General features: G+C 42.1%; 3 protein-coding genes and 1 long non-coding RNA gene across 5 annotated transcripts; 1 reads left to right on the top strand and 3 right to left on the bottom strand.

The window, feature by feature from the left end:
- Positions 1-1,835: 1,835 nt before the first annotated feature.
- On the bottom strand, positions 1,836-63,008 carry LOC309379939. The gene is made up of 3 exons (XR_014172691.1): positions 62,956-63,008; positions 4,833-4,945; positions 1,836-1,957 (listed from the first exon to the last, which is right to left on the bottom strand). It is a non-coding gene; the product is annotated as an uncharacterized lncRNA (long non-coding RNA).
- A 36,760-nt stretch (positions 63,009-99,768) lies between these two features.
- Positions 99,769-118,228, bottom strand: LOC309380419 (V-type proton ATPase subunit S1-like protein). Of its 2 annotated transcripts, none has more exons than XM_081930278.1 (7): positions 118,053-118,228; positions 111,714-111,754; positions 110,546-110,607; positions 108,627-108,859; positions 106,467-106,517; positions 105,758-106,001; positions 99,769-101,226 (listed from the first exon to the last, which is right to left on the bottom strand). In XM_081930278.1, exons 1-7 carry the CDS (start codon positions 118,145-118,147, stop codon positions 100,924-100,926), a joined length of 1,029 nt encoding a protein of 342 aa, XP_081786404.1. In that variant the 5' UTR covers positions 118,148-118,228; the 3' UTR covers positions 99,769-100,923. The 2 variants fall into 2 exon arrangements, with proteins under 2 accessions (XP_081786404.1, XP_081786405.1); XM_081930279.1 differs by having other exon boundaries at positions 110,520-110,607; positions 118,053-118,081.
- An 8,791-nt stretch (positions 118,229-127,019) lies between these two features.
- On the bottom strand, positions 127,020-130,182 carry RPS23 (ribosomal protein S23). The gene is made up of 4 exons (XM_081930898.1): positions 130,036-130,182; positions 129,004-129,163; positions 128,033-128,153; positions 127,020-127,212 (listed from the first exon to the last, which is right to left on the bottom strand). Exons 1-4 carry the CDS (start codon positions 130,037-130,039, stop codon positions 127,066-127,068), a joined length of 432 nt encoding a protein of 143 aa, XP_081787024.1. The 5' UTR covers positions 130,040-130,182; the 3' UTR covers positions 127,020-127,065.
- Positions 130,183-130,678: 496 nt separating this feature from the next.
- LOC309380805 (small ribosomal subunit protein uS12) lies at positions 130,679-133,877 on the top strand. Its single transcript, XM_081930897.1, has 4 exons — positions 130,679-130,787; positions 132,006-132,165; positions 133,175-133,295; positions 133,685-133,877. The coding sequence occupies exons 1-4, from the start codon at positions 130,784-130,786 to the stop codon at positions 133,829-133,831; spliced, it is 432 nt and encodes a 143-aa protein (XP_081787023.1). The 5' UTR covers positions 130,679-130,783; the 3' UTR covers positions 133,832-133,877.
- The last annotated feature ends 956 nt before the right edge of the window (positions 133,878-134,833 follow it).

Below are 134,833 nucleotides of genomic sequence, written 5' to 3' on the forward strand. Positions count from 1 at the left end.
GAGCAGAGCCTCCTGCCTGCATTTGCTCTATAAGACGCACACACATTTCCCCTTACGTTTTAGGAGGGGGAAAGTGCATCTTATAGAGTGAAAAATACGGTGAATAAGCACTTAACCTTGATCTGTCCTGAATCTTCCAGCATTCAGCTTCATTGTATGTCCATGAGTTCTAGTGTTATAAGAGACGAAGAAAAACTTTTCTCTTTCCGCTTTCTCCATACCATACACTGGTACCTCTGGTTGCGAACGGGATCCGTTCCGGAGTCATGTTTGCAACCTGAAAGGAACACAACCTGCATCTGCTCATGCGCGTGACATCATTTTGCACATCTGTGCATGCACGAGTGGTGAATCCCAGAAGTAACCCTTTCCAGTACTTCTGGGTCGCCGCAGGACGCAACCTGAAAACGTGCAACCTGAAGCGAATGCAACATGAGTAATGATTGTAGTTGTATAAGCTTCTATTGTGTCATCTCTTGCTTACCTTTTCTCTAAACAAAAAAGCCCCAAATCAGTGGTGTAGCATAGGCGGAGGGTGTCACGGGGTGGTTGCGCCAGGCGCAAAATTGTTAGGAGGTGTTGTGTTGCCTCAGTACAGCTGCATGCTTCCCTTGCTGGGCTCCGTTGAAAACGGCTTCTCCATGCAAACCAGGAAGTGACCTCTCCAGACAACAGAACAATTCTTCTTTCCTTATCTCTGCAGCTGCAGTCTTCTGAGTGATACAGACACCATTAGGCAGTTTAATGCACATGCATACTCCATCCATTTCCTCCCTCCCCTCCACACAGCCCGGGGCTGTGCAACCCACACTACGCTCCAACTTTTCCTTGAAAGGGAACTGCTGCATCCCCTTTCATTCTGGTTGCCATTTCCCAAATCTTTTCCACCTCTGCAACCTCCTCTTTGAGGCCAGGCAACTAGAACTGTAGACAGTGTTACAATTGTGGTTGCACCATAGAGTCATCTAATGGCATTATAAAACCAGCAGTTTTCTTTTTCGTTCCTTTCCTAATGACCCCTAGCATGGAATTTGCCTTTTCCACAGCTGCTACACAATGGGTCCACATCTTCAGACACACTCAGATATACAGCAGCAGCAGCAAGAACGCTTGGGTAAGGCTGCTTGTCTGTGAGGGTGTCTGTTGCTGGATCAGGATGTTTAGCTTTCATAACACCAGTGCAGAAAATCACATCTCATATTTCTCTCAGGGGCAGATTTAAAATTATACCTATCAATCCACTCTGGTTCTTGATTTGTCTCAAAAGTAGCAACCTTATTCCAATGTAAGCAGAGCTAAATTTCATTTTGAAATACAGGAGCTACACATTAGTTTCCCAAATCAGATGGTGACTTGTAATAAATATTTTAAATCTGAATTTCATTCCTACCAACAGCAGACATTTCAAGATTATTTATGTTTAACCTAACAAAGCCATGTCAGCAGAGATAAAAATTATGCCAGAAAAGATCAGTCAGTATAATCCTATAGAATGATAGAAGATGACTTTATTCTTGCCATATTTTTACCTGGCTGAGCTAACTGCAATCTTTTTATTGTGGTTTAGAAGGCATATATAAAACATACATTTCTGAATGCGGCTCTGCTTTCAATTTATTTGATTTGTGGAATTAATCAGATTATGCTAATATTTAACAGAGGTTTTTTTAAAAAATAATAATCAGATTTTATTCCTCTTGGCTGCGCTCAAATGAATCACATCCCTTGCATTATGTGACATTTTTCTTTTTCTTTCTGAAAGGCCCATGGGCATTATCTGAACATTCTTTAACTTGTATAACATCAAATGTGCATTTCTCTATCATCTTCCAAAGTGGTTTATTGAGGTGAAACTGAAGACTGCATGAAAAATAGAACAAAACAAAAACATTATTTGATATGATTAATGTCTGTTCAGGGAGAGGATCATGTCACCAGAATTCTTCATGCCATCAATCTGAAAAAAACACGAAATGTTTCTAAATGGCACAACCCTGTGATTCTAGTGCTCGTATTACCACAAAAGGCAGTATTTGCCTTGTTTGTATGGAAACACGAACACAGCACCCACCTCTTTACAATTGAACCACAATGCCTATAGAAAGGAGGTTGGTTCCCCTCACATAATGATACTGAAGCATAGGAGTCTCATGAGATTAGAGATTTGGCCTGGAGGCTGCCTCATAAGACTTCAGACAAGGTGCACTACAGACAACTCCCAAATGTCCTGTTTAACGAAGACATTCTGAGAAAAGCAGCTTAGTTGTGAAGACAGTAAGAAAATCAAGCAACCCCAAAGTCAGGAATACCCCCAGGCTGAGCTGTCCATGGCCTGCAAACAGTAACTCCACAGAGGAGTGATTCAGGTTTTATCCTGTTCCCTCCCACTGGAGTCAACGGGGGTGGGGATTACACCCCATCTTATTGTGGTCAAGTTTCCTACTAGGGTAGTGGGCAAGGGATAATTAGGAATCAGTATAGGTTTGTCCCTCTCCTATGCCACTCACAGCACATCCACAACGTTTTCCACTCTGGTTATATTCATTTCATTCATTCATTTGCTATATTTCTAGGTCGCCTTCATCAGTTTCCATCAGAATCACAGGGTGGCATACCGTATTCATATTTAAACAAAGAAAACAATTATAAAATGAAAATCAAAACAATTGATGCAACCGAACAGTTACAACATCAGTTACCACAACTATTTCACTGCAGCAAATGTGACACTTCTAATTCATGTCGGTCTCTTCAAACAATTCACCTCAATGTCCCAATAGCCTGGGTGAAAAGATAGGTCTTAGGACAACAACAGAACCCTACTAGTGAAGATGTCATATGCAAGGGGAGGGAATTTCAGAAGTTTCCTTAGATGAATCTGCAAATCTAATGCTTTTATGGATTTTGATGTTAACAAAAAGAGTGTGTGTTTAATATTGTTGTGTATGTGTTTTATTTTACAGTTCCGTTTTTACAGCTCTCCTTTTCCACACTTGCTAATTTCCACACCTCATCTAAGAGCTCCCTTTTTAGGATAGATTTATGGAGAGACTTGTTAACATGGCAATAACCACATTTTTCACTCTCCTACTGCCTGTCAGCACCTACCTTATAGGGGCACTAGATGATTCAGACTCAGCTGATCAGGCACACAGAATGACTTCTCTACAGACAAAGGTGAGCTTCTGCCATTGCAATGAGAGCAGAAAGAGTTTTGTTTGCAAGTGGGGAATAGGACTATGTGTTCTCAGAGACTAGAAGCATCTGAACACCAGTTAGAACATATAAGTTTACCTCCTTCGCTTCCTATCTCCAATCAGCATGTAGGGTAAGGGTGGAAGCATTTCCATAAGAAACCCAGAACTTGCTGATTTCCATACAGTTCTGGGTTCATTCTAGAAAGAGCAGAGCAGGTGTGTGTCACATCCTGCCTCAAGTGGCCGCAAGTGCTCCAAAAGGGCAGCAATGTCACCACTGTTTTGGTGTGCTGGAGACTTTGAAGAACACCAGGTAATGCACAGCACAATCTGAGAGATGTCTCTGGGCCTTGCCAAGCTTTGCTTTGTACTCAAAAACTCTGCTTACAACTGTGGCTGAAAACGTATTGCTTGAACTGTATCATATTTTGAAGGTATATTTTAGCTCAATAGCCTACCATGTTTTCAGACCTGGCACTAAGGATGCTCAAATCTTTCAATTTAAGTTTTTCTTAGCTTCTCATTTTTCCACTCTTAAGACGAGCTCTGCACATTAGTTTGCATATTTTAAAAAATTAACAAATCTCCATGAAAATTCAGCTGCATTTTAGTGTGAATTTCTCCACCTATACATATCTTTGTATGCAATTTTGTCTAATACATACATTTTTGCAAAGCAATTTTGCCTTATATAATGCACTTGTGCATGTTATTTTCACTAATATGTGTATTTTTATAGGCACTTTACCCCAGTGTGCATTACTTTGCTAGAGAACTGTGTTACAAAATTCAGAGAATTGCAAATTTCAAAGGATAACTGTGTTTCAGTACACATATTGTTCTGGGAAGTGTGAATTAGTTAGGTTCACCTTATGAACTGGACTGAATTTCTTCCCCATCAGTATCTGGGTCCCACTTTTAAACCAAACATGCGTTTTGAGAATCCATTTCTTAATTTTGTACCCTATTTTTGTATGGTGGCAGCACTGTTGCTATAACCCATCTTAGATCAGGCCACAACTCAGTAGTGAGACCCAACTCACCAGTCAAAGACCAAAGGCATAGCTGTCCTTTCCTACCATCCCTTGTTCAGGAGAAGAAAACCTCCATCCCTTGCTCAAAGCATATTGTTTGTGCAAACTGAAGCAATGAATTGCCAACCTGCTTGCTCACTGGCCTGTTCTCCTGGTGATTCAGTTTGAATTGTCTGTCCTTTCTGTAAATCTTAATGCCTCATTAGATTGCATTAAAGATGACAGTGCCTATTGATGGTAGGTCTGAAAACCAGAGATTATGGTGTCATACAACACCAGGCAATATATGAGTCATTCAGCCCCTTTGAAAGTGTCTCACATCTGGCTGGCAGTGAATGGAGCCACTGTCAAACCATTTGCTGTTGTAGTACCTGGTTCCTTATGTTCCAATTACAAGTTTTGAATGAAGGAGTTAGGAGAGTCTGGGGAATTGTGGCCGTAGTTCACACAAGCTAGCTAAACAAAGGAAGCCCTGTTCCTCATTATGCTCCTGCACTTAATTAGGAAGTGAGTTTGTTGATCGCTAGCTGCATCAAGAACCACTCATTTATAGCAGAACAGTTTAGCGATTCTATGAAAGTTTATTTCAATGACATCTTACACTTTGGCCAGGAGGGAGAGGCCTTTGTTTCATCTGAAGTGAAATATGTTTCTTGTAGTCATTTGCCTTGACAGGAGGAGGAGGAGGAGGAGGAACAGCCGTGTTTTCTTTCACTGGGAGGACACATAATGGAACAGGAGGGGAGAAATGGGAAACATGTCATTGCAGTAGGCAGTTAATTGTTTTAGGAATGGCACTTTGTAACATGGGTGCTTGAAGATGCCGCGTTGGTGCCGTTCCCATAACTTTTGGCTAAGAGATCAAGGTCAAATCACTTACAGGTCTGACAATTTATCACTCTCTGTTTGGAAAGTGCTGATTTTACTGGTTTATAAAACAATGTAATGCTTTCTCTCTGGACACGCTGAAGGCTATCTCATCTGGGAGGCTGATAATTCAATCAGCAAGCAAGAGAGGCAGAATGCAGTTGGCTTATGCTGAAGATGCCTCACCACAGAGGAAGTAATTGTTGTGGCCATCCTCTCCACAGAAAATGCACGCACAGTCCTTTTCCATTACCTAAGGATGCCAGCCAATAACCCATTTAAGCAATGCTTCGTTCCCAGGTCTAGCAGAAATAAATGGCTAAGGAAATGCCTTGCTAAAAAGCTGATTACATTCCACTACGCTGAGAATGAAAATCACCTGAAAAAAAATGTTCATTCATGGCCCAAGAGTAACATTAATGTTCACCTATGTTTCTGCAGTTTGAATGTATGAATAGAGAAGCTATTAAAGCAATACCAATATTCTCTTCTCTTTCTTGGCTGTTTCCCCCCTACTGTTTTAAGCCAACTCCATTATCTAGCTGTGTGCTGTTTCAACCTTAGGTCAAAGAGACCCAGAATGTCAAGGGTCCAATATAAGGCAGTGAGTGCACAAGAAAGAACAAACCTTTTCATTAAAGAAAATGTTTCAGTTTTAGGGCAATACACACACACACACACACACACACACACACACACAAAGCAGAGAGAGAGAGAGAGAGAGAGAGAGAGAGAGAGAGAGAGAGAGAGAGAGAGAGACTGAGGCAAAATGCCAAAAAGAATTAGAGCTCTTCCACAATTCTTTGCGCTGGCCATGATTTTCTGTGTTTTACTTCTTTTGTTCCCTAACCAGTTTTCTAATATGACAGCCTTCCCCACCCACCGCAAGTGCCGGTTTTGACCTATAAAACTTTATGCAGCTCAGGACCTCAAGGATTGACTCTTCCCACATAAACCAGCCTGGCCCCTGCATCAGGGGCATAGCATGGGGATGTCAGGGGGGCGTAGTCCTGTGTGCATGAGTTTAAGGGGGCTGAGTCACGGTCCCCCACACAGGGATCCCCGTACTGCCCTGCCTGCCACCTGGTGTCTCTGGGCCTTGCCATTGCGCCCCCAGCCCCCTTGATGAATGGCTGCCCGGCCAGTGATGGGGGATATGCCTGCCAAGGGCCACGTCGCCTGGCTCAGTTCCCCGCTGCACCAGCAGGCATCACTAACCATTAAGCCTCACTAATCATTAAGCTTGCTAGTAACAGCAAAGCGGAAGAGAATTCAGTGGAAGACACAAGATTAGTGCAGCATAATAGGAAGACTGGGGTGGGGGAGAAGACTTGAGTGTTCATTGGTAGTTGAAACATTGGTAGTTCAATCAATTGTGTCTAAAGTCTAAAGCTGAGATTTAGCACATTGTTATTAATTATGGAGCAATCAGGTTTGGCAAGCACAAATGTATTCAATCACAGCATTTCTATATCAATTCCCCATAGCAAAGTGAGTGCATGTTTGTCAAAAGAATGTTAAATGTTCTCCTTTATGTGATATCTTTTAGTGTATACGAGGTCAATATAACTTGATATTCAGTTGAACAGGGCAAGTTATATAGCTCTGGGTGACCTAGCTCAATGACAAAGCACACGCAGAAGGTCCCACGCTCAAACCTGGTATCTCAAGGAAGGATGGGAAAGGACCTCTGGAAAGCTGGTGCCGGTCTGTGCGGAACCTGTCTCCATCCAGATGTTGTTGGACTCCAACTTCCATCATCCTTGACCATTAGTCATGCTAGCTAGGGCTGATGGGATTCAGAGTACCACAGCTACTGGAGGGCCAAGGTATCCTCATTACTGGTTTAGACAATACCTAGCAAGTTAAGTAGACTAATGGTCTGATACAGTGTAAGGCAGCTTCCTGGATGAACTAAATGACTGAAGACCGTCATGGGGAACCTGTGGTCCACCTTATGCTGTTGGACAACAACTTCTATCAGCCTGAGCTAACATGGCCAATGATTAGGGATGATGGGAGTTGGAGTCCGACAACATTTGGAGGGTACTATGTGGGCTAACCTTGCAGTATGAAAGTATTATAGTTCATAAAAGCCACATGTTTCCAATGCCTCACCAAAGTGTGCTTGCAGCATCTAACATTCAATGCAGTCTTTTAAAGCTCCTGGACAAAGCAAATTGCAGCATTAAGACTACCACTTTCAAACTTCTCCCGTGTGCTTTCTTCACACCAAGAGACAGAGAAAACAAAATTCTCAGCAACACTCAAGAACAGACAGTGTGTAATCCTAAAGTGCTACTTCTATAATACTTAGCTTTTGGTGGGCTGGAGTTTTGCTTTTCCTTCAGGAAACCATTAATCAGATCCCCAAGTACAGTAATTGGACCATGTCCAACAGGCGCTGAACTAGGCTTCCCCTCCTGTTGTCTCAGACATAATATGACCAAAAAGGGAGTAGACAGTGGGAAATCAAGATTTAAAGCACCGTGTTTCCAAGGCATTGCCAGCAGAGAGTATTTCGTTCTACTACATTATTGCAGAATCATAATTTGGGCTAATAACACACTTGATCTCAACAATCAATGGTAGCCTCGCCTCCGCCTGCATTCTCCTTGCATTCTCAGTGCATTAAGTGCAGGCGCAGGCTGCTCTGTCTGCTGCAGCCACTGCCAGCCCAAGCTGGGAAAAGAGGCACACGGGCGCAGCAGTGGCCCTACATGCCCGCACACGCGTGCCTTTTTCCCTGGCTCGGGCTGGCAGTGGCTCGGGCTGTCCTCTTTTTTGCTCTTCAAGATATGGCAACCCTCAATGAAAGCATCCGTGACAGATGACCCTCCAGCCTCTGCTTGAAGACCTCCAAGGAAGAAGAGTCCACAACCATTCCACTGTGTAGATCATGGCAGCTGGCCTGACTATGATAGGAGTTGGAGTTCAACAACTTTTGAAGAGTTCCCATCCCTACTATGTCCAACATGGCAATATATAAATATTAAGCAATTTTAGAGCCCACTGACGTCAATTAAATTGTTATGGTTAATATATATTTTAAAAAACTGTGAGTAAAGGAATGCATGGTGCTAAATCATACATAGTTTGCTTCAAAACTGAAAGCAGAGTTACAGCACAATCTATACATGTTTACTCAGAAGTTGCTGGAATAGGCAGCAGCCTTGAATTAACACTTACTGCATTGAGAAGAAAATGTCAGTAAGGGGTTAATGTATCTGGGAGAGGGGGCTGGGTGGCTTTGCTGGGTTGTGAGCTTAGTTTCAGTTTCCCCTTCCCTCCCTTGCTTGCTTCTGTTTGCAGCATGTAATGGATGATCATCTTAGTAAAGGAACCCATTTAAATCTTATAGCTATGCCTGTCTTGCTTGGAATAAGACAAAGAGCCTACACTGCAACAGAAGTAAGCCCCACTGTGTGCTCAATGGGGCTTGCTCCCTAGGGTTAGGCTTGTAGCCTTAACCTTCTGTTCCGGAGTAAAACTGGCTGCTAACCATACCAACCACTGTGACTAAATTGACTCCAAAAGCTGTGAATTCCATCAGAAAGATAAATTGAGGAAAGATCACCAGAGATGTTGTTTCGGGACTGGACATGCAAGCAGAACTGTTCCAAGTCTTTCCCCATAGCAGGAAGTTTCCATTCCAAAGCTGGGAATATAAGGAAATCATTCCTTATGCAAAATTCCCTCTCTTTTGTGTCAGGCAGATAACAAAGATAACTCCTTTGGTGGAACCAAGGGCACTCAGTTGGGGAGAACTTTCATTCTGCCACAAAAAAATAAATTCATAAAAATTCATTTTATAAATGTATGGATCCAAACAACTATAAGTGGAAGGGGAAAATATATTAATGTTCAGGGAAGTTTTTAATGTCTGACATCTTAGTGTATTTTTGGTCTCTGTGGAGGCTGCCCAGAGTGGCTGGGGAAACCCAGCCAGATGGGTGGGGTATAAATAAATTATTATTATTATTATTATTATTATTATTATTATTATTATAGTACTGTACTAAACACTCAGACCCTTCAAGTGTCCCTATTTTCTAGGGACATCCCAGATTTAGAGAAGCCATCCCAGTTTCTGATTTGATCCCAGAATGTCCTGCTTTTCCTTAGAATGTCCCTATTTTCCTTGGAGAAATCTTGAAGGGTTTGGAGTTATGTGACCCCCAAGCCAAGGAGATAAGTTTAGGGTTGCCATGTTTCAAAAAGTGAAAATCCGGATGCAAGAGTTGTTCAGCTTTTTTGCAGAATCTCCCCCCAAAATATTTGACAGTTATGTCCGGGAAATTGCAGACATATGGCAGCAAACCTTTAAAAGACATTTGAAGGCAGCCCTGTATAGGGATGTTTTTTCATGTTTAATGTTTCATTATATTTTTATATAGGGTGGACGCCACCCAGTCAGATGGGTGGGGTACAATATTGTTGTTGTTGTTGTTTGTTGTTATTGAATTGGACGTCCCTATTTTCATAGGAGAAATGTTGGAGGCTATGCTTAGTGCCATAATGCAGCAGTGATGTGTGGAATAAAATATCCTGAAAGATGGCTGAGCTGGCTGGCTCATATCCTGAACAGGAGTACTCCACGTTGCTGGTCCTACTTGTAAATAGATGCTTACAGAGCCTTCAGTGTTTATTCCTCCAGGAGGAAGCTGTCAAGCGGATGCTGTCAAAAGCAGCCCATTCAGAGAAGGGAGAATGCATCTGATTTATACACACTTGTAACTGTTGTTTGACAGAGAAGAAGGTCTGCAAACATAACTGCAGAGAAGTTTCCACCAGGTATAAAATGTTCTAAACAAATCTTTTTGTTGCACCAGCCAATTTTTTTTTTAAAAAAGAGCATTGTTTGGTTTAAATGGGTTTCTGGCTTAGGGCTCTTTTAAAAGGGAAAAAAGTCGGCCTTCACAATATTTCATAGGAAACTTCCATAAGTAAAAACATCCTAGGCCAGGAAATTTTATACTCATCCTCAGTTCTACCTCTTTAAAATATTTTAAGGGAAACACTGTTTGTTCTCTGTGACTGGTTAATTGCATTTTAATTTGGTAATTGCAAACAGATCCCAGTGTCTTAGCTTCCCCATAAGCATAATAAATATTAATGTGGTGGAACAAGGGATGCACTTGCGAACTCCAGAGGCAGGGATGGGAATTCGATTCGCTGATCATTTCTCCTGTATCACATGGTTTTGATTAAAGGCTCTCTTGAAACAGATGTAGTATGCAGGACATATATAATACATGCAGCTTCTATAAACATGAAATGCTTACCAATATATATTTCATTTTATCCATTTTAGTTCAAACCACGAAGCCCATTTGGCTCATATTTCTCCTAGCATTCATTCTAATTCTCAGTCGACCCATTGTAATAGATTCAAACAATGGGTTTGCTTAAAAAAAAAAAGTTTATCATGAAATTAGGAGAGATTCAACTCTACCATTCTATGACTTTCAGGCGTTGCAGTATATGAAACAGCACACTCTATTCAGCCTTCCAATGCATCCCTAGAAGCGTTTCTGCTGTGCTTATTTTATTTTTAAATTGCCCTAGTCAAAATTCCTGAGTTTATCCAGATTTGATTTTATTTGTAACATTTCTTACCCGCACTTCACAAAATGGTTTTACTTTTCTAAGAAATGTATTCTCATTTTATAGAAACTATTCTTTTGCTTGATTGTGCAAAGAGTAAGTGGTAATACGAGTAGTCTCTTCTAAGCTCACCTGAGGATTTATGTCATTAAATCACCACTTCCCATGTGTTTGAGATATATCTGTATATCTGTGCATGTGTGCACACATGCATGTATATACACGCACACATGTATAGACACACACACAAATGCCGTTTTGTGAAACTATCTGTTGCTTTCCTATATTAAGAAGCCTATCCTAGATCACTAAATAGGACCCTCCTACTAGCATAAGAGCGGCACTGATGAATCTGCATTTATTTATTTATTCTGTTAATTTAGTGAGGCAAGGGTGATTGAAGTCATGGATGTAAAAACAGCTTTATGGAAATCAGAATACCCATGGCTATAAACAGATGTTTTCTAGATTAGCAGCTAGTGAGCTTTGACATTTGTATAGTGAACTGTTTGTTTATCTATCCCTTGCTTTTTGTGCGTTTATAATCTGCCCCCTTCCCTCCACATTTCTTCTGCTTTCTGAAGCTGTAAGAGTTTACCAAAAAACCACTGCATTTGAAATAGTGGCTTTAAAGTCATCCATTCTCAGCATTCTTGATGCCAAGGGCATCAGCATTTCTGTTGAATGGTATTACCTATGATTCTTCACACAGTTCAAACAAAAGTGGCATGAGTTTTCACAGAACCATTCAGCAGTAATTTCCATAAAATCAATGGAGACTTAGACAACTTTTATATGTTTCATTCAGTAGCACGATTGCCATTGCCTCGGTGTTTGGTCCTAAACCATTCCAACTCACATGGATTGCTGGCATAGCTCAGTTGGTAGAGCATGAGTCTGCTAATCTCAGAGTTGTGGTTTCAAAAGATTCCTGCATTGCAGGGGATTGGACTAAATGACCCTCATGGTCCCTTCCAACTCTACATGTCTATGATTCTATGTATACATCTTCATGTCTATTCCTACTGCCAAAGTTACATCACTCCTACTATGGCTGATATCACCAGTGTGGGCAACTAAAATGGTGGCTGAAATATATGCAACATCTTTAACGCTAAAGGATGAATAAGACACTACAACTGTACAAGTTGAGATACACTATCCCCAACTATGAGAACTTTGACATTTTTTAAAAAATCAATAAATATTTTTGTTGATCCAGAAAGGTAGAAATGTGTCACTTTTGTTTTCAAAATCAGGCTTCTCAATCTACATTATTTGGCATTCCATTCATCCCTTTCTAGCCCATCTATTCTCTACCCAATCTAATGAGGACCATTTGAGAAACATATGGAGGAAAATGATGTCACCTCTTGTATGGTCTTCTTTACCAAAGTTTAAACAGAAATGACTGATGTCCGTATGTGCTAATTACTTAGAAAATGAATGGTTCTTTTTCAAGCGGTAGGCAGACAATGAGACACCCAGAAATATATATGGGGGGGGGATTCTGACCCTATTAATTCATTCTGTACTTCCTTTGAAGAAAGCCAGAAATAAACCAGATATCTCTCTGGTTTCCTCTATCAGCCTTGTAGATAATCCCACTTTGGTAACAGTCCATATGGGCAATGATCAATCGGTGGGAGTGGATTAACAGCAATCTGAAAACACACTGCAACAAAGGCTTTCCCTCGCAACCTGGCTCACAGTCAGAGAATTAGCTTTGTAAACTAATTGCTGACAGATGAAAGATAAATATGCTGTTATCCTAACAATGTTCTCTCACTCTTTAGAAAAGGGGGATGGCTTAAAGTTTAAAACACCTGGTTATAAAAGAGTAGTTCATTCTTTAAATACAGCAATCTAGCTTTTGCATAAAGTTTAGGACTACACTGTGCTTTTAAAATGGGAGTGGGATTGTCACACAGTAAAGCGTAAAAAATCTGGGGTTTCAATACCACTGGCTTTTGCTAAGTTTTTTCATAACTTCTTTTCATACTGTAGCTGTGGCAAGACATTACATCTCTTTGTCAAAGCTCACTGCAATTCTGGATACATCCCCTCCTTGGGGAGGATATACCATTTATTCTGAAGGAGAGGAAAGTAGAAGAGTAAATGTTTTTTCTAAATGTTCCATAGTGAGGTTATTAGAACTGTAGCCTATTTATGAAAGAGCTGCTGATATTCTATCGATGAATACATATAGATGACATCATCCTATGAAACCTGTGCAGTCAGGGGCATAGGAAGGGGGGCGGGGGGTGGGTCGCCCCGGGTGCCATCATGGAGGGGGGTGACAAATTATCAAGGAACAATTACTGCCCTACTAGGGCGGTTCATAAAAAAACTTTTTGGGAAAATGCCTGCTCAACAAAAGTACCATATTCTATCATCTCAAAAGTCTAACAAATTTTCCTATGGCATAAGCTTTCACAAGTTTCAATTCCCATCATTAGATACATGAATTATAACTCTCATTTGCAGGTATATACAGATTATTGTAAACGGTTGTAAATTTTGGAGTCAGAGCAATGAAATGCAAGAGGTGCAGATAGTGACAATTCAATCAGAGTTGAAATGTATTCAAAATATGCACAGAGGACACTAGTCTATGAAAGCCTATGCTGTCATAACATTTGTTAGCCTTTAAAATACCATAATACTCTTCGATGGTTCATCAATCAACAATTTTCACTGCACTAATGCAATGGAGTATGATCTACTGGGACACTCCTATGAATGGAATCTGTCCAAAATCACATAACACTCTGACACAGCTCAAATACATTTCAGGAAAATTTGTGCAGGAGGACTTCCTCGTGGACTTCTAAAAAGAGAACAAAGTACTGAAACTGTGGGGTGTGACATTATTTTTCCCTTTTCATAAGAAAGGAAATAAAACAGAATGTAATGATTACTGAGGAATATCGCTGCTGAACTGAATCAAAACAATGAACTTAGACGATGGACTGGAGAACTTTTGTCTTTTGAACAGTATCAGAAAAAAACTAAGCTGGAGAGAAGAAGAAATTGAAGAGGCATAATTAAAATGGTAATGCAAACAGGACAGGCTATTTACATTGCAAAAGCAAAGGGAAAGTGTCAGAAGGGAAACAAATATCAACTCTGTCCCTTTACCTTCCCTTCCTGCTACAGCTAAATAACTCTCTGTCTCGCCTGGTAGATATGCAACTTGATCTGTTTTGTTAGTAAGTAGAGCTGTGAGAACTTGGGAAAACCTGACTATAAAAAACCCCTTAATTATTATTTTTTTAAGTGCTCACAAGCAAACAGAGGGAGGCTAATTAAAGTCAACTCAAATCTTCAAGAATGAAAGAGAGAAAGGGAAAGTGTAATTAATTGTACTGAAGGTTCTCTCCAGAATATTCATTGAAAGAGGACACAATATGGCCATTTAACTGACACATTTTAGCATATGCACAAATCTTTCCTACTGATAGCAACACACTTCACATGCTTCAGAGATGCCCAGTGTGCCTATCCAATTTTCTTCCTTTGTCCTGTTTTTGGCTGATTACATGAACATCTAGCAAACAGTATGCAGGAATGTTTGCAACTCCCAGTGTGCTCTGAGGGCAGAATTACACGTCATAGGCATTGAGCTGAGCAGAGCATCCCTGCACCTGGCTTGCTTATTTACTTCTTTATGCCATTTAGTACTTATGCTTCTGTAGAGAAGCTGTTTAAGGAAAAGCTATTCCTATCACCCCCAACCAGCATGGCCAATGGCCAAGGATGATGGGAGTTGTAGTCCAGAAACATTTGGAGGACCACAAGTTCTCCTATCCCTGCATTAGATATTATAAGAAATAGATGCATAGATGCTTTTTTTGACAGCAGTTGCATCTCTCCCCTCATTCTTACTCCTGTTCTTTCTACATCTTTTCTAATTGTTTTTAAGGTACAACAGCGAACCAACTGAATAATAAATACATACAGATATTTATTTCCCTCTGGTAGTCCTCAGACTTTTGGTTTCCATGGAAGCCCTGTGGTGTGTATGGTTATGAGGTTTAAGCAAGAAATCTCTACTGTTTAATTCTTCAGAAGGAGATCACTTAGCTTACCAAAACAAAAGTGGGGTGGGGTGGGGTATGCTTAAGCAGGTGTGTCCAAAGTCCAGCCTGGGGGCCACTTGCAGCCCCTGGGCTGGTTTCAAATGGCTCCCCCTGCAATTTTGAAAAAGCAATCTCCTGCAGTGCCTGCCCACCAAAGCCATTTCCTTTTTGCAGGCTCGTCATGAGCTCTCCCCTCTGTGCGGGGGACGTGACTAGCCACCGCACCATTAGGGAGTCCCCAGCTGCATCACTCCTTGGGCCGACCAATCTGGTCAGCCAGGGGGCGTGGCTAAACAAATAAATAAATAAATACTACAGTACACGTTCGGGACATTGATGCTGCAGCGATGACAGTGGCAGAGGGGCGTCCGCCGCCTTGACCCAGTGCCAGATTTATGTATAGGCTAAGTAGGCTGAAGCCTAGGGCCTCTAAATCTAGGGGGCCTCACCAGGTGAGGGTCAGATGCCTTGTCAATCCCAGCAGGCCTCCCCTCACATGGAAGACTTGTGTATAGTACGCAGATCTGAAAGGTCCACAAAGGGTAAACCACCCAAAAGGTATGCTGAAGAGTTTGCTACAACAGTCATAGCAGGGATCTCTCAGTTAGGCAGCACGGAGCCTCCCCATCAGAGCAACCCCGATCCCAATCCTACTTGCGTGCAAGCAGGAGGGGACGGGGATGTCTCAGGTAGCATGATGCCTCCCTTCCCACTGGAGCAGCCCCAATCCCAACTCCTACTTGCGTGCAAGCAGGACAGGACAGGGATCTCATCAGAGCAGCCCCAATCCCACTCTTCCTTGCGTACAAGCAGGAGGGGGTGGGGATCCCTCAGCTGCAGTCCAGAAGATCTGTTTCACCCTTCACATAAGTGCTAGCACGTTCACTTCATCAAATCATGCCTCAGTTCTCATGCTATCTGTTGTTGTTGCTGCTGCTGCTGCTGCATGTTGTAGTCTCCATCATCTAGGGCAACAGGTTGACAAAGGCTGCTGTAGAGTCTCAGGAGTTGAAGCAGCCCAGGAAAGGAGATGCCAATAATAATGTAGAGCTTGTTTCTTTGAAGCTTGACCACAGTCATTGTTCCCTTCTGTCTCAACACCTAAGTGCAAATGTAAGTTAAACCCAACAAGTAAGCTCAATAACTTTGGCCGGTCCTCACTTCATCAAATCTGGCCCTCTTTGAAAAATGTTTGGACACCACTGCTTAAGAGGATGGTTAAAGCCTTATATTGGGTGATCTAGCACAAGAGTGATGAATTTGTGGCCCTCTAGCATGTTAAAGTGCAAGTAGATAAATAGGTACCACTCCAGTGGGAAGGTAAACGGTGTTTCCGTATGCTGCTCTGGTTCACCAGAAGCGGCTTAGTCATGCTGGCCACATGACCCAGAAGCTGTCTGCAGACAAACACCAGCTCCCTTGGCCAGTAAAGCAAGATGAATGTCGCAACCCCAGAGTCATTCAAGACTGGACTTAACTGTCAGGGGTCCCTTTACCTTTACCTAGATTATGTAGGCTGTAACTTCCACCATCATCTCTGACCACTGGCCATGCTGGCTGGGGCTAATGGGAGCTGAGTCCAACGACATCTGGAAAGCCCTGAGATAGCCAACCCAGTTCTGCAAGATTACATTTCAACAATAATTGAAATGATGACAGAAGAAACCCAGCAGGTGGATACAGATGGGCACATTAAAAATAGAGAGAGAATTGTAGTCAGTGGACTTCAAACACTAATTGTTAATATGTTGTCAGGCTTTATGCAGGAATTTGGCAAAAAAATGTAGTTTTGGACTGGTTCACATTTCATATGATTCTTCAAATGCACACAATTCCTGGCATGAAACCTAGTTATTAACCATGTCCCAAACCAAAATTTAGTTCAAGGAAGATAAGCATGCAATAATAAGTAAAGGGCAAAGTACCAGCCCAAAGCACTGGAGAAACAGCTGTTCACTTCAGCCTGACATCTCACACAACCAAGATGTGGGAAAACATCTTCAACAAGATACAACATTATTTCCACATAATTGGGAAGGAAATTGTTTGTCTCTTGTTCTCCAGCACCAAACTGAAACACTGTCATATGGATTGCCCAATTTGGGCAAGCCCAGCTGCACAAGTATGCTAAACCAGTGGCTTTGGTCAGCCATAGTTTTAGAGATGCCCATGAAGCAATGTTCTCAATAGACTGCAGTTATTTGAGCCATCAGCAGTGAAAGGAAAGGGAGCGTCCTCTGCTGGGGGTGGTCTTGCCCCTTGTCAAGATAGGGATGAGGCAAAGCTGCTGGAGCTCCGGCAGCAACCTAGCAGATAATCACACAGTTGTGGGCCACTGCCACCAGTCTGGAGCCCATGCAACTTCATTGTCACCTTGCCCAACCGCCATTTTCATCATGGTGAGTGCTACCATACCACCAAGAGAACATTACTGCCATTCCACACACCCCACCTTTGCATACTTTGGCTGGGAGTCATATAGCCCAAGATCTGTTAGTGTGATGGCCTGGGATTCAGATTCGGATACTGAACCTGAGGAATCCCAGCCTGCACAGGATTCCCCGCCTCCAGAACCAGCTGGGGCATGAGTCTGAAGGGTCCTCACCTGTGCTGGATCCTCAGGTGCAGGCACCAGCTGAGTCTGCTCTGGCTCCTGAGGGGGTGGAGGGCCCATTGCCTGCAGGTGCTCCACTCTCAGCCCCTTCAGGGGAAGCTGAGGCTGCATCTGGGTCCAGTAACCGTCCAGCTTCTCTTGAGCTGCAGAGGCTCAGGGCAGAGAGGTGGAGGGAACTAAGTTCCCGCAGGAGAAGTGCTCGCCTCTAGGCCAGGAGAGGCGAGTCACCTGAGGATCAGGGCCACCCCGTGCCTCAGGGCAGATAAAAGCCAGCCAGACTCAGTCCCAAGTTGTGGGAGCAACTTTGTTGGTTGTCAGTTCCTGCTTGAACCCTGTCCTGCTATCCTGCCAGAGCTCCTGACCTCACCCGACTATCTGCCCTGCATCCAGCTTCAACTTTTACGCTCTACCTCCATCCTGCACCTTCGACCTCAGACTGGACTCGGACCTCGCCTCTCGGTTAGCCCACAGGACCAGCACAGTTACACTGTAGACTTGAGAACCATGAGTTAGCACACAATCCTCAAGTCATGTGTGGCCACCCAGCATCCAAGTGTTGTGTGTTAGCATCCTGCGTAATTGCATCCCTCTCTCATAATACTAGAAGCCTGAACCAGCCAGTGAAGCTGAAGGTTGATCCAAAACAGGCAAAAAGGGGGTACACCCTGGCCTAGCTAAACTGTGGAATTCACTTGTACAAGATGTACGAGTGGCTACTAGCCACAATGGCTATGTTCCCCGTACACTGTTGGAGGCAGCATTCATATGAATAATAGTTGCTGGAAAGCACAGGCTTCCCATAGGCATCTCGTTGGCTACCATGAGAGCAGGATTATGAACTTGATGGGTCTGATATGGCTCTTATTATACTCTTATGCACAAATCACTCTATCCCTATATTTAAAAAAGCCCCAGTGCGCAGATCACCGTAGCCATACATGAGTTGGAAAGGAAAACTGGCACACCCCCATTGCTGGCTGACGCTATGCAGGCACCAGGGATTGGAAATGTTATGCTTTTATGGTTTTATTCACACCCATGTTGACAACAAATGATGAAAAAGAATGTCTGTGTGTGCAGATTATTATTGTAGAGCACAATCCCAATAAGCAGAAAACTAAGGCATTTTCCCTTTTTCGCTTCATTTATTTCTTCATGTTTCTGCTGAGAAGCCAACATACAGTAGGATCTTGTTTAACTTGGCCATTTAACTGTGAGAACTTTTAAAAACCCAACTCTGTTTATATAGCACAGAATTCTGGCCATGTTTAAATCAGTTTTTACCAACAGACCAATTAAGATTATATTTCTCTGCACTCTCAGATGTACATGGCCTATAATATACACACGGCAAACACACCAAATGACAAGCAACCCAGCAATGAATGCTGCATTATTTATGTTGCCAGTGATAGCATTGCTCACAGTGCTTGAATGTATCAGATTTTTCACACTCGAGGCTTGCCTAGATCTTGCTGAATGTGTGAATTCCCTGCTGCCCCAGTGCAAGATAGCTAAGCTGAGAAGCATTATAACAGCATCATTTGTAGTTTTATAAAACTGTACCAGGCACAGAAAAAGCACAGCAAGCCAGCCAACACCTTTTCTTTTCCCATTCTTGCTCCCAACTAAACATTTATCAGCTCATCTATAAGGTTTACACCTCTTACAGTTGTACCCCATTTTGGGAAAGCAGGTGCTTCCACCCACTTATTTATATAGACTGCAATCCTATATGCTCCCTTACCTAGACGCAAGTCCCATTGAATTGAATGACACTTAATTCTGAGTAGGCATGAACAGTATAGGATTCCATTGTTAATGACTCACCTGAAGGAAGAAACCAAGATATTGCACAGCAGCAGAATGTTATAGTCTCCCTTCCTTTTAAGGGAAAAGTTGTCAGGTTTCACATTTGCATACATTTTCATCTTTGGCCTTTTCACCACCATGGGTGCAAAAGCAGCTTGGGGAAGACTGATTTTTAGCATAAAATCAGCCAGGGGGGCATGCAAGCTCTGCCCCTGCTCATCAACTCCAGTTCACAGTCTCTCACACCTTCTTTTCATTAGGACCACACACACACAAAAATTGTGAGAGTGTTACACGTGTCCACAATGTAAGAGTGCTATTTGGCCCTGAGCCACTATGCTTTATTTATCAAAGGCTAGGTTTTAGGAAGGTCGCTCCGTCAACTTTCTCCCTAGGCTTGAAATGTCTTCTAGGTTTGGTCATCTTCCACAGTTTTCAATAGGACATCAGCATCAGGTCACAACTCCTTCGGTGGCTTTCACACCTGGATTACCCAAGATCTAAAGCAATTTATGAGCAAGTTCCTACACAGCTTTTTCAGTGATAATGAAATGGCACAAAGGGTTTGGGAAAGACAGCTTCCATCTGGAAGTTGTTTCAGGAAAGCGTTCTGCTCAGAAATGTAATGTATAGAGACCCATTAACAACCATGAACTTCATTTCATCTTTGTTGCCTTTCCATCCTGTCAATGCCCTTTTTATGATAAAGTGTCAGTTGTATTAAACAAAGTCATTGCACAAGCAGAACAACCTCCACTTGTGCAACAGAACTTACAATCTGCCTTTATCCAAAACAGGGTAACAACACTGTTCCTGTCATATTTTTTAAATGAAATGTTTGTTTTTTTACTTCTTTACAGCCACAGTTTCCAATCTTTCAAGACTGGGAATTTACTTTTTACCATACCCTCAATATGCATTTTCCTGCACACGTTTATTCAGAGGCACATAAACCAGTGTACAGTAGGGATTACTCCTAGGTGACTGTAGACTGAGTTGCAGCCTTAGAGTGCAACTGTTGGTATGTCTGCTCAGAAATCCCACTTTATTCAATAGGAATTCTATCCACAAAATGTGTGCTTAGAATTGCAACAGTCACATCATCATCATCATCATCATCATCATCATCATCATCATAAAAATTATACACTGCCTATCTGGCTGGGTTTCCCCAGCCCCTCTGGGCAGCTCCCAATATAATATATTTTTTTAATATGCACACACACACACACACACACACACAATTTTCTTTCTCTCTTTTTCTATCTCTTTTCCATCTATGTTGAAGAGGCACTAGTAGTTGAAAGAAATGGAAAGAGGTGTCACAAAGGAAATTGGGCAAGAGTCATTCCTGTTATTAGCTTCCCCCTCAAGCCAGAAGAAGCCAGCACCAAGAGCAGTCTTCAGCCTCTACCACTGTAGCTCCACTTTCTCAACCTCTGCCTTCTGTCTGGCTCTGGAGTGGCCCTGCTATTAAGCAGAATGAGGTAACCACTTCAGGAAGGTGATATTGAGTGTCATGAAATGACGGAAAGTAACCATAATTAACACAAGTAGCTATTTTTTTTATTCTTATTAGCTTTGACTGCAAGGGAAAGGTATTTCTGGGATTTTCTAACCCAGGTGCCAAAATAACTTGGCTAGCCTTAGGTGGTATGCACTTACTTTGACTTTGGGGTGGGAGGGATTTTCAGCTCTGCCTCAGGCAGCAAAATGTCTTGGCTGGCCAGCACACACTCAGCTCATGGGAGACCACAGCCACTGCAGCATCCTCTATACTCTGACACTTGCATAACACTGTGCTAAGAATTGATGGAAGAAAGGTATTTGGCTGCACCAGTTAATTCCTCTGTGCCAGCTTACATAAATGAAAGCAAGTACAGAGAGTGCTTGAGTTGGGAAGTACAGGTGTTTTAATTTATAACTGAGCAAAACAGCACACACTCTCTCTTTCTCTGATTTGCCATATTCTCTGAGGCAGTGGCGAGCCCTGCTTGCACCTCACATCTGGCAGCTTTATTCTGATGGAAGCTACAATTAACTCCACGACAATCCTATTTCCAAGAAGGTAGGAGATTCAGTCGGCTTCCTCTGCAATGGATTTGCTCTGGAGGGGAAAGCAGGAGTGGGGAGGCAGCGAGTGGTAAGGAAGCAAGGAATAAATAATCTAAACAGGCCTCCCTTTTCATTTTGCAGATCTTGAACCTTGTATACCAAGAGCCTTCAGAATGGAAAGAGGGAAAATGCAAGAAGGTGAAGCATGAGGCATCCACCACAGGCTTTTAGTCACTTAGCGGATTTATACAGAAAAACATTCAGAGGGTCATAAACAGAGGATTCCATTCAGCCTATAAGCTCAGAGATGGCACTTAAAATAAAGGAACTTTCGAAACAGTAGGTAAAAGTGGGAGGCAGCGCTGCTTCAAATGCATTCTAAGCTCCCTTTAGGAGCTGTTCTTTAGCATTAGGTGAAGTCAGTGATATACATACAGCTGTGCATTGCTATATAGTTTGCTAGAATTAAGAGGATTTGTATCTGCATGAAATGACAAATAACAGGAGCATATAATAAATCTCAGGTCTTCATCTGTTTTTTTAAAAAAGCTATGAGTATGAAAATAAAGAGCTATAATAGAGTTTCTTCATCCTTTGATTACTTTAGAAGAGGAACTAAAAATTTCACCCAGCTGTTACATGTATGTCGCTTGTGAGGTCTACCACTCAACAGTTTTCTCAAGAGGCAACCCAAGCTTTTATGTCAGGGATGAGGAACCTAGATGTTCTTGGGTACGAGCTCCCATCAGCCCCAGCCAGCTGGGTCAAAGGTCAAGGATAATGAGGGCTACAATCAAATCATACCATAGCTGAGGAAATTTTAAGCCATGCCTTCATATGGTATTTTCTGTACTCTAATATCCTTTCAAGTTCTGCCGGATTTCAGTTCTCGAAAAAGGGGAGAGGGGGAAGATAGGCTATTTAGTAAATGAAATACAACTCCTCATGTTACTGAAATCATCAAATGACATACAGACATAAGCTCTTTTCCCTGCAGGAGAGCCTGCAGCAAGATAGTATAGCAATATCATTTTACTTTGGCTAAGTTTTATGTAAAATGTCAATTCATGTATATTTCCTACTTGAAAATTGAATGTTTTTTTCAGGATATGAATAAGTAAATGCATTCTGACAGTTCACTGCTTTAACCTTCGGGGTAAGGGAGAAATTTGATTCAGTTCACCTTTAAAGGTGAACCTATGTAATTCACACTTTCCAAAACAATACATGAACCAAAATGCAGCCATCCTCCAACGTTCACACTTCTCTGAATCCTACAGTCAAGTAATGTGTACAAAAAGGCAGATGTGAGAGTAACGTAAGCATGAAGGCACACATATGCGTGAATATAACATCTAAAAATTGTATTATGAAAAACTGTTTTGCAAAAATGTGTATATTAGAATAAATTTACATTGTTGTATTTTCATGAGAACTTTTTTATTTTTATTTTTTTAAAATGCAAACTGATTGGGAAACGGGGAGGACTAGCTGGAGAAATGAGAAACCCAGAGAAACCAGAATCTGACAGATTGACCCATCCCTAACCTTCATGCAAGATTCCCACATGGCCATAGCTTCACATTGTATTTATCCACATGTTAGTCCAGATAAGACCCAAGAGAGTGAGGAAAGGGAATAAAACAAACAAACACCCTTTTGTTTCTCAGTTGTAAAGGAATTGCAAATGGGTAGATTCTCAGCCTGGTCCTTGGCTTTAGAACAGGCTTCCTCAACCTCGCCCCTCCAGATGTTTTGAGACTACAATTCCCATTATCCCTGACCACTGGTCCTACTAGCTAGGGATCATGGGAGTTGTAGGCCAAAAACATCTGGAGGGCTGAAGTTGAGGAAGCCCTCTTTAGAATGTGAATGGAGTCCTAGGTGACTCTCCTGTACACTAGGGGTGAGGAACCTTTTCCAGACTGAGGGCCACAATCTGGGCAACCTTCTGAGGGTCACTTGCCGGTGGTGGGCAGAGCCCGAGGCAAAAATGGGCAGAACAGCAAGTGTGAGTGTTTCCTTTGTACAGTAGATGGGTTTCTTCACACAGATCACCCTCTATCCTCCATCCAGATCAATGTTTCGCACGCTTGAGTCTCTAGCTGTTTTGGGACTACAATTTCCATCATTCCTGGCCCCTGTCTTGCTAGCTAGCAATGAAGGGAGTTGTAGTCTAAAAACTTTGGGAAACACCGGTCCAGGGGCACTATCAGAGTTCCAGGACACATTCCAGTCAGGGGAAAACAGGTTGTGAAGCAAGGTCCGTGAGGTGTGTGGCCTGGAGAGGATTCCAAGGACCAAGTTCAGCCCCAGAGCTAAGTTTTCCCACCTCTCCTATACACATGTGCCTGAAAATAAATCCTACTGAACTCAGTTGAGCTTTTGTCTGATTTGAAATGTATAGAGTTGTGCTGTAAGACACCAGCACTCCAGCAATTTTTACTGGAACAATTTTACTGCCTTTCGTGAAAGACAGCTAAGGAAACTTCCATTAAGTAAGCCCTATGAAATGTCATTTGCACCGGTTTTTCATTTCATTTTTAAAGGGAAGTCCAAAACAAAATGCTTGCACGGGATCTAGAGATCAGGATACATTCCAAGATTCAAAACCCAGAATCCAAAACAAGGCTATCTGGCTTTGCCCTGAAGAGAGTTCATTGATTACATCTCATTTTAGTAAAAATAAATTATCCAGTCGAGATATTATTCGACAAATATATTTTTAATTTAAGAGGCTTAGGAGCTGTCTGCTGTGCTGTTGACATGAAGGGTCCAATCCATGTCTCACTAGAAGGGAATGAATGAACATTGAGGATTATAGCTAGTAAGAGATTAATTCTTGGCTTCTGTGAGTCAGCAGAGGCCCAGGTGTGTGGGTGTGTTTTGTCATTTAAGCCTATATCTCATGCATTTTCTCTGACATGGTAACATTTCAGATTTTTCATAGAAACATAGAATTGTACAGTTGGAAGGTTCCACAAGGGTCAGTGTAGTCCAGCCCCCTACAATGAAGGAATCTTTCTGTCTGTCTGTCTGTCTATCTATCTATCATCATCTATCTATCTATCTATCATCTATCTATTTGACTACAATGTGGCCATTTTGATAGTCCTTTTGGTTGTTGTAAATTCTAATGCTCTATAACTTCTTTAGCATCCTTTTGTTAAAATACTGGACTTCAAACCCATTTTCTGCAGTACTTCAGCTTTGGTCATAATTTGTTTAGTAATGTGTGTAAATATACCATGCCATGAAAATTCAACATGTGCTTAAAATCTTAATGATGAGTGGGACTGGATATCAATGCCATATTTTAGTGTTCTAACGATTTTATGCTTTAACTGGCACTGGCTTTTCTTAAATGTAGTTGAATACACAGAGCTCGTATGAAAAGGGTTATGAGCAATATGACCCTGGTACAGTGTAAATTTCCTCCCATGTCTGCAGACTAACACCAAGTCTAATGTTTAATTCAGTGCTTGCTGATGTTTGCCTTGAGACATCATAAACATTGTAGTCTTTCCACCAACGCACCTGATAAAGCCTTAGTGTTAGCCAGGCCAATGAGACCAAATTATCTCTCGGAATGTTATCACAAACATGACTAGCAACTTTCCATTGCCACCTTCAAACATTATGCATAATAGGGTATCTTTGCATGATTGCCAAGAATTAAGAGTGTATAAATATAACTTTATATGGCATAAAAAGGGGATCAAAGATCATGTGAGCACATTATTGTCAGTTACTAAAATAATGTTTATTTGTTTATTATATTAATTAATTGCTCTACTGTGGTACCTCGGGTTACATATGCTTCAGGTTACATACGCTTCAGGTTACAGACTCCGCTAACCCAGAAATAGTATCTTGGGTTAAGAACTTTGCTTCAGGATGAGAACAGAAATCATGCTCCGGCGGCATGGCAGCAGCAGGAGGCCCCATTAGCTAAAATGGTGCTTCAGGTTAAGAACAGTTTCAGGTTAAGAACGGACCACTGGAATGAATTAAGTACTTAATCCGAGGTACCACTGTACTTATATCTCACTTATGGAGAACATAGAGTTCAAGATATCAAAAATGTTTTTCCACCTCCTTGGTTCCCCCTCACAACAACCCTATAAAGTAGGTTGGGCTGAGAGATGGTGGCTGGTCCAAGGTGCCCATCATGACTATGTGGGGATTTTCAACCCTGGTCTTCCAGGTCCTGATCCAGCATTCAATGTACTATATTAGATTTGTAGCATTACATTAGCATCGCAGCACACTTTCAAGATGGTAGATGAAAAACCAGTTATCAATTTGCTCAAGGGCTTAGCAATAGGCTTTAGTTCTTCAGTCAACATCTTCAGAGCAGCAGCAGCAGTCTATCTGATCAGTGAGCATTTCAAGAACTTGAAACTCTACAACCAACTTTACCGTGGTTCCCGTTCCAGGGGAAGAGACATAACCTTGGGAGCCCAACTGGATTCCAGGCAGAGAAATGAGAAGATATGGCTCTGGTCTATTTACCAGGGAATATAGATCCAGTGTGGTGTAGGGCAAGTGTGGGGAATTATTGGTCCTCCAAATGTTGCTGAACTACAATGCCCCTCACCCCGGCTTGCTGGGGCTAATGGGAGTTATAGTTCTGCATCATCTGAAGGGTCAAAGGTTCCCCACACCTGGTGTAGGGATTAGACCTGTAGCTCCCAAACCTCTTTTTCCCATGGACCACCAGTATTTCCCATTCCTCTGACAAACAGAGCAGCCTCCTTTCCTGGCTGAGAGGTGATGGAAGGAATTCTCACCATGTTCCAAGCACAGGAAAATCTCCCACACTGAATGAGAACAGCTAGACAGAACAGCTTAAGAAATCTCTCTCCTCACCCCTCCACTTTTATGGCTGTGGTTTCCTTCTCATGCACATAAAATGAATTCATTTGCAAGCACAGTATTCTGAAGATTACTCGAGACAGGGGGAAGAGTGTTACATGTTTGATTTGTTGACACCCGAGGGGGGGAACTCAAGCAGGCAGGAGAGGAATGGGAACTAGAAAATGGCTCTTATAAGCTGAAATCACGACTGATACATAAGCTCCAATTACACAGCTAGTTTATTCAGGCCACTTTTTAAGCCCCATTAAATGGCTCTGTGCCATGAATCCTTCCTATTTCAGCCTGGAAAATGCAGAACCTCTTCATTCATATATATATATATATATATATATATATATATATATATATATATATATGCTTTCGTAGATTTTCACGGGTACAGGAATGCAGGTTTTGGTGTCCTCGGGTGTCTTCCCGTGTAAAAGTTGGGGTGTCTAGGCGACGTTTCGACGAGGTCTCACTCGTCATCTTCAGGCTGGTGCTTTCGGCTTCTTGTTCCAGTAACAAGAAGCCGAAAGCACCAGCCTGAAGATGACGAGTGAGACCTCGTCGAAACGTCGCCTAGACACCCCAACTTTTACACGGGAAGACACCCGAGGACACCAAAACCTGCATATATATATATATATATATATATATACACACACACACACACACACAAAAGGAACTAGACGTTAACAGGGGGAAATAGGACCAAGTCATTCAATTAAGATAAAATGACCTGCTAGTCCAGTTTGCTTTCTGTATAATCAATTTTTGAGGCTGCTTCATACACTTAACTGATGGAAGATGTATATTTGCCACTCTGTGCATGAACATAATTTATTTGTTTACCTCCCCTCTCTTTCCTGCCCAATGCAATTATGTTTTGAGCCTGTGGGCTTAAACATCTGGTTTTCTACAGCACCTAGAGGTTTTTAAGAAATATGAACATAGGAAGCTACCTTACTGGAAGCAGACTGTTGATCCATATAGCTTAGTACTGTCTACACAGGCAGGCAGCAGTTCTCTGGGGTTTTAGACAGGAGTCCTTCGTAGCCCTTCTGGGTGTTGCCTGGGACTGAACCTAGGATGTTCCACAGGCAAAGTGCGTGTTCTACCCACTAAGCAGCAACCCCCCTCCCAATGCACAAATGGTAATCAATAACCATATGTCTAGATCACCTGAAATAAGAATGCAAGAACTGCCTTGCTGAGTCAAACCTGGATCCATTAATTTAGCATTCTGTCTACAATGGTGGCAGCTGATCACCACTAGAAACTCAAAACCAGGGGGTGCTCATCCCATTGTTTTTCTTGTGCATCTGGTATTCGGGGGTTCTTGCTTCTCACAGGTACTGTTAAGTTGTGGGTGAACATATCAGACAACACAGTGAATCTTCAAACATCTCTTGTTTATTCACAGGCCAAAACAGAACTGAACTGAAGGGTTCAGCCAGCCTGCTTATATAGAGCTCCACTACAACGCAACTGTAACCACTTTCTGTAACTATCCAATCACTGAACAACACTTTCAGTCCCTTATTTGCATTTGTGGACCTGAGTGAAAACTATCTACAGTATCCCCCTGCTGGCCCAGGGTGAGAACTTCAGTACATAACAGGTACCTGCTTAGCCACTGAGAACAGGATGCCTACTTCAGCAGGCTCTTGCACTCTTATGTGGAGGGAAATGTACCGTGCAGTGTAGCCAGGTGCTCTGCTCAGGATTCCAGCACTGCAGCTGCATTCCTCCCCTCTCCTCCACCTCTCAACACTTTTCCATTTCCCAGCCATCATTTCATGGCCACTGGGTTCACTCCATGTTCACTGGGCAGTTTTTTCTCGGCCCACTTCCTAAAGATTGGTTGTACTTCTGCAATTCCTTTGGGTTCCTCCAAGCCTATTAATAGCACCCTTGGATGGAGCTATATTTTGCCTGCATAAGCAATGACACCATCACAGCTCCTGAACATTGACAACAGAGGGAATTCTGCTACCCTTGATCATTTAGGTTGCAATCCTGAGTGTAAGTCTGTTCACACACCACCTACACACAAAGAATCTTGGGAACTGTAGTATAAGCATGCTGGGAATTGTAGCTCTGTGAGGGGCAAATTAAATTTTCCAGGATTCCTCTGGGAGAATATATTTCAAATGCATTGTGTGTACACAGTTCTAGTTTCCCTGAATTCCATTTCACTTACTATTGAGTAGACACATACATGAGATTGCATTGTAGCAACCAAGATCAGTTACTGAAATTTGACTTCCATGAATTTCTCTAATCCTTTTGTAAAGTAATCTCCATGCCATAGTTAGTGCCTTGTTAATGATGTGTTGCATTAAAAAGTGCATTCCTAACACTACCTTGAGGTGTCAAGGATTGAACCTGCAACCTTCTGCATGCAAAGGCTTTAACAATGAGCTATTCTCCTTCTCCATAGTTATATTACACCTGTTTCATTCCCACACCCAAATCAGGACACGACCAACTACCTCCAGCATTTGCTGAGGAGCAAGTATGTCATATCAGGGATGTCCCTTAATTTTACATACTATTCCATGTGACATTTGAAGCTGGCTTTGACAGAATTGTGATTGCCAGGCAAAGATCCAAGCTTTTTAGGGATTAGTGTGTTTTGGCATGTAAACCTAGTTCATGACCCCATCAAATTGTTACTAACATTACAGTGGTACCTCGGGTTACAGACGCTTCAGGTTAACCCATAAATAGTACCTCGGGTTAAGAACTTTGCTTCAGGATGAGAACAGAAATTGGTTGTGGCAGTGGGAGGCCCCATTAGCTAAAGCAGTACCTCAGGTTAAGAACAGTTTCAGGTTAAGAACAGACCTCCAGAACGAATTAAGTTCCTAACCCGAGGTACCACTGTAATGTGGAAAACCAGTAATTTGTTCCAAATAAAAGCTGCTCCTGAATCACATGTGCTCTGAGGAGAGGGCAAAGCTTTCTCTTCCCTCAGTGGCATCTCCAGCCTACATGCAGTGCAGATAACTGGGCTGCTCAAAGTCAGCTGTATCAGCCAATGACAAAGAAAGTCACCTCCTCATTGTCATGCAGCCCATTCCTAAATCATCAGCTGTTCATATTGAACAGATTCTGCCCAACACACACAGACAAAAGGATTGATTCTTGTCAGTGCTGAATTAGTCTAGTAGCTAGCTACATTTTGGCTTAAATGTTAGTAGCCCCAAAGGAAAATATTATAAAGTGTTTTGCAATTGTTGGCCTCATTCTTATCACTTACTGTGCCGTTTCCCCCTTTCCCATTGCACAGCTAATGACCTAGCCAATGCATAGTTTATTTTACTCCCTAGTAAAGAACAAGTATCGCCTGCCAACCTAGCAGTTCGAAAGCACCTCCGGGTGCAAGTAGATAAATAGGGACCGCTTACTAGCGGGAAGGTAAACGGCGTTTCCGTGTGCAGCTCTGGCTCGCCAGAGCAGCGATGTCACACTGGCCATGTGACCCGGAAGTGTCTCCGGACAGCGCTGGCCCCTGGCCTCTTAAGTGAGATGGGCGCACAACCCCAGAGTCTGTCAAGACTGGCCCGTACGGGCAGGGGTACCTTTACCTTTACCTTAAAGAACAAGTATAGGCTAGCCTGCCCTCTAGTGCTTTATGGAAACAGACAGTGCATTCTTGGGTCCTGAATGGACAAATAAGATTTAGAGCATGAGAAACTTCACACTGCCTTTAAGAGTGAAATTTCAATATGGGGCACACTATGAAGCACATTGCCACCGACATCACACTATGCTCTAAGCGATTCTCTCTCTCTCTCTCTCTCTCTCTCTCTCTCTCTCTCTCTCTGACTCATTCAGTGTTTCTTCAGCATTAGCTCATTGCTCAAAATCTAAGCAAGGAAGTACACCATTCTGACAACTTTCGCTCTGTATATTGGAGACCAAAAGCTGTAGCTCAGTAGCAGAGTACACATTTTGCACACTTAAGGCTTCATTCACAGATTTAGCCTCCAGAACCTCTAGATAGAGCAAGGGTGGGGAGTGTCAGACTGCAATTCCTATCATCCTTGACCACAAGCCGTGCTGGCTAGGATTGATGGAAGTTGGAGTCCAACAACATCTGAGAGCCACAGATTGCCCACCTTATGAGTTAAAGCTTCTTAGATAATAGTGCTGTTTTTCTAGAAAAAAAGGGTGCTGGAACTCACCATGAAATCACCTTTGTTCTCTTAAAATGGCAATGGTGCCCACCTGAAAGGTGCTGGAACTGAGTTCCAGCGAGTTCCAGCTTTAAAAACACCTCTCACTGAGACTTGAATAGCTACGGCATCTTAATCTTGTCAATGCTGGCCGGGTAGACAATAGGGCTAAATGTACAATACAGTTTCATATGTTTTGCCAGCAAATTACCTGTTCCAGAATATGCCCACTGAAAAATGTTTTAACTATAGTTTATAGTGAATAAGGAGGAATTATGGGTGATTATGTTGTTATAAAAGTAATTGTCTACCACATTGCGCACCAGTCTTTGTTTAGTTTTTTTGTTATAATGTTCTAAATAAATGTAGATGTTTAGAAAATTATGGCGCTGCTATTACTGTATTAAATTTTATATTGAATGTTTGATGCAGCATGCTATTTTTACATGGTGCCATAGATTATACTTTTATAATCCTCTGTTCTGGAATCTTTTTTTTCTCCTTCTTTTGCCATGTCATAATTTATTTCACATTTGAGAGTAAGCAGAACAGCATGGTTCTATTTTGTTCTGCAGAACAGATCTTCAGAGCAGTGAGGCAGCAACTCATTGAGCACTACATTAGGAAAACACCAATCAATAGAGTACCATTTCATGTAAACAGGAGGTAAAACGATATACATTCTGTCACAAATTAAACTGAGTGTTTATTTGAACAAACTATTTCATTTAATTAGCCTTACTGGGGATGCTGTGTCCTCTAATTTGATTTCCTAATATGTTTAGCTACTGATGGGATTACATTTTGACTTCCGAATATTATGGAGCTTTAATATTAAATGGGGTCATGCCCAAGAGTGAAAGAATTAAAAATCTCATAGTGTTGCATTTGACCTAGACTAGCCTTCCCCATGGCCACTGGTCCCATCACCTCCTGGCAAATAGAAGGGGAAGAAATGGAGGCAGTGAGAGATTTTACTTTCTTGGGCTCCGTGATCACTGCAGATGGTGACAGCAGTCACGAAATTAAAAGACGCCTGCTTCTTGGGAGGAAAGCAATGACAAACCTAGACAGCATCTTAAAAAGTAGAGACATCACCTTGCCAACAAAGGTCCATATAGTAAAAGCTATGGTTTTCCCAGTAGTGATGTATGGAAGTGAAAGCTGGACCATAAAGAAGGCTGATTGTCGAAGAATTGATGCTTTTGAATTATGGAGCTGGAGGAGACTCTTGAGAGTCCCATGGACTGCAAGAAGATCAAACCTATCCATTCTGAAGGAAATCAGCCCTGAGTGCTCACTGGAAGGACAGATCCTGAAGCTGAGGCTCCAATACTTTGGCCACCTCATGAGAAGAGAAGACTCCCTGGAAAAGACCCTGATGTTGGGAAAGATGGAGGGCACAAGGAGAAGGGGATGACAGAGGACAAGATGGTTGGATAGTGTTCTTGAAGCTACCAGCATGAGTTTGACCAAACTGCGGGAGGCAGTGGAAGACAGGAGTGCCTGGCGTGCTCTGGTCTATGGGATCATGAAGAGTCGGACACGACTAAATGACTAAACAACAACAGTCTTCTCCAACCTGGTGCCCTACAGCTGTTTTGGACTACAGCTATCATAATCCTTGACATTTGACCATGCTAGCTAACAGTAACACTTCTCAAACCAATACTGTACACTAATCAAGTTCTCTAACCAAATAATATGTATAAAAATGTATATATATTCAGGGAAGATGTGTGTAAAAATGAATAAATCAGTGAAAATAACATACGAAAATGCATTATATTAGGGAACATTGCAAAAAAATGTGTACATTAGTGAAAACTGCATAGAAAAAATATGGGCGGAGTCCAACATAGTGCTAAATCTTTTTGTCAGTGCAAGGATTTCTCCTTGGGAAACATAATATTCTCCCTCCTCTCCCTCCTTGCTGTTCTGTAGGTTCCCTCAGCCTTCTGGACTGAATTTGGTGAGAGCGAGGGAAGGAGCGGGGAGAAAGTCCCATTACTGGGTCACGATAGCCGAATACATCCGTGTGTTTATTAGAAGAAATTCGATTCCGATGAATTCCCACGAGGATTTCAAATCAAAAACAAAAACACGTCACAGATGGTTGAAGAATTGTGGAGAAATTAATTTAAGATTGAAAAAAATGTGAAAATTAGAGAAGCAAAATTGACCGAGTCATCAATCCTGACCCATTTCCAGTTTTTGCTAAAGAACAGTAAGAGCAGCCAGGACAGCCATCCTTTGGAGGTAGGGGGTGTTTTGAGAAAAATAAATCTGCTGTGAAGTATAGACGTTTCAATGTCAATAGCTGAAGGGTGGGAGTCAGCAAACACATATCTGCAGGTCTTATTTAGTTTTGCAAATAGGTAAACTGCTGAGTAGTTGGGACCTAGCTTCATTTGAATTCATCTGGCATTTCAAGGAGAGTGTAGAAGTTAATGTCAAAACACTCTATTTTTAAAAATAGGTAGATTCACATTAAGTTCAGAGGCGGGGGACTAATTCATTTGCACACCAATTTACTGTATTTAGGCAATGCTGGAGAATTTGTCACCTCCATTATTTAGGGAAACCATTCAGCTTGCTTTAATTAGGAAGATGGATCACAGTTTTACAGACAGAATACAGAGAACATTTTTTAAAATTCTCAAAGTCAATTTAGTTTGTTCCTGAACAAATTGCTACTTGGGGAAATTTTGGATAAAGCAGGTCCCCGAATGTAAGTTATTGTAGTAGCTCTAGCTGGCAAGTTAGGTGAAACTGAATTAAAGCTGGCAATTCTTAACTGGTTCTCTTTTCATTTGAAAGGCTTTGAGTTTATAGGAGATGGATAAAAGTAAATAAGATCAATGTAGGGTTAGAAAAACTGGTGTTATTGTTAGTGCTAAATGGATTTGAAGGCTTGTGGGACATGAAATGCTCCCCTGAAACCCTTACCCAAAAGTACCTTTAACACAAATCTGGTTTCCCTTCGCTTACCTTGGGGGAGAGGGGAGTTACCCACCAGGAATTGATTTACATGGGGGGGGAGGGAATCCCAGATTCAATTCCTGGCAGGGCTGGACAACCCATGAGGCAAGGTGAGGTGCCTGCCTTGGGTGGCAGGATCCACAGGGGCAGCAGAAGTACTCCCACTGTAAATCTCAACATTGGCCATACTAAGAGCTTGGTCCCCTGCTTCTTCACTTTTGGTGGGAGGTCTCCCACTGCTATTCCTCCTCAAGTCAAAGGGAAGTATCATCAGTAGTAAAGTATTTACCGTATTTTTCGCTCTATAGGATGCACCCGACAATAGGATGCACCTTGTTTTAGAGGGGGGGGAGACAAGGAAAAAAATTCTCTCCCTCTCTGCGCAGCGCCCCTTCAGCGAAGCGGCAGGAGAAACGGAGCCCCTTCCATTTCTCCTCCCGCTTCGCTGAAGGAACGCTGCGCAGAGAGGGAAAGCTGCACAGCGCCTCTCCAGCGAAGCAAAGCCAGGAGAGCAAGAGGGATCGGTGCGCACCAATCCCTCTTGCTCTCCTGGCTTCAGCAAAACCAATGCGAAGCCTCCAGAGCATGGCTGGAGCACTCCCACTGTGCTTCGGAGGCTTCGCGTTGCTATTGCTGAAGCCATGGAGCCTGCATTCGCTCCATAAGACGCACACACATTTCCCCTTAATTTTTGGAGGGGGGAAAGTGTGTCTTATAGAGCGAAAATATGGCACCTTCACAGCTTCAGGGATGGCTGTAGCCTTTTTGTGTGTTGCCCATGTGTGGCCTTTCAGAACCAAACATCAAATTCCATTTGGGGCGGATCTGCACTCATGGTTTTTAACATTAAGGAAAGCAGAAGGCACTGCAGAGCAGCCAGCAGCCAGCAGTAGGGAGACAGTGTTTTGATGGGGAGAATAACAAAGGTAATAAACACCTTGAATTACAAGTATGCCCTGCAATGTTTTAGAACGATATATCTAATATCATTCTAATATTAGCCAGTGTGGTGTAGTGGTTAAGAGCGGTAGACTCGTAATCTGGGGAACCGGGTTCGCGTCTCCACTCCTCCACATGTAGCTGCTGGGCGACCTTGGGCCAGTCACACTTCTTTGAAGTCTCTCAGTCCCACTCACCTCACAGAGTGTTTGTTGTGGGGGAGGAAGGGAAAGGAGAATGTTAGCCGCTTTGAGACTCCTTAAAGGGAGTGAAAGGCAGGATATCAAATCCAAACTCTTCTTCTTCTTCTAATAACGTTAAACGGGTCAATATAGGCCCAACCTAGGTTATACTGCTTAGCATTTTATAGTTGCAGCCATTGTGAACACACAACAGAGGAGCCCGTGGGAGATGAGCAGGGTCACGATTTGACTCATCCTTCGACACAGTAACAAAACCAGCAAAATACAGCAAAGGTTCTCATCCCACAATGATTGCCCATCATACAACTGGGGAAAACAGTGGCAAAGTCTGCATGGAGGACTGTTGTAGAAAACTCCATGCAATATCCCTTTACAGATGCTGCTTCCTATACTGGGTGAAATCCCCACCCTGTTATTCTCTAGGAGCCACATGCGTTAAATCTGGACTTTGTAGTACAGGTTCCTTCGCATACCCAAAGTTTCAATTAATGTTTCCCACTGAGCAATCAGCATACTTGCACATATATGAGGATATCAATATTTCAATCCTGAGCAAGAGTTTTGTCAGCTAAACCACTGTCTATTAATTCCTGGCATATTGAATCTATTGCAAACAGTATGCTAAAGCAGCTGCTTACCCAGCTGTCTCCTTTCTGTACATTATCCTAGTCAGTAGAACAAGTGGTGTAGCTCAAAAGCTTTTGCATGTCTCTCTGTCAATGTGCATATTTATATAACTGGGTGGGGGAGTTTATGGTTATTATCCTTTCAGAGCTGCACATTATGGGCTCTATCAGATCTGATCTGTGGGTTCCTTGGTGTATCAATCATATTTATTCCACAGCAGATCTTTCAGAGCGCCTGCATTTATCTTTAATCGCTGGGGGATTCTTTGCATGGTGGGAGGATGTTTTATGCTTTCTTTGTAAGAAATATGTAATATGTAAATCAGAAAAAGTGAGCAAAGGTGCAAATATATCTTCTGCACAGACAGTAGCCCTGTTTCCTTTCTAGGCTAGACAGAGGAAAACTGAAGATTAGCACTTGGAAATGCAAAGAGGCCCTGTTCAAATACAAAAGAATATTCTCATTTTTCCTGTGACTCTCCCCTCCCAGTCAGAATTCTCCTGGGATTTCCACACTCCCGAACTGCAATTTTCCAAGTAATTTCTCAGTTTCATGTATCAAAATGAGCTACTTAATTAGACCCAAATTTTGGCAGTTTTACATCCCAGAAAATATTGCAAAGTTGTTTCCTTAGGGCCCAGCCATTCATGTGTCCTGTGGGGAAAGACAACGTGCTCATGTATAAAGCGTAAAAAACCCTGTTTTCAGAGTGAGTGAATTCAATTATCATGAGTGAATTCAATTAAAGGGCTGGTATCACTGGCGGAGGAAGAGGAGTGCGGGGGGAACACATCGCCCCCGGCAGTGTGATCCTGGTGGGGTGCCATCGCGGCTGCTCCCCCACCCATGCTGGGCATCACATCCCCACAGGCATCGTGCCACACCTCCAGGACACGCACCACACCCCTGCCACACCCCTAGGATGCACACCAGCCCCGCCCCTGCCTGCTCTCCGCCCCCCGATGCCAGAGCATGAAGCGCCGCGACTGGCTGATATATGCCTATTCTGTTGAATGTCTGCATGGGTTCTGTGTATGCACAACTGTGCATGCATAGGGCCTTCATCTTGCTATTGAAAACCCTGTTATAATTCTGCCAAGAGAGAAGACTCCATGTGTAAATGGAGAGCTTGTGTTGCTCAGAGGCTGGCCCTGCTGCCACAATCCCATTCTTCCTTCTAGGTGCATTCATCCAATATATTTCATGAGAACAAGACTAAAGTTACTGCAGAATGAAAGAGGCACTAATATCACTACCCACTACTAAAACATACCTTAAGTTAGGGTGATATCATGGGGACAATCTTCAATATTATGGAAATCGAATATGGAGAAAAGATAGCCTGAAATAATCTCAAAGTCATTAATAGACTGGTCCATGGAAAACTGTAATATCTAAAGACCCAAAAGCAAATAAAGATTATGTGAAGGAAAATATGTGGTTTTGCATAGGGTTATTTTAAGAAGGTCTGATTGGATTTGAAGCAGCTTTGGGTCTTGCATTAGTTTATATTTCTATCTAGTTACTCCATTTTACTACACAGGATTGTGGTCCATTCCATATGGTGAGAATTCTAGACCCCCACCCAAAATGCCAGAAGTGTTTCAGCTGTCATCCAGTTCCTTAGCCTTCTCCTAACATGAGGTAGTTCATATTTGCTTGTCTCATCAGATTTCTGCTTGGCTATAACTGCAGTTATGGAATCTTTGATTAGGCTTTGTTTATCTTCATAATCCAGGAGAAGGCTTCTTCAGGAAAGTTTAGTTGAAAGTTAATAATGTGCTATAAGAGTCATGGGTTCTTTGTTCCAGATGGTGCCCGATGGAACCCCGCCTAGAGGCAGTGCCTATTCTTTTAAATGCCCCAAGTCACCAGATGCAAGCAGATGTCAACATGAGCAGATGGTCCATGCTTCCCTTTGCTTGTTGCCGGGCAAAATGTAATCCCTGCAGGCCTCAGCAGGCCGAGGAAGAGAGAAATATGAGGGGGGGGCGAAGCAGCCACTGCATCTTTCTTGGCGCTTTCAAACATTTAGGCTATAGTTGTATCTGGGAGTAAGGCTGCAATTCTAACCCCACCTACCCACAAGTAAAGCCAATGAATTCACCAGGCCTTGCTTCTGAGTAGACATGGTTAGGACTGGACTGCAAGTCCCACTGAACTCAAGGAATTACCTCTGGCTGACCATGCATAGAATTGCACTGTTAAAGACAGAAGCATTATTTCCGGGCAAGGACCTTGCAGCCCTAATATCAGAGTACCTTTTCACATTTAGAACCAGCATGGCAGAGTAGGAAAATAGGAGCTGGTTTGTATGTCTCCCAGAATCTTACCTCCCAAAGCTGTCAGTGGGCTGACTTTGACAGAGGGGCAGGTCAATCAGCTGACATATGATATGCATGACATCATATATAATGATGTCATGCAACCCATTTTCAGACCCTCCTAGTGTCCCTATTTTCCAGGGACAGTCCCAGATTTACAGAAGCTGTCCCAGTTTCTGATTTGATCCTGGAATGTCCCACTTTTCCTTAGGATGTCCCTATTTTCATCGGATAAATGTTGGAGGCTATAGAGCTATGTGACAACCAAACCAAGGAGATAAATAACTATACAGTGGTACCTTGGGTTAAGTACTTAATTTGTTCCGGAGGTCCGTTCTTAACCTGAAACTGTTCTTAACCCGAAGAACCACTTTAGCTAATGGGGCCTCCCGCTGCTGCCGTGCCGCCAGAGCACGATTTCTCTTCTCCTCCTGAAGCAAAGTTCTTAACCCGAGGTACTATTTCTGGGTTGGCGGAGTCTGTAACCTGAAGTGTATGTAACCTGAAGCGTATGTAACTTGAGGTACCACTGTACAACCTTTAGAAGACACCTGAAGGCAGTCCTATATAGGGAAGTTTTTTTAATGATTGATGTTTTATCATGTTTTTATATCTGTTGGAAGATGCCCAGAGTGGCTGGGGCAACCTAGTCAGATGGGCAGGTATAAATAATAATGTTGTTGTTGTTGTTGTTGTTGTGGAGCAGGACACCCTGTTTTCATCGGAGAAATGCTGGAGGGTATGCATTTTCCTTTGCCCAGGCAGTCTGAAATCAAGCCATGGGGACAAAGGCAGAGGGCTTGGCAGGGATCTGTGTCTTTACCTGTCTCACAAGTGTGTGTACCTTGGCTAAAACTGCCTCATGGGTCCAACTGAGAAGTTTAGAAGACCTAATTATTCCCACTGGCTGTAGATTCCCCCCTGCTACTGTGCGATACAATACAGTCTTCCGCAATGTGATGCGTGTATTCAGCAATGCAATCAATGCAATTTTAAAATATCAAAATATCATTATATTATTATTATTTCTAGAGGGCATAGTGGGTGGTAACTAAAGATTAGGGGAGGAGCCTAAATTGTTTGGGTTTTCAGAAGCTGCTACTACAGATATCCTGAGGTTTAAATCCTAGAATTCAGTCTAGGAAAGCTACATTATAAATTTCAGCATGCAGCAGTTGTGGTTTCTTTTTGGCAGGGGTTACCAGGCCAAATGTGAGAAACAGACTTCATTTCTTACCTACCAGCTAGAAGCAAACTGCTCAACTGTAATACATACATCCTTTACTCCACAAGGGAATACAGTTTTGGGTAGAGCCTGCTAAATGAATTCATTGTTTGATGCTCTGCTGGTTTTAGAAGAAAACCACTTCCAGGCATTTAAATACAGAGCTATTTCAAATTGTTTCTGTAATGGTGTGTGGGAGGGGGTGTCCTCCTAATATTTAGATGTGGTGGTTTAAACTTTAGCTACTTTTTACCCCTCTTTGCTTTCATTCACTACTCGGCTGTTAACAATAGTTGCCACCTAAGTACTATAGTTCACAAGCAGGCAAGATGACTGAGCGATCTCTGTTGTTGTTATTGTTGTCTGCCTTCATCAGTTGATATGTATAATTGTCTATCTGGTTTACACATGAGGTGATAGGATGTAGTTAGAGAAATCACAAGTTAAATTTTATTCCTGCTTTTTAAAAAAACAAAAAGTCTCCGATAGTAGATATTTACCACAGCAAAGAACAAACTGGCCTATGTGTTGTTCTTGTTTTATGAAATTTAATGTGGGGAGATATTGAAGATGGTGCTGCAACATGGTACAGTCTGCTTCACTGGTATAGTCTGACTCTACCACCCAATATAAAGGTTATATTAATGACTAACAGACTTTCATAGATCTTTTCTCTGTCTGGTCCTTAAAAAAAAATCAAAGGAAGTCTACAAACAAAATAAATAGCAATCAGATGCTAGACCACCTCCACCTCTTGTAATAATCTCATGAAAAGAAAATGTAAATAAGAAGTTTATATATGTAAGTCAACATCCAAATTAACCATCACAATAGAAATACTTGTTTGTTTCATTTTATTTTAACTTATTTTTATTCTTTAGCCTCACCATTTTAAGCCAAACTTTATATTTATAGGGACTGGACTGCCTATATTTATAGGCAACCGTTCTGGGTAGATATGGTAGCTGGAACTCACATGAAAGCTCAGCTAATTCCCATGTTTATGTAAATGTGGTAAAGCTGCTTAGAGAATACATTTCTTTTACCAAGGCCTTAGTTTGCTGAGAGTATTATGTGAGTGACACTAAGAAGATTTTACAAGTGTGAGTCATATGCAAATTCAGACAGCTGACATCCTTTTAAACTTAATTTTACAGAATACTGTAAATGGGTTGCCTTCCAATAGTGAATTTGATATAGTTCAGGATCCTTGCCCTTTGTTGGATTACCTACAGGCATGACCAGCAAATATGTAAATAATATGTTCCTCTATTGCCACACCACTTCCAACATTGATTAGGATAAAGAGTTAAGGTCTGCACTTGGACCCCTATACTTCTATGGACATGTAAGACCATTTCGGATCATTCCATAACTGTTCCATGCAGATATGTGTATGTGTAGGGCTGAGGTTGAAAAGGAACACACATATGTCACAAGGACAGGGATTGCTGCTGCAAGCTCCCCTTTCTACATCAGCTGAACATCCAAAATGTCAGCTTCTTATGTAAATTACATCTTATGCAACTGAAACAGCAAAATATAATAAAAAAATAGACATAGAGGTGACAGAAGTAATGTTTAAGTGGGTGAAAGATTTTGGTAAAAATATCCAACTATAGGCATGGGAAAGATTATGGAAGAAAGAATGGAAATTTACGGCTTGTTATACACTAAAGGAAAAACTTTTGAAGATGTTCTACAGGTGGTATATAACTCCCAACAAATTATCCAAAATGTATAAAATGAGATCTAATACTTGTTGGAGGTGTAAACAGGCAGAAGGAACAATGTTTCATATATGGTGGGGTTGCAAAAAAAATTAAGAATTTTTGGGATATTATATATGAGGAATTGAAAAAAGGTTATTATCTTATTATTTTGGTTAACTTATTGTGTGTGCGTGTTTGTTAAGTAAGAAAACTAATAAAAAGCATATTTTTTAAAAAAAATAGACATTCCTACAGCTTAATAAATAAATTCATCAGGATTTTCTATTGCCATGCTTATGTAGGGTGATTATAGATTGTTTGGAAGCTGTGAAGTGAGTTCCACTCACACTCTGAGCATTTGCATAGCAGGTTCCTGTGCTCCCTGAGCAGCTGCTCCTGGTGGCCAAGTGCGTTCAGGTTCCTCTGGGCGACAGCATGGGCCGTCGCAGTAACCCTACAGGGCCCCCTCCTCAGTTGGCCAGCAGCGGAGTGCCCAGTTGTGCTGGGGAGGGGGACTGGGAGAGCAGATAAGAGTTGCAAGAGGAGGGGGAAGGAAGGAAGGAAGGGCAAGCTGCAAGAGGAGGGTGGCAGGCAGGACAACAGGCAGACGGAAGGACCAATGGAGGAGGAGGAGGAGGAGGAGGGGAGGTGGAGCACAGCAGACCTGACCCCAATGACTGCAGAGGAAATAACTAGTGGCGCACAAAAGGCAATGAAAAGCAATCTTTATGAATTTCTGGTCTCTCCCGGCTTTGGAGATATTTGCCTAGGGCACAAGTGATGGAGGGAGCACCAGTACAGCTCCTTGCCAAGAGCGCAGGGCTGTCTAGGAACCATATGCCTCTGATAATAACATTGGGCCAGACTCTAGACCTGGAATCCCAGGACCCAGGACAATATTTGTTATGAAACATAACAGCTAGTGTGGTGTAGTGCACTACCTGCAGGAATGAACTGGAAGCTGGGAAGTACAAATCCTGCATCTGCCATGTACTTAGGATCTAGAAACTCTATTCTTTTAAAATATGAATAATGTGGATACAGTGGTACCTCTGGTTACACTTAATTCATTCCGGAGGTCCGTTCTTAACCTGAAACTGTTCTTAACCTGAGGTACCACTTTAGCTACTGGGGCCTCCCACGCCGCCACCACATGATTTTTGTTCTCATTCTGGGGCAAAGTTCTTAACCTGAGGTATTACTTCTTGGTTAGCGAAGTCTGTAACCCGAAGTGTTTGTAACCCAAGGTGTTTGCAACCCAAGGTACCACTGTATTTAAAAGTCTTTTTCCCCCCTATTTTGAAAGTGTTCTGGTTCTGCATGCACCAGCAAATCACTAGAATTGATTAATCTCTCATAGACAATTTGTTGCAGTGCAAGGACAATAAACTGGAATTTTGCCCATAAATCCAGATGGTGTCTCCAGCTGCAGATGCTACTTCATCCAGTTTGGGTAATGCAGTTTAATTGGTAGGATTACAGTCAGTGGATTTGTGTAAATTATCTCAGGGAGCTAATATTGTGCAGCTTTCTATACACACACACACACACACACCACCTTTCCTTGTCCTATTTCCTGTGACATGAAGCTTTGCCCTGTATCAACATTCGGTTCTATGGGCACCTATAGCCTAAAATCTCTCCTGTAGCAATGAAGAATTCACCACAGCAGACTGCTTTTCACAGCAGACTGACCTAACTCAGCAGTCAAGAACTTGCTTGTGGATTGAAACACAGCTGCCAAATGGATTGTGCCTTTCTCCAGGTTTTGCAGTACAGTACAGTTCTGGTTCATGTGCAAGAAAACATATATTGAAGTAAAAATGCATATAAAATGTGTATTTTATCAAGAATGTGCACTGAAAAATATGTATTGGGGGGAAATGCATAGAAAAATGTGTGCAATAATGCATTCTTTTAAAACTAACTGGGTAAAACAGGTCAATAACAGCACCAGCAAAAATTTATCAAGACAAGCTTGCGCTCCAAGGACAAATTCACCAAGAAGTAATATTTTTAAAGGTAGCATGATAGAATCTACATGGTCAGCTTTCTACAAATATTTTCTCACATCCTGTTTCAAAGACTAGCAAACTGTAAGGATCAACAGCATTGGTCAACATGGGGAAGAATCAGAGCTGAGTGCTAGATCTTCTGATTCTCAGCTTCAGTTCCCAGCATCTCCCAATAGGGTTGGGGGGAATTCTCAGTCTGAAACCTTGAAGGGCCACTGCCACTCAATGTACTGAAAATGCTAAGTTTGATGGCCCCATGTGGTCTGGCATAGTATAGGACAGATTCCTATGTTTGTAACAATGCTGTCTACTACAATGAAGTGAAAACAGAGAAAGTAGCAACTGAAAACAGCTGAAGGTAACAAACATAAACAAAAGGTTTTTTAACAAGAGGGGAGGTGGTTATGGTCCATTAGATATGGGAACCTAAAAGATTCTGTTTTAATGTCCTATGATCTGGAAAAAAACATTATATATTATTCTATCCATAACGTAGTCCTAAGGGACACCAACACAGAGTCTGGGTTTTTTTAAGCACCCTGCAGTTAAAATGTTATTTGTTCTCCTGTATTGTATATACAACTTGTTGGCAGATCCAGATCTCTGCTTTCAGATAGCATGCAGCAAGGGAAAGAAATGAAGTAAGAAAGATGTTTGACCAGGGAAAGAGTTCACAAACAGAATATATATATATATTTTAAAAAAATCTATCCAAATGTAGTTATGAGGGTCCATTCAAGGGCAATAACTTCTGAATATGGGCAGGTTTTGAAGATCTGAACTTTATATTTCCATGCATGCAGTAGAGCTTTTCAGGCCCACAATCCCATTGCATCTCTGGTTCAGCCATCAGAAAAGCTGCAGTTAGAGACACAAATCAGGAAATCTCTTGTTCATGTATCAAAATGCAAAGGCAGGGATGGGGAACCTGTGGACCTCCAAATATTGCTGGACTTCAACTCCCATCAGCCCAGCCAACATGGCAAATGTTCAAGGATGATGGGGGATGTAGTCCAGCAGCAACAGAGCACTGGTTCTGCATCCGCTGCACTTGGGTTACGCATTTGGAAATCCTGGCCCAGATTATTAAAGCCTACTTCCAATGTTACATTCTTCTACTCCCATTTTGAAATGTGCAGAGGAAGGTTTCCAGAAAATGGTTGAAGATTTGCATCTTTGTAGTGCAAGGATTTTTAAATGCAGAAACTGCCTGATCCTTCAATCTTTATCTGTTTTACAAAGGGAACAGTAGATAAGTTAGGTAAAGGTAAAGGTACCCCTGCCCGTACGGGCCAGTCTTGACAGACTCTGGGGTTGTGCGCCCATCTCACTTAAGAGGCCAGGGGCCAGCGCTGTCCGGAGACACTTCCGGGTCACATGGCCAGTGTGACATCGCTGCTCTGGCGAGCCAGAGCCGCACACGGAAACGCCGTTTACCTTCCCGCTGGTAAGCGGTCCCTATTTATCTACTTGCACCCGGAGGCGCTTTCGAACTGCTAGGTTGGCAGGCGCTGGGACCGAGCAGCGGGAGCGCACCCCGCCGCAGGGATTCGAACCGCCGACCTTTCGATCGGCAAGTCCTAGGCACTGAGGCTTTAACCCACAGCGCCACCTGTGTCCCGCAGTAGATAAGTTGGGAGGCATTAAATTCTCATCATGATTGCCATATCATTTGAGCAGCTTCTTGAGAACATTTCATGTGATTTTAAAATGGACTGGAGTGTGACTGAACAATCCGTTTCATCATCATCATCCCCACTCTGGATGGCTTCCAACAAAGATTAAAAATACATTAAAACAGGGGTCAGCAAACTTTTTTAGCAGGGGGTCGGTCCACTGTCCCTCAGACCTTGTGGGGGGCCGGACTACATTTTGGGTAAAAAATATGAACGAATTCCTATGCCCCACAAATAACCCAGAGATGCATTTTAAATAAAAGCACACATTCTACTCATGTAAAAACACGCTGATTCCTGGACTGTCCACGGGCCGGATTGAGATGGTGATTGGGCCACATCCGGCCCCCGGGCCTTAGTTTGCCTACCCATGCATTAAAACATCAGTCATTAAAAACTCCCCTAAACAGGGCTGCCTTCAGATGTCTTCTAAATGTCAGATAGTTGTTTATCTCTTTGACATCTGATGGGAGGGCGTCCCACAGGGCAGACGCCACTACCAAGAAGGTCCTCTGCCTGGTTCCCTGGAACTTGGCTTCTCTCAGTGAGAGAACCATCAGAAGGCCCTTGGTGCTGGATCTCAGTGTCTGGGTAGAATGATGGGGGTGGAGACGGTCCTTCAGGTATACTGGGCTGAGGCCATTTAGGGCTTTAAAGGGCAACCAACACTTTGAATTGTGCTCAGAAACATATTATTATTATTATTATTATTATTATTATTATTATTACATGGAGATTTGAATCAGAAGGATCTGGATCTTAAATTACATTATTATTATTATTATTATTATTATTATTATTATTATTATTATTAAATTTAAGATCCAGATCCTTCTGGTCCCTTTCTGCAGCTACTTGTGCAAGTCATCTAGAAGTAACGAAAATCCAAACTTTGTTGCCTGCCCATAACAAGTGGGAAAGAAAATGAGCCCTTTCTCATAGTGGTGTATACAAAGGAGCCAGAATTAGAGATATCCTGAGAGACCAAAGCTTGAGCCCCATGTCTGCAGGATCAATAGCAGGTTCCCATCCTCAGGTCTCTTGGGCAGAGTGCAGAATATCCACTACTGTTTATTTACAAAACTTTGCTGCTTGAGGGAAACCAGAAATATCACTCTTTTCAGCACCCCTTCTGTTTTGATAAATGAAAGACATCTGTCGTGCACTTTTCATGATAGCAAGCACTTAGCTTATTACAAAAAGCAGTACAAAGGAGGATTTTTTGCCTGAAAAGAAATTAAAACAATAAACTTGTCCCTATTCTTTCCTCTTGAAAGGATGCATGTTTCTTTTTGATCTCACGCAGTATAAACTCTAGTGAGACTGAACCATGTGTAAGGCTGAAATATGCATCTGTTCGCATATCAAAAGTTAGAGTCGTGTTTTAGTTGACATTCATAACTTTAGGTCTGTTGATTTATTGATGATCCTGTCAATCTCCAGTTGCCTCTGCCATGATATAGGCCAGTTGCAGTCAAGATACAGAGTGCAGAATGGGCTCCTGTCACGTATCCTTCATCAAGTTCTCATTTGTCTCTAACTTGGGGCCGTGGTAACTAGAACAGGGTGGTTCATTGAGATGTTTATTTTTCTCAACCTGGACAGGTCAATTAATTCAATTAAGTATGCGTGCTAGTAGATACTCAAAATGAAGAGCTTACATATTAAGGCATCGCTACTCAAAGTAGAGGAATAATGAGAATTCAGACAAAATATTTTAAACTGTTCCAAATTCGAAAGCACTCCATACAGTAAATATCCGCAGGAGTGTACATATCAGTTATGTGGTAGAAGGGATGGGGAAATTGAAGGGATCTGTATCTGCACTTGAATTTGTGTTCTTTTTGCAGATTGTGATGGTTAGTTATAAGTCCCTCTTCTTACCTTAAGTTTCAGCAATGATGTAATCAACAAGAAACTAGAGCAGCTGAAAGAGACTGGTTTTAAAAAATAAATACAGTCTATATCTTCTTTGCTGTCCATGCCAATTTCTGTATGCCTTCTTTTGCCAAACATTTCCACGGTCCTTTAATTTTCCAATGTCAGTCAGCTCACTGTAACCTAGTCAAATGGACTGCTGTATCAAAGTTCTGGCATAGTTTGTGAACTCTAAAAGTTTCACATGAACATAGAAGATAATTCTGTTTGCTTTCACCAAAGGAGGGGAAGCTCTGTGCAAGTCACAGCAACAGCTGCTCCTTGTTAACTCAGAGACCTCTTTCCATGTGGACTGCTGGTAACCTATGGAGCTCAGGTCAAGCTGTCACTTCCCTGCTCCCCCTCCATTTAAGGGCCTTTTAATGAAACCAGTTTACAAATGAATTCACCAGTTTTCCTATCCTCTATTTCAGGGGTCTATTTCAGGGACATGGGTGACGCTGTGGGTTAAACCACAGAGCCTAGGACTTGCCAATCAGGTTGGCAGTTTGAATCCCTGCGACGGGGTGAGCTCCCGTTGCTCGGTCCCTGCTCCTGCCAACCTAGCAATTCGAAAGCACAAAGTGCAAGTAGATAAATAGGTACTGCTCCGGCAGGAAGGTAAACGGCGTTTCCATGCACTGCTCTGGTTCGCCAGAAGCAGCTTAGTCATGCTGGCCACATGACCCGGAAGCTGTACGCCGGCTCCCTTGGCCAATAAAGCGAGATGAGCACCGCAACCCCAGAGTCGGTCATGACTGGACCTAATGGTCAGGGGTCCCTTTACCTTTATTTCAGGGGTTAGCAACCTTTTTCAGCCATGGGCTGGTCCACCGTCCCTTAGACCATGTGGTGGGCCAGACTATATTTTGGGGAGGGGGGAAATGAACTAATTCCTATGCCCCACAAATGGGGTAACCCAGAGATGCATTTTAAATAAAAGGACACATTCTACTCATGTAAAAACATGCTGATTCCTGGACCCTCCGCGGGCCAGATTGAGAAGGTAATTGGGCCACATCTGGCCCCTGGGCCTTAGGTTCCCTACCCTTGCTCTATTTCATGAATAAAGGTAGGTATGTTACAGGAGCTTTATATCAGCCCTCTAATCTAAATTACTTTGCTCTTCTATAGCATAACAGCACATCTTTTATAGTCCCTGATACCTAAGCCTGCTTTTACTGCTTTGGGGACTGCCTTGACCTTGCAAGTATTCAGTTAAAAGAGACTTTGGCTCCTCCTCAGGAACCAAACTGTGTGTGAAGGCAGTAGGACTAGCTTTTGCCTCCAAGGACTTCATGTCATTATATCATGTAGAATTCAAAAGGAACTTTAAGGCCATTTTGTCCAGCCCCCACCTCTGTGTTGGCATCTTAAAACTGCAGCATCCTTGTCAAATGCCCACCCATTCTCCTCTTAAATGTCTCCAGTGAAAGTACACTGAATACACACCACCTCCTGAAGTCGTGTGTTTCACTGTGAAACACATTTCACAGAAACACTGTAAAACACTGTGGCGTTTCTCTTAATGGTCAGTCAGACTCTGCTTTCCTGAAATTATTTCCCCAATTCCATCCTTAGAGACTATGAATGCTTAGGACAGCTAAAATATTGGCTACAAAAACAAATATTTAATTAGTTATCTGCTGCTAGCAGCTAGATTTACCATTGCAAGGTTTTGGAAACAGTATTTATCCCATACCCTATACAACTTTTCCCTAATTATGTGATTTGTAAATCCTTTGTGTGCTTTCACCTTTTCATACCACAAATAGGTGTGCCAACCAAAAATATTATCATGACCTTCTAAATCTAAGATATGTGGATTCTCCAATGTCATCCATTCCTTCAACCAACGAAGGCAAGATGCTTCATAATATAATCTCATATCTGGCAGGGACAAACCTCCTCTCTCTTTTGCATCTATGACTTTTTGCCATACATTGAAACAATCTGACTTGCCAATCACCAGAACTGATTGAAACAAAAATAAAAAGAGTGACAACGGGAAGCCTTGTCTCATTCCTTTAGTTATTTTGCAATTCTCAGTCAGGATATTATTTACTATCAATTTAGCTGACTGTTCAGTATATATTTCCGAAAATGGACTCTTAGTAATCCCTAACAACTTCCTTTTATTCTGCCTATAATAGTCACCCTTCCAATAAACTCAAGGGTTTGATACTGCCCAGATGAACTTTCAAAGTCATTATTATCAGGTGGACTTGAAATTAAGCAAGTTGAATTTAACTGGTCTTTATTCTTAATTAAAAGTCCTCAAGTGTTTAACTGCTTAAACTATAGGCAGATGTAAAAATCACCATTTAACTGGTTGTTATAGGCACAATGGAAGACAGATTTCAGCCATATGCCTTCAATATCTGGCAAATCTCAATCTCGTATCTGGCAGGGCATTATTAGCTACATTAACAATTACATGAAGTACAGATGAAATTAACTTGGACAGGAGTCTGAAAGCACTGTGTTTTAAGAAGCAGTTTAATAAAAACACAAGGTATTTAGAAGGTAACACATGGATCTACAAAACCATGAGTCAATGCAGAAGAGATTTGTACTGGCTTTCCCAGAAGATGTCTGTTATACAGTAGCAGTGGGAGGGCAGGAGAACATATGTGGAAACTTTCCTAACTGGGCTGAAACTCAGTGTTCACAAAGGCTGTGTAGCTGCTGCCGAAATCAACATTTGAGTATTGCTTATTTCTCTATCCCCTATGAACGTCAAATAAATCAAAAACATTTGAGGTTACACCATCATTTGTGGGTTTCTGGTTGGCTGACACTTGTTGCAGAAGCATGATAACTCATGATGCAATGCAATGCCATGACATCACATCATGCTGTCTTCTTTACAGGAAACATTTTGAAGGAGAGAAAAGGAAAAAGGGTAGTGCAACTGCTTTCTGCAAGACACATGGACATATTGAAAAATAACATACATAGTAATAATAATAATAATAATAATAATAATAATAATATTTATATCCCACCCATCTGACTGCGTTTCCCCAGCCACTCTGGGTGGCTCCCAACAGATTAAAAGCACAATAAAACATCAGACATTAAAAACTTCCCTAAACAGAACTGCCTTCAGACATCTTCTAAAAGTCAGATAGTTATTTACTTCCTTGACGTCTGATGGGAGGGCATTCCACAGGGCGTGCGCCACTACCGAGAAGACCCTCCACCTGGTTCCCTGCATCTTCACTTCTCGCAGTGAGGGAAATTCCAGAAGGCCCTCGGAGCTGGACCTCAGTATCCAGGTAGAACGAAGGGGGTGGAGACGCTCCTTCAGGTATACTGGGCTGAGGCTGTTTAGGGATTTGAAGGTCAGCACCAACACTTTGAATTGTGCTCGGAAACATACTGGGAACCAATGTAGGTCTTTCAGGACTGGTGTAATATGGTCTCGGCAGCCGCTCCCAGTCACCAGTCTAGCTGCCACATTCTGGATTAGTTGGTTTCCGGGTCACCTTCAAAGGTAGCCCCACGTAGAGCGCATTGCAGTAGTCCAAGCGGGAGATAAGTAGAGAAGGGGTGGCCAACTCTCGAGAGACTGCGATCTACTTTCAAAATTAAAATCTGGCAGTGATCTATCCCCGTTTTTTAGGGGTTCGGGTCAAAGTTGTTGACAGCTCTTCTGAGGAAGGGAAGAACAGAAGCAGCCACTAACCTTACAATCACTGGCCAGCCTCCATTTCTAAACTCCGGCTTCCCTTCTGCAACAATAGAGGCCGGTGCAGGGAGAGGGGGCGGGGGCGGAAGGGGGCCAGTGATCAACCATAATCTACCAAATCCTCACAGAGATCAAACAGTAGATCATGATCAACATGTTGGACATCCCTGCACTACAGCATGCAGCACTCTGGTGAGACAGTCTGCGGGCAGGTAGGGTCTCAGCCTGCATACCAGATGGAGCTGGGAGACAGCTGCCCTGGACACAGAATTAACCTGTGCCTCCATGGACAGCTGTGAGTCCAAAATTACTCCCAGGCTGCACACCTGGTCCTTCAGGGGCACAGTTACCCCATTCAGGACCAGGGAGTCATAGAATCATAGAATCATAGAGTTGGAAGAGACCACAAGGGCCATCGAGTCCAACCCCCTGCCAAGCAGGAAACACCATCAGAGCACTCCTGACATATGGTTGCCAAGCCTCTGCTTAAAGACCTCCAAAGAAGGAGACTCCGCCACACTCCTTGGCAGCAAATTCCACTGTCAAACAGCTCTCACTGTCAGGAAGTTCTTCCTAATGTTTAGGTGGAATCTTCTTTCTTGTAGTTTGGATCCATTGCTCCGTGTCCACTTCTCTGGAGCAGCAGAAAACAACCTTTCTCCCTCCTCTATGTGACATCCTTTTATATATTTGAACACACCTGCCCGCCCCCTGCCTCCCCAAAACAGTACTTCTGTCTTGTCAGGTTTCAACCTCAATCTGTTAGTTACTCTGGACTCTACTACAGCAAATTCCACTGTCAAACAGCTCTCACTGTCAGGAAGTTCTTCCTAATGTTTAGGTGGAATCTTCTTTCTTGTAGTTTGGATCCATTGCTCCGTGTCCACTTCTCTGGAGCAGCAGAAAACAACCTTTCTCCCTCCTCTATGTGACATCCTTTTATATATTTGAACACACCTGCCCGCCCCCTGCCTCCCCAAAACAGTACTTCTGTCTTGTCAGGTTTCAACCTCAATCTGTTAGTTACTCTGGACTCTACTACTAACTATGGCATCAAGGGTCACCTAGGTGCTATCTCCCCCTGCTTCCCAGGAAGAGCATCATGACAAGGGGGAGCCGGAAGTAAGCACTCCTTGCTCCGTGAAGCCACTTGAGCCTCAAATGATAGAGGAGAGTGCAGCTCCAGCCAGAAGAAGACTCAACACTAATTCCTTGAACACTGAACACAATAGACCCCTAGGACAATGGGAATTGCTGTCCAAAACATCTGTAGCACATAAGGTTGGTGCAGGCTGAGGTAGATCTTTATTCTAGTCCAGCAGGACTGTACAACCCAATTTAATATAAAGTATCAGAAATAGTCACAAGCCACAAGGTGGAATAAATGTCACAGAGAGGCTATGACCATCAACACAAGCAAGCTAATGCATTGACTCAAGAAAAGCTAGAAAATGAAATGCAAGAAGAGTCAGCTCATGCATTCCCCCATTACCTGTTGAAGACCTTCATGTTTAACAGGGGACTCTGCGGTAGTTGGTACTGTTGTCTGTTGTTGTGCTGCACTGAATTGTTTTTATCTGCCTGCCTGTTTTTCAGTGTTTCTTTGTTAATTATCTACATTTGCAGGCTTTCACAAGCTTTTATTGCAAACTAGTCTGGCAAGATAGCTAAATAAAGACAAGAACCCCAGAATAAATTGATATAAATAATAAAATAATACTTTAGCCAGTTTCAATCTGCTTCAACATATCCTGTGTTTGTAATGATTTTTTTCTTAAACTTCAGACTTTATTTCTATACCCATGCTAACATGCCAGGTCATAATTTAAAGTTTCTTGACAAATATTACCTCCTTTTGTGATAAATCTCTCAGCCCCAGCGGTTTCATAATTATTTATTACAGGCTCTAATGGTTCGGTTTGCTCTGAGTATAACCTACCCTGTTATCTGATGTAAAGTTCAAAGAAAATATGTGCTGTTAAAGCACTGCCAATAAAAACTGTGTAAACACTGATGGCGAGAGGGTAGACTGTGTGGAGCAGAGCTTCAGAGAGTCCTCCTAAACCTGATTCTGACTTAGGGTTTCCCAAATCCCAAGTGCCAGTTCTCAAAGCTAAGGAGACAATTAAGAACCAGAAGCAAAAACTCTTGGACCTATCTACTCTGCCGATATTCTGCAAAAGGGCCAAAGAAACTTTCTGTTACCATACTATCTGAATATCTGAAGCCCTCTGCAGTTTGGACACAGTCCAATTAGGTATATTTAATTGTGGGTAGAATACAGGAGGTTTTTTTGAAAATGTATTACCACTTATTTTTCATTTTGCTTCACTTTTAATTTGTATACCACCTTTCTATACAGTCATACCTTGGGTTGAATGTGCTTCGGGATGAGTGCGTTTGAGTTGCGCTCCGCGGCAACCCGGAAGTAACGGAGCACATTACTTCTGGGTTTCACCGCTTGCGCATGCGCAGACGCTCAAAATGACGTCACGCGCATGCGCAGAAGCGGCGAAGAGTGGCGCGCACATGCGCAGACATGCCGTCGCTGGTTACGTTTGTTTCTAGATGCGAACGGATCCTGTTCGCATCTAGAGGTACCACTGTATTACTATACACAAGGCAGTTTCCAAGCTGAAGAAACAACGCAGTTGACAGCAAAGATCACACCTAAAACAATCTGATCCAATACTGTACCAAAAAAAGTCATACTCAAGAGCATTCCCCTCATACTCAAGAGCAAGCTAGACATTCGGCAGCAGCCATGGAGATAAGAGACAAGAAGGGTTTGGAGGAAGGGAACCTTTGCCACTGTGAAGCTGCAAGTGGTGCTGAACCCCAGCCTACCTCTTTCCTATCACTCATGCTTGTTGCATCATAGGGGGAAGCAGCTTGTTGTGAGGAGGAGTTCACAGGGGGAAAGCAGTAGGCCCCTTGTCTGCCACTGAAAGTCTCGCTGAGCCCTTAGAATAGCTCTCTATTCATAACAGTACATAAACCTTTCTCCCCTGTTTTAATGGGGAAAGTTGGTAACAGCCTTAAATATAACTAGACTAAAGAACAGCCATAATAATATTTTACTGGAACATGTGGAGAAAGAATACTTATTATATTTTAAGGTCTACTGTTGAAAGAGTTGCTAGCAGGATACAGAGGAAAACCCTTTTTCCATCCTAACACAACCCAGATGGAAGTATAGACATTTACAGGAAGTGGTGTTTTACCACTGAAACAGTCCCACCAGAAGTAAATTCTTTCACTAAAGTCCATCCAAATGAAAATATGAATCAGCTTTTTTCCCTTGCCTTACTGTAATTTGATTCACAGTCACTGTGGGATTATTTTGCGGTTACCTGCCATAATCTGTGCTACTGATAATCTGGAAAGACGTGGTGTTTGCACCATAAAATACTTCATCAGTCTTTGTTCGGGTGGCAGTTCAACTCCACAACTTTTTATTAAAAACCATCACTAATATTGACCTGGCAGTCACAGTTGTCAACTTTTCCCTGATAAGGTTCTTGGCCTGGCAGACAGAAACTAAACAGTAGCAGCTCTTCGAGAAAAAAGGCACAGTGATCATGTAGAAGTTTCATCTGCAAAACGTCTGCCAGACATAAATTTATTAAAGGTACAGCAGCCCAGTTGTGATGAGGGGGAGGAATGTGACACTTCCATCTTCCATCTTTAATCCATGCAATTAGAGATGAGTGTCATTCATTTCAGTAAATCATCCCTGGTAGAAGTATTTTGAAGGTTAGGAACTTAATGGGGCTTTATCATCCTTAGGAAGCATTGCATTGTTATATATGTTTTTAAATATAAGTCTTCATTCTTCCAATGAAGTGGAAAAGATACCAGAAGCAGGAGGAGGAGCTGAAGAATCTCTGTGTGAGGTTGACCCTGAAGCTGCAGCTAGTGTAAAATGCAACAGCTGAACTGGGGCAGACCACCACCACCATGTTATGACGCTACTCAAATAATTACTAGAGAGTTAAATATTTATTTTAGCATACGGAACTCTATTCAGCTTGGGACCAGGATACCTAAAGTATCATCTCACCCTTTGCATACTCACTCCATCACTGCACTCTGCAGGAGAGGACCTCCTCAGATACCACCTTATCAGAAGGTCCATTCCATACAATATAGGAACAGGATCTTTAGTGTGGTAGCACATGCCCTTTGGAATGTCCTCCCTTTACATATCAGACAGACTTCAACTCTATTTAGTCATTTTGGAGCCTACTGAAGACCTTCCTTTTTCAACAAGCCTTTTACTTGGGGATCCATACCCCAGTTTGTATCTACACTAAATTTGAAATTGTCTATAATTGTGTGTGTGTGTGTGTGTGTGTGTGTGTGTGTGTGGAATTGTTTTTATAGTGGAATTATTTCCAATTAGATGATAGATGATGATAGATAGATAGATAGATGATAGATAGATAGATAGATAGATGATAGATAGATGATAGATAGATAGACAGACAGACAGACAGACACACACACACACACACATACACACACACACATATATATACTGGTGTGTGTGTGTGTGTGTGTGTGTGTGTGTGTGTGTGTGTGTGTGTGTATATATATATATATATATATAGTTTTTATTGTGATTTTTTCCATTAAATCACATCAGAGAATTTTTGAGAAGAAAATGATAAACAGAAAAAATAAAAATCATGCCCCCACTCAAATACATTCTTGCAACTGAAGCAATATTTTTAGCCCTCTATGTGCTTAATAAAGTTGCTTTGAACATTCGGTCACAACTTTGAATTAACTGAGAGAAAACTAGGCCACATACTGAGTTAAGAGATTGTGAGAACACCAAAGTCAGCATTGTGAGGCCAGGTGGCCTGGCTCTGGTGCTACACAGAGAAGGGAACAGGCTATGCTCACTTGCAGTCCCACTCTTTTTGATCCAGTGAAAAAGAAACTCAAGGTATGACAAGCTCCAAAAGAGAACAAAGTTCTTAGACTAGATACGGTACTTTAAGCTTTTTCTGTTGTTTTCATTGGCTTTCATTTATCAGTTTTGAGAACGTTTTTTGCTTTATTGGAATTTGTCTTATGAAGCCAATACTGCCAAGAACATTTAGAGACCACCCCAGCACTAAGAGGGTTTTTGTAAGATGTCCCAGATTAAGGACTGAGTTTAATGCACCTTCTTTTGAAGCTATCTGGGATGTCTTTGGCCACAATTCAGGTTACAATTTCAATGGCCACACTAAAAGAAATAATCCTCACCAACCTTTTTCTCCATATACTTTGCTATAATATGAATTAGCAATCCTAAAAACGGAGACATCTTTCCTTTTTTATAGACAAAAGTGGTTTTTCAACTGAACCCTTACATACCCAGCTAATCACTGCACTTTGCCAGAGAGGGCACCCTGCAGACACCATCTTATCAGGAGGTCCACCACGTACGATAAATGAATTGGTCCTTTAGTGTGGCATGAGCACCACAATCCCAGAGTCATCCATGACAGGACCTCTAATGGTCAGGGGTCCCTTTATCTACCCTTTGCAACTCCCTCCCAATCCATATTGGCCATCAGCTCTGTGAATTCACTGCTGTAAGGTGCTGTAGAAGAAACTGTCCCATTGCCTATGTTGAAGTTAGAGTCACTTGTTTTGTCCAACCGGTTTCCGCAGATGTGGGCACCTTCTTGCCCTTAACCTCAGGCAGCAAAATGCCGCAGATAAGACGATTCACAGTTGTAACAAAAGGGTTAATTAGAAATCTCCAGTGTTACTCCCTAACACTTTTTGGAAAATCCTTGAAATGATGCTTCCAACAATGTGAAAGGTTTCAATTTTGAGAAGTTTATCTTGGCTTCAGTCTACTGGATTTTATTTATCACACCCCGGGGGATACATTCATTCAAAATCGTGAAGATGGTTTACAACTAAGATGGGAATCTAGTTTTCCACTCTCATCTGGGAACAGATTCACATAAAATTAAGTAATGTAAATATTTTTACTGTTTATATGATACATACATAAAATAGAGTTTTTATTTATGTTCCTTTTTAAATTCGTTTTTGGTCTGCATTTCAAATAATGGCCTCAGCTATGTAGAAATATGTCTTATTTCTTTAGAACAATCAAGTCCGTGAAGAGACAAACATCATATAGGTTAGCAAAATATGATACAGATTGTGCCTGAAACAACAGCTTTTAATTACAAAGAACAGGGGGAAAGGAGGGGTTTGGTCCAGTGCTATGAAGCAGGAAGATAGGAAACCTGGGTTCAAATCACCACTCAGCTATGAAGCTCACTGCGTGTTTGTGGGCAGTAACTATCTCTCAGTCTAACCTACCTCCCAGGATTGATGTCAGAATAAATTGGCAGGACTATGTATACTATTCTCAGCTCCTTAGAGGAGGAGGAGCATAAAAATCAAAACAATAGGTATTAACATATTTGATTATTTATGAAATTTATATGTCGCCTTTCCTCCCAAAGGATCCCAAGGCACACAAATGATTAAAGAGTTACAATACCTAAAAACAATTCCAATGCAGATGCAGACTGGGGAAAACATCTAGTACTTAAAAGTCTTCTTGGAAGAGGAAGGTCTTCAGTAGCTGTCAAATATGCAACACAAACAATATTGAAGGGGAGGGAATTCCAAAGGCTATGTGCCATGACACTAAAAGGCCCAATTCTCATAGTGTTCAGAAAGGAGCTATCAATGAGAACCAAACATTTCAAATAGAACGTTCACTAGAGGAAACCAATCTGACTGTTTTCCTGTCCGACATAAAGCCAGATTCTGCTGTTACCTGTCATAATGGGGGAAAGAACCTCTTTTGAAATCGTAACAACCTAGTTGTTTCTTGGCAAATGAATCTATATATTGCACCTCCTTTTTGGCTGCCAGTTTTTCACCTCACAGTGTTAACCACTGCAGAAGAGAGTTCACAACAAAACATCATTGCATTTAAATTTCCTCTCATTTCTTTACCGTTATTATTTTTAATTTTCTGTTTCTACTTGGCCATATCCCTGTGTGTGTGTGTGTGTGTGTGTGTGTGTGATGTTTTAAAAAGCAAATGGTGACATCTAGGTCTTACTCAGAGTAGACCCATTAAAATCAATTTCATTGAGCCTAGTCTGAGTAAGAGTAACACTGGATATCACTCAATAGGCATACAAAATGTGTAGCAGTGCCTGAAATTGGATCAGGCCAGTTTCACATTATATTTTGAACTGAAAGGACTAAGCTCTGTACCAACTACAGTTGTTCCATTTTTAGAGAAGAAGATGTCTTCATGCCCAAGGACTAGAGGGAGGCAGTTGTGACAGAAAGGCACCTGTTACTTTTTTAGAAGCGTTTATTAAAATCACTTTTTAAAAAAGAGTGATCATAATGCCCTCATTATGATTATGGACCCTAATTAATTTATTTCTATTTTAATCCATTTGTGGCCCCTTTTGTAGTGCTCATTTTTATTCTTCATCTTCATATCTTTCCTTTCAGTTCTTGTTATCTCTTCCACATTACCTTTATTATTCTTTCTGATCAAGTTCTCTGAGAAGTTATTTCCTAAACCTAAACAATAAGCACCGGTAATAATGTCATGAACATAAACGTGACTGACCTGTTGGTTTTTCTCCACCTAGACACTTAAAATAATTTAATCTTCCATAGGCTTCCATTGGTTCCATGTTCTGAGGCAGCACTAGGTACAACCCAATTCTGAATGTGAACAGAAGTGTTACCTATTCCACCAGTTGCAAGTAAAATTACCTTCAAATAAATGTCTGCAAAGCAGTGAGTTGTTTAAAAGAAAAGTCATGGATTTGGGAGTTGCATGGCTCAAAGACCACCATGCAATAAGAATATTGTATATTAATTCCACAAATTAATAGCATGTGCAGGGAAGAAATTCTCAGAACAGCAAACAAGATGACGGTTCAGCTGTCTCCTCTACAGCAAAATTACAGTCGTACATTGAGATATTGTTTTTTTTGCCTGGAGGAACAGACATGAGGAGTGAGAAAATGGAGATTGTTCATGGAAAGGTCAGCACTCGTCATCATACAGAATTGGACTCTGGAAGGACATTGTAAGGAGTCAGATCTGGGTCATCTGTTGCTAATTTAAAATGTCAGGGAAACTCTATTATTCCCACGCCTTGACTGGCAAACTGAAATCTGTGAATTCCAAAAGCAGTGGCATTTCTAAGGAACTGTATACTACCTAAAGTACTAGTGCGTTTTCCATTGTAAACACCCACGGGCATATCAAGTGGGGCACTATTTCATTGTCACATCACTGAAATGTATCATCTAATAAGTAAGTAAAATATTTATTATCTATTATTATCTATTATTATTATTATTATTATTATTATTATTATTATTATTATTATTTAGAATTATTGGTCACTTGTTATCTAAAAGGTATTGAAGCAACTTGCATATAAAAACTTAAACATAAATACATTCTACAATTTTTTAAAAAACACACATATAAAACAGTAACATCTATCTATTTATCTAGGAATGGATTTATGGATATGGTGTGGCCCATCCTGTTTCGCCACCTGAGGCAAAATGGGAAGGTGCTACTCCCTGCCTCCCTTGCTGCCAAGCCCCTCCCCCATCACTTCCGCTGCCACCAGAATGCCCCCCTCTTACGGAACTTGGCAAGAGCCAGGGCATTCCACAAGGAACTACCACTTGACTTCCCTGCCCCGAGGTGGGAGAGACAAGCAACAATGCTGCACACAGAAACATCCAATTCTCGCAGAACCCGGTGAGAGCTGGAGTGTTCCACAAGGTGATGCCATTTGTCTTCTCCACCCCAAGGTTGGGAAGATTAACAGCAATGTCATGCACCAGAAAGAGGGGTGGTGTTCTGCCAGTGGACTCTTGTGTTTCTGCTGCCTGAGGCAGGTTTTTACCCTACCTCATTGGTGGGCCGGCTCTGGGATGGATGGATGGATGGATGGGCAGACTTTGTGTGAAATTTTTCTATTTATTGATAGAATCTTCTTGCCAATAACTTGGATCCCAGCTTCCCTTCCATGAGTTGGAACAGATTTAATGGACTGGAATTGTGCTTTCCTATCTCCTCCTTACCTTTGCAGTCCCGTCCTCCACTGAAAAACTACTGCTACTGCTGTGTTTGGGAAACTCTTTGGAATATTATGAGAAGTGATGAGTTACAGCAATCACTCCCTCATTTTACATGGATGATCAACTTAGGATCCAAGCTACTGGGTGAGATCCAGACAAACCGGGCATTCCTATAAGCAATTATTGAGAAGTTCCACTAAGATCAATGTAGGGTTGCCATACATTCGGAATTTCCAAAACTAAAAAAAAAAATGCTCAATTTTTATGTCCGGATTTTCACTTTTTGAAATATGGCAACCCTAGATCAATGGGGGTTGCTTCCAGATGCCTGTATATCACTCTCTACATTTAAAGTGCATGACGTCTCCCAAATAATTCTTGTAACTGTAGTTTACCCCTCGCAGAACTACAATTCCCAGCACCCTTAACAAACTATATTTCCCAATAGTCATGTACTTTATAGTTTATATGCAAGTTAGTTATACTTAAGTTCCACTGAAATCAATTTAGTCATTACTTAATTCCCATTGGTTTCAAACTTAGTGTCACCAACTTAGTCTAGATGCAAGACATCGGCTGTGACCTCCCCCTAAAAATCGTACAATTAACTTTATTTTCAGAACTGTAAAGAGGTCACCATATAAAAGTGTGACCTCCTTTGAACCCAAGAAGTTTACCCTGTTTTACAGTGACAGCCCACTCTTGTCATTTTCATGGTTTGCAAGGTCCAGAACTGTAAACCAATTTCTCAAGACCACTTGATCTGCAGCACTTACTGAGCTAACAGGAAGATGGTTTGTTAAAACATTTATACCCCAGCTTCCCATATGCTCCATTTGCCTCACTACAAAATTTTAAAGTATAATAAAACATTGCTGACATTGAGAGCAATTGGCAACAGCTGACCCATTTGGGACACTTAGCAAGTGATTATTTGGATCTGCAAAAGTGAATTTGACTCTACACTCATTTATAGCCCAAAATTTAAATTCAGCATCTATGGACTTGTCTTTATTATTTAGACTCTCTAGAGCAAAAGACGAGGCCAAGAGCTAACCGTAATTTTGAAACAATGATAAACCAGGCAGACATAGCCATGAGACATTATTTTGAAATCCTGTGAGAAAGGGGAGAGCAGGCATAGGCAAACTCCAGTCCGCCAGATATTTTGGAACTACAACTCCCATCATCCCTAGCTAACAGGACCAGTGGTCAGGGATGATGGGAAATGTAGGCTCAAAACATCTGGAGGGCCGGAGTTTGTCTATGCCTTGGGTAGAGCATCATTTCCCATCCTTGGTTCTCTGATATTGTTGGACACACACACACCGGATTATGGGGGTTGTAACCCAACAAACAAACATGACTCAACAAGCATGAGTCTGACCAAACTGCGGGAAGCAGTGGAAGACAGGAGTGCCTGGAGTGCTCTGGTCCATGGGGTCACGAAGAGTCGGACATGACTAAACGACAACAAACCCAACAATATATGGGGACCCAAAGATGGAGTGGCATTTGATGTGTAGTTTTGTGACACAAGTTTAAATAAACCATAGCTCTCTTCTGCCTACTTTCCTTTAAAATTTGATTTTGAGTCTGGACTGTAGAGTTCAATGAGTACTCAATGCACAGTTGGACAGAGCTTCAAAACAGGTTTTTTTGACCATGGGTAAGGACCCTCAGATTCAGGATCCAAGCTTCTCTGTTTCATCCTGAATACTCTCCTCAGGCCACAAACACCCTGAATGCTTTCTGGTAGCTGGAATGTGTCCTTCACTGTGATAATGCCTCTTGATTACCTGCATGGAAGATGGAGAGATGGTGGGGAAGAAACTCTGACTGTTGCATGGCTGGAATATAGTCTAAGGTTACCAGATTTTTTTTCAATGAATCTGGGGACACTTTTCAACTTCAATGGATTTTGTATGGGGACTGATTTGTAAATCTGGGGACTGTCACTGGGAAACAGGGACATCTGGTAACCTTAATATAGTCTGTTGTATGAAGGTAAGAGTCATATCAAATGCCCCACTCACGTTTGTTTCTCATCTCACCCACCACTGGTACGCAGCCCTCAGAGGGAAACCTATAAGGCAATATGGACTTTGGTCCTCAAAGTGTTCACGAGTTCGACATTCAGAATCTGGAAGAGATGGTGATTGAAAATAATTTCTTTTCTTCCAAATCTTACCATTTGATACAAGTGAAAACGTAATGCTTCTCAAAATGTAAATTAAAAAAAGAAACACCACAGCTATCTTCCTTGAGTATAGGAATTATCTAGAAACCCTGAGAAGCACAGATGGAGCAAATTAAAGGATCCCATGCAGATTATGAGAGTGTGCTCTGCATTATCTGTCAGTGCCCTCTCCAAAGAGAAGAAGAAAATCCTTCCTGAGGGCAGGGGAGGCCTTGGCTGTAAAAAGGCTTTTTCAGTTAGTTTTTGAACCTTGGCTGCAGAAAACCTGGTTTGTTTTAATGTGGAATCTCTGCTTCAAGGAACCCTTTTCCTGTCGACATCACACAGCTAAAAATGGAGGGACGTCTGGTTGCTGTAGTTATTTTAATTTCCAGCCGCTGGGTATGTTGGTTGTGAGCCCAGCTGCCTCGTCGGACTGATACCGCAAGATACTTTGTACTGAGCTATCCAGTGCATGTGAGGAAATAAATGAATAAAATAAAAAGCAACTTTATTCTGCAAAGGCAACTTGAACTTTAATAATGCCATGTTGCAGACAACCTGGTGTCACGGTCCTGTGAGCTATTTATTTAAAATGTTTACACCCTGCCTTTCCTCAGTGAGTGCAAAGTGGTCAACAACAAAAATTAAAGCAATAATTCTGTAATATCATTTTGAGGTGTGGCAGTCTGTACCCAGAATTCTAATTGTTGCACGATATCATATACCTTTCTACACTTTATTTTCTTAAATGGAGTGAAATCCTCAACCTCAACCCAGATTCACCAGAATGAGTGAGTGAGGATGTGGTTGATCTCAGGATCAGCCAGTGCAAGTCTCCAAAAAGGGGAATTCTAAGGGTATAGCAGGAGTGGGCAGGGAGACTGACACTGAATCCTAACTCTGTTCAGCTTGGTCATGTGACCTGGGAACCTGGCAGAATATAAACCAGCGAAAAGGGTGGTGTAAATTAAACTCTGTTTCCTCAGAGTGCCTGTAGTGTTGCTGCAGCCCCTTGATTTTGTTTGCATTTTTCTATGCTATCATTTTTGTTGTGTGGTGGCCAGAAGTTTACAAAGGATTCCAGGAACAATATACTGTAGTATGGTGCAGTCCTAACTATGGGAAGCCAGTGTAATGTACACCAGCTTCATTTAAGACAGCTTAAAATTACACCTGTTCCAAACCCCATTCAGGAGCAAGGCTACAGTTCAAGTATCTGCAGCATAAAGACTCCACCTTGGTCCATCTGCTAGCTCGTCTAAGTCCCCAAGGGGTGAAGCCTACCTTGGAGTAAGCCAAAGATGAGTAACCCTACTTGACTTCTGCAGTCCAAATCAGGTGCAGAAGAGAGTCCCCAATTCTACCCTCTCTCTCTCTCTCTCTCTCTCTCTCTCTCTCTCTCTCTCTCTCTCACATGCCACCTGCTAGAACATCCTAGTCTCCAAAAACTTACCACAGAGTAAGACAAAGCGGGGGGGGGGCAGATGGAAACAGGTCACCCAGTGGTTGAGAACAGTACTCAATGACTATCACGATCGGGAAGTTCAGCAGGATAAGCCAAAAAAGTGCTGAATCCATATTTAGGCCCAAACACCAAGCCTAAATCAGAGCCTATTCACTCAGATACTTTTAAGCTGGAGATACCTGAAGTGGAACCCTCAGAAATGGCACTTCCTGAGCCAGAAATCTCAATACAATTGTGCATGACGTGGAGAAAGTAGGCAATAATTTCATAATACTAGAAATGAAGTTCATAGTTAAACTTTGGAATTAGCTATGGACTAGCTTCCTATCCTCTCCAGGTTTTGCCAGCACAGACAATGCACAAGGTAGGAGATGACAGAATGCTAGGCTCCAGGCCAAGAAACTACTCTGTTAAGACATTCAATTCTTCAGGAATGGGGTGGGGCTATGAAGGGATAATCTGGCAAAAGTGGGCTAAAAAGCCTCATACCTTGCCAAACCAACTTGGAGCTATCCATGGTCCTGCATCTCCAGCCTGACATGGACTAAACCACCCTCAAGTATCCACCTTACCTCCAGGCTCTCACTCACAATTAGGACAGGGCTTCTTGTAGAGTTGCAACAAGACAGTGCTTTGGAAATGATTTGAGAGTGCAAATGCGACTGCTCAGTACATGACTCTATATGACTCTGCTTCAGGACCTGTCTCAATGTCAAGAGGAATTGCATGCTACAAACTTTCACAGCACTGTAAAGTTTCACATTTCAACGCTAGAAAGACAATTTCCCCCAGCAATTAATCAATGGCCGGAAGACCTTAGTGCTATCTAACCCAAGGTGCATGATCTCAGACTTAACTGTACAAGGCAGAAGTACATATTTGCCACTGTTCTAGGCACCCAAAGGACAGTGCCTACTGAAATCCATTTATTTCAAAAAGTTTAATATGGATCCATGCCAGATTTCATACTTTTAACCCAAAGTATGCCATTTTTTGCTTAACTGCTCCACCCCTCCCTGATGTTCCAAAAGCATATAAAAGAAAAGCTTTAACCATTATTACATTTAAAAATGGGTATAACTAACCGGCATTGTGACAGGAATATAGGGAAACAGAAATAGGAGGGAGAAATGGCAATCTTATTCAAAACGGATGAGAGAAAGCTTTGTTAGAAAAGAAAGGCAATTTGAAGAGTAAGACCCCGTTAGCTTCCTGTCTCAAGCCTACAGATTGTTATCCTTGGCAGTGAGCAAGTGACTTAGCGCAAATTGGATTTCAACCAAGGAAAAGAACAAGGAGTCTTTCAGTAGAGCCAATGCATATTATTAATGTACAACAAAATACTGAAAAGATGTATAAATATAATTATTAATATGAAGGTTGCTCTTAAATATCTCCCTCATTATAGGGAAAGTAATTGTTTTGAGTGGTACAAATTTTTGACAACAAAAAAGATGATTTACTTAAAAAATGACTTTTAATAAAATGAATTGTAGGTTCTCGGCCCTGTGGGAAGCCACAGTACACCTGCAGAAGAGTCAGAGATGGGACTCTGGATGTGATCCAGCACTGCAGAAGGACACTCAACAGATGAAGGTCATCTCCACTTCCCACAAACATGCACATATAAATGAGACCTTGAGCGGGACTCTGTAATCAGCAGCTGGAAGGAGGATCTGCTCAGTTCCTGTCAGCCAGACAAGAGTGGGAGCGTCCTGCTGCCAGGCGAGATAGTAGAGGGTTGAAGGGAAGGGGATAGCTGCATTCATGCTAAAATCTTTGGGTGATAGCCAGGGTTAGTTGTACTCAGAGCAGAGCTATGGAAAGCCATGGACTAAACTCCATTGATTTCAATGGGTCTACTCGGAGTATGACTAATGCTGCATAATATCACCCTTTATTATCTATTTGCCCAGCTGCACAAATTACAGAGTGCAGGAAATGGATGCATGCAGCTGCACAAGTGAATCTCCACCCATTGATGCATCAAACAAGCAGTTGGTTCAATGCAGGGCTGGGTAAATTTAGAACAGGAGCTGAGTTCAAAGAGTTCACTGGATTAGACAAAAGCAAAGCTTCTAAGTAAAGCTGCCCTACACCAGAAAGGGAATTTGTGTACTGAAGTATCCTGATTACTGCACCCAACACCACTGAACTCACTCAATTAAACTTTTAACATGAGTGGCATTGTGCAGTTCCAACTGGAGCAACTGGCTGCATGAAGTTAGAGTCAACTAGGGCCAGTGTCCTTTAGGACAATATTCAGTGCAAGGGTTGTAGTCTTATTGGTCAACCAGGATCTTACAAAAACTTAAATAAGAAGGCAGAATCTGTCATGCTCTCTCTTTGGGAGCACCAGTGATTGAAGTGAATAGACTTAGGGGAGTAGGGCATGGAAAACTAAATAGCCCCAGTTCTGAAATCCCACACAAAACTATCTCTTAAGTTCAGGCCAGAACGTATTATGTTTGCCACTAGCCAAGCCATGTGAGGCTGAGGGAACTAACAATTGGATGGCTTGCTGATGGCAGTAGAGATCTAAGCCCCATCCCTATGGCCTGGATGCTTTCAAGCATCATTTCCTTCTTGGGTACCAGGGTAGTTCCCCACATCTCTCAGTCCAATACATTGAATCTAGAGGCATCTCCTGTCACCAACAAGTCTTATCCACTACTACTACTACTACTGTGCCCTTTTTTAACCATCACCTTGTAAAGGTTACTTGGATTGAGAAGGGGGGCCATGATGAAGAATGCTAGAGGGGGCAGGATTTGGGTCTTTTAATATCTCTCAGGAATAGCTCTAAGTAACTGATTCTCCCCCTAAGAATTCTCAGGGAAAATTTGGGGGAAGAATTACAAGGAAAGCTAACCCATCACAAAATTATTCTGAAGTTAGTCACTGTAAACACAGAGAAGAAGTTATAGAGCAGGGATAGAAAACTCTTTGGCCCTCCAGTTGTTGCTGAGCTTCAACTCCCACCAGCCCAGCCAGCATAGCCAATAATCAGAGGTGATGGGAGCTGAATTGTAGCAACATCTGGCGAGCCACAGGTTCCTCATCCCTGTTCCAGAGGATGAACTGGATGGCCTCATGTTTAATCAAAGTAACAAGATTTTATAGGTACTTTTAAAATGAGGCTGAATTTAAATTGCATTTTAACCTGTATTTTAAATTGCTTTTTTCTTTTTCTATTATGTTTTTACTGTAATTTTACTGGTGGTAGCCGCCCTGAGCCCGGCTTTGGACAGGGAGGGCGGGGTATAAATTATTATTATTATTATTATTATTATTATTATTATTATTATTATTATTATTATTATTAGATGGGGAAAGTGTAAGCTCTTGAGTTTGTGGATAACCAATACACATTTTTATCAGCTGAATACTCATCCAGCAAGAACTGCACAGCAGAGAAGATGTCACAATCCTGTTTGATTTCAGCATCACAGTCTGAATTCCTGTAACTCACACCATGATATTTTAAAGTTAAGCAAGAAAACAGGGAAAGATTGTGGTAGATATAATAATGTAATTTACCTGGGAAATTATGTAGCAGACAAGTGTTTAAAGCAGAGAAAAACCAGATGGAAAGAAAGAATGGTAAACCTAGAACTATACAAGATGAGAGATTCATGGGAATAAAAAACATGGCGAACAACGTTCCATTCTGGCAAAAGAAAGAGGCTTAATCAGCCATCGTTTTGACAATGGAATGTGGATCAGAGGAACAGCTCCTTACCAAATCAGATAGCACTGGGGGAGCTGCCATTACACACTCCAGATAAAAGAAAGCTATGATAAATGTTATTGTCTGTTGAGGAAATGAATTGGTGCATACAATAACAAGCATAATTAATTTTCACTACTGAAAATTCAGCAACACAAAGTAGGCTTTGAAGTGAGAAAGAAGAAATCTGTATTGCTTTCCTTTTTAAATGAAGAATTTTTACTTAGGTTTTCTCTAAAGTAGGAGTGGGGAAACTCAGGTCTGTGCAATTCAGCATTGGAATTTCAGGGCAGGGCTTTTGAGAGCCCTATCTGGAACTTACAGTAGGATGTTGAATCAGACCACTGATCCATGTAGCTCAGTACTACACTTAATTGGCAGCAGCTCTCTCCCAGCCCTACCTGAAGATGCCAAGGATTGAACCTCAGACCTGAGACCTTCTTCATGCAAGGCAGATGCTCTACCACTCAGCTATGGCTCTTGGACCTTCTGCAAGCAACATCTGTGCTCCATTGTAGAACTGCTGCCTTTCCTCTCTCTTTCTTCTCCAAGATTCTTCCTTCCTCTCCTGTTCAGACCTGCTTCCCAATCCTCCCTCTGCTTCTTTTACCTGTGGTTCCCACCATCATTCACTGCCATGACTTTCCTCTATTCCCATTGCCCTCCTCCATTTCTGTCTCTGACTTGTTAAGCTTTTTGAGCAGGGACTGCACAAATTCTATGTTCTCTCCAAAGCCTGGGTTGTTGCTGCTAGTATCTAAACTTCCTTCCAAAGCAGTAGCAGCAGTTGAAGTGGTACTTAAGGTTATCGCTTGATAGACCTGCCTCTAGTGACAGGCCTCACAATTACTTGATAAGAAGGCAGTATCTGCGCAAGCCACTTCACACAGGCATGGTCTCACATTGCAATGGTTGCTATCCCATAATAGGCATGGTTTGTGATTCTTTGATCCCTTAGCAGCCCGAATAAAAAGCTACCCCAAAGACAGGCATCTCGACTCCAGTCTAGTCACACTTTTTGGAAATGTTCTTAGTAGTAGTGCCAAAATGTGGATGATCATGTGTTAAGTATTCCATTAAAAGCAATGTAGCACTACTAGACAACATCCCCACACAGGAGCAAGCTGGATTTACCAGATGTGTGTCTGCTGTTCCTGATCCAGTGCTTGATTGTGCATGGAAACATAGGTTTATTCAGCAGGATCACGGTGAATGGAGATTTTTATACTAGCGCACTTTGGCGATTTAACAGAGTTCTACCAGCCCTACAAACAAATAACCCCTGCAGAAATGAAAAGCAAATGCATATATTCAGGGCTGTTAGCTTTTTCCTTTCTTGACCAACATGCAATCTCATACATCTACTCATCTCACAGCTTGAAGATTAACAAATAAAATTAGTTTAATTTCAACATTCTGCCACAAAAGAAATTTGGGGGATTTCATTTACAGTAGCTAAAGTTTTTTTTTTCTTTGTTTTGCTAAAAAGTAAGTCCTTCTTCAGTATTACTTTTGGACCTTTATATGTTGTATGGATCTGTTTTCCGGGGAGGGGGAGAAAAAACAAGACCCTGGCATGAGATCTTGGGATGCCAGGCTCTATTTTGAGCTTCTTTCATGGTTTTCAACCTTTTACCCATCTTTTTTCATCAACACACTATTGTTCTTAAGCATTACTTTTTATATGCACTTACTTAACATTTTTTCTCTTCTGTTCAATGATTTTTTCCTTCCTTTTCAACTTTCATTGCTATTTATTTTCAACCCCATCTTATTTCCTTTGTCTCTTTCATCAGATTATTTCATGAGTCTTTTTTTAAAATAACAATTCATTCACTTTCTCTCACATTTTAATCGTCTAGATGCTCTTCCAGTCTAGCAGTCTAACTCCACCAGTCTCACCTACTGGGTTTAATTTTTCTTGAATGACAGTTGTAAAGGCAGGAAGATCAACAGATTAGATTAGGCAAAGGTTAGAGCCAATGAGCCTTTTAAAATACCTCCTCCTGACATCCCAGTGAACCTGTTACTCAACTTCCCTTGCAATAAAGAGCTGGACGTTTTATCTTACTTGAGCCACAGAAAGAGCATGGGGAGGACAGTGCTTAATTATGGAGGAAGAATCTTTCATGAGGTGGACGGCAGCCTTGATGCTGTGATTCTTATTTTAGATATATAGACTGAACAACTGCTGATCCGGGAGCAAAGAACATAATTCATGTCAATAAGTAACATGTGACATTTTGCTTTGGTTTGAAATGATTACTAAGAACAATAAAATCAATAGAAATTATCAGAGAATTTGCAATGCGTAATTCATGGGTTGTAATCATAGAATTGTAGTGTTGGAAGGGACCCTGACGATCATCTAGTCTAACCCTTGCAATGCAGGAATATGCAGCTGTCACATACAAGGATCAAACCTTCAACCTTGGCATTATCAGCACAATGCTCTAACCAACTGAGCTATCCATGCACCAATTATGAATGTTGTTGGACTACAACTCTCATCAATGTAGACAACGGACGTTGTTGGCTGGACAATATCTGAAAGGCCACAGATTTCCCATCTCCGATTAAACTGCTACAGTTAAAACTGCATGTGCACTCTTTGAATCTGATGTAAGAACAACCCAGTTCTATTCCCACTCATTTCATCTTCTCTGGGTGCTGCTGTTGTCCAAGGCAAGGCTGATGGAGACAAGGAACAGCAGTGTCCTCCCTGTGGAACTCCCTATCAAGAGAGATCTATTTGCCGTCCCAATATATTTTGCTGCCTGAGGCAAAGGACCAGATGATGATGCCCCTTCTCTGTGTCGCATACAATCAGCAACCGGACAGACAGGCAATTTAATTTTACTTCAATGCTGGTGTTGAAACAGTGTCCTCTACCACACCCAAGGGCACCAAGCATCCTTAGGCAGTGCAAGGCAGGGTAGGTGAGTCACAGAACTCTGTCCTCTAACACCTTGTTGATGCTCTCTGTCTCTCAGCACCTGCCGCCTAAGGTTCCCGCCTCACTCTGCCTAATAGTAGGGCTATCACTGCTTAGGCAGTTCACTGGATACTTTTATGCAACAGGTAGAAATGTTTTGTATTAAGAAAAGCCCTTTTTCCATTTTCTAGTGATTTTTCTTTGTTGTTTTGCTTTAATGGGCTTTGTTAGGGTGGCAACGTGTTCAGAGTATCAGACTAGAACAGGGGACAGCCAGGTTCAGATCCCCAGTTAGTCATGGAGCCCACTGGGTGACCTTGAGTGTCACTATCTCTCAGTCTAGCCTAGCTGAAAGGATATCATGGAGTGGTTGGATGCCGAAGAGTGATGGGAGACACGTGCTGGGGAACCCCCAAGGGAAGAAGGCTCAGAGCCCAGGGATTGGTGGTGGCATGACAATGAGCCATCAAAGGGAGAAGAGGGAGAAGACTGGGAAGAGGAGGTGTCAGAAGCTGAAGGGGTAACAGGGTTTAGTGCAGAAAGAGAACAATCCAGAATCAGAGGCAGAAGTAAAGGCTGGACAGGAGGGGGACCAAGAGGCAGAGATGAGTCAGGCTGGTGAAGAAGCCTGACTGCATCCAGTTCCCCCTGGTCTACCCAAACCAGAAGAGGTATAAAGAGGGAGGAGCAGAGATAGATATGGTAACACAGTCTCATATTGCTTGGGAAGGACCAAGAGGATGAAGAGATTTAAGACAACGACAGGAAGATGGGGACCTTCAGTCCCCACAACTGCTTCATAAGGGCAAGATCTACTGGGATGAGCTGCTGTGCTCAGGAGGCCCGGTCTTCTGAGTTGATTGTGTTTCCTTGAATAGAGAGTTAACTTCACTGACGCCGTGCGATTTATTGCCGACCTGCTCCTGTCTCCCACTTCTGACACAGGGTTGTTAAGAATATAAAATGGGAGGGGAGAAGTAAGTAGAGTCATTTTGTTGGAGGACCCAACAAAAATATATTGCAAACAAGATGTATGGTTTAGCATCTGCCAAAATGGAGAATTTCTATTTTTTTAAAACTGCATTTGCAGGGCACATCAAATATTACCACATACACCCTTTCTATGCAAATAATTGGTTTCTATTAAGGAAATGATAATTGAGGAAATAGCCCTCACAGAAAAAGAGTACCTTTCCAAAATACTTAGGTATTTTTAACAAACAAGTAAAAATCCCTTAATATAACTAATTACATCATCCATTTCCAAGCTTCAGATTTCCCACTATACATTGTTATTTTAACTCTGACAATCCATGTCTGCTAGGAGCCATATCATACAATCAGCAAGCACTGTGATGTTATAAATAACTTCCTACATCAAAGACTAACAAATTACTTTGATGCCTTCCTAAAAGTCAGTGGTTTTCTGAACTCTAACATTTTTGCCTTGATCGTATGATAGGAAATCATTATACAGTAGAGAACACCTTGTTTCCATTCACAGTTGTTATTTTTGTGAAGAGGCATTAACCTCTGACCTTTGACATGTCTGTATCAGTAGCACTCAGATCCAAAAAGTTTCAGTCCAATAATCTGGGGTACTGCAAGAAAGAGTGCAGGATCAAGGTTCTTCTCTGTACTGTCTATTCAGTTGTATTTTACACAGAGACAAAATTATCAATGATTTCTGCGTTTCCTTGGCAATAAACAAAACATGAAGTGTCAAAAAGTAAAGCAATGGGCTATTAATCACACCCTCTTGATAACCCTGACCCTACTAAAGCATAACATCTGTCCTGTGTTTTATATGGCTTAGAGCCAGAGTCGGGATAAGGGAAGCTGCAGTTTCACTGGTCAAATATTAACATTGCACAGCATGTTGATTTTGTAAGCACCCTGAAAACTCAAAGACTTTAATGGGACTGTCTTTGATTTGGCGTCTATCCCATCTATTAATATTCCTGGAGTGAGTCACCCATGTGAACAGACAAACGCTAACAAAGTCATGTCTAGGCAGCCCAGAAACAGCCACTCCCTTCTCCAGGAGAGAAGAAATATCTGGGACTAGCAACTGGAATAGATACAATGGTTATGTAGTAAAACCAAGTCACTGGCTTCTTTCAAAATTGATCCAGAGCAATCCAAGTGTGAGGCAAGCAAACTCAGGAGGGGGCAGGTTATTGCTAGAATAATTATTCAAATTCAGGTTGTGCAATAAATATTGATTTGGCACTTTTGTGTAACAATCTCGCCTCCCTGCAAAATCTGACTTTTTCCATTAAGGAAAGTGATGGAGACACACAGTGGAAATGTGGGGCAACACCTGTACAAACAAATCAGAATGGATGCCCAGTAAGTAGCCAATAACCTTCTAACTTCCCTGCAAGTTGTATTCAAACATATCAGGATGAATGCTCAACATGGGTTGTTAGGAAGCAACCCACATCTGACCTAAATCAGGAGGCAACACGCTAATCTACTCACCATGGTATGCTTCTCCATCTGTCTTGGCTTTGTTCATTTCCACTAGTTGAGATGACTTGGTATACTTTCCTTGAAGTTGGTCACCAGGGGCCTGTAGAAGATAACATTAGCCTATGCAGGCAGACTACTTCCTTTTCACGTCAAATCTCCCTATTGCTCAGCCAGAAGGTGGAAACCGTCTGCCAAGGTATTCATCTTTGTTTTTCCTGGTTACATCTGAGCAGGCTTTGTGCCATTTTTCCTGACCTGAAGAGGGTCTCTGTGGGTAAAAACAGGGAACCCCTTGCACCAGCAGAATGCCACTTCCATTCACAGAAGGGGACTTCCCACATTTCCCACATATAATGAGCCTCTTTAGGTGATAAAGAACAGCACAAAGCCTGTCCGTGTGTAACGAGAACAAACAAACATGAATGCTGCTGTAAGAATCCACTCCAATACTTAGTAAGAACCAGTGCTTCCAACTGTAAGTAATCCTTCTCGAGGTCAGTAAGACTCCTATAGAGTTAAATTGAACACATATGTTTTTGCTGGATGCAGGACCTAGACTAGCTAAGAAGCAAGCCAACACTCTCAGCAGCCAAGTAAATAGCAGCCAATACATACATACCTACAACACATATGCTTCACACCTATGTGAAGATTAGAAAGCGTAAAATGTCTCTCATGATGCAGTCAGGTGCTTGGCAGAAGAAATGCAGGTAGCTCAGCTAATTTACAGCCAAGTAGCAAAGTGACAGGCAAGTTAACAGGGATTCTAGAGCTGGGATCCAGAGGATGGTCTAGACAGATAATTATAAAAATATGCATATGAAAAGGAGATTCCCACAGCAATGGATGGACACAGACAACCCTCTAGTGAGTGGTAACGTACAACAGTGCCTGAATATAACCACTTGGTAAGCCAGTTGGTTCAAATTTTGCCAAGTGGTAAGGAACATTTAAGCACCCAGCTGCATCCAATAAGAAATCTGGGGAAAGAGAAGAATGTTAAAAACCTCCTTACCACTTCACAGGACATGACAAAATACAAACTTTCCAAGTGATTCCATGCACTCCATAGTAAATTATCACTTGATAAATTGTCACCTCTACTGGCCCAGTATTTACTAGGCCAACAATTGCAGCTATAACTTGGGCAGCAGCCTTTAAAAAAATTAATCAGCTAGATTAATTGATTTGGAACATTTTTAATTGCCTGGCTTCTGGGGTGCGAGCCAAAGTTATATTTGGAGAAAGGGTGTTGTTCAGAGAACCAAATGGATATTGGAATGTCCTTCATCACCGTTTATGGACCCCTATTGTTGTAAGAACATATCAACCTTATCAAGTAACTATCAAATCAGTGCATGCTGTTTAGGGGGCTGAGCACATGATGACAGTAATACTTTTTGATTATTATTATTTTTATAAAAAAGGGATTGGGCACAAATGTTTAAAATGAGGAACACTGCAGAAATGAATCAAGTTTAATATCTGAGGGACACTAATAAAAGAAAAGGCTTGTCATAAAAGGATTGGCTGAAACCTCAATTAATGTGAGATGCCCAGACAAGGAGTTCATGTAATTTGTCATGCCAAGGCCAAATGAACTGTTCTATAATGCACAGGTGAGCATCTGTCCAGTTACCAGTCACCACCTCTGTCAACAACATGCCACTCACACGGGAGGGGGAGGGCATTCACAGCTGGTGCAGAGCAGACATTACTTGGATTAAAAGGGGTGTAATTACCCAGATGCACATACCTGGAATTCTTCCTAGACTACCTTTTCCTCATCAAATGTAGATTTCATCCTTGAGGGAAGGAAAGAGGTAATGATGGATGTGCTCAGCAAGGGGGATTTCAGCAAATGGATTTCAAGTTGTTGAAAAGATCTTGAGAAATACCTTTACATTAAAATCACAAAGCATGGAAACTACTTTGTGTAATTAACCCTCAGAGCAAATGCCTTATAAAGACTGCCAATGCTGAACACAGCTGGAGGTGGCGGAAGCATCGAATCCAGTTTGCAGAGCCAGTTTGAAGTCAAGTAATGGAGGGTTGTGAAATCCAACACAGGCTCTGAAGAGCACCCAAAAAAGCTTCATAATAGAGTCGTCCAGACTGTGAATTTCATACCAGGTTCATTTTCTGATTTGAGGATTGTCTGGCCTATGCAGATAGGATAAGTTTGCTTTAGAACTTGATTGCAATGGAATCCATCACCATCCCTAATAGGTTGCTGATGTGCATCAGGTCAAACTGTTTGTTCATCTAGACCAGGGGTGGCAAACCTTTTTGGCTATCTGTCCCCCACCCCCCATGGCCAACTGTGACAAATAGGCAGACAACCTGCTTGACAAACACCTGACATCATTATGATGGCAGATTAACAAGTGGATTGTCCCTCCCATCTGTCAAAGCCTTTCCCAAGCACCCAACAGCCAACTGGTTGTCATGCCCTTGGGAACTGCAGCGCAAGGGATGTTGCCAGCCCTGCGCTCAGCAAAGCACTGAACACAGGGCTGCATTCTGCGGGGATCAGCTGTGCAACCAAATTGTCCACAGGATCCTGCCACATCTCTATCTGCCCCACACCTGATGTCACATATGACTAGAGGATAACGGCCTTGTGGGCAGGAGTTTCGCCACCCCGATCTAGCCAGGTATTGTCTATTCAAACTGCCAGAGACTCTCCATGGTCTCAAGCACAGGACTTTTCCAGCTGCCCAGGATCTCTTATAACAGGAGATACTGGGGAATCTGGGAACTTATGCCTGTGAAGCGAATCCTCTGCCACTGACCGATAAGGCTTCCCCATGTCCCTCAAGAAGTCTGCTCATATTTGCTCCATCCCATCAAAATAATGAGGTTTTATTTTTATTAATTACAATGACTAGCTTGTTCCATTAATTTCTATTGCACTCAGGACCAAACCACATATTACATGGCAGATACATATTAGAAGAACCCAATGATCTCCTTTTCATTGGAAAGTGACCTGGAAAGTGGAAATTCTATACATTTGGTATTTACATGGGAGTGTCACTGAACTCAGTGGCACTTACCGGTACTTCTGGGTTTTAGGATTGTACAGTTTATCTGGAAACTTCCCAACAAAGTTGATAGAATACAACAATATTCTGAAAGTCATGAGCATATTGTGAAATATTTCCTCTTTGAAATCCATTCAACATGAAGCAAGCACTGACAACATTAATCCACCATACACAATTCAGTTAGACAAGACAAGATTTCAGCCCCAGTAGTTTACCATTTAGGTTGGTTTTACACAATATGTTAATAATAATAATAATAATATTTATTTGTACCCTGCTGTCCCCAGCCAGAGCTGGGCTCAGGGTGGCTAAGACCAGTAAAATTACCATAAAAACATAATAGGGGGGAAAACCAATTTAAAATACAGGTTAAAATACAATTTAAAATGCAGCCTCATTTTAAAAGTAGGCCATAGATCAAAACCATAAGGGGAGGGAAAAATAAGGGTCAGACTGAGTCCAAACCAAAGGCCAGGCGGAACAACTCTGTCTTGCAGGCCCTGCGGAAAGACGTCAAGTCCCGCAGGGCCCTGGTCTCTTGTGACAGAGCATTCCACCAAATTGGGGCCAGTACTGAAAAGGCCCTGGCCCTAGTTGAGACCAATCTAACCACCTTGCGACTTGGGACCTCCAAAGTGTTGTCATTTGTGGACCTTAAGGTCCTCCGTGGGGCATACCAGGAGACAAATAAAAAACCCTGTATCTTAGTGTGTGTGAAACTCCATGAAGAAATAAAATCACTAGAATGAAATGATAATGTACTCATTTATTCTGGCATAAACGCTGACAGTCTTGCGTTTTGAAGCATTGCAATGCAAAAAGAGCTTTGAATTTTAAAGGAGATCTCTCGTGGCTGCTGGTTTTTTGTGTTGTGCCTGCGTTGTTTCCTCTCTTTTTTTCAAAATTGACTTTTATCAGTTTTTTTGTGGACTGTCTGTTGCACTGTGAATTTCTAGTAAAAAAGCAACTGATACACATTGGTAAGCAATGAAACAATGTAAGTGGTGTCACAGTAACAAGAGTGGCTGGTTGTGGTTTTGCTTTTTGTTTTTGCTCTCCTACAAACACCTTCTAGTTTATATAACCAAGAACAGAAGAAGAGTCCAGCTGGGTTAAATGAAGTGCCAACCAGTCTAGCATCCCATTTTCAACTGGAGTTGCTTCCAGAAAGCCAACAAGCACAGCCTGGAGACAACAGCATCTGGTGTAAACATGGAGGCTCCATCTAGCTATCATGGTTTGATAAAAGTTAATAGATCTGTCCTCCTACAAAATAGCCAGATTAAGCTTCACCCACATTAAGATGCAGGCCTCATTCCTTTTCTCCAGTTATAGGTTCTTAGACAGCCCAGTCAGCTGCCAACAACAACAAAAACCCCACATCTAGATATAGGCGCTGTGTCATTTTAGGGTGTTCCGATGAATATACAAAAAGCTTGTCACTCAAATGTTTGAGGCCTGCAACTGTTCCGACATGATAAATTTGTCTGCCTCCAAACCTGGTTGTGCCATTTTTATGTATGGAGGAAATATGTGTAATTATGAGTAGAATGTGAGCAGAGAGCATCCTTTCTGTTTTATTGGTCTGCATACCTTCAGATATTATGGTAATTTCTCTGGGAACACTGCATTTCAAAGCTGTTCTGTTCCCAGTAATTCTTCAAGTTTATTTCATCAGCACCCAACTCACAAATTTCGGGGAAGTGGAAATTGTGCCGAATGATTTGAGGAGCAGACTATAAAAGTCACAAACATTTTTATGGCAAACATTTTGCTTCAGGTTTTCAGTTGCATCTGCGCTCCGGGAGCCAGTGCTGGTTTCTACAGCTGTCATCCCAAATGCCTTTGACCTATTTTGTGTGAGGACAAATGTCTTGCTAATGGCACTTTTGACTGAAAAAGCTACTGTTGAGGGTGTAAGGAATGAAGCCTATAAAATACTTTTTTAAAGAAGAAAGAAGTCCTAGTTGGTTCTCCTTAGTAGGTCTACTATTTCTACAAGGTGTGATCAGCTGCTTTTTACTGTAAAGATTAGAACTCAGAGCCCATTAAGAATCAGATGGGTTTTTTCCATATAAGAATAGTCTAACAAGAGGCAGAGTGTGCCCTGTCACCTTCTCTACTCAGAAGCATGTCCCATTGGCTGAATCTCTCCATTTTCATTTCTCACAATTTCTCATCTTTCCAATCTTAAGATCTGATCTACACATTTCTAAATCAGTTTGCAATTTTTTAAAGCAGTGTGTTACTGCTAATATTTTTGTATGCAGTTTTGCCCTAATATACACATTTTTACCAGACAATATCTCCTAATACCATGCATTTTTATGTTGTTTTCACTAATAGGCTTATTTGTATAGGCACTATACCACAGTTCATGCTCTTTTGTAATCACAAGCAGGAAAAGCACTGTTGCTCTCTGGACTTCTGAGGAGACATGCATACAAAGACCTTTCTATAGAGGCTTGATTCCTAGCCCTCTTTTCATACAAGCTATACCATTTTTGTACATCACAGCAGAAGCCTAATGAGAACACAAGGTATGGATCGTTCGTGGTTATACTTTGCTGCCTCCCCATTTGCCATCTTTATGATTCTAATAATCTGCAGCTACAAAAACAGCATACAGAAAAGAAATGCTTTGCTCCAACCTCAAAATAGAGAAAGAGCCATTCCAATAGAATTTTCCCATGGAATCTGGAGCAGAAAATTATCTGGAAAGGAACTTGGAATGAAACTTGTGTGATTCTTCCCCCTCTCTTCCCTCTGACACCACTTTTCTGATTTCAACAAATTTCCACAATATTTAACTTTGTGAAATGTTTTAAGTCCAGTCTCTGCCTAGCATAATACGCCCTGAATACCAGAATAGCCTTGAAAGCAGCTCTAGTTTCTGACACACAAAACTGCACACAGTTGATACAGCAGGAAGGAGAGACTTCCATAGATCTGTTCCTCCCAACTGTAAGACTAGATCTAAAATTTGTCAGCTGTTTGGATCCTGTATAAATTACAGATCACTGCATTCCCCTTTGATGCTCTATGATTATCCCTTCCTCAAACCCTGTTCTTGAAGAAGAAACAAAAGTTAAACTTGAACCTCATCTGATTCACACAACACTTAAGGCAGATTCAGATGCGCTCTTCCCACATCAGAAGAAGAGCTGTGGGTTTTTTGTATGGACAGTGGTTAGACCTGGGTGCCTCTCTCAGTTGTGTTGTTTAGTCTCTCAGCATGTTAAAAGAATCCATTAAATTCTTATTTTTGCTTGTGCCTTTTGTGTGTGACAAGCTGCTTTCCAGTAGGGTCCTAAAGCCTCCTCCTCATGACTGTCGCCACATTTTTTGTCATCTCACCATAATACAGTGGTACCTCAGATTAAGTACTTAATTCATTCCAGAGGTCTGTACTTAACCTGAAACACCACTTTAGCTAATGGGGCCTCCTGCTGCCGCCGCGCCGCCAGAGCCCGATTTCTGTTCTTATCCTGAAGCAAAGTTCTTAACCTGAAGCACTATTTCTGGGTTAGCGGAGTCTGTAACCTGAAGCATATGTAACCTGAAGCATATGTAACCCGAGGTACCACTGTACCTTAAATCAGAGTGCAATCTGGTAACTGCAATGAGGACATGTCAATGCACAACATTGCTTTTAGATATTGATGCTGGACCCTCCCTTCTTCTTCTTTAAAAAATTGAAAATTAGCAGCTTCTAACCATGATTGTCTCCGTACTACCTCTAGTGACAGAAGCAGTATGTATCTGAATAGCAGTGGCTGGAAATCACAACTCAGGCGAATGCTCATTTTCTATTTGCAAGTTTCCCACAAGCATCCCGTGTCCAATGTGAGAACAGGATGCTGGACTAGATAGTCATTTGGTCTGATCCACCAGGGCTCTTCTTGTTTGTATTATCTGGGCGCTTTTTAGAGTAACCTTTTTTTCCATTCATCCTGTAGAGTGGATACAGATCTACAACATTTTAGTGGTGAGCTCACTGTGGAGGCACCATAGGCCCATATCCCATCCTTTCCCATGAACTAAAGCTCAAGGAAATCTGCTTTGAAGGTAACCAGCAGAAGCTGAATCTGAACCTGGTCTGATGAGAACCTGGACAAAATAGACACGCAGTCCTATATGTAGCTACTGGGCACTATCAGAGTGTAGAGTGGGGAGATGTTTTTCCTCTATAGGAGTGAAATAGCTCAGTAAATCGCTCCGTGAAAATGTCTGTACACTAAAAACAAAAAATAAAGTTAGACACATGATGAATAGATCATAACCACCTTCTGAGCTAGACATTTTGCTCCCTGAAGCTGAAGACATGATGGCAGCCCTCCTGTTCTATGTACCAAACTTACTTCAGCACTGATGGTGGGACCCCATCCTACACCACACCTGAGGGCGGATGGCTACCTCAGAGGCCACAGGGCAAGCTGTGTGGCACATACAGCTCTGTTCTCCACAATCTTAATGCTGTTCCTCACCTTCTATCATCTACCAACTTAGGTGGCCACCTCACTTTACCTAATAATAAGATTGGTCCTGTACAACTTTCCTTCAATCCACAGTCCTCTGTTCTCCCAGGGTACGTGAATCAGACCTAAGGTTTTCCCAGATGTGAGCTGGTATTATCTTTTTTCCAGTTGCATAGGGCCTGGACCTGGTTCTTGGCAGGCTCCATTATTTTCTCTCTCACTTTTTCTCATGAGCAAGTAGCCCATTGGAATTACTAGTGTCATTGCCAATCCCATTTTCAAGCATGCCAAATGAAGAGGTTTGCACATTCCTATTTGGAAGATCATTGCTCTCATGTGCTTGTCTGTAAATTTATCTTGGTGCTCAGTCTAAATAATCCCTATCTCTAATTCAGACCATTGCTTCCAATTACAACCCATTTCAGTATAAAGAATAGGAGGAGACTTTCAAAACAAGGGTTCTCTTTTCAGCACAGCAATAGCTGAGGGAAGAGGACAACCAGCCAATATCATCATGTTGTTGGCAGGCACTTGCTTTTCTTATGTCACTTCGGTTTACCTCAGCAGCAAACTTGCACTCCTCTTAAGAAAAGATAGCCATCCTCCCACTTCAAAAACATTTATTCATTATTTTAACATAAAAGGCAACTCCAAAAGAAAATATATTGAACCGTGTTATTCAAGGAACCACCTTAGTGTTTTCCTCCAAGGCCCCAGTTAATATATTCCAAATTCTTGGGATTAAATAAAAAAAGACAATAGTATTCTTTTGTCGTTGATACAGGATAAGAGCCAGCATCAGAAAAATATTGCTTGTGTATTTGTCCAGTGCAGCTGTGCATCTTTGTATACGTGAACACAAGGATTTGTATAGTGGTTACAGTTTTGGACTAGGGCCTGGGACACCAGAGTTCAAATCCCCACCGAAACCTGGCTGTGTCACAGTAGACCAAGCAACATACCCTGAAGACAGACTGGACACCGCTGGACTGGGGGCGAGGGGGGGCAAGGAAGGGAGAGAGAGAGAGAGAGAGAGAGAGAGAGAGAGAGAGAGAGAGAGAGAGAGAGAGAGAGAGAGAGAAGAAGAAGAAGAAGAAGAAGAAGAAGAAGAAGAAGAAGAAGAAGAAGAAGAAGAAGAAGAAGAAGAATAGTAGTTTGGATTTGATATCCCGCTTTATCACTACCTTTAAGGAGTCTCAAAGCGGCTAACATTCTCCTTTCCCTTCCTCCCCCACAACAAACACTCTGTGAGGTGAGTGGGGCTGAGAGACTTCACAGAAGTGTGACCAGCCCAAGGTCACCCAGCAGCTGCATGTGGAGGAGTGGGGACGCGAACCCGGTTCACCAGATTACGAGACTACCGCTCTTAACCACTACACCACACTGGCTCTCGGGGAGAGAGAGAGAGAAGTGGGTGTGATAGTGTGTACATGTGCACTGTGTTTTTTGACATGCATGTTTCTGTGTTGGAGAGCTCATACTGAGGCATGGGTGTGTGTGAAAAAGTGAGTTTATTACACTATATGCCTATCTGCCAGTGTGCAACCATGTCATAGTGTGCTGTATGTATCTATGTCATGATGCATGTGTGCTTTTCTGTACAGGGGCAGCCCATCCTATTTTGCCACCTGAGGCAAAACAGGAATTGTCACCTCCTGACTCCCTCACACCACGGCCCACTTCTGCCACTGCCACACCCCAGCTCTTGCCGAACTCAATGGGAGCCGCAATGCTCCTCAAAGTGTTGCCGACTGCACCCTGGAATGCCTCCCTCTCCATGGTGAAAGCTGAGGCAGGCACGTCACCCCAAGGTCATGAGCTCCGATTCTGTATCACAACCCTTCCGCGTGAGAGTGCTTGCCAACATTTGTGTGAAACTTTATTTCATTCCAGATGTATGATTACATGTCACAGTGTGGTTGAGCATACCTGTCGCAACAAATACGCTCCTGTGAGTCCGTGTCACTTGTGGGCAGGGGGGAGTTGCGTAAGTGTCCATGTTGTGGGGTGTAAATCCAAGTTACTTCAGAGTTCTCACCATTATGATTCTATGCTATTATGATACATTTTATATTATTATATATTATGATGGTATTATAGTATTATGATACAGTGGTACCTCAGGTTAAGTACTTAATTCGTTCCGGAGGTCTGTTCTTAACCTGAAACTGTTCTTAACCTGAAGCACCACTTTAGCTAATGGGGCCTTCTGCTGCTGCCACGCCGCCGGAGCACAATTTCTGTTCTCATCCTGAAGCAAAGTTCTTAACCTGAAGCACTTTTTCTGGGTTAGCAGAGTCTGTAACCTGAAGCGTATGTAACCTGAGGTGCCACTGTACATGCCATACATTCAAAGCACACGACTTCTCCTGAAGAATTTCAAGAACTGCAGTTTACCCTCACAGAGCTTTTATTCCCAGCACCCTTAACAAACTACAGTTCTCAGGATTCTTTGGGAGAGGTCATGTGCTTTAAATGGGCAGTGTGGATACAGCCTTGGTGACTCCAAGCACTGGCTGAAAACTCCAGCTATCACAATCTCCTTCCATGCTTTGTAAAACGTGCTAGTAAGCCTCCCAGCTTCACAGTATCAATTAGAAACAAAGGCAGGTGATGCCCTCTACTGATTCCCTGAAGTGTCTGCAGCAATAAACTATAGAGATACTGCTGTGCTGCTTGCTATCATTTTTGCCCCCAGTAAAGCATGTGTGTCTTGTCAACAAGCTACTGTAAATAGCCTCTAACAAGAGATTCATTATAAACATATAACAGAGTAAATTGCTCCTTAGTGGATCATCTTTTTCATCTTAAATGTGAGTCTCTTTTTCTTTTTACAGACGCTCTCGCTGCGCCAGTGCTCTGCAGGTTTGAACAGCATCATCCTAGAAGGCAGCAGGAAATTGCAATAAAAATGATCTATAGATATATGATCCCTTAACCCCACCACAGTTTACACAAACCCTCTTCTTACTCGTTGGCTGGATGATCTGAGTAAATAAACACACATTTGATAGAAGAAAGGGATCTGGAGAAAATGACAGCTGCTAAAATCCAACCCAACTGAAGTTACCAGAGTTTAAGTTCTATTGAAACCAGCAGAGCTTACATTAGTCACAACAAACTTGTCCCATTGATTGGAATGGGGCTCATGCATGACAACATTTGTTGGATGAGAGCCAGAATCTATATAACAGCTAACACATGTCACAAAGAGCTCAGTTCTTTTTCCATTCATTTCCGATGTTGAGACAAGATAGTTCTTTGTAGCCTGCAGCATAAATTCAGCAAATAATTGCAGATCTAAACTTTGGGTGGTCAACCGATGGAGTGTTTACAGTCAAAGCAGAATGAGGCCCCTTTAGTTAGCAGCATTCAGACTACAGAAATGAAGCAGACTTCGTGGACATGAGGTTGCATGTATCTATGGGGTGGCCAATTTCAAGGATCTATTCATGTCTGAAATGCTCTGAAATGCACTAAATAGATCTGTCTTCCACTTAAGAAGAAGAAGAGTTTGGATTTGATATCCCACATTTCACTCCCTTTAAGGAGTCTCAAAGCGGCTAACATTCTCCTTTCCCTTCCTCCCCCACAACAAACACTCTGTGAGGTGAGTGGGGCTGAGAGACTTCAAAGAAGTGTGACTGGCCCAAGGTCACCCAGCAGCTGCATGTGGAGGAGCGGAGACGCGAACCCGGTTCCCCAGATTACGAGACTACCGCACTTAACAACTACACCACACTGGCTCTCAACTGCACCGTAATACCACTTAATATGCAATTATCAAGAATTATAGGGGAGTTACGAGTTATCAGACGTAACTCTATATTGGTCTAATAAATCATAGCCTATTAGGCAGAGAACAAGTGTTGTGCCCACCTTTGCTCTCCTCTCTTTAATCATGTGTTGGAATAAAGGAATTATGGGGTTTATTGCATTATATTTGTCTGTGCATATCCAAAATGGAAACTGTGGTTCAGTCTTGATGCTACAAACCAGTTCCTTTTTTTAAAAAATAAATTTTTTATTCATTTTCCACACATAATTAAAAACAAACAACACACAAAACAAAAACATACAAACATTTAAACATGTATAATTTCATAATCTTATTTTCTACACCTTCTTTCCCCTGACTTCCCCATACCTCCCTTTCGCTGCATCCTTGTTTTACATTTTTTTAGCAACTCCTCCAGTCAATTAACTTTTTAATTCCCTTCATTAAGTTCTTTTTAACTTATTAGTTACAGCTGTAATTCTCTATTTCTTACTCCTTGACATCTTAACACTCCTCAACTTTACAACAGTTTTTAAGATATATTTTAAATTTCTTCCAATCTTCTTCCACTGTCTCTTTCCCCTGGTCACGGATTCTGCCGGTCATCTCTGCCAGTCCCATGAAGTCGATCACCTTTGTCTGCCATTCTTCCAGAGTAGGTAGTTCTTGCGTCTTCCAATACTTTGCCAAAAGAATTCTTGCTGCTGTGGTAGCATACATAAAAAACGTCTTATCCTTCTTCAACACCAGTTGGCCAACCATGCCCAGGAGAAAAGCCTCAGGTTTCTTAGGAAAGGTCCACTTAAGGACTTTCTTAATTTCATTATAGATCATTTCCCAAAAGGCTTTAATCCTCAGGCAGGTCCACCAAAGGTGGTAAAAAGTACCTTCAGTCTCATTACATTTCCAACATTTGTTATTGGGCAAATGATAAATTTTTGCAAGCTTGACTGGGGTCATGTACCACCTGTAGATCATTTTCATTATGTTCTCTTTTAAGGCATTGCATGCCGTAAATTTAACACCAGTGGTCCATAACTGTTCCCAGTCCGCAAACATAATGTCATTACCGATATCTTGTGCCCATTTAATCATAGCTGATTTCACCGTTTCATCATGTGTATTCCATTTCAACAGCAAGTTATACATTCTTCATAAATTCTTAGTATTGGGTTCTAACAATTCTGTTTCTAACTTTGACCTCTCCTTCTGAAATCCTATTTTCCTGTCCTGTTTAAATGTCTCATTTATCTGATGATAATGCAACCAGTCTCGTACTTTGGGCTTTAATTTCTCATAACTCTGTAGTTTAACCTTTTCACTATCATATTCTAAAATTTCATAATATTTTGGCCATTTAGACTCCATATTAAGTTTTTTCACCTCCTTAGCTTCCATTGGTGACAACCACCTGGGAGTTTTACTTTCCAATAAGTCTTTGTACCGTATCCAAACGTTGTACAATGCTTTCCTAACAATATGATTTTTAAAGCCCTTATAGACTTTTGCCTTGTCATACTATAAGTATGCATGCCAACTGAAACTATTATCATACCCTTCCAAGTCCAAAATGTCTGTGTTTTCAAGAAGCAGCCAATGTTTCAACCAGCAAAAAGCTGCTGATTCATAGTAAAGTCTTAAGTCTGGCAGGGCAAAGCCCCCTCTGTCTTTTGCATCAGTTAAAATCTTAAATTTTATTCTGGGCTTTTTGCCCTGCCAGACAAATTTAGATATGTCTTTCTGCCACTTCTTGAAACAATCCATCTTGTCCAAAATCTGCAATGTCTGAAATAAAAATAACATTCTAGGCAATACATTCATCTTAATAACAGCAATTCGGCCTAACAAGGAAAGCCTCAACCTTGACCATATTTCTAGATCTTTCTTTACTTCCGTCCAACATTTTTCATAATTATCCTTAAATAAGTTCACATTCTTAGATGTTAAGTTTACTCCCAGGTACTTCACTTTTTTCGTTATTACCAAACCTGTTTCACTCTGAAATCTCTCTCTTTCATCCATTGTTAGATTTTTTTCCAGCACTTTCATTTTCTGTTTGTTCAATTTAAATCCTGCTACTTGACCAAATATCTCAATTAGTTCTAATACTCTTTTGGTACTAGTGTCTGGCTGTTGCAGGGTCAATACTAGATCATCTGCAAATGCCCTTAACTTGTAATGTCTGACTCCGACCTGAACTCCTTTAACCAACTGGTCCCTTCTAATCATGTTTAACAAAACCTCCAGGACTGATATAAAAAGTAGAGGGGATATTGGGCATCCCTGTCGTGTACCTTTTTCTATGGGTATTTCTTCCGTTACCACATTGTTTACAATTAACTTTGCTTTTTGTTTAGAATATATTGCACCTATACCGTTTTCAAAACCTTGGCCTACCCCCATCCCTTGGAGATTCTTCTTCATAAAGCTCCAACAAATATTATCAAAGGCTTTCTCCGCATCCACAAAAATTAAAACGGCCTTCCTGCTGATGTCCACTTCTAGCAACTCCAAAATGTCTATAATGTTCCTCACATTGTCTGACATATGTCTCCCTGGGAGAAAGCCGGTTTGGTCCTTATGAATCTCCCCTAACAACACTCTCTTTAATCTTGGTTTGTAGTCCAAATTTAAAGCATAGTTTCCCAGTTCAGATGTTAGGGGAAATGTTTATTTACCGGTACTTACCGGTACTTAATTCCTGGCCTTTCATACAGTTTGATGCACCCCAGAAACATTTTATCCCAACACATGAGGAAAGAGAGCATTCACTCATTCTCAGCCTGGTTTATTACTTCAGGGCTATTACATTTATTTTCAGGTAGGTAGCTGTGTTGGTCTGATGCAGTAGAAATGTGTGTGTGTGTGTGTGTGTGTGTGTGCATAAAATTGCCCAGTAGCACCTTAGAGACCAACTAAGTTTGTTCTTTGTATGAGCTTTCGTGTGCCTACCAAGCTCATACTAAGAACAAACTTACCGTAGTTGGTCTCTAAGGTGCTACTGGACAATTTTTTATTTATATATATATTTCTACGTTTCTTTTATTATTTATAATTATTTATTTAGATGCATTTATGGTATATACCATTTCATATTTAAAAAATATCTAAGCAGACCACACCATACCTCTTAGGCAGACCAAGAATATATCTGGACCAAGTCATAGTGGTGCCCTGACTATAGTTCTCTGAAGGCTCTGTTAAATAGTTATTTGATACCAATTTCATCCTCTAGAAGAATTGTTTACAGCACAGAGCAAGATAGATTCCTCTAGCTGCAATGCTCCACTACTATAAATTGAGATTCTGGTATTATTAATCAGTGGCTATAGAAAAGTCTACAAGCAATAGATAACCTTAAAACCAGTTTTCACCTGTTATGTAAAAGGTTAAATGTGTCACAAAGCAGATGAAGACATACATCTTAAATGCCATCATAGCTCTGCTCAGCCTAAGTTGTCAGCCTTAACCTACTTCCTGGAATAGCCTCACTGAAGTCCATGGGAATATTTCAGAACAAGAAGTAAAACATCGGAAAGTACTTCTGTCCATAGACAAAGAAAGCAATGGAGCCTTCTTAAGTGGCTTTCCCATCGCAGCAGAGCTATAAAGTGTTGATGGATATAGCTTATCATAAGTGAAAATAGCCTTGAGAATATAAAAGATGGGAGCGGAACCTTCCCATGGCGTAACAAGGACTGAAAGTGTAGAGAATAGCATCACCCTCAAGTGGGAAGCACTTGAGAGACAAGGGAGCAAGTCTCTCTTGAGATTGTCATGGAAGAAGGACGCCAGTGATTAAAAAGATACCATTTTGGAAAAGGACTCTGGCAAACTAAGAAGAATGCAGCTGATGTATGGAAGACTTTCATTCATATATATATATATATATATATATATATATATATATATATATATATATATATTTCCATAACATAATTTAAATGTTCACACTTAAAATGTACGTTGTTCAGGACAAAGAGCATGGAGTTTGCTGACTCTCCTACTCAGGTTTCCCAATATACTACAAAGCAGGAAATGACTGGCCCTGTTACTGGAGGTAAAATACAGCCATCATGAGTAGTACCAGTCAATAGCCTGAACCTCCAGGACTATTGTCTTATTCACCTTTAAAGCAGTTCAAGTTGGTGGCTGTTACTATGTAAAGTAACAGCTACTCAGCTGTAACTTACATCGAATGTTAGTATGGCCTAAACAGGGTCAATTTACCTCAGCCATTAAATCCTAAACAATATGACTGTGTTGTTGTCATTCTGCTTCTTAATTTGCATCAATGAACAATAATACCTGCATGGTCAAAATATTTGCACACCTTTCCTTCTTTCTGGAAAGTCATAATCACTCTATGAAAAAATGCTATTGTAATTTTGAAAGGATTTTTTAAAAAAATACTAAGGATACAGTACTTTTCCAGTCGTGGAGGGATCTTCACAGGACTCAAGAGAGCACTGTTCCTCTCCTTGTGCCACCCTCTCTGATGCATCATCCGCACCCAAAGATTGGAAGGTCTGTATGTACAGTATGTCCAAAATCCCATCCAGCTGATAAGAGCCATGCAGTCGAGCTGCAGCTACCAGCTCAAACCTCTTCATATGTTGAGCTTCGCAGATGGACTGAGGGAGAACAATAGGCCCAATTACCTATTTCCTCCAAATGTAGGGGAAGTGGCAACCCAAAGTGGCTTACAACCAACCAGCCAAACCTTTTGTAATGTGCAAATGTTTTTTGTCTGTTGTTCAGCAGAAGACTCTATGCATTGTCAGTTTTCTGTGAAATTGGTATTTTCTGGTGCCCATGACAGATTCTTAATTTCCAAATGTGACCCTAGGTTGGTGAGGGATCCCTACCATAAAGTTTCTTCATGGGTTAAAGGGAGTATAAGAAGGAGAGTAAAGTTCATCAAAGGAGGGACTATCACCTCTTAGATAAGCACTTGGTTTCTCCTTCAACTGGCCACTCATCTTTTTTATGGAGACACTACATGGTGTCCCAGTGGGATAGTTTTTGGTTTTTTTATGCAGTGAAGGTAAACTGAGGATAGATAAATTTTAAAAGTATTCCCTTTTGTCTCTTTAACCCAGAGAGACCCTGTGTTCCTCTGGTGTTGTTGGATCTCAGCTACTACCAGCCCCAGCCAGCATAGCCAATGGTCAGGGGTGATGGGATTTGTAGACTAACAACATCTGGAAGGCCACCAATTCCCCACCCCTGTTTTACCCCATGAAGAGTGAACAGTGCTACCCCACAATTTCAGCAGGCCCTGATCCGCTGACTTGCCCTAACACACCAGATACGCACATTCAGCATAGACTATATGAGTATGTTGCAGATATTTATGCTTTTCCTCATAACTACAGGCTTGTTACATGACATTTGCTTTTTACAGGGAAATAAATGTATAAAATAGCAAACAAATACAATTCCTTGTTAATATAATAAAGCTTTTAAGCGAAGGCTTCGGATTTCATTGCAAGACTTGTTTTGCGGAGAAACCTGAGCTCCTTCAAATTTGCCTTGGCAGATGCAACAGCAGTGACTTGGCTACAGGCTTTGCTAAACTCACACCATTTGCATTTGCTTTCCTTTTAATTTGGTGGTTGAATTTATCCAGGAAATAGGAGCCTTCCTCTCCCATGCCAAGCATTATCAGCTGCGGAAATGACCTCATGGAACTTGCCCCTAATTAATATAGGCATCCCTGATTATCATTACCCATTTTCTTTCTTTATTTAGTCCCATCCTGTGTTTCGTCATTGCAATCAACGTGACTTACAAAATGGCCTAGTGAAATATGAATGATCGCTTGTACACGTAAGCTGTTCTGAGCCTTCTTTGCAAGGAAAAGCACAGCAAAGGAAGATGAAAGTGATTCATTTCTGCAGACCAGGAGTGCAATAGCTAAATGACACAATGCAATAACACTATTGATTCAGAATACTTCAAATAGTGCTTCAGACTAAGGAAGGAAAGCATACATTTCAGGGAAAAGTGGCTGGTTTGTATGATTGCTTGTTTTAAAATTCTTTGGCCAAGCCATTTAAGCTATTACTCCTTCCATGTCAAGTGGAAGAATGCTTCAGAAAATGAGACAAGTTCAGACAAAAGGTGATGCCTGGGGAATCAGATGTGACATAGGTTTCATGAGACGCAAGGCTGAACCTTCACAGGGTTGGCTCTGCCTTTTATCTTTCAATAGCAGATAAATTGGATAACTCAGGAGTTCAAGGAGTGCAAATCTCTCTGATGACGCCTTAGAAATGATGAACTTGTCATCTCGGCATGACGCTCTTTTCCCCAGCCTCCTAGGTCAAACATTCTCATCCTCCCCATAGCTGTTTCTGTGTCTGTATGCTGCCCTATTTAAAAAAAAGCAGATCCACACTCACAAAATTAGATGTGTAACTTAAAAATATTTGATCCTTATCTCTCACACTGACGACACTCCCACAAGATTTGACAGGCATTTTCCCTATAGGAGATAATCAAGTTTAGCTGCTGACTTGTAAAAAGTGTTGAAAATAAAATATTTACATTTAAGTCCCTTGCTGAAAAAATAAAGCCTGTACATCTAGCCTGCAATAGCTAGTTCAGTCACCGAAGCTAAAAGGAGAAACAAATATCCAGACACTTAAAAAAAACACCCTATAAAATAACATATAAACACAATAAAATAGTGTGCCCCCCACAGCCCACTCTGTTACTAAGTCAAATGAGCACGGCCAAATTATACAGAATGTGGGGAACCCAGGACACAATCTTCAAACATCTTTTTGGACACATAAAAGCTCCTGCTAGGTACAAGGGTCAGTTGAAACAATGGTGCTTGCAAATAATATGCTTCTCCAACATTTCTCTCCATCAAATCTCATATTACGCCTGCCTTTTCCCTCCAAGCATGGTTCAGGAGCAGGATTAACACTCCCTACCCCAGCACTGATGCCACAAGACAACATCTCACAGCTTACCCCAGTGGCTGCTTTAATGTATTGACTTTGAGCAGAAGCCTACATTGCTAGGAAGAATTACAAAGCCTCAGAAGAGCTCAAAGTAGTACAATGCCAAATGAGGTCTTCTCATGTTGCTCAGGTCAGCTTACCCCACCTCCTGGGAGTGATCAGTTTAACATAAGAAAGTAAGAGTCTGCTGAACCAGGCCAATGGTCCAGCTAGTCCAGCATCTTGTTCTCCACAAGCAGGACATGAGCACAAGAGCACACTGCCCTTCTGTGGTTTCAGGCAACTGGTATTAAGCTTAAATAGGGTAGTCTCTGGGGCTGGAGCCAAGCACTCCATCATCTCCCTATTAGTTCTCTGCTAGCTCATGGCTTATGCTGGTTGTCTGGCAGTGGACTCCACTTTGAGAAGCAATCTTGGAAAAGTCTCTCAGGCCTAGTACAGTGGTTCCTCAGGTTAAGAATTTAATTCATTCTGGAAGTCTGTTCTTAACCTGAAACTGTTCTTAACCTGAAGTACCACTTTAGCTAATGGGGTCTCCTGCTGCCGCCGCGCCACCAGAGCACAATTTCTGTTCTCATCCTGAAGCAAAGTTCTTAACCCGAGGTACTATTTCTGGCTTAGCAGAGTCTGTAACCTGAAGCGTCTGTAACCTGAGGTACCACTGTTCTTGAATCTATCTCATCCACAGCCTTTGCTGCAAGTTCTTCTGATGGCCCCTGCTTGTCTAAGTCAGAGCTGCTATCTAGAGTGGGGGACCACTTCATAGATAATCCTAACTGGTAATCGAGCCTATTTATTTCCAAGTAGATGTGAGTTGCAAGCTACAGCTCTTCATTACAAAGCTTTGTGTATGTTCTAGTGCACACAATGTCAGATTGACCCAATAGGCAGTAGAGATGACTCAGAATTCCAGTGGGTCGAAAAAATCTTCAAGGAGGTACACCATCCATCTCTGCCAGTGTAACACTCTGGAAAGAAACATAATCATCCACCACCATTTCCAGAAAGGGGTAGGGGAGAGTTCTTTTTGCCCTAGACAGCACAATAATTTGAGTTACCGTAGCTTTTAATGTGCATGTGGAGCTCCTGTAAAAAACTGTTCCCCCCTCTTTGTGTACTAGGATTTTCCAGACTCAACTGCCATCAGAGGCTACTGATAGTTGCCTACAGGAATGAATTACACTGTCTAAAATGGGTTATTTCCACAATGACATTTGATTTCTAAAACCTCACAGGCCCCTGTGCAGAGTACTACAAGCGCATCCATACAAATATGTTCTTTCAATTGTTGCAAGGACAAGACCTTCCCTTTTATCTCCACCTTTGATTCTTGTTAATTTTTCATTGAATTCCATGCATTTATCCAACACTCTTGGGCCTATGCCACACATATACCTTATTGGCTCCCTCATTGTGTGTTTGCATTATGCCAGCTTCTCTGCCACCCCCTCCGTCCCCCTGTCAGTAAGCAACAGCCACCCACCTGCCAGGAAACTAGTGTAGTGGCTTTGTCTCATCCATCAAACCACTTGTGTTGGGCCAATGGTCTGACTCCCTATGGCAGCTTCCAATGTACATACAAGTTAATTCATACTGTACACTTGACAGCTATCGCTTAACATACACTGCAGCTGCATATAGTTCCCAGAGCAGCATGAAGTCCATTTAAAGTCCATGGATGCATGCTTCTGGGTCTAGAGCTGAGATGCAATCTTCACATTAATGTATTTAAGATAGTTGTAACTAGCATCTCCAGGGCTGAGACAGTCTCCAGTAAAATAGACAATAAATCAGTAAGTGCTCCTTCAGGTGAGCATTAAGAATTCATTCATAGTGTAAAGCAGAATTTAGGCAGTTATTGTTTAATTTCTGAATCCCTTCCACCTCCTGATGTTCAACAAAAAATACAGGAAGAGTCAAATTGGCATTGAATTACATACAGCCTTAGTAGGTTTTGTTAATTCTTCCTGCCTAAAATAATTATGTAATACTTCACTTACAGAAAACAGATGCATTGTGTTAGCAAAAATGTAGCATGGCCTTCAGCCAAGGGAACTATTATTCTTACCTGAAGTGGTGCTCTGTCTTTATCCCTTTGTGTTTGCAGATTTCAACAAGAAGTCACATCCTCCTGACCTCAAAAATGTGTGCAGCAGAACATTCAAACACCTGCAGGAATAGAGGATGCCTGTCTATTGTTAGCAGGCTTTGTCTGTTATTAATTGAAAGTCTGAATCTCCAGTGAAGAGGAATGCTCCCGTCTTGAGGGGAGAAAGAGTTTGTCAGAGGAAGAGACAAGTATTGTTTTAAGATCACGTTTTATTTTTCATTCAGAATTGCTGCGGGTTTTCATCATTCCTGCAGGTGGTAACACAACAGCTGCTATTTAAGCTGTGCATGTTGACACATACATCATATTAGAGTGACCTATAAAGACTCTAATCAAATCTCCATTGAAGGAATTAAACTTAAAATTGCACATAAAGAGCAAGGAATCTCATAAATATAGGTAGCCCTATTGCAACCTTATTGGTTTGTTTATAAGAATTCTATGCCGCTTTTCCACAGAAGACCCCTTAGGCAGCTTACAAAATTTAGCCATGTGAAATCAGAATAAAAACAATTAACAGTGCAATCCTATACATATCTACTCTGGGTAAGTGAGTATAGGACTGCAGCTGAGAATTAATAAAAATCAGAATTCAAAACAGCAACTTAATAAGTTTCACTTAAATGGGCTGAAATGGCCTAAGGAATTGTAGTCCAACAGCAACTTGAGGTTGTGTAAAAGACAGTGTGGTGTAGTGGTTAAGAGCAGTAGACTCGTAATCTGGTGAACTGGGTTCGATTCCCCATTCCTCCACATGCAGCTGCTGGGTGACCTTGGGCTAGTCACACTTCTCTGAAGTCTCTCAGCCCCACTCACCTCACAGAGTGTTTGTTGTGGGGGAGGAAGGGAAAGGAGAATGCTAGCCGCTTTGAGACTCCTTCGGTTAGTGATAAAGCGGGATATCAAATCCAAACTCCTCTTCTTCTTCTTCTTCTCCTTAAGTAACAATGGATGGAGCAGTAAATATGTCTAGGAAGGCAATCCTTAGTCCAAGTGCCACACCCAATTAATCTCTGGAGGTGGGGGCACCCAGAGCAGAGTACCCATTGATGACTTACTGCCAGTATTGTTCTAATGCAAGGCTAACTTCTCCATTATACGTAACAGACATTCACCCCCTAAATTTGTCTTCTCTTCATGACTTGGGGTCCCTTTACAATTCTAAGACTGCCTCTGGAGCTAACCAGAGTTTTGTCTTCCTCTTGCTGGCCAAAACCTTTAGAGCAGGAATGGGTAACCTACTTTAGAGACACTGCAGAGGAGCGCTGCAATAAATTTCTAATCCTACGACATAAGCAAGCTGACATAATCTTATGTCAGCTTCTTACGTAAGATCAGGGATTCATTGGGGCATCTCATCTCAGAAGGGGGGGGTCGCTTTTACAGGGGCCAGGAAAGCATTGCACTATGAACTGAAGTTTTGCAGAGAGCAAAATTCTTTTTTGTGTGTTTACTGGTGGTCATTGCTGGAATATAATACAATTGCTTTTTCTGTTGCTGCCATAGGAGAATACGAGGTGTACCTCTCTGAATTGTCTTAGGTACACATATTTCATATAGAACGAAAATGAAATACTTTTTACTGTATTTTGTTTTCCCCCTCCCCACAGCTATTCTCTTTCCGATCCTAATTCTAGCATTTATAAAGATCTGATCATATACAGGTTTTTTGCCTGAGGTGCTGAATAATTTCCATTTCTTTAGTCAGTGAAGATCTTTTGTGTAACTGTAATCTTCCTCTAATCCCTTCTCAGGTGACACCCAACCAGTAATCTTCTGGGATCTTTACAGGTTATAAAGAAGAAAGGCTTTGTGCATATGCAATTCCGTGCTGACACAATTAAAAGACTTGTTTTCCTCTTTAAGCATCTGCATCCCTTTAGTGAGTAATATGCTCCCTTTGGACCATTAAGATGCTTCAAGGCATCCCTGACCTGACCTCTTTTTGAAGAAGTATGCCTGGGGCTTGTGGTAGCTCCCCTGCCTTAGTTTGCTACATCTTGTTAAAAAAAAGAGAGAACGGGGAAATTACAACAATGCAGAAAGAAAAGGGCAAAAGTTGACCCATGGGAAAGAGACTGTATGAGGAAAGAATTAGCAGTGATGTTCCTGCTTGTTAATATAAGACATCTCTACTGTTCAAAAGCAAAAGAAGAAGGAAACCAAAGCAAAAAAAGATGCCCCTCTTTACACGTAACTGCTGTGCTTTAATAGCTGGAGCATCAAAGGCTGAAACAGTATTTCAGGACGCTCAAATATCACTAGCAAGGGGCATAAAATGTCACATTAGAATAGCATGGTAAGAACAGAGACAGAAATCAATAAATAGAAAGCTACCACACTTTATCTGTGGAGTGTGATATGCAGGAAGAGAAAGAAAACCTGCAAGTGAATCCACTGGGAGCTAATTAGGTATATTCCAAACAAGCAGGTAAATTATGATGTCTTTCCTCTAGATAAGGGGTGAGGAACCTGTGGATGCTCAGGTGTTGTTGAACTCCAACTCCCATCAGCCCCAACGAGGCCCACACTTCTTGCTGCAGAGCCCACTGCCAACAGTCTCTGCACCATCACTTCCTCGTCTCTTTGTCTTCTCCCTACCAGCACAGGGGACAAGTGCTGGTAGGGAGAAGGAGGAACAGCTGCCATTGGCTGGTGGTTTGCCTGCCTGCCAGTGCTCTTCCTAGCAAGTGAGTGCACAATAATACTGGGGAGGAGGGGGGAAAACTGGCCGCAGCTGGTTGCCATGGCAGTAGGGAGATGGTGGTTGGCTAGGGTTGCCCCCTTTGGTCAGACAAAATAAAGGACAGATCTGGAGGAAATCAGGGGGGGGGGACGACGACTAAATATTACATTACCTGGTGCAGAAATGACTTCAAAGCAATCCATTACTCTCTCTCTTGCTCTCTGATGCTGAGTCTCTGTCTCTGACCCACCCACCTACCCACAAAACCCAAGACTCCACCATAGCAGGCCCATGCACTGCAAGCCCCCTCTCTTGGTCTCCACAACTCACCCTCTGCCCACTCAAAACTCTCTCAAACTCCTCCTCCTGGCCCTGTACCACCCTCTGCCCACATCCTGCGATGACTCTTGCTCTCTTGGCTCCCCTCCTCATGGATCCACCTTCTGCCTTAACAAACTTCTGCTCAGGCTCTCGCTCTCCACCGGACCCACTCTCTGTCCACACAGTTTGGAGGAGGAGGAGCTTAATATGTGAAAAAGGCATCCCGTTTAAAGTCCAAACAGGACAGGTGATGCTTTTCTCCCCTCCAGAAACAAGGACGATCATGTTTTTCTAGGGATGGGTGGCAACCCTACGGTGGAATCACGCTGACAGATAGGAGGTGCACAGAGTGTGTCCTGCCCAAGGACCCTCCAAAACCTGGAGGCACCCTGCTTGTCTGTATCTGACCTATAAGATGAGTTACAGGTAGGTAGCCATGTTGGTCTGCTGTAGTCAAAACAAAATAAAAAAAATCCTTCCAGTATCACCTTAGAGACCAACTAAGTTTGTTATTGGTATGAACTTTCGTGTGCATGCATCTGAGGACGTGTGCATGCACACAAAAGTTCATACCAATAACAAACTTAGTTGGTCTCTAAGGTGCTACTGGAAGAAATTTTTTTATTTTGTTTCAACTATAAGATGAGTGTATATCGAGGCGGGTCGGGGCTGCTGATTCTTCTAGACCTGTCAGCAGCCTTCAACATGGTCGATCACGAACTCCTGGACCGCCGCCTTGCCGACGTGGGGATCCAGGGCACAGTCCTTCAATGGCTGCACTCGTTTCTCTCTGGTCGGGGACAGAGGGTGGCGCTTGGGGGGGAATTGTCATCGCGCCACTCCTTGGTGTGTGGAGTGCCTCAGGGTGCGATTCTCTCCCTGATGCTTTTTAACATCTTTATGCGCCCCCTCGCCCAGCTTGTCCGGAGTTTTGGGCTGGGTTGCCATCAGTATGCCGATGACATCCAGCTCTATCTGTTGATGGACGGCCATCCTGACTCGGCCCCAGATACACTGACCAGATGTCTGGAAGCTGTGGCTGGATGGTTACGTGGGAGCCGGTTGAAGTTAAATCCTTCGAAGACAGAGGTCCTCTGGCTGGGCGGAGCGATATGGTATTGAGGGGGCAGCTCCCATCTCTTGCGGGGGTGCAATTAGTGCCAGCATCGTCCGTTAAGAGTTTGGGTGTAATCTTCGATACCTCCCTCTCTATGGAGGCGCAGATTACAGCTATAACAAAGGCGGCATTTTTTCATGTCCGCCAAGCTAAGCAGTTGGCTCCTTCTCTCTCTCGCCCTGACCTAGCCACTGTGATCCATGCGACGGTCACCTCCAGACTGGATTATTGTAACTCGCTCTACGTGGGGCTGCCCTTGAGACTGACCCAGAAACTCCAGCGGGTGCAGAATGCCGCGGCAAGACTCCTTATGGGGTCTTCGCTACGAGATCATATTCATCCAGTACTATACAAGCTGCACTGGCTCCCGGTGGAGTACAGGATCAGGTTTAAGGTGCTGGTTTTAACCTTTAAAGCCCTATACGGCCTAGGACCCTCGTACCTACGGGACCGCCTCTCCTGGTATGTCCCACAGAGAAATTTACGGTCTGCAAATAAAAACATCCTAAAGATCCCAGGCCACAGAGAGGTTAGGCTGGCCTCAACTAGAGCCAGGGCTTTCTCGGCCACGGCTCCAATCTGGTGGAACGCTCTGTCACAAGAGACTAGGGCCCTGTGGGACCTGACATCTTTCCGCAGGGCCTGCAAGACAGAGCTGTTCCACCAGGCCTTTGGTCAGGGCGCAGCCTGACCCCCTCCTCTGGCAACCTGCACAGAATTTTGCTTGATGGTTGCCATTAATTTGATTTTAATTAATTTTATAATGAATGTTTTTAGAATGTTGAACTATTTTTGATTGTTGTTAGCCGCCCTGAGCCCAGCTTCGGCTGGGGAGGGCGGGATATAAATAAAAGTTGTTATTATTATTATTATTATTATTATTAATAAGGGAGCAATAAAACTGTGTTCCCCCACAGTTAGGCTCTGCATGGTTCCAATATGACACAAGTAGTGGGTGGATGGGACTTTGTAGGAGTAGTACAAAAACATTACCTGAAACATTATCATCACATCAAGCAAGGATGGAGAACCCTCAGGTGAGCAAGGCCTGCAGAACCTTCCAATCCAGTCTCCAGTGAGACGTCTTCTGAGATTCTGTTGCTGCATCTAATCTCCTTATAGCACGGCAGACTTGCAGCCTACCTGCAGTGTCATCCTGAAGCTTGTTTACAAAATGCCCCAACCTCTTGCCATCTGTGTGTGTATAAGTGCTTGCAGTAGAGGGGTTTGTAGAGCATCACAATATGGTAGACATCAAGACAGAGAGATCTGGCTGAGAAAAGTATTGAGGGCAAGAATAAAAGAGATCAGGTGAAAAGAAAACCATCTAACGGATAGGGAGGGGAATTTGTCTCCATCCTTTTTTCCTTTTTTTTACCATGAGGAAGCATTCTACGAATGTCAAAAGGTAATTCATTGCCTTCTCATTTTGGTGGGTTCCAAGAAAGGTTGTGATCCTGTAATAAATAAATAGCATCTTTCCAACAACAAATGTTTACAAATGGCCACTAGATGGCTCTTGTGTACCGTATAAACAAAATTCTGCGCTGAAGTGCCTGTGGGGCGTTTCATTGTTATTCCATCGACCTGCATTTGGGTTTATTTGTCAGAATATTGCCGGAGATTGTCCCTTCAAGTAGCCCACCAACAACATGCACATCTGTCACACCATATAAATAACTCAAAACAGTGCATTCCAGTTGTTACCACATAAATTTCCCAATAGCCACTTTATGTAACACACTAAGCTGATTTAAAGCAGAACATGTCTTCCCCTCACCCAGCTACTTTTATTACAAGGGAAATTGGCTATTACAGGTTCATTATCACTGCCTCAGGTGAGATGGCCCATTTTCTCACCAGTTACCAAACTGATGGCACTCATAGACAATTGTATTTTTTCTTGCTACTGGCAGACTCATGCAGAAAACGTATGGAGCATTCGTTGCAGGGAGAGATGTTGATATGCCAGGCTGATTGCTCTACTTTGCAAATGAAGATACATAAAACATGCTGTACATATAGGATCCCATCTCTGCAATAGTCCAGTCTTCTTCTTGTTTTACCTTCCACATGGTCAGCCACAGGTTTTTGCAAATCATTTTGTGGTGTGTCTGCCATTTTGTACTAACTCATGTTGAAGCCCCGGATACAGGGTCAGTGTCAAGTACTGAGATCAGGGGACACCTGTCAAGGCACAACTCCAAAGAGAAGAGCCCCCTGACCCTGCTGTTCCTCTTGCTGCTGCTTCCTGTTCACCTACCCTCTCCAAGTGAGGGAGGAGTGATATGAATGACAAAAAGCAGCATCAGTCCCTTCCAGATACTGCCCAGAACAAAACAGCAAGTGAACACGGCCACAGCAACAGCGATGAAGAAGAGGTGGTGCTACCCAAGGCTGGGGGCTGCTGAAAGCATCTTCTTTGTGCCCTCTTCCCACAAAAAACCCCTGTCAAGATATGTTCTGTTAGCTTTATTTTTCAGCTTGTGGACTTTGGCCCTGGCTATGATCCTGATCTGTCACAGGTTCCCTTCACGGGCAATTTGCACAAGAAAATCAGCAAATGGGAGTTCCCAATGCATATCCCAAGCACAAAGCTATAAAGCTCCTTATCCCCCATGGTAGGCTCCTGATCTGGCTCAGGCCTCCCACATTGGTAATACATGTGAAGGAAAAGGTCCACGCTCAAAGCAGTGGTGGGGAAGCTCCAGCCTATATAAATAGTTGGGCCTCTCAGGCTTCCCCATTTGGCCCGAACTGCTCAGTTGGTTAGAGTGTTATGCCGATAACGGCAAGGTTGCAGGTTTGATTCCTGCAAGGGACAGCTGCATATTCCTTCATTGCAGGGGATTGGGCCATAGCTGTCAACTTTTCCCTTTTCTTGTGAGGAATCCTATTCGGAATAAGGGGATTTCCCTTAAAAAAAGGGAAACATTGATAGCTATGGATTGAACTAGATGATCCTCAGGGTACCTTCCAAGTTTTTGATTTTATGATCTATGGGCTTTGCCTTGTATCCATAGAGATATATGATGTCAGGTATGGGACAAGAAAAAGAAGGTGGGGCCAAAGGGATTTGGCAGGCACCACCGATATGCTATTTACCTGAAATCATGGTGATGTCATGTGATTGGCAGGTAGCTGGCTCCATCCACCTGTCAAACTTAGCTTATGGGGGTAGATAAGGATCTAGAACACCCCTGACTTAAAGGTGCAGCTGTGTAGCTGATGTAATGTGAGGATCTTCTGTTCTAGCAGTGTGGGGACTAAAGTCCCACTTGAATGCACCTAAAGTGCCTCTTGGGAGCCCAATGGCATTAAAGGTAGGGTGATGGTTACATTGCATAACCCAGGGGAACCCAAGTACAATATCACAGAAATCCAGATTGTGTTCGACCTCGAAGCAAGATTGACCTAAAACTGGTTAATTTAACAAATTAGTACTGAACTAGTTTCTACATGTTAAGGAAGTCTTTCCATCAGTGGACTCTCTTTATACTGTTGCTAAGAGGCCTATTGCTTTTGAAGGGGTGTTTATTCAGTGTTTTCAAAGCCTTCATTATGAAACGCGATTTGCAAAGGTTTGTAAATGAGTGGGGAAGACTAGGGCTTTACTTTTACAGTATCAGAGCTAATCTTCGTTACATTAATTTCTTCCTTCCCGCTGAGATCTTTCTTTTACCTTGTTCTCAATGACACATTTTTTGAAATTAATGCCAACAGTCTGATATCCTTTGATCATTTATCAGAGAAGTCATGTAGTAAAAAACATTTAGCTAAGTATTAGAATGGAACATCAAAAAAGAAAGTGCTGATAACTTAATTGAGATACAAGAGAAGTGAGAAATCTGCGCAGTGCTGAGGGCACCCTTGGAAAAGCATCACAAGATAAGAGATCCACAGCAAATCTGCATAACACTGAGATGTAACTGACACAATTTGCATAACATCTTTAGAAGCAGCACATCATTTGCTGATTAGCAGAAATATCACTTTTCTGTAATGCAAAGATACAATAATAGGTACGCACCATTTGGCAGTTGATCAGCAATTAACATGTTTTGTTACATCGAAATTGGAGTCATATGTATGTTGCAGAAAGAGAGATGCTCACTGGGGCACTTAAGATAAACCTTCCCCAAGCTGATTCCCTCCAACCATTTTGGACTACAAGTAACTACTTGACCATTTATGGGAATGATGGGAATTGTAGTCCAAAACATTTGGAGGGCCTCCAAGTTAAGGATGTCTGCAGCTGTTTCCTTCTGCCCAAAGATTGGCGCAATTTCAGAACCAGAAAATCTCTGTTCATCAACCTTTAAGTAGAGCAGGTCATTTCACTTCATGCAAAACTGTAGTTCAGAGTCTTCCCATGTCATGGCAAAAAGAAAAAGGGGGAAAAAAGAGCAGAGTCTTCACTTTCTAGCTTCTGAAGAAGCTTGATCAAGCTTCAATTTTTGCTATGCAACTTTGGCTGGGATGTTTTCCTCTCATTTGGAGTGGAAGTCTTGGCAGTTTTTGAAGTGTCATAAGTTCCCACTTTGTTAGCTGAGTTTTCTGGGCATCTAGATTCCACACACTCAATATGACAGGTCTAAAATGTTCCTGACCATGAGACTGTCACTTCTAAAACCATGCTGTTTACTTACACTATTGGAACCACAATATAAATTGGTGTTATTTTGATTTGCCTCTGAATTTCTGAGAAATTAGGACACACACTGTTGTAACACTTCCACATTTTTTTCTTTACAACCATGAGAACTAGAAATCTTGTTTTAAATCAAAGTTGAGATGCTCAAAATCCTAGCATGAGCCCACATGATGCGAAAGTTCCTCAGGAATAGTATGCTGCCTAACCATGGAAAACAAAAAAACAACTGCTAAATATAGATTTTTGAGTACTGTTGGCTTCTAAGTTCATATACTTCAATCCCATTGTTTCTCAGGGGTTCTTTTTCATCTACTGTATCAATATCTTTCATCTGTGGGAAGTAAGCAGGAGAAGCTTTGCATTCATAGTGCCTGTCAAGGGATTTCAAGTGTATCAGCATGTGGAGAGCATAGGCCAGAACTAGAAGCAAAATCAGAGACATCACCAGGCCCATCAGAATTGCTGGCGGGAACAAAGAGGCACAGTCTTTGGCATAAGCAAACTGCCCGTCTTCAATGTTGAATCCTTGAATCTGTTGAGAGAATAAAATGGTGTGGATTAAAAATCCTCTTTCTCCTGGCTAAAGGCATGTCATTATTTTCTCCCCATTGCTAAATTGGATCATCTTAAAGGATGGTCCTGGTTGCGGGTGGGCCCACAATACAATTTCCTCCCTGGCGTGGGGGGAGTGATGCCCTTTACGCCAGGGTGGCACTACGATCACCCCAGGCCTCTTTTGGCCAATCGCGATTGAGTGGGGTGATTGTGGGGGGTATAAAAGCAGCAGCGTGATGTGTGCTGAGCACCTGCTTCGTGTTGCCAAACACCCGCCCACCCTTCCTTTTGCTTTGGACTTTGCTTGGTTGCCTGTCTTGGGAAGCATAGGAATTTTTCCATTTGGTAGATTGGCACTGGCCACTTGGTTTTCAACTACCTCTTAGCAATCATCACAACTTTGTAAGGTTTGGCGGTTAGGCATTTGTTTATTGATGTGGGAGGGAGGGGAGATCAGCCATCGCCTGCCCCTCCATGTTCAAGGGTATTCCGTTAAAGGAATCTGGGGCCTGGATCCTGTCCGAAGTCCGCTTGAGGGGCTAGGGTCATGCCAGGCTCTGGGAACACCGAGGAGAGCTGCAGACGGGTTTCCCCGATGTGGCTTCCTCACTGGTGGTTTACCCTTCCTGACTCCCTGCAAGGTGGGCAGGAGTCAGGTATAGTCTATTGCCAATGGCTAAGCCAATACCGCTCACATTTGCTGTAATCAATAAAGTTGCGGCCTAAATTTTGCCCATTAACCTTAAACCAAAATCTATGTCTGTGTGAATTTATTTCTTCTGGGGGGGGGGCTGGCTTGGGGGCCTTGACAAGCAATCAAGATTCTTGAACATCAATTGTTGTAATTCAGTGTAAGCCTGGCTTTTAAACATACTATTTTATTGTTGTCTGCTACCAAGGCAACCCATAATCAACTGATAGAGACATAAAGGTTTGCAGAATTTACTTGTGCTGATGCTGTGGGTGATGCAGTTGTTCATACATCTCAGGCTCAGGCTATAACTCTCAGAATGCATCAGCTTTCTTTGAAGGATAAATATTGTGACGTTCTTACTCGGCTCTGATTTTAACCTGAGCTGTGGAAGAATATCTCCCACCTGATGTTTGTTTAGTGCCCTGGGGAAACCTCATTTCCCAAGGCCCCTACCAGGTGTGGCTGACAGGACTCCACAGGTCAATGTTCTGGTTACTGAGAGTGGGAGGAGGCACGGCAGTGGGGAGCTCAGCACAGTGCAAGCACGGCACAGAGAGCATCAGATGTGTTCTGCATCATGCCGAGTTCCCTGCTGCTTTCCCCCTTCCCCTCTCAGCAACCAGAAGTGGCACACAGTATTGGCAAGGCAGGAGAGCAATGCAATTCTGCCCAGGTTGCCCTACCAGTGGAAAACAGAGCTAGGCCTCAGATGCCTTCTTCTCTACCTCTGGAGCAGTACAGGATGAAAGGAGAGAGACAACAGTTGCACTGAAGATGCCACAACAAGTAAGAGAATTGGCGAGATCACAGGGGGGCTGCAAATTATTAATATGTTTAGAACTTTGGGGGAAATACCGGTAGGTCTTCCTCCCCACTAGGGATGGGGTGCTCACCCATCTCTAGTTATTTTAAGGGCCTTTAGAATTGCAACTAAGCAGCACTCATTGTTCCATGCACAGCATTTTTGGAGTTCTATCCTTATCTCCCTGGGACTCGTCACCTGTCCTACACCCTTGTCTACCAGAAAGACCCTCTGAATAGCGGTTGCCAACCTTTTCAAAATGAGCACCACAAGTCAAGTACAGATCTGAGCTGATATAATAGTGTCCTCTACAAAACATACATAGGCCCTGCTGAGCCAGGGAGCACTGCAACATATGACTGTGTGCCACAGACCTCCCCTGCTCTTGTCTAGAAGTGGTATGAAATATCTTGAATCATTGAACCAAGTTAATACAGGGGCTCAATAATGTCCCCTTCCCAATTTACATTGCTCATGACTCTTCCGCTGATCCCCAAACTATACATGAAAATAGCTGTGGTCGATAGCCCATTGAGCCACAGAACCAGGGTGTTAATTTTATCAAACCAGGTTAGGATTGGAGGAGTCAAAACAGCAAAACCTCCCACTACACCTGGATTGAAGTGAGTGTGTATGCTATACATGTTGAGAAAGAGAAAGGCAGGAACTCTAGAAAAATCCATTACAGAGGTGGAGATGATTTTGCTATTTATCTGAGGGGCGACATGTCAGCTCACCTACAGTAGACACTGGGTAATGGGCCTATACATAAGAGCATAAGAGCAGCTTACTGGATCAGGCCAATGACCTATCTAACCCAGCATCCTGTTCTCACAGTGGCCAAGCCAAATGCCAGTGAAAAGTTTGTGAGCAGGACATGAGCACAACAACCCGAGGTGCGCAGATTGCTCTTCCATCAAACACAGAAGAATCAGGAGCCCAGCAGCCAGTTTCAAAATACAAATTCTCTCCAGGAAGAAATTTATTCTTGTAGAAGCTGAAAAACAGGAATGGGCACCCTAGCCAACATGTAAAAATAAGTGAGGAAAAAAGAGTCTCTCCCCAACAGCACAATCAGTTTAAGATTTGAAATATTCTCATGTAAAAATGTTGAGTTATATATTTAAAATCAAAACCCGATAGGGAACCAGCTGAGGATATGGCTATCCTGATACAGTACAGAAGCTGCCACCTGACCTTTTTTTTTTTCAGAAGGTAAACTCCCCACAGTGTTCTGTGATCAAAAACAGATGATAGATGTCTAGACTCCAGCACCCACCATGCAGATGAGTAAAAGCCTCAGGACAGAACTTGAGGCTGTTGAGACTCTCAGCTACACATTTCAACTGCAACTTCAAAGGAAGGAGGCTGGCTCGTTCCACATCCCACAAGAAGGGGTGACACAAAGGGAGATTCCTTGGTGGCTAAATTGTCTCTTTTGGAGTGAGCAGTTAGGCTTGCCCTCTCGCCCTTTCCTCTGATCCTCATAAGGAGATAAGAGTCAGTAGCAGCCCTTATATCCTCTCCTTAGCTGACCTCAGCAACTGACCCGAGTGACCTTATCACTGAATTGTGGAAGGCAGAGCAATCAGGGATCTATCCCCACATAAAACAAGGCAATGAGAGGAAGGCTCAAACTAGACATTTTATGAAATGTGCATTTGTCACCAGAAATGGCAACATGCTATTGCTTCCTCCCAGCCCACATGGAGACAGAAAGAGAGAGAGAAGAGAAAGAATAATGGTGATGCCACGTCATGTATTTTCCCACCTAAACATTAAAAGGAGTGAAAGATAAATGTGAAGCTGTCATTTTCAGTGACAAATGCACTGGGTTTAGCTAGCCATGGGATGTGATTCTAGACATACTTACTAAGCCCTGTTAAACTTAGTAGGCCTCACTGCTACTCCGTTGAAATGCTTAGGATTATTTTGCAAGTCAGGTTAAATATAGGTGCTCAGATTTATGTGGTTTCTGGATCACTTCTCGTTTCCAAGGAATCACAAGTGGGGAGAGGGATGTTGAGCTCAGGTCCTGCATTTGGGCTTCCCAAAGGCATCTGCTTGGGCACTGTGATGCTGGACTAAATGGGCCTCTGGCCTGATCCAGCAGGCTCTTCTTATGTTCCCCCATGAAGTTGACTGGCAGATATTTGGGGATGCAGAGCATAGTCCTGCATGAAGATTTTCCAAACATCATAGAAAGTATTATTGCTTTGCACATGAAGCCCAATCAAAGTCATCAACAAACGTCTATTCAACATGGGTAGTAAGACTGTGGCCCTCTAGATGTTGTTGCACTTCAACCATCATCCCCAACCAGCATGGCCAATGATCGGGTCAGGTACAATGGGAACTGTAGTCCAGCAACACCTAAACCCTGTCTTGCAAGCTGTTCCAAAATCACCCCATAGACAAATGAATCAACCCTAAACAATTTTATCGTTACAGTGCTAAACACATTTCCTAGAGAGTCCCATTGAACGTAACTAAGAAAAAGTTCCTGGATTTTTGTTTTTCTCCTCCCTCCTAACCCTTTTTCCCTTTGTGCCATGTCTCCATGTCTTTTAGATTCTAAACTTGATGCCAGGGACTGTCTTATCATTGGCATTTGTAATCCTTTTGAATGGGGAATAAAAATGCTTTACAATATATATATTTTTAACCAACATAATGAAAATTACTTCCGAGTAAATATGCTTACAATTGTACTGCATGTCATATAACAAAGGTGAAACTACATTCTTTCCTGTTCAACTTTTTCACTTATGGGACAATGACAATAAAGATTATCGTATCGTAATCTGCTTTCAGTAGATCATTAAGCTTTCTTGCTGCCACCATGCACATCAGGGGCAGGAATTTGAGTCCATCAAACACTGTTGGACTCCAACTCCCATCAGCCCCAGCCAGCATGGCCAAAGGTCAGGGAATATGGGAGTTGTAGTCCATTAACACCTGGAGGACCACAGGTTGACCACATGTACTTGCTTTGGTTTTTCCTCATATTACCTGAAAGTCAATAAAAGTGACTTCCCAGAGCTTGGCTGCATCATTTGTGGAGCTGGGCGTCAGGAGCGCATCATACCTCTGCAAGTTGCTAACATGTTCACAGTGATAGGAGTAGCTCGCTGGTGCATGTATTCGTGTCGCATTGAACGTTGCTTGTACAGATTGGTTGTAAATGAGTTGGATTCTATGTAAGGTAAACCAGTTTTGAATGGACAGCTTGTAATAACTGTTGGTCAGCATGAATCTGGGAGAGGAGGAATCAGAGAAATAAAAGAAACAGAGTCTTAGATGCAACAAATCTCACTGTTTCCTTCCATTACTTTTTACCAAGGGGAAATACCAAGTTGTATTATGGAGTCAGGCAAAAACCTCTTTGCATTTCCAGTCAATTGAGGACAGAATTTTGCTTCTCATAAAATTCACATTTGGGGCTATCAACACCAAGCACATTGCCAGTCAAAGTTAAATATTTCTAAGCCCCATTCATTTCAGTGAGGAAGAGTTAGACACATGGTTAACACTCCTACAGAAATGAATGGAATTGTATTTTAAGGTAGTGTTTTATGACAGCATTTTCCTCCATTATAGGACTATCTAAAATGCTTTAAACCCTCCAGTTTGCTTAGTGATAAGCAAACAGTTCAAACAGGCTTTAATATAAGATGTTTCCTGATCCAGAAAAAAAATGAATTCATGTTTGAAGACATACCTGATGACAAATCCCTTCAAATTGTCAATGTCACCAAAATTAAGCGAAAGCCTATGACAAAAAAGAACAATGTCAGCTTAGATCCATTAATGTGAAAAAGAAGAAAGAAGAAAGGTAGCTAAACTATATTATTCAAGCCAGAGATTGCCAACCGTTTTGGACCAGTGGGCACATTTTGAGTTTTGAGGAAGTGCTGTAGGCCCTAGTGCCGGATTTGGGAGCCTGGAATAACACAACATGACTGACATGGGGGCATGACATAACATAAAATTAGAGAGAGTTCTTGCTGGTCCTGATTGTGGAGGTCACACAATACTGATCCCTCACAAGCACACACAGTGATGCTGCTGCTTTTTAGTCACAACAGGGAACGTTCCCTAGTACCAGGAGAAACATACAAGGGGTGACACTGCAGTCACTGCCTCACATACATGCACACACTCCCAGCACACATACGGAGACACAGGCAACTCTCACTCAACACTCACACGCCTCATATGTACATAGCTCTCTCTCCCCTCCCCAAATGCATCTCTCCCTCTCCCATACAGACAGATCATATAATCACATATAATCATACCTCCCTCACACAAACACTGCTGACTCCCTCTCACAGACGCCCCTTCCTTCCTTCCCTCCCTCTCCTCTCACACACAGGCCACACGTGCCTCTCCCTCTCTGTCCCCAATGCATCTCTCTGCCTTTCATCTGCACATTTAGAATATGTTTGGGGGGGACTTTCCCTCATTTTGGGGGGGAGTGAGGGGGTGCAAAGTTAAACACTGAAAAGGTGAAGCAGGCTAATAATGAGAAGAATTGCATCTGTATGTTTTGCCTCATTTATCAGGTTCTACAAATGCAAGAAACTTCCTTTTTTTAAAAAAAAAAGCATGAAAGCTGAAAATTTGGGGATTATGGTGCCTGGAGACAGTAAAGAACCCCTTTGCCGGTGCCATGGCACCCACAGGGTCAAGGCTGGCAAGACTTCCCTCAAGCTAACTTGATGGTTTTTTCCCCATCTCATAACATATGGCCCTGGGGGTTTGCGCAGGACAGTAAAATATAAAAACTGAGGCAATTCCATAAAACCACAGGCTCAAAGTGATCATAAATAAATTGAACCTGTTTAAAACTTCCAACCATCCACATAAGCACCATTTAAACAGCCATTAACGAAACCAGCAAACCATACAGGCTATAAATTAACAACCAGATATCAATGTCTGTTGCAAGTCTGTTCCCCCTCTCTCTCTTGCGGCAACCTTCCAGACTTCTGCAAAGGAGACACTTGGAGGACGGCCAAGGAACCAGGTGTGTTCAAACTGTGAGAGATTCTGGTCAATGACCATCAGCTGAAGAACCTCTTTCCGGAAGAGAACTGTGACTAGCCTAAATTTATTGAGATCTTCCAAATCCAATGAAGGATTTGGAAGGATTGCGCCACCACCTTACTGAGGGAGCTGGGAATCATGCTCTTTCTTAGGCCACAATACACATACCTTTAAAGCACTACGATACCACTTTCAACAGTCATGGCCTTCTCCCTCAAATAATTATGGGAGCGGTAGTTTGTTAAGGCTGCTGAGAATTGTTGGGGGGTCCCTATTCCCCTCACAGAGCTACAATTCCCAGTGTGGTTTGAAAATTGATTCCTCTTCCCAGGGAACTCTGGAAACTGTAGTATAATTAGCCTCCTCTTGCTTCGGTTTCCCTCTTTCCCCAAACCAACATTTCTTCACCTACCCTTCCCTCAGGTTCCAGTTTTTCAGTCCACTGCCTAGCTGTGCATCCTTCCTTCAGATATCTTGGCTCATGGCTCTCTGTCCTTCCTCTCACCTACATCTTGGAACCTTTCCCCAGTCCACCCAGCATGCACAACAAACCTATTTCTTTCTGTCTCTTGGCCCTGTGTGAAATGTTCATCTCAGATAAACTGGCAGGTTTACCTTTTTCACAGAAGCTGGACTGCAAATACTCTATTAACTTTATAGCTTGAGCAATAGGGATGTTGGTGAACATTTCAAGCCATCGAAACAGCTCAGCCACATAGCATCACAGGCTGCACCGACGCAAAGACAATACTATGTGGGTGTTTCTAAATTTGCTTCAATTGTACACCAGGCACAAGGAACTAATGAGCACAGTAGGTCATAATCTTACATTGCATTTTCTTCACTGCAGTTTGAATCTGCAACATCCACGGTGGCATGGACACCAAATGTCTTGTCTGTTAGGTCCAGCTGTGTGTGATTCTGAAACCTAATCATGATCCTTCTGGCCCAAAAAAGAATACAATGGCTTCCATTGACTGTGATGTTGAGAGGGCTGTAGTGAGTGTGGATGACAGACTCTCTCTCTGAATTCTCTTTGCTGCTTCCATTGTAATTCACAATCTGCATATAATCAAGGAAGAGTTCAGAGTTAGCAGGTCTGCCTTTGCAATGAAACAATTAATACCAATAGCAGCATGCAAATTATCTTTGAATCTTTAAGCCAAATGCAGTCCCCGTTATTTCAGCATAAAGCATTTCACCATAAAGGGTTTATGGAGTATGCTGAAAAGCAGTAGTTTACTTTCCCTACTCCCAATGCAAGGCTCAGTGTAAAGCAGAGACTTGTAGGTGAGTAGGTTTGAAACACAAAAGCCCAAATCCTGGCTGAGGCATAAAAGCTCACCAGACAGTTTTTAAAACTGGCTTCCAGGATTCTGCATGGATAAAATGGGATATATGTTGTTAGCAATGTGCCACAGAAATGCTAAAATAATAATCCTCAGGTGAACTTCATGAGCATTGGCAAAGCATACCTGACACACATTAACAATTCAGGGACAGCCAATGTGGAGCTACAAAGATGGGACTACTACTCCCATAATTCCTGGCCGCTGGTCATACTGGCTGCAGCTGATGGAAGTTGCAGTTCCTAATATCTGGAAGGCACCAGGTTAACTATTCCCTGCTTTTCCAGATGACATTCCAACTGCGGATCATCTAATGTGGACAATTCATCTGTGATATGAAGGACATGAGTTTTTCCCCCTACACACCATTATGCAGGAATATGTCTTAGCTCATTAAAAATACTTCTGTGAAACTCATTGTGTTGTGGTAAAAGTCAGATTAGGAGTTCAACAAATGTAGAAAATAGAAATGTAGAAAGAAAAAAAGCAATTTTAATTACATTTTTGTGGAAGTGTGGTGGTGAAAAGAAAATCTGCTTATCTTTCTTGTCTAGATCCAAACAAAACTATTTGCTTGTCCACTTAGGGAATAGATTCTCAAACTGAAGCCTAAAAGCTATCAGTGGTTTTGTGGGAACTTGGAACACAAGATATCAAATCTTAGGTCAGCAGTGAGTAACACAGAAAACATGGCATTAATGACTTAGTGGGCAGAAAACTGACATAAGGGAAAGAATCACGGTAGATTCTTTTTCAGTAGCAGCCGAACAAAGGTACAAACAACTTGTGCACAGGTGCAAGATAACATGTGAACACCCCCTAATTGTTCAAGTACATAGCTCAGATATTTGCAGACTTTTAAGTTTTGAGGAAATGCAAAGCTTAATATGCATACGTCATTAAAAGCTTTTGAACCCCTGGTTCTGAGAATTAGTATAATATTTTTTGTATGGTCACTGAAACAGGTACCTTGCATTTTTAAGTACGGTAGTAAGTAATGTGTTATCCAAGCAAAGTTCACACCAAGATTACAAACTCAGAGGCTGCACCGAAATTATGCATTCTGCCCCAATATTTTCAACTAAGATCTTAATGTCTCTTGATTATACAGCATTGCCTTTGCAGTCAATGGAAACTGTGCCAGAGTAAAAGTTGGTCTAATCAAACGGAACTTGAAAGGTGCCAAGCACCTTTCAAAATACATCCGGAACCTTGATTTTTGATTTTAATTTTTTGCTCCACGGTTGAAAAAGATAACAGCTTTCCAATACACAAACTACATATTCCACTGAAAAAAAATTCAGACCAGCATAACAGCTACCCTATAGAATTCAGAAGAAAAGTTTGGTTATGTGCATCATGGAAGAACTTACAATCCAGTTTCCTGGTACCTCCATACCTGTGCAAATGCTATTTGTTGTAAATTAAGTTTTGGCTTCACACTGCCATCATATCGTCGGCCTGAAGAAGAAGAAGAAATAAAAATATATGTTGTCTATAGGCTGGAACGCCTTTCAACAACATACATTACTTAATGTAAAAAATAATGAACATGATGGACATATCTACCCTGAGTAAAAGTTAGCTGAATACCACCCATCATTTTTTAATTCTGTCTTCCCTTTTCCAAATATGCCACAAACTGAATTTTGGATAGAATAGGAAGTACATGTATGTCCCTCTTCTTTCTTGAGAAAGAACAGCTAATCAAAATTGGGCCTTTTAATGATACTGGGACTTTCTCCAAGGTGCAGCTAAGCATGCCAGTTACACTGTGAGCAGGTGCTCATAAACATCTTGAGATGCTCTCCCTCCTGTTCCATTTTTCCTATCATTCTCAGGCTACAGCACTGCACATCTTTGCTTAGCCACCTCTACTTCTAGACACACCTGGTCCCACCCACAGGAAGAGGAAAGGGTATACAGTATTTACACTGCAGTAAGAACACAGTGTTTCAGTGTGGTCAGTACTAAATGGGAGGCTTTATTCATCTTGTTTGTTTGTTTGTTTGTTTGTTTGTTTGTTTGTTTGTACATCCTGTTTCTAGACTGTCCATCAATCAAAGTTCTCTGGGTGATTTCCAAAAGTCAACAAATACAGTAAAATCAATAAAATAATATCATAAAAGTGTCATAAAAACTCAGAATCAGCTTAGAAACAGGCCGACATAAAATTATATATGTATATGTATATGTATATGTGGGTGTGGGTGTGGGTGTGGGCGTGTACCATAAGCACACAAAAAACCCAGCAATGGCAAAGCAATTTGTGCTTTGATATACCGGTACATCAAAAAAAGAAACTTTGGCAGGGGGCGGTGTTTGGATATTTTTTTCTAAGTTTGGGTTTTGGAACATGATTTAGGTGTCAGAGCAGACCATAGCCAGGGCACCGTTTTATGCAAAGGAAGACTCTTGTCATAGAACTAAGGCCACACAATGTCCTAAATCCTTGGTCAGGTTCTCATATGGACAAAAAGCTTCCATACTTATTTTTAATCATAAATTGTAGACAGTGACCAAGAACATTGGTGCCACTTCATTCAAAAGGAAGTTGAAAACCTTACCATTTCTTTGTAGCAAGTCTTGGTCAGAGAATGCAAAGAAACTGCAACAAAGCAGACACACAAAACAGTAAATCAGCACTATTCTCTCAACTTCTGAACCAGATCAGTGTTTAGGTAAAGCAGAGCTGCAAGATAACCTGAAAAACAATGCATTTATTAAATGCAAATGAAATCTCAAAGGCTATGGAAAACACAGCCTCAACTAGCCACCATGTTGTCCATTCTGTGGCTATAGCTAGTAGGTCCATTTTCTTGCACCTTGGGATGCCTTCTTGCAGACACTGACTATTGTCCACTCTCTCCTTGCAGCGTTCAGAATTTCATTAGCACAAATAGTTTCTGAGCTCTGAGCCCAGTACTGCGCCTAAGGTTTCAGATAAAAACTACAGAGTGGAAAACTGCCTCCCCACTTCCAGCTACTCTCTGAAGACCAGAGAAGAGACCCTCTTAAGAATATTAGGGGGATAGTTAGGGGAAGAACTAGGCCATGTGAAAAATGAACATAATGTTTTGGCTGCAGTTCATTCATTTTCAGCTTTGTATTCTTGTTATTAAAAAAGTGTGCCTAGACTGTCCTTTGTTGCATCCATAACCTAGGTGTAAGGTGCCATTTAGCTCCTAGCTTTCATATCTCTGTTTCTAACACTGTCTCCTTGGTACATCCTGACTATTGGAATATCCATCATTTGCTTTCAGAACAATGGGCCTAAGAACTTCTGGGAAGGCGCCCCAGCGTCAGGGGCGTAGCTAGCAGGAGCGGCAGGGGCGGGGCAAGCCACCCACGGGGGCAGGGCAAGCTGCCCACAGAGTCTGCCTGGTGGACACAAGCCCCATGCTGCCGTTTTGGGCCACACACCCCTTCCTACGCCCCTGCCCAGTGATCCTCAAAAGGATGTGGCAGAGCAAAGCCTCTTCACCCTTGCACATCCTTTTGAGGATTGCCGTGGAATGGGGGGTCTGGCCCTTCCCTGAAAATATTGGGGGTCCCTTGCCCCCCCAGGCCTCCCTAGATGTCACCTCCTAGGTGCTTACGTGCTGTTTGAGTGTTTCCCAGAAGAGGCATCTTGTTGACCAGTGTGAGAAAAGGATGCTGGACTAAATGGGCATTTGGACATGTGCAGCTGGTTCTTCTTATGCCCTTTTGATTTAATATTAATGTCATAAAAATAGAAGATTACAAAAGCCTGAGGGATCTGACAATATTCTGTAGTCCTGCTGATTTTTAAAAAAATTTACCGATACCCTTCACATCAACGCTTCTTGGTACTTAGCGAGTGCCCATGTTTTAGACAGATAACACATACAAGAGAGATAAAGAAAGCTGCAAAATGTGCCAGGGGCAAAATTAATATGATTAATTGCATCTGTCTAGAAATGTGAGATAAGAGGACATAGCCAGGCCATATGGTTTAGAGGAGCACCTGGAGAATTGCACTTCCAGCACAGCTGCTGTGAAGGCCCTTCGTGTGATGTTTGGAACGAAAGGAAGGTTTATGTCACATTTGAAAAGTTCGTCTCAGAAGGAGCCTAATTGGTGTGAAACATCAATTCACAGCAAGAAGGTGGATATGCTTGTTTAGACGCCCAGCGAGGCGTATGGCGTGTCCCTGAGCAGTTGCTATGAGATGCTGGTTTAGAATCTGACACTTATGGGAGGTTGCCTTCTGCCTCCCAGAAAACCACCAGAAAATGAAACCGTGTTTCACGCCAAAGTAACAAGATTCTACTCTCAGCAGGAGAACATCCACAAAGTGCTAAATGTGCACTCCCCAATGAAATATGCATAACTCTGCTAGAAACCTGGTGGCAAGAGTAATCTGCGAGCCTCTGCAGAACGCCACAGACTGACAGATACAAACAGCGAGCTTCCCACTCCTCTAGGGAAGCAGGTGGTGTTTGTCACAAAGAAGCCTGGATGGTTATTTGTTTCCTTGCAATTTGCAGACTGTCCTCGTCACCGTGACACACTCTTTGCATGCTGGCATGTTCCATGGGCTTGTGTGAAGGTCTTGCAATGTGTTAACATGGCCTAGGATTCATTCTGTGGGTTCTGTATATTTCCCATAACAACATATCTAAGGGATACAATACATATTATGTGACATTTAAAGTAACTTTTCCAGGCACATTTTTTCCCCTATTTTAGTGAATTAAGCACACACTGGAGGCTATATTTAAGAACGAAGGAAGAACAGGTGGAGAAGAGGCGCTTAATGTTATCCTGACCACTCTTTTTCTTGTCAAAATCATCTTCTCAAACTGCTTTTCCATTGCAGTGTAAAACATATAAGTCTATCTATATTTTTCCCTATAAGGAGAAAAGCAACTGGGGTTGAGTAATTTTAAGATGAAACAGAGATGGCAACCACCAGCCCTTCCAACCACTCCTGACTGCCATCTCCCTTGGCTGGTTTTCATTTTCTCATTTTATTTTTAAAAGCCATTTGTTGGGGGGTAAAGTTACATGTAACTCCATTAAAAAAAATCATTCCAGTAGCACCTTAGAGACCAACTAAGTTTGTCATTGGTATGAGCTTTCGTGTGCATGCACATTTCTTCACTTCTCATACCAATGACAAACTTAGTTGGTCTCTAAGGTGCTACTGGAAGGCTTTTTATTTTATTTTATTACAGCAGACCAACATTGCTACCTACCTGTAAATGTAACTCCATGTAGCACATAAAAACACATTTTCCTCCCACAAAGAATTCTGGGCACTGTAGTTTGTTAAGGGTTGCTGGGAACTGGAATTCTGTGAGGGGTCAACTACAGTGCCCAGAATTCTTTGAGGGAAGGCATGTGCTTCAATGTGCATACACAGCCCAAGTTTGGCTCTGAAACAAAGCTCCATAACACTGAGCACAGCAATTTGCCCTCCTTGCCATGATGAGAGGGGAGCCAGACCCTGGCAAACAAGATGGCCTTAGCATTGGAGCTACAGGCAATGTAAAATGGACATTTCTCAAATTCTCCATTCAGGTCAGAGCTGGAGATATGAGATGGGTAGGTCCTTTCTGCAGCGAAGGGACACAAATAAAATATACACATACATAGCCTATATATCAATTATATCCTTTCAGAGATTGTAATTGCCTGTGGCATCTGTGTTTATATTGTGAGTGTTCTATATTGTCTCTGGTCAAATTGCTTTCTGACATTTTGATTGTATTTCAAACTGAACCCTGAAAAGACAAATCAGGATCCCATCTACCGGTACTTAATTTCATCTCTCCACTGACATGTATGAAGCTAGAAGAAGCAGTTGCTACTGGCTCCCCACTCCGTGAGGCTATTCCCCTTCTTCATGACCTTTGTACAGTTACAACATTACTGACATTGGATCAGAGTTGATGCCACAGTAGGGAAAGTCAATTCAGTTGTTTCGCAGAACTAGCAATCTGTACACAGCCCATGATCCATGTGTTATATAATTTGGGCCTTCAAGCAAAATGCAATCTGGATGTAAACAGAGCAATACTAGGCCCATTATATCATTTAATACCTGTACGCTGGTTATCTCATCTATTCCAGATCTGTCACTAGCAGAACTGAAATTGGCTTAGCTCTAATGAATGGCACTGGAACAGCTAATCACTAAGTAATGCCCAATTACGTAAGATTATATGTATAAAAGAGTATAAGTGCCTACTTATCAGATGGCATTATCCATCAACAAGATAACAAAATCTGGTTTGCTTATTGGAAAAAAGGTCATGCAAGAGGATAGAGTTTGTTAGCAATGAACTTGTTAATTAATATGACTGAATCACAGATGGTCCAGGGATATGATGTTGCAAAAAAAGAGAAGGAATGATAAGGACTTGTATGTTGTATAATATAACAGTAGGTTATTTTGTTTGATTTTGAACTATGTGTTTTAAAAAGCTTACTGGGCTCAGTACAATTGCGTTTAAGTGAATATCACAATTAAGATGGTAGAATATAAGCTTGACGTGCAAATCGTGCCAGGTTCAGTTCCCAGGCACGTCCAGTTAAAAAGGACCAAATAACAGGTGATGTGAAAGATCTGAGACCCTGGAGATCCACTGCCAGCCAGAGTAGACAGTAATGGGTTATATGGGCAAACAGGAAGGAACCTGCTTTATACCAGGTCCCTGGTCCCCACAGGGATGTGCATCCCAATGCTTATGCACATCCCATCAGCAGCAAGCAGAAGGCTGTATAGTTGTGGTAATCTATCTGAACGTTGGACTAGATGACCCTCATGGTCGCTTCCAACTCTACAATTCTCTGTTTCTATGATAATGTCCACCAGTAATGCCTTTCCACCTTAGCACTGCCTCATCACTGATGGATTTAAGAGCAGCATCTTCAGCCACTATTAATGCCAAAACAAGAAGCTGAGCATAAAGTCTCTCAAAGAATTGCTTCCTACATGGGGACACCACAATAGCTGATATTTTCGTTTTATTTATTACCATTGCTCATGGTGATTCTGCTTGTCTATTTGGGCTCATGCAGGCCAGATGAGGCGCCTGGAATTCAGGCAAGCCGATTCTCCACACTCACAACATGCAAACACTTTCATTTGAAGCAACCTTAGTAGTGCAGACAATGAGATATATAAGAATACGTGTTTTATACGCATGCCGTTGTATATTCTTATACAACAGCAATAATTTCAGCCTCCATTGAGAAGAGGAGCCTCTTCCCTTAAGGACCTCCTGCTTTTATTTCCAGGTGTAAGTTTCCCCAGTGACTTTGGCACTAAATCAAGAATCACACCCCTTGGCAAACCACAGACATTGGTCGTCGTTATCCCGGAGTGACTCCAGACTCAAAGAGAACCCTGCTTTCCAAACAGTGCAGATCACTTTCAAGACATACAGTATATAGATATATTTTCCACAAATATTTTTCTTGAAAGTTGATAGGCACAACGCAGTAGGTACAATATATTCAGGACAGCATCACTGACACACATCACTTTATGAAGTTCTGATTTGTTTTGTTTTGTTTACAAGCAAGAGGTATATAAATGTTATGAAATAAAATAAATAATTTCAACAGACACTTAATTGAAAAAGGCCCTTTACTCTTACAAGGAACTTTGTTTTGCTTATGAGCTCAGCTCCTGCAAGGTTTAACCTGCTTTCCTAACTCCTTTATCTTTGCTTTTTGCAGAAATTTAACATACATTGAAAGATAATGCAAACTTTAAAATAGTATCAAGTAAAACTACTAGTTAAGTACCTCCTACTTACTAGTTAATGGTCGAGGAATGAACATGTCAGCTTTAAAAATCACCACACCTCAAAATTATGTTTCATGCATGTTAATCCAAGCATATGACCATGCTTTTATCAACATAAAATCAGACATCTGGAACCAACTTGTGAGCTGACCCTGTAAAGTTGTTGTTTTTAAAATTCAGTTCTTTGAAAGTTACATCACCTAACTCCATGACGTGCAACACTTCTTAATTGGGAATCTACCATCATCAGAGCAAACAACTTAAATGTTACAGCACATTTTAATTCATCAGTTAGCCAAGGCACAGATCTCTTAATACAAGCTTAAGCAAATCACCACATGCCCCTGTTACCCTAAATGCACAGATTTCATCAGTAGTTGTGTGATCCTCATCAGTGTTTTCTGATCTGTATATGTTAAATGTATTAGTGGCTGCAATACAAAATACTTAGAATTCAGTTTAGCTCTTTCCCCTTTATGATTATTTCTCTTTGTTGCTTCCCTCAAGTCGACTCCCAACACCTGCTGAAATGTCTGAGATCCATTTATACTGCACAAATGAAACAGCGTGTTACAGGTTCACAGCGATGAAAACAGGAGGGCTTAGATTAGGTTGCGTCTTCTTTTTTGTATGAAGCTCAAACTGCATCTACATCCATACAATAAGCTTCCTTTTGTGTGTTTTTCATTTTAAAAATGCCATCGACAATGTGTTCTGCAAACATGTTTTACACCTACGCTGTTTTATTTATATCTCTGCTATTAACACTTCAGAAGGAAGGTGAAGTCACAAAAGCAAAGAGAAATGCAAAAGAGACTCGTCTCTCATCTTCAAGCTTCAGCTATAAAATCACATGAAAGAGGATCCCGTTAATGTGCAATTGACAATACAGTTTCTCAAGAGGAGTCCCATTGAAGTTCATAAGCCTGCTTTTACAGAACTAGCTTACAGAATCTTTAAAGGCTGAAACAATTTGCTTTTGCATTAATTTCGCGTTTAAAAAAAATATGTTTTTTTTTAAAGCCAACCACCTTGCAAATGTACAATACAAGGTCTCCCATGCATAAACAACATTATTTCAGCTACACCCGTGCTATTTATAAATATTGACAAAATCACTTACCTCCTCTCCATCCTTCCAAATATTTGGTCCACAGGGGCTGAGAATCCTACACAGAAAAAGAGAAGTAAAAGCCTAAAGGTGGTGTTGCTTTCCATTGAGAAATGAATCGGTCCCTCCAGACCGAGCACATCTGTTCATGTGTAGCAATGAGAGCTGAGCCAGTAGTCTCAGGAACCATGTGATGGATAGCACAGCCAACCAATGGGAAGCAGCATCTGAGGCCACATGGGCTACTCTAGACTCTCTATACATAGTAAGAGGCTGTCCTGAGCTGTCTTTCTCTATTGAATAGAGCCAGCTTTCTTTTATGACTTACAATTCATGCCAGCGAGGGGGGAGACGCAACTGAACACTTGAGGAAATAGAGCTGGTCATTAAGAAGCGTCTTTTGACAAGTGCGCTTCCGTACTAAAGCTCCCTAAAGGAAGAGAAGACTGCAGTTAGGGATGGGGGGGCAGGTATCCTTTGAAATTCACAGTTCTTTGAATTTTTGCGATTGCAGTTTTCAAAGCAAATACTGTGCAAAAAAATGCACATATTCGTGGAAAAATATATACAAAAATGCATTCTACTAGAGGAAATTGTTTGCAAAAACGTGCTCGTTTAAATTGCATAGAAAAATGTGTGTGGTAGGAGAAATGTACACTAAAATGCTGGCAAAGTTTTGCGAGAACCTTTTTTATAAAATTAATAAAACAAATCACAGTGATGTGGAAATATGAAGGACTGGACTTTAAATTGGGGAAATGTGGAGGAGGAGGGTTAATGGCAGAGCAGAATTTGAATCCAAGTCTCTCTCTTGCCCAGCATCACCACTCTGGATCTCTATCGCTAATGGTTGGAAAGGGAGGGTGGGCTAAACTGCTTACCTGGCTTCCCAACACCAGATTCACTGCTGGTTACCAAGCAGGGAAACGGGCAAGGAGGAGGAGGAGCAGATTGATATGGTTCAGGGGCAGTGGTGGAACCAATTTCCCTGCCACCTCACCCTTTCCCTGCCAGTAAATAGCAGTAACCCCAGCATTAGGAATTTGGGTAAGCAGCACAGCCCCCCACTGCCTGCTGGTGCAAAATGCTGCTTTGTGTGGAGTAATGCATGAAAGCTTGAAACATCTGAGCAGCACGTATTGAAACAGGGACCTCCAGCAAGGAGACGTGGAATGATCAAGGACTCTCAAGAGTTATAGGCTCCAGTGTCCTTCATTGCTCTCCGTTCATTTGCCCTTTCTCATTATTTCAGCCCTTGCTCATAAAATCCTAAATCCAAAGAACGGAAGCCGAATAAATTGGGCAAAATAAATCCATCTGCATTTGCATTGGCATATGATGTGAATATATCTCTTTACCCTTGCCCTCGACACCTGAGGTATATAAAGATGTTAGGAGCCACCCCATTATTCTGATTAACTGTTTTAATTGATTGTAATACTATCTTTTTATGTTTCTCCACCCTGTGAACTTATGGTAAAGGGTGGAAGAGGAGCAGAGGTGGATTACAGGGAGTGTGACCGCTTCTGTCACACTGGGAACTAAGCCTCAGGGGAACAACAGTAGACTCTGGAAATTTAGAATGGAGCATGAGAAGGTGGGCAATTTATGGCATCACACAGGGCGCCACTGAAATTTGAGATCCCAAGGTCTGCCACTGGGAGGAGGAGAATAGTAGTAGTAGTAGTAGTAGTAGTAATAATAATAATAATAATAATTTATTATTTGTACCCCACCCACCTGGATGGGTTTCCCCAGCCACTCTGGGTGGATTCCACAAAGACCAAAAATACACTAAGATGTCACACATTAAAAACTTCCCTGAACAGGGCTGCCTAATAATAGTAATGATGATAATGATGATGATGTATTAATCAGGTTCATCTGCTGCAATAAAAATAATGAAGAGTCCCGTGACATCTTAAAAGTTTAATAAATTTATTTGGATTGCAAAATTTGGATGAAAGAATTTAGTTGTTCTTTGGGTCCAATGTATGCAGCCCTGAATATATGCTGCCTTTATTGCTTACAGAACTAGCTAGTGTCATATACCTACTGATGTGATCATGTGAAGAAATGACCGATTAAGAAGGCCAGTCAAATGCAACCTAGATATAGGATTAAGCAGGGGGTTTAGCATCTGCAGCCATTAGGCTTTGGGATTTACCATCTTTAATTATTTTTTTCCTCGAGTGATACAGAGAGTATACGATAATCTCCAAATCCTTCTCCAGCCCGTATGCGTCCAGATCACTTTTCATTTGACAGGAAACCCAAATGCAGGTCTTACAACAAAAGCCCAGCCTAACAAAACAAAGAGAGGAATCAGACCACCGTAATGGCTGAAGTGCATTGGCAGAAAACACACCCCTTTTTATGAAGAAGAAAAAAAAGAAACTACAGTAAAACATTTGTTTGTGGAGATAAATAAAGATCAGAAGGGGAACTGGGGTGGGTGGGGGGAATTTCAGTCGATGTAAACAGACAGAACTGAAATTATTTCAACTCACCTTATAGAGGGAATAAAAAGAAGGGCTGGAGGAGAACCCTCTGCATACTTTAGAAGCATTCAAAAGACATTAATAAAGACATCAACATTTTTACCTCTAGGGTAAATAGGGAGTGTACTGGTCAAAAGAAGCTTTTCTCTGCCATGAGTCTTCCAGAGAGCATTTAAAAAACACGCCAGATCAAAATGATACTGAGTACAAAAACATGATAACTGTATGTTTGTGAGAACATGATCTCCCCACTCCCAGCTGAGTGGGATTGGAACCTAGTAAGGAAAATAACACTTTCTAAGCTCAGAGAGACTGCCTTATTCTTACTCGTCATATGTTCCACTGAAAACAGGTCCCAGGGCTAACTCCCAATGATCCTAGGACTGCATTTATGCCCTCTCTCTTCTGGGGCCATCAATCCAGAAATGAAAATATTTCCAACGAAAACCTCTCTTCCATACATGAATGCTTCAGTGACCAAAGATGCAAACACTTGCAAGTTTTACCCTTATCTATCAGCACAATTTCACAGCTTCACTGTTCTTTTTTAAAATTCCCACATCTGTCTCCTCCTTTGTCAGAAGACAAGACCTTGGGGAAGGAAAAATTACTAATAACAAAGTAGGCGAGATGTAAGTTGTCAGCAGTAACTGGGCCAAAAATGTACGCTGACCGCCCTTCAGATTCTGCAACTGAATGTGTTATCATTAGAAAAGGTATTTGGTTTTAAACTTGCAAAAAGGATGTTGCCAATGGATCATCAAAATCCGCTTTCCGGATGCAAGCGTGAGTCCAGCCATTTTTAAGAGCCTCCTTGAAATCCAAATAAAGACAAGTGGACTCCAGCATGGTAAGCAATTTGGGAACTGCTGTGCGGGCATTTCTTCACCTACTAGCATTGTGCAGTAAAATGAGCTTTAATGCAGCCATCATCTCAAAGCATAAACAAGAGATGGGTTGATAAGGTTAGGCTGGCCTTTTCCTGCTAGCACTGTGTAAGCTTAAAGGAGCACATCAGTAGAAGTCTTGCCTTTACAGAACTGAGTGCACAGCTACCATCTAACATAAGAAGAACTCTGCTGGATCAGGCCACCCAGCCCAACATCCTGTCCTCACCTCCTGTCCTGAAGCCCACAAACAGGATTTCCATTCTCCCCACTCCTGAGTCCCAAGAAAACAGTAATAAGAGACATGTTGTTGTTGTTGTTGTTTAGTCGTTTAGTCGTGTCCGACTCTTTGTGACCCCATGGACCAGAACACGCCAGGCACTCATGTCTTCCACTGCCTCCCGCAGTTTGGTCAAACTCATGCTGGTAGCTTCGAGAACACTGTCCAACCATCTCGTCCTCTGTCGTCCCCTTCTCCTTGTGCCCTCCATATTTCCCAACATCAGGGTCTTTTCCAGGGAGTCTTCTCTTCTCATAGAGGTGGCCAAAGTACTGGAGCCTCAGCTTCAGGATCTGTCCTTCCAGTGAGCACTCAGGGCTGATTTCCTTCAGAATGGATAGGTTAATAAGAGACATATTGCATCTAATAACACAGTCATCATGGCTAGTAGCCATGGATGGCCTGATCTTCCACAAATTTATCTAAACCTCTTTTAAAGCCATCACTGCATATTGTGGGAACAAATTCCATCGTTTAACTACCGTATTTTTCGCCCTATAGAACGCACTTTTCCCCCTCCAAAAATGAAGGGGAAATCTGTGTGCGTCCTATGGGGCAAATACAGGCTTTCGCTGAAGCTTGGAGAGCGAGAGGGGTCAGTGCGCACCAACCCCTCTCACTCTCCAGGCTTCAGGAAGCTATCAGCAAGCCTGGGGAGCTCGTGGGAGTTCCCGCAGGGCTCCCCACGCTGCGGATAGCAGCCTGCTGTCTGGTGCATGGGCGCCCTGAAGCAGAGCGCCCCGCGCTTTGGGCAGACATCGGCCAGCCCCACAAGCTAGGAGGACAGCGGGGAGGCGGAGCACCGCCATACCGCTGTTCCCCGACCTGGTTTGGTTTCCCCAACCTGGTTTTGGGGGGGAAATAAAGGGGGGAAATTCCTTTATTTCCCCCCCAAAAAACTAGGTGCATCCTATGGGACGGCGCGTCCTATGGGACGAAAAATACGGCATGTACTGAGCGAAGATGTACTGTCTGTCTTGAGTTGACAAATGTTCACGGAATGCACACACTACACCTTTAAAGCACATTCAAAGTCCACTTTTTTTCTTTTTCAGGTGAATTCTGGGCACTGTAAGAGTTGGTGGGAACAGTAGCTCTGTGAGGGTATTCTTTGAAGGAAATAATCTATTTTGGAGGTGCTTTAAAGTTACAGTGTGCATGTTTCACAGATTCACTTTGCTTTCTAATATTATGGAAGAGAAACACTTTCTTCTATCCACTTTCCCCACTTTGTGCATAATTTTATACACCTCTACCAAGTCATCTTATTCACCTCTTAACTAAAAAACCTGAAATGCTGCTGTATTTCCTCATAGGGGAGTTGCTCCTGCCCATTAATCATGATGGTTGCCCTTTTTTGAACCTCTTCCTGCTCTACAATGGCCTTCTTGATGTGAGGAGCCAGAACCGCACCAAATGTCACCACACCATAGATTTGTTACAATGAAACTCTGATATTGGCAGTTTTATTTTCAGTCCCTTTCTTAATGAGCCCTAACACGGAATATGGTTTTTTTTAACCTGCAGCTGCACACTGGGTCAACATCGAGTTATCCACAATGACCCCAAGGTCTTACTTCTGGTCAGTCACTGCCAGATCTCCCATTGTTGCCCTGCATCCAATGGCTGGTATTCCGCAGGCATGAGGTAGCCAATGTGGTGCCTGACATCATCATCATTATTCCATCCTATACCCAGAGGTCTCAGGGCGGATCACAGAATAAAATCAAAATACAAGACCAATAATTAATAATAATAAAAAACATCTCAATAACTCCCCTCCCCCCCAAACACCCCCCCCCACATTTTAAACGGGCATAGGATGTCAATCAAATCAACCAAAGTCCTGGTTAAAAAGGAACATTTTTGCCTGGCGCCTAAAGGTGTATAATGAAGGCACCAGGCAAACTTCCCTGGGGAGAACATTCCATAGATGGGGAGCCACTGCAGAGAAGGCCCATTCTCATGTTACCACCCTCCAGACTCCTCAAGGGAGAGGCATATGATGATCCCAGGGTTTGGGTAGGTTCATATGGAAAGAGGTGGTCCTTGTTGGTTCTTAACTCCCATTATGCTGGCTGGGGCTGATGGGAGTTCTGGTCCAATAATATCTGGAGGGCACCTCATTGAAAGTAGTCTACTCATTGTCTGAGCCTGGAGGTGCCACAGAGCCATAATGGCAACACAGCAATGTACCTCACACAAACAGGTTCAATATGGAGGCTCTTCGCAATGGTAAATGACCCACCTATTCTTCTTTTCTTTTGCCTTGCTGACATCTCTTTGCCTACCCACCTGAAATCCTCTTGCCTGGCATCTGCCAAGAATGTTTACAGTAAAACCATGTAGCTGGCCAGTGTGAAATTCCACAACTTTTACGGGTGGTATTAAAAAGAAAAGCATAGGCAGGGAAGATAGTATCTTCTTAGATCCTCCTGACAGAAAACTGTTTGGGTAACAACACTGCTATTTGAACAGGACGTGAAAGATACAGAATGGTTAGTCAGTAGTGCTTCTTTGCTCCCCTAACAGAGGCAGCCAATGTCCCAATCCTCTCTGGTTTTACACATTCGGCAAGAAGTCAGAACATGTTGCACAACTCAGCAAACCTTGTCGACCAGGATTACATAAACGTTGATGAAGACCTGAAGACACCAGCTGCGCTGCCTAATGCCTGAAGGATTATACACAGCCTACATTTACATCCAGGGAATGGCAACGGCCCCAGGTTTTATGGTTTTCAGCATGGATAATTCATACATGCGACTAGCACCTCCTCAGGCAAACAGAGGTGAGAAAAGCTCTGAACAGAGAAAGCTGGTGACACATCAGGACTGAAGATCCCTTCACGTTAAACACTTTGTGAAGTGCAATAGCCTTCACACATCACAGCTGCTTGAAGATGAAACAGGTACATGTCCTTTTAATGTGGCTGTCATTTTCATACCCGCACATACTTACTGAATCGGTTTTTGGGTACACACTACAAAGCCATCACACCTCCAATATTCCCCCCTTCTTGATAGAATATTGTTTTCTGACCACTTGTGTTTCCATAAGTAGCCATAAAATACTGTCAGGTCAGTTCCTGGTGTTATGACTTACATAGATACATACAGCACAATCCTAACAATTTCTACTCAGAGGTAAGTTCTATTGAAAGATAGGTTTCTCCAAGTACTACCTGAAGCTGAGAGATTGGAACTGGGGCCTTCGGCATGCCAAGCACAAGCTCTTTCCCCTTGTTTTAAAAATTATCTCTGGCCCCCCATTGCAGGGTGGAGAAAAATTTAAACCAGGCCACAAGCTATCTGAGCCAAGAACAAATAGAGTAAATGTGTCTCTGAGCAAACATAAACCGTCTTTTGAACAATTTTAAACAATGGAAAACAGCCTAAGTAAATCTGGGGATGTTTTGAGGAAAGCAGGGCTTAAAGCAGCAATCTAATGATATTACTAGTATTTGCTCAAAATCAATACTTAAAAAACCCAGGACACAACCCATCCTAACATAAGTATTGTATGAAAAGATTGGCATAGGGAGCAACAGAAACCCGTTACACCCATTTCCCCAGCTGGCACGCGCAGGCACGCACACACACACCCCACAATGAAAGGTCTGTGTGTTCCTCTTCCCCTCTTATCACTCCCTCTCATCTGGTTCTTGAGTTATAATGCATAGGCCCATAAGCACAGAACAGGTACAACGTTCTCAACCATAACAAAGCTTTGTAAATGTTATTTTCTACTATGCAACAAGCATTTTGTAGGCATAATCTATATACAATTGAGAAAAATTCCCTAAGTTTGAGCTAAATAGCACACTCAGACGTAGCTATTTGTCCAAATCTTACACCTGTTCAGGATCTCCCTTCCCCCCTACTCCCGAGGGAACAGTTCCATTTGAGCCAGTCTAGCAACCTGCTCCTGTGCTCTAAGACGGCTTCTGTGCAATCCTGCTCTGAAATGTGCAATGAAATCGGTATCCTAGCCTCCAACCTGCCTAGCTGCAATTCTGTCCTCTCACTTTGTGTAGTCTCCTTTCAACATGTTATGCTTCTCTGGCCATGGTAGCCCTTGCACTTCTCCATTTATTACGGTTGGGAGAGCTGCTCCCTTGTTTAGGCACAAGGATAATTCAACAGTGCAAATAGGCAGCCATTTGCCAGGCAACATCTTGTTGGTTTATGGTGTCGTTAAGACACCAGCCACTTGAGCGTGTAGAGCAGAACATCTGTGCTGCTAGGCTCATGGGCCTGCGCACTATAATCCATCTTGTGTTTGTGTTCTGATAATGGCTTTGGAGTGCACTGCATGCATGCAACACATGACATTGTGGACAGAGCACACCTACTGTATATCACACAGTTTCTGTCTGCTTAATCTCTCTGATACTGCAGCTTTACCGCTGCACCTTGGGCTGGGATATACAGCAGCTGGCATCCAAGGCAGGTCGGCGATTTCTTGGCATTAGACAGGAATGGAACATCAAAATATTAATCTTGGTTTGATATGTATATGAGTGAAAGGCCACAGCAAGATGCTGCTGAGAATCCAAGGATAAATGTGGAACAGAATACTTTACTCTCATTGCAGATTACCTCTGAAGAGTCAAATAAACCTGCATTAAATTGTCTCAGTATATGAGTAATTAAAATAAGTTGGTCTCAGTCTCCTAGGCAAGCTTCAATTGATAATTCAAAGGAAATTTCATAAATCTATCCAATTTACTCAGAACTTTGTCCCACTGGTTTTAATAGGCCTATTTCCTACTAAGTGTACAAAGCCTTGTAGCCTTCAACCAATCAATGGCAGCATGTCAAAGTAAGTCATTTTAAGACTCCAAGCAAAAGGCCATTATCTAAAAACAAATATGGACTATTGTGTTCTGCCAAAAATCATTTTTTACTTAAAAGGCTAGTTTTCTCCTTTTTTTAATAAGCAAGCCCAGCAACATAAGCATCAAGCAAAAATTGTCATTTAACTTTTAGTTAGGTCAATACTTAAAAGAAAGTGACACACTGCTGCACAAGTATTAAAGAACTGACTCAATGAATTTTAAAGTGTCGCTAATATGTAGACGTTCCTTTATACCGCTTTCATTTCTGTGGTTCAGAATGGAACCAAATTATTCTGCAACTGAGGCTGCAATCATATACAGACCAACTAGAAACCACACTTGCACAGGACCAGTAAGAAAAGTCATGTAAAAGTTAAAACAACCCAACTTGTACAAGAGAGAATTCTGCTGTGAAATTATTTCCATACTATAAAAAGCTGAACTACTATGAAAAGATTCCTCAGAAACATATTGTCAAATGAGAAGTTTTATTATAGCTGAATGCAGCATCACAATATTATGATCTTGGTCTCTCTTTCTTGCCTTTGTACAATGCTAACAGAGAAACATTTGCTACTTTGACGACCTTGAAACGAACTCCTGGGATGTCACCAACAGCATGACCTTTCCGACCAAACCCAGCAACCAGGACTTCATCGTTCTCCTACAGATAAAATGAGAAAGCAAGAAGGGTTTGTTCATAACAAATACACATGCATACATCAAGCAGCTATAATAAAGTAGTTTGGTTCAATTAATTCATTCTTTTTCTCAGTTGAACTGCATATTATTTTCACCAATAGCACCATTTTGCTCAAACTTTTAAAGGGGTAGGTACTGTGGCTGGTTGCTGTGATTATACCATTTGCTGTATAAAGAACTATTTCTAGAACTGTGTAGATTTCTAAAACAAGAAGCGGTGGCGATGTGGTCTAAACCACTGAGCCTCTTGGCCTTGCCAATCATAAAGTTGGAAGTTAAAATCTTCATGGTGGGATGAGTTCCCTTTGCTTTGTCCCAGCTCCTGCCAACCAAGTAGTTCAAAAGCATACCAGTCAGAGTAGATAAATAGGTACCACTGTGGCAAGAAAGTAAATGGAGTTTCCATGTGCGCTGGCACTCAGCACAGTGTCCCCCATTGCACCAGAAGCGGTTTAGTCATGCTGGCCACATGACCCGGAAAGCTGTCTGAGGACAAATGCCGGCTTCCTCAGCCTGAAGCGAGATGAGTACCACACCCCATAGTCACCTTTGACTGGACTTAACTGTCCAGGGGTCCTTTAGCTTTATATTTCTAAAATGTTTTGTGCTATTTTATGTTGGTACTGGCCTGTTTGGCTCAGGAATTTGTTGTAACCTACCCTTGATTAATATGATGAAAACTGGGTTTATTTATACAAGAAAATAAATAAATAAATAAATAAATAAATAAATATAAAAATAAAATAAAATAAAATAAATAACAGTTTCTGGAATATGATTACCTCAATGAAGTTCAGACAACCATCATTAGGAACAAAGGCTGTTATTTTCTTTCCATTCTTGATGAGCTGAACTCGGACACACTTCCTGATGGCAGAATTTGGCTGCTTAGCTTCAACACCACTGAAACATGAAGTGGACAACATAAATGATTTGAGTAATAAGTTTCTAAGTTCCATTGCTGGTTATATTTAATTCAAATTTAGAAATTTTTTACTTAAACATTTATAGGATTCTGCTGGCAGTCAGAAGACATAACAGTAAATGATCCTAGACTACTTAAACCAAATTTTAAAAAAATTAAGTGGAACGTAATTATGTAGACAGTGGGTTTTGTTCAACTAAGTTTTACTCAACAATAGACCTACTAAAATTAATAAATCTTACTTAGCCATGTTCATTCATTTTATTGGGTCTGCTGTGAGTAAAACATAGCTGACAATCACCCCTTACGCTAATCACACATTTTAAAGGGGAAAAGTTACCCAATATTTTCTACCTTTAGTAATAAGAACAGAGTGACAAGAATTAAAAAAAAACTCTCCAGAAAGTGAATCCTTTAGGACTTTTAACTGTAAAACATTTACGCAGAAGTTTTATCTTGCAGTTTTAGAAATAAACCAATGCTATGATATTTGTGTTACCAACAAAGCTTTTTGTGTGTGTGAATGAGCATGGTTAAATAACTTAAGGATTCTCAATCTATACTTCCATGAATTTCATTAACTTCTGGCCTGAATCTTTACATTTCCTTCCACAAAGCAGTACTGAGAGTCTCCTAAGTCCACTGCTATAAATGATCTTAGATCATTAAAGTCTGTACAGATTTGGAACAACTGGTGTAATACACAAATGTTTTACTATAGGCTATAGCAATGTTTCAATACCCTCTCTGGTGCTAGAACAAAACAAGCAAACAAACAAACCATTCAGAGTTTCTCTCTCATTAGTCCCACTAAGAAGCTTCACTCACACTTTTTCCAAGACAATTCCTTTGGCATGGGAAGCTCCCCCAAAAGGGTTGGCTTTCAAAGCAGTACCCAGGTGTGCCTTCTTGTATTGTTTGTCATGCCATTTCTGGTCTCGGCGATGACTGCGCAGCTTCCTGGCTGTCCGAAGCCCACGGCACTTGCCTGAAAGGACAAAACAAATTGAGAAAGCCTTTCATCTTTAGGGATCAGGTAATGACAACTTCCCTAAGCTTGTCTTTAAAGAACTTCATTTAAACCAGCACTGCTGTAGCTTCTGATGCTTGAGCTAAAATATATGCTATTTTATTACAAAAATATATATCCTTCCGTCGTTTGTATTCAGACTAGAAATCAGCAGTGTTCCCTACATGCTTGGAGGAAGCAGGAGGCGTGAGTGATTTGAACCAAACCCTTCTTTTTGCTGCAGCCCCCACAAAAGCTGCAGCAGTGGGATGGAGATGGCTCTGAGGGGCTGCAGGGTCATCAGCAAAATATGCCATCACCCTTCCTCCGCCTAAGAGTTTCTGCTGGATCCCTACAAGCGAGGATATGCATCAATATTTCCAGTAAAATAGTAATAATAATAATAAAGTAAATTCAATAATAAAATAGTGGGCAGCAGAAAATGCATAGAACAGTACTACGAAGTTTGAAGAGTTAAACAGTCCAGGAACATTGGGGGGGGGGGAGGCGCGGGACCTTTAACCTGAGGTGTAAAAAGTATCAAAGTAGATACCATGGAGAAACATAGCCCTGCCATAACGATTTGTTTCAGGTTGCCTTGCATTCTTTTCACCGGCACCTTAGGCACGTGTGTGCAGAGGAGTGATAACTGCTCTGAAGGTCTCCTCCCCCCCAATAAAAAAGAGCAGCCCGCAAACTGAAACGTCACGTCTGCACGGAAAACACGTGTTTGCCATGCCATTTCTGGTCTCGAGCCAGCTCGACCGCGTTACTGAGAACCTCTTAACAAGGCAGCCCAGGGAAGGGGCAACTCGCGCGTCCCCAAATCCAAAACGCCCCGCTCCGCTCACCCATCTTCCTCCTGCTGCAGCGGCTGCCGGTTCGCCCGAAGGAGCCTGAGAGAGAGAGAGGGAGAGAGCGAGGATGACCCACAACCCACCGCGGCAGCTTCTCTCCGAGGACCTCACGCGGGGCGTCTACTTTCGCGCCTGTCTCCCTTCTTTCCGAAACGCCTCACTGAGGTGAAAGAGGTGGTTGGGAAAATGAAGCGCCGAGCGGGTGCCGAAAGCTGAAGGGTGTGTGTATGCGTGTCAAGAAATAACTTGAAGCTCGACTAATAAATTAGGAAAGTGCAGGTTGTGGGGGGGGGGAGTCAACTTCCGGCTTTAAATAAAAGCGGCCATATTGGATGGCCTAAGAGGCGCTCTAGCCGTAGCTTTTCCGTGGTGGAAGAGGCCACACGGTACCACGCGCGAGAAATAAAGGCGTAAAGTAGCGGAAGTCGCGACCAGAACACCGGCTGCAAAGTCTTCCTACCTCTGTAACACACCCACCCACGCCCCATTACGTATAAGCACAGAAAAGAACGGTAATATCTGAGGGGAGGCGGCGGCGGCAGTGATGGCGCGGCCTGAGAACTACGACTCCCACAATGCATCGCGCGGCAGCCGCCATCTTTTGCCAACCCGCTCAAACTTTTCCCTCCCCGGTTAGGCACCGGCTTAGGCAGCCCGTTCCCGAGGTCCTCGGAGCGGGGTCTCTTTGCCGCGGTGGATTGTGGGCCTTTCTCTTTCCTCCTCGGGATCGTCCGACGGCACGATGGGTGAGTGGCTCCGAGTTGGGGCGCCACGTTATCCCAGTGGGAGCGGCGGGGAGAGAGAGGAGACCCCGCGGGCCCCTGATATGCAGGGGGAATGGTGCCCCCTCCCCTTCAGCCCTTTCTAGAGCTGCCGCCACCGCCCGATCCTTTGAGGTGTTAGGCGCGCGGCCGCCTCCGACAGGCGCAGGCCTCGAAAGTCGCGCACGAGGCTTGTAATGACCGGTGGAACTCGCTGCCGCAAGATGCGGCGCTGCCTGCTAATTAAAAAGTGCGCCTAGAAAGGTCGATCAGCGGCTAGGAGGAAGGCTGGGGAATGCTTCAAATCAGTCAAATCTAGTTGTCCACCGTAAGGAATAAGGCAGTGGAATAATTTATGGGATAATTTGAGGGATCAGCACCCCAACCCCCGTTGACGTGCATGGCTGTATGAATCAGGGTATAAAAATAAAAGAATAGGAAATATTTCTTTGCAGGGGAAATGCCAATCGTTATGCCTGCGAATTATTATTTGAATGGAAGAGGTGTGCAGCAGACATACCTGCGAAATCTGCGTGGCGCCATATAAACTTCCACCAGGATTACATGTGTTACTGCATGGATTATCCTGGGTGAACTGTTAGGAAGCTGGGGTTTGCAGCTCAACTTACTATAGTTTGCAAGATGGGCACCACGTTCCAGGTCCTGCAGTTCAAAAACTCACGTTGTGATCAGAATGAATCTAGAAATGTTGTGTGTGGTTTACATGCAGATATTTGGTTCTAAAGTTGTTTGGAGTTATTTTCTCCCTTGAATTTTGAATACTTTGCATATATTGCAGAAGGAATGGATGAAACTCCAAAAGTACTAAGGACCACTACACATGCATATAGGGTTCTGAGGGTCATCATGCAGTAATGTTAACTATTCTCATTGACCAGGAGAGAGATCCATCCATAAGTGTGTGGTATACAAGGTGTTAATCACAGACCACCCTATTTCCAGGTTTTATTGGCTACCATCAAGGCTTTAAAAACGATTGTGCAAGAAGAAAAAAAGATTTGGTATTAGAAAGTGTTCCATCAGTTTACAGTGTAGTCCCAAATGTAAAGACAGAAAATGGGTATTGTGAATTCTCTCACAGTGCAGATAGGGGGTACTAGAGTGAATTGAGGTGCATGGTGGTTGGTAGTTTTATGAACTTAGGCGCATGTCTTCCATAACCTCTAATGTACTGTTTTCTAGGCAAGTGTCGCGGACTTCGTACTGCCAGGAAGTTGCGCAGTCACCGACGTGATCAGAAGTGGCATGACAAGCAATACAAGAAGGCCCATCTGGGCACTGCTTTGAAAGCCAACCCTTTTGGGGGAGCTTCCCATGCCAAAGGAATTGTCCTGGAAAAAGTGTGAGTTTCATCAAAAACACATATAGTGTGTTCATTTGCATCTCCCAGATTTCCTGTAAAGAATTTCGTACTGCATAGCAGTACTGGTGACATAAATACACTATAAATTCATACACAAGACAGGGGAGCACTGTCAACATTTGCGTATTCTTTGCACCTGGAAATTAGTGATTTAATTTATTCTGGCCGTTAGGAAATTTCAAGCTTGAGCCAGTCCAGGGATTAACTGATTTAAGTCAGTAGTAGGTGTTTCTACAAATAACAAATACTTGACTGTTTAGTTAGTCTTTTCATTTCAAACATATTCCATTTAGGTATTTTAACTCTTAAGGAAAAAAGTAAGATATAAAACTTGCATACTTTGAAGTAGAGTTGCCAATTTGGGTCATCTATTGACATGGGTGGCGCTATGGTCTAAACCACTGAACCTCTTGGGCTTGCCAATCAGAAGGTTGGCGGTTCGAATCCCCACACCAGGGTGAGCTCCCGTTGCTTGGTCCCAGCTCCTGCCAACCTAGAAGATCGAAAGCATACCAGTGCAAGTAGATAAATAGGTACCACTCCAGTGGGAAGGTAAACGACGTTTCCATGCACTGCTCTGGTTTCAGTGTTCTGTTGCACCAGAAGCGGCTCAGTCATGCTGGCCACATGACCAGAAAAACTGCGGACAAACGCCAGCTTCCTTGGACTGTAAAGCGAGATGAGCGCTGCAACCCCAGAGTCGTCTGCGACTGGACTTAACTGTCAGGGGTCTTTTACCTTTTATTGAAAGATTAGCAGCACAATCCTATTAACATCTGATTCCCATCTAGACGCAGTGAATTCAGGCAGTTCATACAAAAACAATTGGTACGTTGAATAGCTCTATTTAGTTTGAGGGACTTTTGTGAAATATATCTGCTTAGAGTCAAAATTCTGATGAATGTAGTGTTATTCGCTATACTAGGCAAGGCAGCGCAGAGACAGTTATGCTAAATATACAGTGTATTTCTTCCCTTTTCTGTGTTAGTGGCGTGGAGGCTAAGCAGCCAAATTCTGCCATCAGAAAGTGTGTCCGAGTCCAGCTGATCAAGAACGGCAAAAAAATAACAGCATTTGTTCCTAATGATGGTTGTTTGAACTTCATTGAGGTAATTTATAAAAAAAAATCCTGATAAAACAATATGCAAAAAAAAAAACTCCACCCAGTTTTTACTAGTATGTTTTGCTGCTCTGTGTAGTAGAAACAGGAACGATATTGTGATTTAAAGTTTCGTAATTTAATTTTATGGTTGTGACTGTAGGATAATATTTCACACTTGAACTTGGTTTCTAAGAAACCACGCTTTTCTCAAGAATGGTGATAAATGCATCTCAGCAGTTCAGGAAAAGAGACACCCCTATCCAGGGTAGATCTTGCTAATAGGGCTGCAGGCTTTGCCAGTGAGCAGGATGGAGGAGAATTTGGTTGGCTATAATGTTTGATATTTGCAAACTCCTTATTCACAGCAAGAAAATAATTGACTTGTTTTAATTCCAGGAGAACGATGAAGTCCTGGTTGCTGGCTTTGGTCGGAAAGGTCACGCTGTTGGTGACATTCCAGGAGTTCGTTTCAAGGTCGTCAAAGTAGCAAATGTATCTCTGCTAGCCTTGTACAAAGGCAAAAAGGAGAGACCCCGGTCATAAAGTTATGTTGTTATCAAGATGATCAATAAAGTTTTCTTCTAAGAAATACCTTTGTGGTTTTTTTAAAAAGTGGCTTTGGCATTATACGTAGATTGTTTAGAAGTGAAAGTTCAACATCTCTAGTACCTTTTCTTTAATTAAGGAAGTCATTATTGGGCTATGGGTAGGTACACCCTGCAAGGGTCCCAGGTTTTGTTTCGAAGAGCTTAAGAAAGATGGTCTTGAAATACGTTTTATTTCCAAAACAAAAAAATCCCTAGTTCTAGGGTTTGAGGCATTTGTTTTATGACAGGAGGCATGACTTGATTAATCACTGCTATAAAGTTTGTATTCCAAATAACATAGCTCCTGTTTAATTCTGAGCATCAGTGATGATCAGACAATGGGTCTATCTAGTTAAGCTTCCAGTTTCTAACTACTTCACTTTTTGCACATCTGCATTTGAATAAAGATATAGGTAACTTTTTAAGATCTCACGTATCTGGCATTCATTTTCACTGTTTGGTCAAATGAAAGGAATTGCTTTATTTACTCTGCCACAAATACTTCTATTTGTTGACTCTTCCCAGGTCTCCAAAACAGATATCTCAACAGTTTTTCACTTAATACAAGAGTCCTGCATGATCAGACCAAAGGCCTATAGTCTGGTATCCTGTTCTCACAGTGACGAACCAAGTGCGTATGGGGAATCCCATAAGCCAGAGAGCAATGTACCCCTCAAACTGCTAGCTGGGGAAACGCAGTAATGGCACAGGCCATTTTTAAAACAGAGTATGCTAACCAAGGAGAAAGTTTTTTAAAAAACAACCATGCATAGTGAAATTTGTTTGGATCCATACTATCATGCCTGAAGCCATAATAATATGTTCTGTCTTTTGCAGATGATACTTGCAGATAAATTAGTATCTTTATAGATGAAGTAGCATCTGGGGCTTGCTTCGTCTTCTGTGTTTCGATGTAGCTGCAGATGTCCATGGATAAATGGAAACAGCTCTGATTCTC

Source organism: Podarcis melisellensis (genome assembly GCF_964234715.1).
Source record: "Podarcis melisellensis genome assembly, chromosome: 11".
Lineage (NCBI taxonomy): Eukaryota > Metazoa > Chordata > Lepidosauria > Squamata > Lacertidae > Podarcis > Podarcis melisellensis.

Excerpts from the sequence above, each read along its gene's own strand:
- LOC309380419 (XM_081930278.1), bottom strand. The coding sequence starts at position 118,147 with ATGGAAAGCAACACCACCTTTAGGCTTTTACTTCTCTTTTTCTGTGTA. Across the intron at positions 110,608-111,713 it reads AGACTTGCTACAAAGAAATG|GCCGACGATATGATGGCAGT; the intron begins GTAAGGTTTTCA and ends CTTCTTCTTCAG. Across the intron at positions 106,518-108,626 it reads TGCAGTGAAGAAAATGCAAT|GCTTTCGCTTAATTTTGGTG; the intron begins GTAAGATTATGA and ends TTTTTGTCATAG.
- LOC309380805 (XM_081930897.1), top strand. Across the intron at positions 132,166-133,174 it reads GGAATTGTCCTGGAAAAAGT|TGGCGTGGAGGCTAAGCAGC; the intron begins GTGAGTTTCATC and ends TTTCTGTGTTAG. Across the intron at positions 133,296-133,684 it reads GTTGTTTGAACTTCATTGAG|GAGAACGATGAAGTCCTGGT; the intron begins GTAATTTATAAA and ends TTTTAATTCCAG.
- RPS23 (XM_081930898.1), bottom strand. Across the intron at positions 128,154-129,003 it reads GGAATTGTCTTGGAAAAAGT|TGGTGTTGAAGCTAAGCAGC; the intron begins GTGAGTGAAGCT and ends TTCATGTTTCAG. Across the intron at positions 127,213-128,032 it reads GTTGTCTGAACTTCATTGAG|GAGAACGATGAAGTCCTGGT; the intron begins GTAATCATATTC and ends TTTTATCTGTAG.